Raw genomic sequence first — 144,179 nt, 5'->3', positions numbered from 1 at the left:
GCTATGACCAAGATCCTTGAATAAAACATGAAAGTGGAAAATATTTGATTTTAGGCATTTGAAATCATCTTCTGGTGGTGTGAACATAGGTATATGTTTTTGGCTGCTGCTAGAGGCTAATTTACCCAATAAATAATTAATCAATGCAACAGATAAGATATCAGCATAATAGAAACAACTAAATGCAACGGGTAATGCCTTAGTTTAATAAACAGCAGCCATATGCCGAAGATATTTTGCACCTGCTGTTTTCTATTGAGTTAACAATAGAAACTGCAACATGCTCTTTAAGGACCTCATGTCCTTATTGTGCAAGTGGAAAGACAGTTGGTTGGAGATCCAAAATTGTTTGACTTTTTCTTTTTGCCTTGGAGTTTGAATACTGATGTATTTTGATACTACAGTCCAGGAATATAAATGAATAAATGGAATGAAAAAAATAATCGGTTTCAGAAGGAAATCAGACATATACATTGCCTTGTCTTTCTTTGCCGAAAGATGTTTATTAAAAAATCAAAACCTTCCGTGAAGAAGCTGAGCACAATTTATTTGCATCCAGTGAAATTTGATCAAGCTGCTGTACTGCATCATATCTAGAGTCATTACTTGTGTGAAAAAAAAGTCAAAATTATTCATTGGAAAGCTTTCTGAAATGCAAGGTCACAAGGAATGAATAATTTTTTATGTTCCCATTAACTTTTACCTCGGCAAACATTTCATGTTTATTTTTAACCATGGACTCTATTTCAAGCGACTGGACATGATTTTCTTTTCCCCATTAGACAGTACATCAGAGCCACCTGGATTCAGATGTGGAAAGGAGATTAGTTAAAATGATTAATTTCACCAGAAGTGTGGAAAAGCAGAACCGATTTTTTTGTGCTCTACCTGGCATTTTCCCAGTATTTATGTGGCTATTGATATTGTCAGCAAATGGATTCTATTTTACTAAATATGGAGATGATGCAAAGTGACTAGAACGACTTGTACATCTTATAACACTTTGGTTTTCTATTACGTTGATATCTAATTAGTTGCATTGATTAATTATTTATTGGATAATCGAACAATGTAATTGAATGAAACACCCCTCTTTTGGAGGTGGCATAATGGTTCAATGGTACTTTATTGTTGCATGTAGGGAGAGGCTAAGCAGGTTAGGACTCTATTCCTTGAATCGCAGGAGGATGAGGGGTAATCTTATAGAGGTGTATAAAATCACTAGACTAAGTGGGACCCATTGGGACCCAGTCTCACGGGAGGCCTTGTCCCCCAACGCAACCCATTTCCCAACGCAATATTCCTCCACTAACCCATAGCCATTAACTGCGCAGATGCGAATCATTTCCCCTCATCCCCAGACACTCCCTACCCCTCCTGTTCATGTGTGTGAGGGGACGGGGGAGGGGAGTGGGGGCGGGGGGAGTTGTGGGGGCAGGGGGCTTGTGGGGGCCGGAGGGGTTGTGGGGGTCAGGGGGGCTGTGGGGGGGGATTGTCGTGGGGGGGTTGTTGTGGGGGCTGTTGGGGTTGTGGGGGAGGAGGGGGTTGTGGTCGAGGGGGGGTTTGTGGGGAGGGGTGTTGTGGGGGAAGAGGGGGTTGTGGGGGAGGGGGATTGTGGGGGAGGGGGATTGTGGGGAGGGGGCTTGTTGGGGAGGGGGGCTTGTGGGGGAGGGGTGGGGGGAGTGTGTGGGGAGGGTTGGGTGTGTTTGTGGGCGGGGAGCGTGGGTGTGTGTGGGCGGGGGTTGGGTGTGTGTGGGCGGGGGAGTGTGTGGGCAGGGGTGCTTGTGGGGGGAGGGGTGTGTGGGCGGGGGGGGTGGGTTGTGTGGGGAGAGAGGGGTGTGTGGGCGGGGGGAGTGAGCTCGGAGAAAAGACGGGGGAAGTGCCATGGGGAAGAGGGGGGCATCACGGGGGAGGGGGCTGAGGAGCCAGTGAGGGGAACCAGAGGGGTAGTGGCTGGAATTGGCGGTCCAAAAGGGACTCACAGCGGGCGCTGGTCGTTCTCCTCCGCCAGGATCAGAGTTTCCGCTTTCCCTCTGGCAACATCTCTGACTCCGGGCTGGGCTGGGTCTCCCACTCTGGGCTGGGTCTCCGACTCTTGGCTGCGTCTCCCACACTGGGCTGGGCTGGGTCGGGCCTCCGACGCTGGGCTGCTTGGGGCTGGGCTGCTGCTTGGGGCGGGGTCGCTGCTAGGGGTGGGGCTGTTTCGGGTCCCTCCGAAAGTCCGGTTGGAAACCTCCGCTGGCCACCCTCAGCTCCAGTAAAGACACGATGGCGCAGGAAGGGCGGGCCATCCCGGGGAGTGACACTCTCAGCGACTTGGAGTTCCGAAACAGCCGCTTCCTACCGGAGACCGCTCCCGAAGTCCACAGGCCGAGCTGGGCAGAGCTCCAACACTGGCGACCTCGGTGAAAGATCCCAGGCCTCCGCGATGTTAAAGTCAGCGCCGCCCGCAGCTGAAAGCACCGCAGCCCACAGTTCCACGGCGTCAAACTCGGTAGTCCCAGCACTCCGGAGCCTCTAACACGGCGACCCCAGCAAGGCATTGGCTGCTCCGCGATGGCACCCCAGTGCTGCGCCGCTGCTGAAGCCAAAGCTCTGGCCGGTCTCCGGCAGAAAAAGCTGCGCCAATCCAGATGGTAGGCCGCGAGGGGGGAGGCGAAGATGCGGATCGGAAGGAAAGACGCATCCTCGACCCAGGTAGCAACTGTGAAAAACAGTTTCCCCCTCCCCCCCACATAAAAAGACTAAAAGACCTCCAAAACAAACCTTTTGACGGACTAACATTTTTTTTAAAGAATGAAAGGACGAACAGTTGCAGGCGAGGCTGCCACACTCGATGGCGCCACCACTCTCGGTCACTCATTCAATCGATTGGAACGAAACTTGGGGCACTCGCGTACAGGAGTGAACTGGCGAAAAATCTCGAACCGTTTTTGCGCAAATAGAAAGATGCCAAACCGGAAGATAACTAGATCAGTTTTAGTTATGTATAGATTAAATGAATAGATCGGATAGACGCATTGCCCAGAGTAGGAGAACCGAGAACCAGAGGACAAAGATTTAAGGTGAGTGGGGGAAGATTTAATAGGAATCTGAGGGGTAACTTTTTCATCCAAAAGGTGGTAGGTGTATGGAACGAGCTGCCAGTGGTAGTTGAGGCAGGTACTATTGCAACGTTTAAGAAACATTTAGACAGGATAGGACAGGTTTTGAGGGATATGGGCCAAACGCAGGCAGGTGGGACATGTTGGCTGGTGTGGGCTAGTTGGGCCGAAAGGCCTGTTTCCACGCAGTAAGACTCTATGACTCTATGTACCTAAGTACAGTGAAATTATTTTTGGCGCATATAGTTCAGTGACAATCCTATTATATATTGGGTACAATCATACTAACTATGAGCTACAATAGGAGATGACACTAATTCCATAACAAGAGTCACTACATTTCAGGTGCCATCTATTTAGGTGCCATTGAATGCAGTTTGAAACCACGAGTTTAATCATAGAATCACATAAAATAAGAAATGGGGCATTCATACTAACAAGCTTTTGATCATATTGTTTTCTACCATCCACAACAAGAAGAGCAAGGAGACATACCTCAATGACTACCAAGTAATGACATTCCTGGTAAGGCATGGTATTAGTTTGTCACATCCACCAAGGTACATTGAAAAACTTCTGCTTGCATGCTATCCAGTCTAATCAGATTTACTCTCTATGGGTTTCTTAAGGGGTTGGACAGGCTAGATGCAGGAAGATTGTTCCCGATGTTGGGGAAGTCCAGAACAAGGGGTCACAGTTTAAGGATAAGGGGGAAATCTTTTAGGACCGAGATGAGAAAAACATTTTTCACACAGAGAGTGGTGAATCTCTGCAATTCTCAGCCACAGAAGGTGGTTGAGGCCAGTTCATTGGCTATATTTAAGGGGGAGTTAGATGTAGCCCTTGTGGCTAAAGGGATTTTTGTATTGTATTGTATTTTAATGACCACACAGCCAGGCTGGTGGAATTTGTTATCAGTACAGCTCGGTACAGGTTCCAACATTTCATCAAACATTAAACATATAACATTGATATACATACAGACAGACACATTACATAATACATAAGGGCCATGCTTATTCTTATTCCTCACCGTAGAGTTTAAAATGTTAATTGCAGTGGGAATGAAACTGTTTTTGAAGCGGTTTTTTTTGGAGGCAATTGTCCTGTAACGCCTCCCAGAGGGCAGTAGCTGAAAGGCATAGTGTGCAGGGTGAGTGGGATCAGAGATGATCTTGCGGGCTCTGTGTAGTGTCCGTTTGTGGTAAAGTGATTCAAGGGATGGTAGGGGTAAGCCAATAATTTTGGATGCTCTGTTGATGATGCGCTGTAATTTCTTCCGGCAGAGTGAGTCGAGACTGCCGAACCAGACTGTGATGGATGAAGTGAGGATGCTTTCGATGATGGCTGTATAGAAGCGGAGCATGAGATGAGACCTTACTCTGAACTTCCTGAGCTGTCGGAGATGGAAAAGTCTTTGCTGGGCTTTTCCATAGATGTGGTCTGCGTTTGTCCTCCATTTGAGGTTGTTGCTGATGTGGTTTCCAAGGAGTTTGAATGTGTCAGTGATGGAGATGGATTCACCTTTAATGAGCACAGGAGTTTTGGGGGATGGCTGGCGTCTTGGGTCGATGATGAGTTCTTTTGTTTTTGATGAGTTGAGTAAGAGATCATGGTCTGTGCACCAGGTCACTGCTTGGTTGACCTGTGCACGGTATTGTTTCTTGGTTGTTGGTGATGAATCCTATGATGGTTGAGTCGTCCGCGTACTTGTACAGGTTGACAGAGCTGCGGTGGGATGTGAGCTGGTTTGTGTAAAGGGAGAATAGCCAGGGTGAGAGAACACAGCCTTGGGGTGTGCCTGTACTGAGGAACAGAGGGGAGGATGTGTTATTGTTGATCAGGGGGTATGGAGAGAAGGCAGGTACAGGATACTGAGTTGGATGATCAGCTATGATCATATTGAATGGCGGTGCAGGCTCGGAGGGCCGAATGGCCTACTCCTGCACCTATTTTCTATGTTTCTATGAGTATATCAAGCCAAACACAATTCCATTGTGATGAAGTGCTTCAAGAGTTTGGTCATGGTGTAAATCAAATCCTGTCTGAGTAATGTTCTGGATCCACTTTAATCCATAAAAGACTGACAGCAGATACAATCTTACTGGCTCTCCACTCAATGAAGGACTACTTGGACACTAGGTACACGTATGTCAGGCTGCTGTTCTTCGACTCTAGCTTGACATTCATCCCTTCTAAAGTAATTGACAAACTCAGGGACATGGATCTCCGTTACTCCCAGTCTCCCATGGATCATCAACTTCCTCAACGGCAGACCTCAATCAGTATGAATTGGCAACAACACCGCCTCAATGACCATCAGCACAGGGACACCTCAAGGCTGCATTCTCAGTCCCGTTTTCTACTTTAAACCCATAATTTGTAGCCAGACACAGCTCCAATACTGTATTTAAATTCACCAATGATAACACCCGATGTTTTGGACAAATAATTGGGAATAATGAGTCGTACTTCAGGAGGGGGTTCAACCTGGTTGAGTAGCGACAGAGAGTTAGGTTCTTAGGCCTAACGGAATCAAGGGATATGGGGAGAAAGCAGGAACGGGGTACTGAATTTGGATGATCAGCCATAATCATATTCAATGGTGGTGCTGGCTGGAAGGGCCTACTCCTGCACCTGTTTTCTATGTTTCTATGATTCTAAGAATAACAATCTTGCTCTCAGTGTTAGCATGGCCAAGAAGCTAATAATAAAGTTCAGGAAGGGAATGACAGTTTCAAGTTCCTGGGCATACACATCTCTGACAATCTGTCCTGGGACCAGTACATTGATGCAATTGGAAAGAAAGCTCTATCAATTCTTCAGAAGTTTGAGTAGATTCAGCATATTGCTCTATCAAACTTCTACAGGTGTATGGCAGAGAACATACCAACTGGATGCATCATGATCTGGTTCAATAATTTGAACATTCAAGAAAAAAAGGAGGCTGCAGAAAGTGATGAATTGGTGTTGACCTCCCCACCATCGAAGGGATCTACAGGAAATGCTGCTTCACGAAGGCAGCTGATATCATCCCACATCACCCTGGCTCAGCTCTTATCTTACTATTACCATCACGAAGACAGTATAGGAGCTAACCATTACCTCCACCCCTGCTCCGTGCAGCTGCCACAGGCTCACTCACGCAGCTGCTGTAGGGCCTTCAGCGGCCGCCTCTGCCAACACCACAACCCGTGGCCACTACAAATATGCAGTCTATTGTTTCCAGCAGCCACCCCTCCACTTACATGTGCCAAGGTAGCCGTGTCCCGCTTCCTGAGCCGATCACGGAACTTTAGGGATTTTTTCGAGGGTGCAGGAGGCGTGTTCGCGGCCCGTTCACAGCCACCGACTTTCCCCTTCACCTTCCACCACTGCCATCTTGGTTGAGAGAATGTGTAAACTACGCACAAACTGCACTGAAAGTCTGGATTGAACGTGTATTGCTGGATACATGAGGCAACAGCTCTCTCCACTGCAAACTGTTTAAATTGAAACCGGAAACTTTATTCTATTTTGTACTCTGGTTTGGGGAAGGAAGCAACTACCATGCTGAATTTAACAAATGTGAAAGGCAGTGGTAAATTATACAGAGATCAAGCAACTTGAGAAGCATGTGTGAATGCAAATTTAACAACTAGCTCACGTGCTTTTTTCCAGTATTAATTATCACCATGTTAATGTAATTGACAACTGTAAACCCAATATTCCTGTTGTGCCGCTGCAAGAATTTCATTGTTCCATTGTTGGTACCTATGACAATTAAACACTTGACATGACTTGATCTTTCTTGAAACAAGATTACGTGGCAGAATCTCGTTCGCCATATGGGCGTAGCAACAGTATGTGATGCAAATCCATACATATTTGTGTGAGTTCAACTTTGTGTCTTAATGTAATCATGATCATTGATAGAATTATTGAACATTATAGCACATGGATATAAAAAGAAAAACTTTACAACATCACTACCTGAATTGAACTGCTTTTTTTTTTAAAGCATTAACACATATATTAAGCATTTTTCCAAAATTACTGAAATAATGCAGCTCTACCAGCTGCACCACTGTGTCACCTAGTACAATATTTTAATTTACTTTAGAGCAGGAAAATCAGGAAGTTAAACATACTACATAGCATTTAACAAACTGGCTTTTAAACTGTCGCAGCTCCTTTTATTGATAAATGGTAACATACAAGCAAAGATTTTCTTCTCTGACCGTGTAGCCATTTTCAAAACCATGAATTTCAGTCATTACATTTAACATTACAGAACTTGCTGAGACAGTACTTACATTGTTTCCTTGTGCATGGATTGGAAATATTCTGAAATATTAGTGTGACTGATGCCAATACCTTGGTCCATGCCAAAAACTCGATATTGGCTTGCTTCAATCTCTTTATTTAGCTTTTGGTTGGAGCTATACTAGAGAGTGTGCAGCTTTGAGACAAAGCTTGACTTTGAAATGATGTTCAAGCTCTTTCCTATCACACTCAGACTGATCAGTAGTTGGCCACACTGCTGCTAAAATCATTACCCATACTTTTCAATGCCACAGATCATCAGTCTAAGGAAGGGTCCCAAACCGAAACGCCATCTGTCCATTCCTTCCGTGGATGCTGCCTGACCCGCTGAGTTACTCTAGCACTTTGTTCATTGCTCAGAACCGGTTTGTCAGCTCAAAACTGGGCTCCCATGAGGTGCTGTGAATCATCATCAGCAGCAGAAATGTTCACCAACACAATCTGTAACCTCATGGCCCAGGATATCCCTGACTCGACCATTACCAATAAACCAGAGGATCACCCCTGGTTCAATGAGGAGTGTAGAAGCAAACATGAGAGCAACAATAAATATATTTAAAAGTATTCAGGTGCCAAACTGGTGAAGCTGAAATGCAGGACCCATTGACCCAGCACTTGAATACAACCATAAAGAAAGCTCATCAACATCCCTACTTGCTTGGAAGATTAAGGAGATTCAGTATGTCAATAAATGCTCTCTTGAACTTCTATATGTTGACCAATTACATCATAACCTGGTTCGGCAACTCGAACATTCAAGGACGAAGGAGATTACAAAAAGTGCTGCACAGTGCCCGGTCCATCACATGCATTGACCTCCCCAACATCAAAGGGATCAATCGGAAATGCTGCCTCAAAAATGCCGCCAGCATTATCAAGGAACTAAAACCATTGTGGGTCCTTGATAACCACTCTGGCGACACTCTAATTTCACCCCTGCCATCGGGAAGAAGGTACAGAAGCCTGAAAACTGTAACGCCCAGGTTTAGGAACAGCTTGTTCCCAACAACCATCATGTTATTGAACACTACAAACTCCAATTAAACTTCAAACTACGAACTGCCTGGGTTGCACTAGCGCCTTTGGGCTTTGTTCCCCTCCCCTACTATAGATGAGGCTCACACCAGGGTCTCTTCCATACCCCGTAACACTGCTCTCTCTCCCCATCCCCCCCACTCGCAACAAGGGCAGAGTCCCCCTAGTCCTCACCTTTCACCCCACTAGCCGTCACATACAACAAATAGTCCTCCGTCAGTTTTGCCACCTCCAACGTGACCCCACCACTCGCCACATCTTCCAATAACACCACGACTTGGAGCTCTTCTACCGACGCCTCCGCCTCACAGCGTTCTTCCATGGGAAAGAGTCCTCGCCCCTTATTGATGATCCCTTTTCCCGTCTCCAACGAGCCCCCTCCTCGTGGACATACCCTCATGGCCTTTTGGCTTTAGAACTTTTTATCCAAAACTGCACTCACGACATCAACCACCTCAACTTCTCCACTCCCCTGTCTCACTCCAATCTCTCCCCCCTTGAACGTACAGCCATCAACTCACTCTGCAACAACCCAGACTGGGTTATCAAACCCGCCGACAAGGGAGGTGCCGTGGTAGTCTGGCGCGTCGATCTCTACAAAGCTGAGGCCACGCGCCAACTCTCGGACACCTCCTCCTACTTACCCCTGGACCATGACCCCACTGACGAGCACCAGGCCACTATCTCTAGCACCATCTCCGACTTCATCAACTCCGGCTCCCTGCCCCCCCGAGCCTCCAACCTCATCGTTCCCCAGCCCCGCACGGCCCGATTTTACCTTCTCCCCAAAATCCACAAACCTGACTGTCCCAGTAGACCCATTGTCTCTGCCTGTTCGTGCCCTACCGAACTCATTTCCACATACCTTGACTCCATCCTATCCCTCTTGGTTAAATCCCTCCCTACCTATGTTCAAGATACCTCAGACACTCTCCGTCGTCTCTGTGCATTCCATTCTCTAAATGGTGTCAAGTTGAGAAAAGGGGAAGTACAACGGGATCTGGGGTCCTTGTTCATCAGTCAATGAAAGTAAGCATGCAGGTACAGCAGGCAGAGAAGAAAGCAAATGGCATGTTGGCCTTCATAACAAGATTAGTTGAGTAAAGGAGCAAAGAGGTCCTTCTGCAGTTGTATAGGGTGTTAGCGAGACCACACCTGGAGTATTGTGTGCAGTTTTGGTCTTACAAGGTTAATTCCCGGGATTGCGGGACTGTCATATGCTGAGAGAATGAAGCGGCTGGGCTTGTATACTCTGGAGTTTAGAAGGATGAGAGGGTATCTTATTGAAACATATTAGATTATTAAGGGTTTGGACACGCTAGAGGCAGGAAACATGTTCCCGATGTCGGGGGAGTCCAGAACCAGGGGCCACAGTTTAAGAATAAGGGGTAAGCCATTTAGAACGGGGACTAGGAAACATTTTTTCCCACAGAGAGTTGTTAGTCTGTGGAATTCTCTGCCTCAGAGGGCGGTGGAGGCCGGTTCTCTGGATACTTTCAAGAGAGAGCTAGATAGGGCAGTTAAAGATAGCGGAGTCAGGGAATATGGAGAGAAGGTAGGAACGGGGTACTGATTGGGGATGATCAGCCATGATCACATTGAATGGCGGTGCTGGCTCGAAGGGCCGAATGGCCTACTTCTGCACCTATTGTCTATTGTTGATGATGTACTTAAGCACAGTTGTGCTATCAGTCCAAAAGATGGATTTCTCCAGCTGAAGCTGTAATTCTTTTTGCAGCATTATGTCAACTCTGACAGCTAGGACTGCAGCTGTAAGCTCCATTCTGGGAATTGCCATTTGCTTCAATGGTGCATTATGAATGCAACATGCACTTCTTTGTCATTATCTTCCAGTCTGATATGAAACAGTACCGTAACCACTTTCACTTGCATCTGAAAAGTGGTGCAACTGTGCCAATCTAATTTGACCAAAGTTTGGGGGCTTTAAATTGTTGATTTTAAATTGTCCACTTTAAATTCCGACATCTTGTTGAGATCTGCTAACGATCCTGTCCATCGCTGAAAAAAGGTTTTCATATGCTCTCATCCCATTCGAGGTTTTCCTTGCAGAGCTCCTGCATAATCAGCTTGGCTGGCATAGTAAATGGTGCGAGAAATTCCAAAGGGTCATATATAGAGCCAACCACGGATAAGATGCCCCGTCGGGTGTATGGCCATTCTTGTACCACAATTCTGAACTTGAACACATCTGTTTCAACACACCAGTGCAATCCCAGTGCTCTTTCCATAGGCAGATTGTCTTTGTCCAAATCCAACTCCCTGGTCTCCTTAGCACTGTTTTCTTGTGAAATGGATGCCACAACAGCATGGCTGTTGCTGATCCACGTTGACAGCATGAATCCTCCCTATTGGCAGAGGGATGTCAGGTGTGCTGCCATTTGGACTGCTTCCTGTTCCGAAGACATGGACTTTAAACAATCATCCACATAGAAGTTGTTCTTTACTGTGTTTGTCGCCTCTGCTGGGAAATAAGCTTTGTTGTCCGCAGCAGTCATCCTTAATGCAAAGTTTGAACAACTTGGTGATGACACTGCTCCAAAGAGATGTACCTACAAGAGCTTGCTGTGCATCACCTTCAGGCCACCATGGGAATCGCAAATAGTCAATATACTTTTCTGATACCTTGATTAAACATTGCTTTCATATCAGCCACCAAAGCAACCAGTTCTTGTCTGAATCTGATGAGAACTCCAATGAGTGAGTTGGTAAGGTCTGGACCCTGCAGCAGTTGGCAGTTAAGTGATGTTCCTTTGAAGACTGCCCCACAGCCAAAGACCACACTTAAAGTTCCTTTCCTTAAGTGATACACCCCATGGTGTGGGATATACCAGAGCTCTCCATTACTATGATTCTGCTAGTCCACTGTTACCATTTCAGCATAATCATTATCAATCATTCCTGTGAGGAAAGATGTATATTAATCACAAAATTTCTTATTCTTGCCAAACCTGCGTTTCAGGTTCTTGATGCGTTGCACTGCAATGCAACGGTTATTCGGCAAACTGGCGCTTTCTTGTTTGGAAGGTAAGTCTAGACAATAGTGTTCATCTATCATCTTTCCTGAGTGATTCATAATATCCTAGAACTTTACCTCTTCTCTGAAAATTTCTTCTGATTCCTTGCTGGTACTTTAATTGAAGTCATGATTGAATTGCTTGACCAGTAACTCCTCTAAATTTACAGTAGATATTCGATTGACAGCAGCAGCAGAGTAGCCATTCTCATCCCTGCTTTCCTTGTCTCTACGCAGGGGACCATAGATGACCCATCCGAGTCAGGTCCTCACGGCAAATGGTCCATCCATTTGGCTGTTGACCAGCTCCCAAGGTTCCAATACCTTTGAAGCATTTGTTCCAATGAGTAGGTCGATACCAGAGTCTATTTTAGGAATCTTGATACTCTTCAAGTAAGGCCATTGATTCAGGTCTTCCTGCTTGGGTATGTTTAGATGAGAAACAGGTATGGTCTTATATGTAAACACATTAGATAGTTGTATTAAATCATCTTTGTCCTGACTAGATATTTCCATACCTGAGATATGATGATTGAACACAGACTTCTCTTCATTCTCTTCTCTTCTCGGGCCTCCGTAGAGGCAATAGCGGAGGCCTCAATAGGCCTGACTTTGGGAGAACTGGGGATGGGGACTGGACATTGTGCCTTCCCCCACAGTGGTATCCATTGTGGGGGGATGATTTTTTGTGTGTAATGTGAATATGTTAGTTTGTGTCCAAGATGGCTGTCGGAAGGGAGAGTGGACGTTGGCGCGCCGCTGCCGCTGCTCTCTCTTCACATTGTGTTTTTGATTTTTTGTCTTTGGAGCGAATTCTGTCTTTAATTTGTGTATTGGTGATGTCCTTATTATTTATTTTACTCCGACTATATGTTTTTTTCTCTCGTTAATTTTCTGTAAGGTGTCCTTGAGACTTTGAAAGGCGCCCGCAAATAAAATTTATTATTATTATTATTATTATTATTAATGGCTCTTTTGTCCTGTAATGTTCAGCCTTTTCATCAAGCTTACTGTGCAGAGTAGTTGAACTTCCATGATCCAAAAATTCACATGTTTGCAACACTCTGCCACCCGTGCGGCTCTTTACCTGTACTGGTATGATGGAGAAAATACAGGTTTCTTCACCGGCCCCAATATGCGCACTCATCCCAGATGAGGAAACAGCATCACTCGCAGTTGGCTTCTCCTAGTGTTCAAGCCTTTCGTTCTTGACGGCAGCCCATTCCAAGAGAGCATCCACTTCTGCCTGAGTTTATATGCGAGCAGAGGCCTTTGAAGATGCACATGATGCAGAATCAGATTTGTGGCTTGATCTTCACCTTGAGACATTTGAAATACTATCTAGTACTCGATGGTCAGCAAAGGAGTATGTAGTTTGCTGTGCAACATTGCCACCTTGTGGCTGAGCTTTAGACACACTGGTGGCTATCCCTTTTTACGGAATGACGTGTTTACGTAATGACGTGTTTACGTATGCTTCCAGACTGAAATTCGAAACAATCTGTGGCAGGTATTTCAAAACAATCCTCGGGAATTCAAAACATTATTAAATTTTGAGATTCACACGGTCTTCTTCAAGTTTCTATCGTAACAATCGTTCTACAGTACACCTTATTAAGCTGGAATTCCAAACATCAGCTCGAGTTCAAAAACATCAGCTAGAGTTTGAGATTTCCAAGGTCACTTCGATACGTTTGCAGCTTATCTCAAAGCTTTTCCATAAACAACTTTTCTCTGCTGTTTTCAATACTGCCTGGTTAGCATCTTTTTATTTATTTAGTATCAAAGCGAAGGATGCTGCGTACAAATTAGCCAGAAAAAGCAGCATACCGGAGGACTGGGAGAAATTCAGAGACCAGCAGAGGAGGACAAAGGGCTTAATTAGGAAAGGAAAAATAGATTATGAAAGAAAACTGGCAGGGAACATAAAAACTGACTGCAAAAGTTTTTATAGATATGTGAAAAGAAAGAGATTAGTTAAAACAAATGTAGGTCCCTTGCAGTCAGAAACGGGTGAGTTGATCATGGGGAACAAGGATATGGCGGACCAATTGAATAACTACTTTGGTTCCGTCTTCACTAAGGAAGACATAAATAATCTGCCGGAAATAGCAGGGGACCGCGGGTGAAAGGAGTTGGAGGAATTGAGTGAAATCCAGGTTAGCCGGGAAGTGGTGTTGGGTAAATTAAATGGATTAAAGGCCGATAAATCCCCAGGGCCAGATAGGCTGCATCCCAGAGTACTTAAGGAAGTAGCTCCAGAAATAGTAGATGCATTAGTAATAATCTTTCAAAACTCTTTAGATTCTGGAGTAGTTCCTGAGGATTGGCGGGTAGCAAACGTAACCCCACTTTTTAAGAAGGGAGGGAGAGAGAAAACGGGGAATTACAGACCAGTTAGTCTAACATCGGTAGTGGGGAAACTGCTAGAGTCAGTTATTAAAGATGGGATAGCAGCACATTTGGAAAGTGGTGAAATCATTGGACAAAGTCAGCATGGATTTACAAAAGGTAAATCATGTCTGACGAATCTTATAGAATTTTTCGAGGATGTAACTAGTAGCGTGGATAGGGGAGAACCAGTGGATGTGGTGTATCTGGATTTCCAGAAGGCTTTCGACAAGGTCCCACATAAGAGATTAGTATACAAACTTAAAGCACACGGCATTGGGGGTTCAGTATTGATGTGGATAGAGAACTGGCTGGCAAACAGGAAGCAAAGAGTAGGAGTAAACGGGTCCTTTTCACAATGGCAGGCAGTGACTAGTGGGGTACCGCAAGGCTCAGTGCTGGGACCCCAGCTATTTACAATATATATTAATGATCTGGATGAGGGAATTGAAGGCAATATCTCCAAGTTTGCGGATGACACGAAGCTGGGGGGCAGTGTTAGCTGTGAGGAGGATGCTAGGAGACTGCAAGGTGACTTGGATAGGCTGGGTGAGTGGGCAAATGTTTGGCAGATGCAGTATAATGTGGATAAATGTGAGGTTATCCATTTTGGTGGCAAAAACAGGAAAGCAGACTATTATCTAAATGGTGGCCGACTAGGAAAAGGGGAGATGCAGCGAGACCTGGGTGTCATGGTACACCAGTCATTGAAAGTGGGCATGCAGGTGCAGCAGGCAGTGAAGAAAGCGAATGGTATGTTAGCTTTCATAGCAAAAGGATTTGAGTATAGGAGCAGGGAGGTTCTACTGCAGTTGTACAGGGTCTTGGTGAGACCACACCTGGAGTATTGCGTACAGTTTTGGTCTCCAAATCTGAGGAAGGACATTATTGCCATAGAGGGAGTGCAGAGAAGGTTCACCAGACTGATTCCTGGGATGTCAGGACTGTCTTATGAAGAAAGACTGGATAGACTTGGTTTATACTCTCTAGAATTTAGGAGATTGAGAGGGGATCTTATAGAAACTTACAAAATTCTTAAGGGGTTGGACAGGCTAGATGCAGGAAGATTGCTCCCGATGTTGGGGAAGTCCAGGACAAGGGGTCACAGCTTAAGGATAAGGGGGAAATCCTTTAAAACCGAGATGAGAAGAACTTTTTTCACACAGAGAGTGGTGAATCTCTGGAACTCCCTGCCACAGAGGGTAGTCGAGGCCAGTTCATTGGCTATATTTAAGAGGGAGTGAGATGTGGCCCTTGTGGCTAAGGGGATCAGAGGGTATGGAGAGAAGGCAGGTACGGGATACTGAGTTGGATGATCAGCCATGATCATATTGAATGGCGGTGCAGGCTCGAAGGGCCGAATGGCCTACTCCTGCACCTAATTTCTATGCTTCTCAGCTTTTCCAAATACAGCCTTCTCTCATAGAAGCTGTTCCTTAAAGCCTTTCAGCTTATCAATACAGCATAATGGAGCTTTCCAATAAAACTTAATGCAGTAGCTGTTCATTTACTCACGATCCCCTGCGCTGGCTTTCGAAGTTTCCAAACTTCGTTCTTCAGATAGCACAGGTTTTGACCGCGTCGATTTGACGGTGTCAAGCAAATTATTTGTTCCAGTTTTGGCTTCAGTTCCAATTCCACTCGTAGAGGGCAGTTCTTACTATAATGTAACGGCAATTTCTTACTTTAATGTAACGGCAATTTCTTAACTTTCCAGTGTCCAACTTTTAATTGCCATTACTACTCGGGAATGTCAGAGTGAAAGAACTTACGCAGTCGCCGATAGTAAAAACAAATCTTCCAGTCGTTATTTCCAGTCCCAATTGGTCCTTTATTAAAGTAGTAATACAGATAACAAGTGAATATATCCGATCCTCTTCATTCATATACAAGCTGTAACTTTTTATTCTTACTAATTGTTGTGTGGTAAGAACTGTTGGCTCTTCAATTGCCGAGGCTAATCTGATCTGACCACTCCCTGTGGCTCCGTTAGCCTCCTCAGATGTAGACACGCCCATCTACATATTAAAAATCCCTCCCCCAAGCATACAAAAAAGATATAGCTAGAAATATCTAAACAAAATACTATAATATACTAACAGTAACTAACTTAAGCATGAATGGCTCCGACACAATCACTAGCTCCTTTATCTTCCCGACATTGAGAGAAAGGTTGTTGTCTTGACACCAGGTCACAAGTTTCTCAATCTCTTTCCTGCACTCCATCTTTATGTCTCTCATAATTTTACATACTTCGATCAGGTCTCCCCAAAACCTCTAGTGTTCCAGAGATAACAACCCAAGACTGTGTAACCTCTCCCTGTAGCTAATACCCTCTTGATGCAAGACAATGATTGCATTACCATTCATTGTCAAAGTGACCATGACAATCATCCGTCCATTCCCCCCACAGTTGCTGTCTGACACATTGAGTTCCTCCACCCTTTTGTTTTTTGACCATGACAGTTACCTTTTGTGCACTTCGCTTTTTCCATACTCTGGCTGAAGATATTTGTTACACTTAGTAGTTCTCCCATCTCCTATTACTTAAGGGAAGTCACTTAGATCATCTATTCAAAGTGAGTAAACTGCATTTAGAGTCATAGAATCATACATCACGGAAACAGGCCTTTCAGTCCAACTCGGTAATGCCCTATCTAAGCTACGATTTCTGGAAAATTTCTCTCTCTAGCTAGAGATTAGCGGTGGAGGAAGAATGACACCTTGATGGGATATGTTGATTATTTTTGGTGCAGGGTATTGAATTCTTGAACAATTCTCTGCAGCATCTCATGTCAACATTGGGGTGGGTATTGCAACCTTCACGTGGTCCGCCCTGTTTCAACGAATGCAATCAACCTGGTGTGCACAATCAAATAAGATCAAATAGAACAAGTTGTCCTACAACTTTAGGCTGTGCACACCATACGCAAGAAGAAGATGTCAACATTGACATGTTTAGATCTGAAAGGTATTCCACCCATCAGTGCTCAAATTTAATGTAAACATTGGCAGTGAAACACGCTAGTCATTATTTTATAATTGGGCAGGAATCACACTGATTTAACTGCAGTTGTGTTACCACAGCAAAGCAAAGGATGACTAATGTTATCCATTAAAACACAAAGTGCTGGAGAAACTCATTGGGTCAGGCAGCATCTGTGGAGAGAATGGACAGATGAATTTTGGGTTGAGTCCTTTATCTGTTAACAAAATGGCTGATAACTCAATCAATGAGATGCACAACCAATGGCCAATATGCCGCTAATGAAAGCCATGTGGACCACTGTCTACTGAAACAACACTGCCACTACTGGAACTTCTCTGGAAGAGTTCTGCAGTTGTGTTCCAAAATAAAAAAATTAAATACCAGAAAAACCTAGCAGATCAGCCACAGAACATGGATAGACAAAATGCAGTAAATGTTTCATGTCAATTCAGAGAAATCAGGGAAGAGGAACAGAGAATAAAGGAAATGTCTGAGTTGGGATTGGGATGAAGTGATTAAATGGCAAAAGGAGATATACCACAAAACAACAGAAGTTTAAAGATGGGCAAAATACAGAGCTGGAAGAACCCAGCAGGTCAGGTAGCATCTGTGGAGGGAATGGACAGATGACGTTTCGGGTGGGATCTTTCTTCAGACAGGGAAGTCTAAAGAAGGTGAAAATATGAAATAATTATCTTACAATAATAATAAAAACACAAATTTTAATGAGATCTGAAACCAACCTGTCCTCATCACACCACATCCTGACAACGTTAGTGTGCCTAACAGTTCAAGTGCATGTGTTTGTGTGCCATGTTTCTTGGACAAGAGAACAGTATTTGTAGTGGTGTGCAGAGTATCTTGACTTAACTTGTAACATTGTGAAATTTCTTGTGACATTGCTCCATGGTTCAAGAATCTATGGCTTTCTTGATGATGATGATGTGGTGTACGGAGGTTGGTTATACAACATTTGAAAAATAACCTTTATAACTAGTATGATACAACAGACCTGTTATGCTGCTGCAAATGAGAATTTCATTGTTCTGTTTTGATACGTATGATAATTAAACCCCCTTGACATAAAAACGTTAGTCACAGAGCCGTGTAGCGGAAAAACGGGCCTCTTCAGTCTATTGAAACGGTGCCAACCAACAAGCACTCATTTTCACTATTTTCACAAAACATATTTGATTCATCCCACTTTCCCATTAAGATAGACACAAAATGCTAGAGTAACTCAGCGGGACAGGCAGCATCTCTGGCGAGAAGGGATAGGTCACTGTGTAACTTCAGCATTTTGTGTCTATCTTCGGTGTAAACCAGCATCAGGTCAGCGACCACTTTCCTATTAACTCCCCCTCAGATCCAGCATCGAGGAATGCTAGGGTCAATTTAGTAACCAATGAAATAGCCCAATGAAAATTTTTTTAACAGCTAGTAATCCAATATTTGGAACTACATTTCTGTATTCATTCCCCAGGACTATCAACACCCATTGTGTTCCAAATACGTGTCAGATGTTCTTTAAGCTCGCTAATAACATATGTCATATATTCAAGTTATTCCCTTCATCATATATCTGTACACTGTGAATAGCTTGATTGTAATCATGTATTGTCTTTCTGCTGACAAAAGCTGCAAGAAAAGTTTTTCACTGTACCTCGGTACACGTGACAATAAATAAACTAAACTAAACTAGAGTCATACAGCATGGAATCAGGCCCTTTGGAAAAGTTGGCCCATCTACACACTAGACTCACCTGCTTGCGCTTGGCCAATATCCCTCTAAACCCACAATGTTGACTCCGGCCATCAAATGGCATGATTAGCATTGACTGGGTGCATGAATCATTGAAATGCAACATGTTGCTAATGTGTCGCCAGCAGCCTCTGGATCAATGTGGCTTCATTGTGCTTTATCGTTCCTGTGTCTGAGTTTGGGGCTAACACGTTTAGAACATAGAACAGCACAGAACAACAATAGGGTCTTCAGCCCACAATGTCCGTGCCGAACATGATACTAAGATCAACTCATATCTGCCTGCACATAATCCATATCCCCTCATTCCCTGCATATCCATGTGCCTATCCAAAAGTCTTTCACATGCAACTATGGTATCTGCCTCAACCACCACTCTCGACAGCGCGTTCCAGACTTTCACCACCCTGTGTAAAAAACTTTACCCACACATCTCCTTTAAACTTTGCCCTTCTTACCTTAATATTGTGCCCTCTAGTATTTGATTTTTTACATCCTCGGAAAAAGGTTCTGTCTACCCTATCAAAACCTCTCAATATTGATTATATACTTTTATCAGGAAGAAGGGACTCAACCAAAACGTCACCTATTCATGTTCTCCAGGGATGCTGCATGGCCTGCTGAGTTATTCCAGCACTTTGTGTTCTTTTGTGTATTAACAAGTATCTGCGGTTCTTTGGTTCTACAGTATAACATTTAGCCCCCTTGGTTATCTTGGGGTTTCTTGCAATTTATTGTGTCCATTTTTATAGCACCCTTGGTGTTGGAAGAGGAAAGGTGTGATCTCAAGGACTGAGGTAACAGTGTGACAGAGAGAAAAAACACACTTTTGAAGTTTGTAGTATAAACTAATGGCTATTGTTTAAGTATCCAATACTTGGAAAATGCTGATATCAAATAAACCCAAGTTTTGATAAATTGAACCAATTCCTATAGGGAAATTCAAGGCTTACTTTTGTGCATTAAATGTGTGATTTTCATTGTGTGATATCTCATAAATAATTATCTGTTTTATTATCTTACCACTCTGTGGTGCAATGATTCACAGGTGTGAGAACTATTTCCATACAAGTGCAAATAACATCCTTCTTTCCCATCTGTCACCAGCTCAATTTCACAGCCAACATTTAGTGCAAAACTCGCTTGCCTCGCAGATGGTTTAGAAAACATCCACGTGTCCATTTTTTTAAAGCAGTCATAGCACAGAACCCACAATTTTGGCTGTACATGTTGCTGTCTTTGCACACATTTGATGTAGAAATATTGCTGATAAGGAGATTTGAATTGGGGACCTCCAAGGTGCAATTTACTCAAATAATAGAGTCACTTCTCTGCCACATTTAATAAATAACATTGTCAATAGACACAATACATCTCGTTCACTCATTGGCAAAAATTGGATCAAAAAGCGGAGGTATACAATGCATGCCATTAATAGCGAATTCAGAGAGGAGTTGAGGATGATTAGAATTAGCGGTTTAGGTTTAGATTTCTTATAGTCACGTGTACTAAGGTACAGTGAGGTGCATGTTATCCAAACAGGTCAGATAATACCATACATAAATACAATCAAACCAATCAAACCAAACTCAAGTACAATTGGTAGAATGAAGGGAAAGGTGCACAATACAGAATATAGTTCTCAGCATTATATCGCATCTCTTCCAGAGAAAAAGTGCAATGTCCGCATTGAGGTAGAAATGAATCAAACGATACCCTAGCTTATGGAAGGAGTGTTAGAAAGTCTGATAACAAAGATGAAGAAACTGTACCTGAGTCTGTTGGTGTGCACTTTCAAGCTTTTGTGCCTTCTACTTAGGGTTGTCAACTTTCTCACTCCCAAAAAAGGAACAAAAGGTCAAAATAAGGGACAAATTCCCAACGGCAATTCGTTGACCAACATGTCTGTGGCTGGGTGAATGGGCTGGCCTTGGTGCTGGACTGCACACAAAGGTCAAAGGGTCAAAGGTTATTTATTAGTCACATACACCTAGGTGTAGTGAAATGCTTCTTGCCAGTGCAGCACATAAAGAAAGAATACAGACATAACATTAATAAGAGATTAAACATAAAGAACATCCCCCCACAATGGCTCCCACCATGAGGGAAGGCACAAAGTCCAGTCCCCAACCCCAGTTCACCCATAGTCGGGCCCATTGAGGCCTCCACAGTTGCCTCTACGGAGGCCCGATGTTCCTGGCCGTTCTCGCCGGGTGATGTTGCTCCGGCGTCGGGAGAATCCTCGCAGCGGCTTGGGACACCTGGAACGGCCGCTTCCGTACTGGAGGCCGCGGCTTCCGAAGCCAACAAGGCCGCGCCGGTTGGAGCTCCACAACTGGCGATCTCGTCGCGAGATCCCAGGCTCCCGGTGTAAAGTTCGGCGCCGCCGCCCGCAGCTGGCCGCTCCTCAAACCCGCAGCTCCGTGATGTTGTACTCGGCGGTCTTCAGCTCACCGGAGCTCCAGCGCGGCGACCCAGGCAAGGCATCGCCCGCTCCACGATAGCGCTCCAGCGCTGTGCCGCTGCCGAAGCCGTGGTTCTGGGCAGTGCCCGACAGGAAACGCCGCTCCAGGCCCGCTGGTAGGCCGCGAGGACGGGTCGAAGCTGCAGCCCGGAGAAAAGCTGCCTCTCCGACCAGGTAGGGACCCTGAAAGGTAGTTTCCCCCTTCCCCCCCCCTCACCCCCCACATAAAAAAGTCTAGAACTCCAGAAACAAAAACACTTTAACTAACTAAAAATAAAAAAAAGATGAAAAGACAGACAGCTGCAGGCTGGGCAGCCGCGCACAGGTCAGCGCCCCCTGTTGCACAGGTTAGCGCCCAGCCGACAGGCCAGCTGAGGAGTTTTGGCCCAGGCCACGCGACGTCACGCGCAAAGTCCAGCACCCCATCCAACTCATGAACATATGATCGGCCATGAAAAAGAGGGGTGGTGCTGTCGGCGGGCTGCCGACCGATGTGGCCACGGGCAAGGTGTTGCTGCTGCACTCCATGGGCTGCACTACGTCGGGACAGGTGAGGCGGGGCCGGATGCGGCACTCCTATCCAACAGTCCCCTTGACCCGAGTAGTAGTAGTCAATTACGAGACAAGGGTGGTCCTGTAGGAGACAAACCAATTTAGCCCAATACACGGGATGACTCGGTTAATATGGGACAGTGGGCAACCCTACTTTACCTGACGGGAGTGGGAAGAAGAAGGAATGACAGGGGTGGGAAAGATAATCATAGTCATACAGTATAGAAATATGCTCCATCTAGTAAGTAAGTAATTAAGTAATTTTTATTTATATAGCACATTTAAATCAACTCGCGTTGAAACCAAAGTGCTGTACATAGAAGAAATTGGGTTTCCATACATCCATACAAAATAAAAAAGAAAAGACACAACACACTATAGAATTTAACATGAATGTTCCCCCACAGCAGAATCATGATTTTCCACTGTGAGGGAAGGCAATAAAAAGTTCAGTCCTCTTCCTGTGTTCACCCGTGGTCGGGCCCTATTTGAGGCCTCTGCAGTCTCCGCAGCGGAGGCCCGATGTTTCAGGCCCTCTCGCCGGGATGATGGAACTCCGGCGTCAGAGAGAACACTCTCAGCGGCATTGGAGTTCTGAATCGGCCGCTTCCTACCGGAGACCGCGGTTCCCGAAGTCCACAGGCCACGCTGGGCGGAGATTCACACTGGCGATCTCGGCGAAAGATCCCAGGCCTCCGCGATGTTGAAGTCAGCGCCGCCCGCAGCTGGAAGCTCCGCAACCACAGCTCCGTGATGTTGGAGTCGGCGGTCTCAGTACTCCGGAGCTTACCACACAGCGATCCTCGGTAAGACATCGCCCGCTGCGTGATGGTGCTTCAGCGCTGCGCCGCCGCTGAAGCTGAAGTTCTGGCCGGTCCCGACAGGAAACGCCGCTCCAGTCCAGGTGGTAGGCCGTGAGGAAGAAGCGAAGATGCGGCTCGGCGGAACGACGCATCTCTGATCAGGTAGGGACTGAGAAAAACAGTTTCTCCCTTCCTCCCCCCCACATAAAAGAACTAGAAGACCTCCAACAAAACTTTTTAAACACACGAAATATTTTTTTAAAGGGTGAAAGGACGGACTGTAGGTAGGCAGAGCAGCCATACACAATGGCGCCCCCCTCCTGCAGTCTCTGGAGCGCAGAAGGTTAAGGGGGGACATGATAGAGGTCTTTAAAATGATGAGAGGGATAGACAGAGTTGATGTGGATCAGCTTTTCCCTTTGAGAAAAGGGAAGATTCAAACAAGAGGACATGACTTCAGAATTAAGGGACAGAAGTTTAGGGGTAACATGAGGGGGAACTTCTTTACTCAGAGAGTGGTAGCGGTGTGGAATGAGCTTCCAGTGGAAGTGGTGGAGGTAGGTTCGTTGGTATCATTTAAAAATAAATTGGATAGGCATATGGATGAGAAGGGAATGGAGGGTTATGGTATGAGTGCAGGCAGGTGGGACTAAGGGAAAAAAGTTGTTCGGCACGGACTTGTAGGGCCGAGATGGCCTGTTTCCGTGCTGTAATTGTTATATGGTTATCTATACTAGTCCCACCTGTCTGCGTTGGCCCATATGCTTCAAAACGTATCCTATCCAAATCTTTGATTTAATAGCATAATCTTTATTTTTTAATAAGCCAGTTATTTTACTGTAGTAAAAGTATCTACAACACGATCATGGGAGTGGTCATGGCCCTCAGACCAGCCCAATCACGGCTGATAATAGTCCTTCCGGATCATTCGCAATGTCTATTGTGTCATATGATCTTATGGTCATAAGGGTCTTTCTGCCCAATTGTGGCTGTTCTGTTATTGAGGTGATTCACTGTTGTAACCGTATGCTCACATTCCAGTTCTTCTTCCCCCACCTCTTATTTCCGCCCATTCCCTACCTCAATTTCCCACCCTGTTTTTAAAGTCACCATTCCCCTACACTTCCCATCTGCCGAAAGCCCTTTAACAGAGCTGACACAGTTCCCACTGTATTTAGCTGTGATCCTAGCTGCCAGCACTCCACACAAAATGCAGGTCATGTTTCACATTACTTAAAGCATACAAATTACGTGAATATTTTAACAAGCTTAAAACAGGTTTATTCCAATTTCATGACCTTTTTGATTACTTTAGACGTCATTTACTAAGCCAAAAATATATGCCGTTACATTTATGGGAATTTGCCTGACATCAGGCACGGAAATCGCTGTCACCACATGGGGGGGGACGCAATTTCTTGGCGGCCGCGCGGGCGCAGGCATGCACACACGCACGCTCGCACATTCGCACACAGGCCGTGGGCCCTTTGGCCGGTAACATCAGCAACTGACCTGGTTGGTGACCGACTCCGAACTTCGGCAACAACAGCTTCGTCCACCCCGAATTGTGCGGCTTCAATCTGCCCAATCGCGGGGCCTTTTATCGCCTGGCGGGGGCTTCAACATCGGGAGCCTCGATTGCCTCGATGCAGCAATTTGACCCCGGGGTGGTGGAAGATCCCGAGGTTGATTTTTAGCTGTGCGGGGCCTGGCGATTCAAGCTCTGTCTGCTCTGATCATTGCTCCACCAGGACCTCCAATCACCGGCTCTATCCTCAGTCCCACCCCCCTAATCCCACCTCTGACCGACACCTCCCTCCTTCAATCATCAGTCCCCCCTCCCCCCACCCCTTCTGCCTGCTGACCGATGTCTCTCTCGTTCAATCGTTGTCCTCGATCATCAGTCCCACCCCCACTGTCTCGCGGAAAGCGGAGGTTTTTAACAGCTCTTTTTTACATGGAGTTATAAAATCTGGATTACAAAAAATGGGGGGGATCGTCCACCAGCTCTCAAAACGGGGGGGGGGGGGGGGGGGGGCGTGTCCCCTCTGTCCCCCCCGGGATTTCCGCCATGTTTGACATTAAGAAATTCATAAACTTTTATTGGAATCCATCAAGGCATAAACTTAGAATCCTAAGCATCAGCTCCTTGTTTTTTCTATTTTAGTGAAACAAATTAGAACATAGAAGAGCACAAGAACAGGCCCTTCGTCCCACAATGATTCTGCTGAATATGATGCAAAGACCAACTCTTATTTATCTGCGCATAATCCATATCTCACCATTCCCTGCATATCCTTGATAAATTCTGTACAATATTTATGCCTTATCATCACAAAGACTGCTGCCTTCATTCTACAATATGACCTGCCTTCAGACTTATTTCTCTTTATTACATTACAACTACTATCAATTCAGTGTATATAACATAAATCTCAGTAGTTATTATACTTTATTGATCATGGTCTACTTATTATCACCAGTATAGCTTTTACCTTGAGCTGTTGAAGAGCACGACAACTAAATCAATCACTTCCTATCTCCAATCTTCAATTGGAAAATATCTGCAGGTCTTCTGCTGAAGAAGAGAAATGGTCATTCAATGCGTCAGTATTCGTCTCTTAAATACTTCAGGGTAACCAATTTTCTACATCCTGAATTCTGAACATCATTTCAATGAATAGAAATTGCTCCAAATGTTACAGTATTCCTTACAGTAAGAAGATGATTTCTTACATCTGTTTTAAATTTACATTACACTGACATAAGTTCATAAATTATTCTGGTAAACTTGCAAGTTGAACATTATTCTATCTAAATAATTTGATAGATTATATACACGGTACATTATATACGCTATACATTATATAACTATATGTCTTCCTTTTCGACAGTAAAGTATAAGGTTGAATATATCAAACCGTACTTGTGAAACTGAAATGGAACTGAACTGGAATTCTAGCGAGAGTCAAGCAAAATACCTAAAGGCTACGTCAACACTTCGAAACTGCAAGTCCCAGATTTCCCCCTTCCCCCTGTCCCCTTCCTCCTGTATCCCTTCATCTGGCTAAATCATATCATAAACTTTTGTCCTTTCATCTCTGGCCTTTGTCCAACCATCTGCCAATCACCCCCGCCCCCCCCCCCCCCTCACCTCATGGAGAGTCACAGAGTCATACAGCGTGGAACCAGACCCTTCGGCCCAATTTGCCCATGACAACCATCATGCCCCATCTAGACTAGTCCCACCTGCCTGCTTTTAGTCCATATCCCTCTAAACCTATCCGATTCATGGACCTGGGCAAATGTTTTTTAAATGTTATCATAGTACTTGCCTCAAGTACTCCTCTGGCAACTCGTTCCATATACCTACCACCCTAAAAAATTGTCTCTCAGGTTCCTATTAAATCTTTTTCCCTTCAACATAAAAAGCCTGTATCTATCTATCGCATACTATCTCATTGTACTCAATGAGCCTAATACCAGTTTAGATGGTCGCCAAGAACAAATTTGGAGTATAGACACAGGGAACTGCAGATGCTAGTTTACAAAAATAGACACAAAGTGCTGAAGTGACAGTAGGTAAGGCAACATCACCAGAGAACATGAGCCTTGACCCAAAATGTCACTTATCCATGTCCTCCAGAGATGCTGCCTGACCCACTGAGTTTCTCCAGCACTTTGTGTTTTTTTGTAAACCACACCTGCAGTGGCTTTTGTCTACAGTCCCATACAGTAGTTCTAGCAGCGTTATTTATTGTAAGAGGCCCTATACGGCCCAAACAAGCCACAAATAAGAAGATATAACACCAAGTGTTAGAGGAATTCAGTGGGTCAGGCATTATCTGTGGAGGGATTGGGCCGATGATGTTTTAGGTTAGGACTCTTTGCCTGACCCGTTGAGTTTATCCAGTGCTTAGTGTTTTGATTAGAATGTCACAAGGAGAGAGGGAAAGCCTCTCATCTCCACTTGGGAATTTGTCATTTTTGTTCTCCTGGAGTTAAATATCCAGAGTCAGATGAAATATAGTCGGCAGAAAGATGCAGTCAGCCCTACAGTGAAGAATGGGGACCTATGGGGCTCACGGGTGAAGGAGAGAGTCCATGCTGGGGAAACAGAATGTAAACAAATACCACCTAAAAAACAATTAACAGATTTTAAAAAATGAATTCATACGTGTGCAATTAGTAAGCTAGAATTTAATGCCCATCTCTAACTGCTGTTATCAAATTAATGGTGAGCTTCTTCTTTAGACCACTACATTCTGTGTGGTAAAGTCCAGGATTTTGACCTAGTGCTGATGAAGTTGCTGCAATATATTTCAATGTCAGTATGCTGTATGCCTTGAAGAAAAACATGTTTTTAATTTCTTCCTTGGCTTCAACCCACACTCTTCTTCCCTTAGGTCCTAAACACATCACCTACTTCTAAATGGGTGCAGCAGCATCTATGGAGCGAAGGAAATAGGCAACGTTTCGGGCCGAAACCCTTCTTCAGACCTTCTATGCTTTCCTTCGCTCCATAGATGCTGCTGCACCCGCTGAGTTTCTCCAGCCTTTTTGTGTACCTTCGATTTTCCAGCATCTGCAGTTCCTTCTTGAACACCTACTTCTAAATATTGGCCATGGTAAGTTCAGGCCCAGCTCCAGCCACTATCCACCTCATGCCCTGTTTTCAAAACCTCTACGAGAACATATCAGTAACGGTGAGGTTTCTGCAGAATAATAAATATGCAGTACACAGAAAGGATAGCACAGGAACAGGCCCTTCGGCCCACAATGTCCATGCCAAACATAGTGCCAAGTTAAACTAATCTCCTCTTCCTACACGTGATCCATATAAATCAGTGAATGACATAGTCAATTTAGGCCTGCATTTTATCCTCCAGTAACCTAGACGCCAGGCGACCTATGCAAGGATTTTGTTTGTGGATTTCGGCTCTGCATTCCAAGCTCTCCCAGTTGACTGTGCCTGAACCCCTCATCAGTGCATCACCAACTTCCTGACAGACAGGAAGCAGCAAGTGTGGCTGGGAAAGTACATCTCGGACCCTCTGACCCTCAGCATAGGAGCACCGCAAGGCTGCATACTCTCCCCTCTCCTTTATGCTCTCTACACCAAGAACTGCACCTTCACAGACTCCTCTGTCAAGCTTCTCAAGTTTGCGGATGACACAACCCTGATTGTACTGATCCATAATAGGGAGGAATCTGCCTACAGACAGAAAGTGACACAGCTGCTGTCCTGGTGCCATCGCAACAACCTGGAGCTCAATGCTCTTAAGACAGTGGAATTGATTGTAGACTTTAGGAGGGCTCCCCATCCACTCCCTCTGATAATTCCGGTATGTATAACCCTTAGTCCATTCAATGAAAACACGGACTAGAATGGTTTAAATCATCCTTTATTTCACCATGGTGACCAGGTTTCTCTGTACCTCCCTGGGAAGCTCTCCCAGTGGATCACGGAGAAACACGTGCGCAAACAAAGGAATTAGCATATATATATGGTTGATACAGTGAGAGGTAACTTACAAAGGGTGGTGATTCTAGACTGCAGTATCACATGGTTATATAGGCGGGGACAATCTTTCTACCCAATTACAATCAAACACAGCATAATTCATCTTAGCCAAGTACAATAGCATTAAACATCACATAAACATCACATGTTTTCCAGGAAAAATGTCACAGCAAGGATAATGAAACATAACTAAATGATGTCAAAATAAATAAATTAAAACTTAACTCAGAATACTTAAACCTTAGTCCTAAAGTATCCCCAATCCTACATATTCTCACCTCCACTCACCATCAACAACACCAGTCTGTGGAGTAATTTAAGTTCCTTGGAACCATCATCTTCAGCATGGCTGTCCGAAGGGGGGGTGCTTTGGAAACGGGCAGTTCTCTGTTCTCCCATCGCCGGGCAAGAGTGGCTGAATCTGAACCCAACGGCTGTAACCCCAACACCAGACGCCGCTGCTGCGGAGCCCGCTCCCCTCGCCTCCCCCCGCCGCCGGGGCCCAAGCCATCTTCCCCCCACACGACCCCCGCTGGGCCCACACCACCCCCACTGGGCTCATGCCACACCCGCTGTGCTCATGCCACCCCTGCTGGGCCCACGCCACCCCTGCTGGGCCCACGCCACCCCCTCTGACTTCCGCTGGGTCCATGCAACCCTCGCTGACCCCCGCTGGGCCCATGCCACCCCCGCTGAGTCCATGCCACCCCTGCTGGGCCCATGCCACCCCCGTTGACCCTCTCTAGGTCCACGCCACCCCTGCTGGGCCCACGCCACCCCCGCTGGGCCCCCGCCACCCCCGCTGGGCCCCCGCCACGCCCACACCATCTTCATCCCCCCCGCCAGCTGGGCCCACGCCACCTTCATCTTCGCCCCCCTCCCGCAAGAAAGGGGGGGATGTGAGAGGGGGAGAGAGAGAGGGGAAGGGAGAGGAGAGAGAGATGGGGAGGGGAGAGGGAAAGGGGGATTATCTTTAGTGAGATTGCAAAATTAAGGTAGGTTTTAGAGCTATTATATTTTCTCCTCCATATGAATAACATTAAACAATATCAAATAATATCAAACAATTGGAACTGCTTTCTTTTCCTTGATAACAATACTGAAAAATATGAATTCCATAGTTTGTGACATAAAAACACATTTTAATGGGATCATTATATACAGATGTAACATTTCAATTTCGAGATCGGGGGGGGGGGGCAAATATGCGACAAGCCGATAGCCTAATCGTTAAAGAGTTAAAAGATAGCCTAATCGATAAAGAGTTGAGAAGAGGAATCAGAGCTGCCAAGGAAAGGTATTCTGAGAAGTTGAGGAGCATGTTCTCAGCTAATGACTCTTCTTCAGTTTGGAAGGGCATGCAAGAAATCACCAGCTATAAGAGGAAAGCCCCCCGCTCTTTGGACAATCGTCAGCTGACGAACGACCTGACTGAGTTTTACTGCAGGTTTGAAAATCAGAAACGTAACCCTGGTACCCCTTCCCCAACAAACACAGCCAGACCCCAGTCTGCAAAGAATGGACCCTTCTTCCCATTCACCACTTCACACCTACTTAAAGCAAGACTTCAGTATGAAAAGAGTGGACCCTTTCCCACCCCAACCAACACTTCACACCCACTCACAGCCTGACCTCAGTCTGCAAGGTCTGCCCTTCTACACCCACCCCACTCCAATCACCACTTCACACCCAATTACTCATTTTTAACCAGTCCCTGCCTGCTTCAAAGTCTCCACACTTGTCCATGTACCCAAAAAGGCAAGGATTACTGGTCTTAATGACAACAGGCTTGTCGCACTGACCTCTGTAGTCATGAAGACTGTGGCTTGTGCTGGCCAAGCTGAAAAATATCACAATCCCTCCGCTGGAGGGGTCATTTTGCATATTGGAGGCATTTTGCATATTGGGCCAATAGATCTGTGGATGATGCAGTCAATCTGGGCCTGCACTTCATCCTCCAGCACCTAGACTGCCAGGGAACCTATGCGAGGATTTTGTTTTATTGATTTTAGCTCTGCATTCAACACCATTGTGCCAGAGCTACTACGCTCCAAACTTTCTGAGTTGACTGTGCTTGAACCCCTCTGTCGGTGGATCACCAGCTTTCTGACAGACAGGAAGCAGCATGTGAGGCGGGAAAGCATATCTCGGACCCGCAAACGCTCAGCATAGGAGCACCGCAAGATGCGTACTCTCCCTCTCCTCTACTCTCACCACACCAATGACTGCACCTCCACAGACACCTCTGTCAAGCTTCTCAAGTTTACAGATGACACAACCCTGATTGGACTGATCCAGGACTGATCTCTGTACTCTTTTCAGTTTGACATCTTTCCTATAACATGGTGCCCAGAACTGAACACAATATTCTAAATGTGGTCTCACCAAAGTCTTATACAACTGCAACATGACCTCCCAACTTCTATATTCAATACTCTGACTGATGAAGGCCAAAGTGCCAAAATACTTTTTGACCACCTGATATACCTGCGACACGACCTTCAAGGAACCATGCAACCATCAACCATTCATCTGCCCACCTGGCTAATTGATCCAGATCCTGCTGCAATCTTTCACAAGCATCTTCACTATCTGCAAAACCACTCACTTTTGTATCATCAGCAAACTTGCTAATCTTGCCCCGTTCTGTGACGTTTCACAGAGTGCTGGAGTAACTCAGCGGGCCAGGCTGAGTATAGAATTTGGGAGGTCATGTTGCAGTTGCATAAGAAGTTGGTGAGGCCGCATTCAGAGTATTGTGTTCAGTTCTGGGCACCATGTTATAGGAAATATGTCATCAAACTGGAAAGGGTACAGTGAAGATTTATGAGGATGTTGCCAGGACTAGAGAGCCAGAGCTATAGGGAGAGGTTGAGTAGGCTGGGACTCTATTTCATGGAGCACAGGAGGATGATCTAATAGAGGTGTATAAAATCATGATTTGAATAGATATGGTTGAGTCTTTTGCCCAGAGTAAGTGAATCGAGGAGCAGAGGACATAAGTTTAAGGTGAAGGGCAAAAGATTTAATAGGAATCTGTGGGGTATGTTTTTCACACAAAGGGTGGTAGGTGTATGGAACAAGCTGCCAGAGGAGGTAGTTGAGGCAAGGTCTATCGCAACATTTAAGAAACAGTTAGACAGGTACATGGATAGTAAAGGTTCGGAGGGATACGGATCAAACGTGGGCAGGTGGGACTAGTGCAGATGGGACATGCTGGGCCGAAGGGCCTGTTTCCACACTGTATCACTCTATGACTATCTTTCCCTCTCAAACCCATTCTCCTGCCTTCTCCCCATTACCTCTGACCCGTATCAATCAAGAATCTATTAATTTCCTCCTGAAAAATGTCCATTGACTTGACCAATGAATTCCACAGTTCACCACCCTCAGACTTAAGAAATTCCTGCTCATCTCCTTCCTAAAGGAATGTCTTTTAATTCTGAGGCTGTGGCCACTGGTCCTAGACTCTCCCACTAGTGGAAACATCCTCTCCAAATTCACTCCATCCAGGTTTTTACCAGGCCGGGACAGACGGTAACAGCTTCACACCGTGTCCCAAAGCTTGTGTCCTGTCCTGCATCACCCAAGGCAGCAGAGATGTTATAGGAGAGGGCAAGCACCGTAACAAAGTAGCTCACGATGGTTTGGGTAACATTCAGGAATGTCTATGCATGTCACATCATGAATATTACTGAACGGTCTTGACCCGAAATATAATCTATATCTCTTCTCCAGAGATGCTGCCTGACCCACTGAGTTACTCCAGCACTCTGTGACATGTAACCTATCCATGTTCTCCACAGATGCTGCCTGACTCGCTGAGTTACTCCAGCACTCTGTGAAACATCGCCTATTCATAGTCTCCGCAGATGCTGCCTGACCCACTGAGTTACTGCAGCACTGTGACTATTTTCCCTTCACCCATAATAATAATAATAATAATAATAATAATAATAATAATAATAATATATTTTATTGTCATTGCACATCAGTGCAACGAGATTTAGTATGCAGCTTCCAACCGATGTAAAAGAAAAGTAAAATAAATAAATAAGCTGTGTGACGTGACCATCCGAGGGAGACAGTCCAGGAGGGATGGGGGGGCACTCAGCAGAGCCGGTTCAGAGCCGCTATAGCTCTGGGAATAAAGCTGTTTCTGAGTCGGGAGTTTCGGGCGTAGAAGGCCTTGTAACGTCTGCCGGAGGGAAGTAGTTCGAACAGTCTGTTACAAGGGTGTGAGGAGTCTTTATGGATGCTGACGGCCTTCCTGAGGCACCGTGTGTGGTAGATGCCCTCCAAGGCTGGTAGCTGTGTCTCAATAATCCTCTGCGCTCTGTGGACGACGCGCTGAAGAGCTCTCCTCTCCGCCTCCGTGCAGCTGAGATACCACACAGAGATGCCATACGTTAATATGCTCTCTGTGGTGCAGCGGTAGAACGTTGTCAGCAGCTGTTGGGGCAGACCAGTCTTTTTTAATGTCCTCAGGAAGAACAGTCGTTGTTGTGCCTTCTTGACCAGCGCAGCGGTGTCGTTGGACCATGTGAGGTCCTCTGAAATGTGAGTGCCCAGAAACTTAAAGCTGGACACTCTCTCCACACTTTCCCCGTAAATGGAGATTGGGGCGTATTCTCCATTATGGGACCTCCTGAAGTCAATAATCAGCTCCTTGGTCTTGGAGTTTAGTGACAAGTTGTTACGTGCGCACCAGTCTTCCAGGTTCTGCACCTCCGCTCTGTATTTTGTTTCATCACCGTTGGTGATCAGACCAATCACTGTTGTATTGTCTGCAAACTTCACGATGGTGTTGGTGTCGAATGCAGGAACACAGTCGTGAATGAAGAGGGAGTAGAGCATGGGGCTTAGTACACAGCCCTGTGGTGTGCCGGTGCTCAGGGTGATAGTGGAGGACAGGTGCGGGCCCAGTCTCACTGCCTGCGGACGCTCCGTCAGAAAGTTCAGGATCCAATCGCATATCGGCGAGCTGAGGCCTAGCTGGTGGAGTTTGGTGGTGAGCTTGGTGGGGATGACCGTATTGAATGCAGAGCTATAGTCAATGAAGAGCATCCTCACGTACGTGCCCTGTCTGTCCAGGTGAGTCAGGACAGTGTGAAGAGCCAGAGAGATGGCATCCTCTGTTGATCTATTTGCCCTGAATGCAAATTGATGAGAGTCCAGTGAGGCAGGGATGCTGGATTTGATGTGGGAGAGGACCAGCCTTTCGAAGCACTTCATTGGGATTGGAGTTAGGGCAACCGGGCGGTAGTCGTTCAGGTTGGTGACTTTAGACTTTTTCGGCACCGGCACTATGGTGGCTGTTTTCAGGCACTTGGGGACCGTTGCCAGAGATAGAGACAGATTAAAGATTCTCGTGAATACCTCCGCCAGCTGTACAGCACAGTCCTTTAGTACCCTTCCCTGGACTCCATCCGGGCCTGCAGCCTTGCGTGGATTGATCCTACGCAGAGCGCACTGTACCTCCTGAGTGCTCAGTGTTAAGGCCTGTCCCTCCGCCATGGCCGGGGTTATTCCACTCCTGGTGGTGTTGCCAGTTTCGAAGCGGGCAAAGAAGGTGTTTAGTTCGTTGGCCAGTGTGATATCACCGTGGGGGCAGGCGGGGCTGCTCTTGTAGTCAGTGATGTCCCTGACACCCTGCCACATGCTTCTGGTGTCCGCGGTGTTGAAGTGGTCTTCCACCCTTTGCCTGTGGATGTCTTTGGCCTTTTTTTATGCCTTTGTTCAGGTTCGACCTGGCCGCACTGTAGGCAGAAGTGTCCCTGGATTTAAAGCAGATTCTGAACCTCCTTGTTCATCCAGGGTTTCCGGTTTGGGAACATCTTTATTTGCTTGTCCACTGTGACAGTCTCCACACAGCAGTTGATGTAGGAGAGCACAGTGGATGTGTACTCCTCCAAGTCTACCTCTGTATCACTGGTTGCCTGTTGTGCAAACATGTCCCAGTCGGTGCGATCATAGCAGTCCTGGAGTTGTAGGGTGGCGTCCTCGGGCCATATTTTGACCATCCTTATTGCAGGTTTGGTCTTGCGGATGAGGGGTTTGTATGCAGGCAGTAGAAACTGTGAGAGGTGATCGGATTGGGGATCGGGGAGACTTCTGTAAGTGTCCTTGATGTTGGTGTACACTTTATCCAGCGTGTTTGAGCCCCTGGTAGGGCACTGCACATGCTGGTAGAATTTGCGGAGTGCGGCTCGTAGGTCGACCTGATTAAAGTCTCCTGCAACAATGAAGGTACCGTCGGGGTGAGCATCCTGCTGCTTACTGATGGCCGAGTGCAGCTGTGCTAGCGCTAGGTTAGCATTAGCCTGTGGTGGGATGTATATGGCCATGATGATAACCACAGTAAACTCCCGAGGCAGGTAAAACGGCCTACATTTAAGCAGTAGGTATTCCAGGTCTGGGGAACAGTAGCTCTCTACTGCAGTGTGGTTGGTGCACCAGTCATTGTTGATGTAGATGCAGAGCCCACCACCCTTGCTCTTACCGGAGTCCTTTGTTCTATCAGCACGATGGTTAGGTCCACAGCCCCATCGGGAACCAGCGCGCTGAGCCAGGTCTCTGTGAAGATCAGCACACGGCAGTCTTTCAGGGATCGCTGGGTGTTGATCCAGAGCCTTACCTCATCCAGCTTGTTGGTGAGTGACCGTACATTCGCGAGAAAGACGCTTGGGAGCGATGGTCTTTGTGGAGCCCTCCGTAGCCTGTCCTGCACCCCCGCTCGCTTTCCACGTTTCTGCTTTCGCTCCCGGCGCTTGCTCCGTCTCCTACCCTCCGGAGTGGTGATCCAGGGGGCTGTTCTGCCCAGCTCCATCGGGATTTTGGTGAGGGTGCTGTAGGACTCACAAGCCAGTTTCTCGCAGCCACGTCCGATATTGAGCAGTTCCGTGCGGCTCCATGTGTGACTCGTCGGGATTACGATGTGGGTCCTGGATTTCCTCGTCCTGGAGGTGAGTTTCTTACTATGGTTTCTGGGGTTACTGGGCTTTCTAGGGGTTCTAGGGGCTCACAGGTTTTTAAACACCTTATTTTCACAGCCGCGTTCGGTACCGGGCTGCTCCGAATTGACTCGGACTTGGGGCGCAAAGCCGCTTCGTCTGAACGCGCCGCCATCTTCAGGTATAAATGCTTCTTGTTCTGCCCAAGCCCACTCTCCCCCCCTAGTTTCCTATGTTCCTTTCCACCCATAAACCTCTCTCTGCCTTTACATTTCACTCCTCTTTCAAATCTGCTCTACATATCTACATGCATTTTTCTTCTTCACTTTTTAGTCATGGAAACAGGCCCTTCAGCCCAACTTGCCCACACCGACCAACATGTCCCATCTAAACTAGTCCCACTCACACGCGTTTGGCCCATATCGATCTAAATCTGTCCTATCCATGTACATGTCCAAATGTCTCTTAAACATTAGGATAGCCCCAGCCTTAACTACCTCCTCTGGCAGCTCGTTACATACACCCAGCACCCTTAGTGAAAAAGCTACCTCTCAGGTTCCTGTTAATGTCTGAAATATTGGTCATAAATTTGGTGCAAAAATGCTCCAAAATAAGGCTCAGAATGCATCAGAGAGCATCTAAAACCCCTGAGCTTCCAGGGCCCTTATGCGGGCCCTGGACCCTGGCATCGAGGGACCACGCTTCGCGCTCGTGATGTGCGCAGCGCGCACATTATTTCACATTAAGTTTTTTGTAATCCTGTCATGCCACCCCCCTTTTTGAAAAGCTTCGTACGGGCCTGTTCAGGGACCTTAAATGGGAGGCCATCATTGACTCCACAGTCAAAAAGGCCCAACAGAAGATGTACTTCCTGCGGCAGCTGGGAAAACACAATCTGCCACTGAAGAAGGGTTTCGGCCGGAAACGTTGCCTATCACCTTCGCTCCATAGATGCTGCTGCACCCGCTGAGTTTCTCCAGCATGTTTGTGTACCTGCCACAGGCAATGATGGTCCAGTTTTATACTGTCATCATAGAGTCTGTCCTCATCTTTTCCATCATGGTCTGGTTTGGCTCTGCCACCAAGCATGATATCTGGAGGCTGCGGCGCATCGTTCGGTCAGTCGAGAAGGTTGTTGGCTGCAACCCCCCCCCCCCCCCTTCGACGAACTGTACATTGTAAGGGCCAGGAAGCGAGCGGGTATGATTATCTCTGACCCCTCTCACCCTGGCCACAAACTCTTTGAATCCACTCTGCAAGGCGACACCAGACTGTCAAAGCCGCCACAGTCAGACATAAAAATAGTTTTTTTTTCCACGAGCAGTAGCTCTACTCAACAACCAAAAGTCTGTCACCTCCTTTTGCTCTGGTATTTTATTTAATTCTTCACATGTTTAAATTATAATGTTTTATTCTTAATTGTTTACTGTATATCGTGTTGTTACTTGCGAGCAAAGCACCACAGCAAATTCCTTGTATGTATACATACTTGGCTAATAAAATGTATTCAATTTAATTCAATTCAATTCAATTCCTTCATTCCCTGCATATCCAGGTGCTTGTCTAAAAGGCTCTTAAATATCGTATCTCCCTCCATCATCACCCTTGGCATCACCCAACACTGTGTGTAAAAAACTTGCCCTGGCACATCTCCTTTAAACCTTGTCCCTCTCACCTTAAAGCTATGCCCCCTAGTCTTTGACATTTCAAAAAAGGTTCTGTCTACTAAACCTTTTAAATATGTCAACTATTGTAAAAAAAAAATCTGCACTTTCTTGCTTGCATTGTTTTTCTTGTACTTTATTGAAAGAGGCCTTCATGAAACAACATTTTGGTCATTGTCTTAAAAAAGCATAGTGGCAATGGAAATACACATGAAGCAGTTTCTCAAAGTCAAGGAGAGAAAAAATGCATCATCTTAATACCCTGGTCGTTAAATGCATTGCTTGCAGTCATGCCATTTGTTTCTGACCAATTTCCTCTTATTTTATCATTAACTATCCCGTGTCATTTGACTTATTCTCTTTCAGTTGTTTAAAAGGTAATTATACTCGTTGAGCAAAAGTGGTGACTTTCAATCGATAATTAATCTCTTCTGCCAGTAGTTTATGTTATTGTCTCAGCCCCAATTGTTAACAATCATGGCAAAACACAAAGTGTTGAAGACACTCAACGGGTCAGGCAGCATTCTTCAGGAGAGACAACATTTAGGGTTGGGACCGACCTCCATTCTTCTAAATTCAAACAATTCACCAGTTTGTCATGTAGTGTATTATTCTATTTAAATACTTTTTTTAGCAAGGTTGCTTCCTCATTTCAGGTGGGTTCCTTGAGCCCACAACGCTCACATGCTAGTATCCTGAGCAAATGCCCTTTGGTGTGATTTACCCCTCAAATGTACGTACCTGCTGCTACAGTTATACTGGAGTTCCTTGAACACACTAAACACAAATCCTTGGCCCATTCTCACTAACCAGCTAGTAGAACTGCTGTCTCACAGCATCAGAGACCCAGGTTTGATCCTGACCTCAGGTGTTGTCCGTGTGGAATTTACACATTCTGCATGTAACCGCACGATTTCCTCTTCAGCAACAATCTTACCCATGCATCTGCTGCAGCAGCGGGTTTTCAACTTTTCAATTGCACATGCAGTAAAATATTTTCTTTTTTTCAGAGAAAATCTGCAGTAACAAATATGTTTGCCACTTCTGATGAAGTATCCTTGACCTGAAACATTAACTCAGTTTTTCTTTCCACAAATGCTGCCTGATTTGCTGAATGTTACAAGCATTTTCTGTTTTTAAATAATTTGGCATTATTCTGTTCTGGATGCTTTATTATTGTTTATTGAAATGTAGATTCTTCAATCATTTTGCCTCACATCTTCTGTCTTTCCATCTCTGGCCTTTGTCCATCCATCTGCCCATCAAAACTCCCCTCATCTGTATCAACCTATTACCTGCCAGGCTTTCTCCAGCCCATCCTCTCTTCCGGTTTACTCCCTCCACCACCCCCCTCCCCCCACAATTAGTTTGAACAAGGGTCCTCCACCCAGAACATCACCTATACATGTTCCACGGGATGTTGTCTGACCTGCTGAGTTACTCCAACACATTTTTTGTAAACCAGCATCTGGAGTTCCTTATTTCATTTTATTAAATTGCAGGAGAGCTTAAATCAACTTGTTCCTTACTGCACATTTTGTTTGCTCAGTTCCTTCCAACACATTAAATCAACTTGTAATCCCATACACCATTTTCTTTGGAAATGGTGCATGATGTGCACACTGGTCAGAAAATTCTGCAAAGGAGGAGATACTTGCTGAATTGTAAATCGGTTAGCTTTGTAAAATGACATCCAGCCCATTAACTACCCCATGTTTTTCATGGTTATTACATTTACATATTAATTGCCCAATGAAATTACAACCGAAAATGGTCGTAATTAATGCCACGACATCCTTTTTACCATGCAATAATTGTTAGTTGGCAATTGTCTTACAAAGCCAAGGAACTGTATTACTGATTATCATCCTTTTTACAGCTCAAAGACAAGATCTATCCTAGACAGTCCACATGTCTCCACTCATCCTGGTTCCTATTTAATCTGTAGACAGCAAACACGTGAATGCTGGAATCTTGAGCAAACCACGTCAGGCTGCATCTGTGGAGTGAATGGATCGGCAACATTTCAGGTCAGGACACTTCGTCAGACTGGATCACCGCAGTTTGTGGATGATGCAGATTAGAAGGGTGAGGAAAATAAAAGATCTTTCTTGATTTCGGCACGGACTAGAAGGGTCGAGATGGCCTGTTTCCGTGCTGTAATTGTTATATGGTTATATGGTTATATGGATACTCACTGGTTAATCAAATATATTTAAATTAATCTTTTTGGCTTGACAGTAATATAAAAGTCAAATGCCCTTTCATGAGAGTATCTTGTTGCACTATTGTTCAAGATATCCAATACCATATAACCATATAACAATTACAGCACGGAAACAGGCCATCTCGACCCTTCTAGTCCGTGCCGAACACGTATTCTCCCCTAGTCCCATATACCTGCGCTCAGACCATAACCCTCCATTCCTTTCCCGTCCATATAACTATCCAATTTATTTTTAAATGATAAAAACGACTATATCCTCCATATAGACACTCAAAGAAGATTACAAAAAGTGTCGAGTCTGTTCACGGGAACCGATTCCCTCACCATCGAAGGGATCGAGAGCAAAGAGTAGGAGTAAACGGGTCCTTTTCAGAATGGCAGGGAGTGACTAGTGGGGTACCGCAAGGCTCAGTGCTAGGACCCCAGCTATTTACAATATATATTAATGATTTGGACGAGGGAATTGAATGCAACATCTCCAAGTTTGCGGATGACACAAAGCTGGGGGGCAGTGTTAGCTGTGAGGTGGATGCTAGGAGGCTGCTTGGTGACTTGGATAGGCTGGGTGAGTGGGCAAATGCATGGCAGATGCAGTATAATGTGGATAAATGTGAGGTTATCCACTTTGGTGGTAAAAACAGGATGTAGACTATTATCTAAATGGTGGCCGATTAGGAAAAGGGGAGATGCAACGAGACCTGGGTGTCATGGTACACCAGTCATTGAAAGTAGGCGTGCAGGTGCAGCAGGCAGTGAAAAAAGCGAATGGTATGTTAGCATTCATAGCAAAAGGATTTGAGTATAGGAGCAGGGAGGTTCTACTGCAGTTGTACAGGGTATTGGTGAGACCACACCTGGAGTATTGTGTACAGTTTTGGTCTCCAAATCTGAGGAAAGACATTCTTGCCTTAGAGGGAGTACAGAGAAGGTTCACCAGACTGATTCCTGGGTTGTCAGGACTTTCATATGAAGAAAGACTGGATAGACTCGGCTTGTACTCGCTAGAATTTAGAAGATTGAGGGGGGATCTTATAGAAACTTACAAAATTCTTAGGGGTTTGGACAGGCTAGATGCAGGAAGATTGTTCCCGATGTTGGGGAAGTCCAGGACAAGGGGTCACAGTTTAAGGATAAAGGAGAAATCCATTAGGACCGAGATGAGAAAAACATTTTTCACGCAGAGTGGTGAGTCTCTGGAACTCTCTGCCATGGAAGGTAGTTGAGGCCAGTTCATTGGCTATATTTAAGAGGGAGTTAGATGTGGCCCTTGTGGCAAAAGGGATCAGGGGGTATGGAGAGAAGGCAGGCACAGGATACTGAGTTGGATGATCAGCCATGATCATATTGAATGGCAGTGCAGGCTCGAAGGGCCGAATGGCCTACTCCTGCACCTATTTTCTATGTTTCTATGTCGGAATTATCAATGAACAACACTGGCCACTCACATTTCACTCCAAACACCAACTAAACGACAAACTTCAAACTATCTTGGTTGCACGAGGGACTTCTGGCTTTGTTTTGTATTAACATTGTTTTTTTTAATTTATTAAACTTTTTTATTGTTTTGTTTGTTATCTGAAAACTGTGTTTACAGACTTGTTCTGCTGCTGCAAGTAATGTCATTGTTCTCTTTTTGTTACATATGACAATTAGACACCCTTGACTCTTAACTCGTATCTGAACCCTCTCTGCCTCAATCATCAGTGGTGTAATTAGAACATACCGATAAGAATAATTAATATTTCTGACATCATATTTTCAGAATATTTATGCATTGTGACAATCTAATAGGATACTTTCTTATTATATTCTCATGACTTTTGTACAGTTATTCTTAAATGATTCTATTTGGTTTTAATCTTCACATATTGATGTTACAATGTGATTGGCACAGTGGTGCAGCTGGTAGAGCTGCTGAATCATAGTGCCAGAAACCTAGATTCGATCCTGATCCTGCTGTCTGCGTGGAGTTTGCACATTCTCCCTGTGATGGCTTGGGTTTCCTCCAGGTGCTCTGGTTTCCTCCCACATCCGAAAGAAGTGCCAGTTTGTAGGTTAAATGGCCTCCGTAAATTGCCCTTGGTGTGTAGGGAATGAATGCGATTCTGTGATTACAGAGCTAATGTGAACAGGTGATCGATGGTCAGCATGGACTCAATGGGCAGAAGGGCTGTATCAATGCTGCTTCCATGCTGTATCACTAAACTAAACTAAGGGATGAGAATTTGGGAAACAGGTCATATGATAAATGGTCTGTAATCTTGTACTGAAGTGGTATTCCATTCAGCTCAAGAGTATGGGTGTGTTTCATCTCACTGCAGATGTGATCTGTTTATGAAAACTGTCCTTCGATTGTGAATCCAAGTTCAAAGTTCTGGAAGGGAGCCAGGTTTTAAATGAATTGTCCAGGGAATGTATTTATTGAATAGATTTATGTCTCAACTTGATGAATGTTTGAGCAAAATCTTCTCGCATCATATCCATTTGTCAGAGTGACTGAGATCTGCAGTGATGAAGTCACTCACTGGATTTGGTTTTAAAAACTATCTCCAGGAGTGGGAGACAAATAGATGCATTTTTACATGTTTACTAGATTTATTTTCCCTGTATACCAGGAGCCATCATGACATTAATCCAATTGATTAACCTGCAATATTGTTTGTAGATAAAGTTAAGTATGACTTTGTCCAACTTTACTGCAGCATCCTTTGTTGAATTAGTTTATGATAAAAACAGAAAATGTTTGAGATGCTGTGTACTCTTGGTCTAGACCCTGAGCCACACTTCTGAAAGTGTTCTACTTTCGTGAATCACTGGCTTCAGTGATGGACTGACTTCAGGCTGCTCATTGAAAAGCAAAAGAAATTCTGCAGATGCCAAAAATTTGAAATAATATCGCTTTCACCAAACTGATGACATCTGAGGGAAACTAGAGAGAAAATTGCGGGAGCCCTGATTTAAATTTATGAGTAGTCTTTAAAAATCAGGAGAGGTGTCGGAAGACTGTAGGGTTGCAAATGTTGTGCCACTAGACACGAACAGCTGCAGTGAAAATGCTGGGAACTATAGGCAAGTGAGCTTAACATCTGTAGTTGGAAAGTTATTGGAAAGTATTCTGATGGATAGAATAGACAAGCATTTAGATGCACATTTATTGGGGATAGTCAGCATGGTTTTGTACGTGGGAGGTTGTGTCTCAAAATCTGAGTTTTCTGAAGACATGACTGTAGATCTGCTCACCTAACACACATATGTGGTGTGTAATTCAGTCTGGGTTTTACCAACTAAATCAGTCCGGGTTTTACCATACAGTCACCATATATTACTAACGCTTCCAGACACTAGTCAGTTAGTCGGGATGTAGTCACAGTGGTGACAACATGCAGTGTAACTTTATTAGATGCTAATAAACTTTTTGGATCATTACCTGGAGTATTTGTTAATAGCTCCACATGGTGTCAGAGTTTTCAGACCCATTCTACTCCTAATTTATAGGGTATCTTTTCTTTTATTCCTAGTTTATCGGGTATCTTTTCTTTTTTCTCCTTCCCACTTTATTGTGGCTCAATCATTTAAGAAGCCCGACCCCCTAGTTTTCGATGCCGACCTCAGTGAGTGTTGGCGGATTTTTGAGAGGGATTTCAACAATTTCATTCGGGATGCCCATCGCGGAGCGCCTCCAGACCAGGTAGCTGCTGCACTTCTCAATGTCGCGGGATCTGAAGCTATTCAATGAGCCGAGTGGTTCCACTAAGCCCCGGCTGTGATGGGTGACAACAATGAGGAGATCACCCCTCAAGAGTCTATAAACAACCCAGTCTATTTAATGAACAAGTTCAGACACCTGTGTGAACTTCAGACCAACATGGTTATAGAACGCAACAAATTCTATCAAAGAAACCAGCTGCTGGTGAGCCTGTCGAGGCTTACATAAGTACCACAAAACACATTGCAAGCCAGTGTCGTTTTGGAGACCTGTGCGACGAGCTTGTCCGTGACAGATTGGTGAGTGGCATCTTGAATGATAAAGTGGAAAAGTGAACTATTACGGGATGCTGATCTAACTCTCATCGGGGCAGAGAATATCTGCCGCATTGCCGAAGCTACTGATTCTCATACCCGCCTCACTGGGCCGGGTCCGCACTCATCATACCAAGTGAGTGTTGCCAACCTGTTCTACCGTGCTCAACGCCTGCCACCTGAAGAGAGGCAGCTTAGCAGAGTTCCTGTTCAAGGTAATAATTGTGGTGGCTCACATTCCGCTGTCCGCGAGCAATGCCCAGCCTACAGGAAAGTTTAGGAAGAAACCACTTTATTCAGTGCTGTCATGCCCACAGATATCGTACAGAACCCAAACAGCAGGTAAATCTGCTCCAGCAAAATGGTTTCCACGGCTTGACCGATCCAACTCAAGCTGTGTGGTTTCCTTGTGGGAATTTGTCGGAATCTTACATTTCCAGCCTAAACATATATTCTCTATCCGAGATTTTATGCAAGCTACGTGATCCTGAAGTCACATTTAGAATCAACAACATTACTGCTGTGGCAAAGATAGACACTGCGGCTCGCTGTAATGTTATGTCTCTGGCTGAGTTCTCCAAGGTCAAGAATGCTGAAACTGTTGTAAACACAAAAGCCTCGTTAATTCCCTTTGGAGGGGGAGAGGTTCACCCTGTTGGCAGAGTTGACCTGCAGTGCCACCTATCGATACGTGTGCACAAGCTGATCTTTTTCATTGTTCCAGGAAAGGTAACAACCCTACTCGATATTGATGCTGAAGAAGGGTTTCGGCCCGAAACGTCACCTATTTCCTTCGCTCCATAGATGTTGCTGCACCCGCGGAATTTCTCCAGCATTTTTGTGTACCTTTGATGCTTGTCAGGATCTGGGATTGATAAGCTTTGTAGAAGAGGAGCACCAACTTTCCCCTGCCTAAGATACTACCGAACAGATTCTCGCTCGGTACAAAGAACTCTTTGATAACAAACTGGGCAAACTACCCCTCAAGTACTCTATCCTAACTGACCCTGACATAATGCCCGTTGTTCGAGCCCCTCATAGAATTCCGCATGCCATGCGTGACCGTGTACAAAACAAACTTCAAAGAATGGAATCGCTAGGCGTCATCGACCCGTCAGACTGGGTCTCAACCTCGGTTGTGGCCACCAAGAAAAACAAAGATGAAATACGAATCTGTATCAACCCCAGAGATCTGAATACTGTGATCAAGCCCCCGCATTACCCAATGCACACAGTCAAAGAGGTAGCAACACACTTGGGCAAAGGCACTGTGTTCTCTGTTTTAGATGCCAAAAGTTCATTCTGGCAAATTCCATTAGACCACAAATCATCAGAACTAACCACTTTTGGCTCACCTTTTGGCTGCTACAAGTTTCTGCGAATGCCCTTTCGCATCAACTCCGCCAGTGAAGTTTTCCAGCGCACGATGGAACAGCTGTTCGCAGGACATGCTTGTGTAATTATTGTCGATGTCATCCTCGTTGCTGGCCGCAACATGTCAGAACACGATGCCAACTTAAAGGAAGTACTGGATCGTGCCAAGGACATCAACCTCAAGCTCAACCCCTTAAAATGCAGATTTTGTGTCAGGGAAGTGAAGTATGTGGGACATGTTTTCACTGGACTCAAACCTGATCCTTCCAAGACCATTGTCATCAACGAACTACCGGTTCCCACAGACGTAACCAGCTTACAAAGATTCTTAGGCATGGTGAATTACCTGGGTAAGTTCATTCCAAACTTCAGCAAGCTGTCAGCGCCACTGCGGCAGCTGACACACAAGGACGCAACCTGGTCCTAGTACGCACAACACCAGAGAGCATTCGATACCCTAAAAGAGCAGTTGTCCTGTGCCCCGACTCTGGTTTACTTTGATGTAAAACTGCCGGTAACGCTAACCTGTGACGCCTCCCAGTACGGATCAGGTGCTGCCTGCCTTCAGAGCACCAGTGACGGTGACAACAGACCCGTGGCATATGCCTCTCGTACGATGTCTGAGACCAAGCAACGCTATGCTCAAATGGAAAAGGAACTACTGGCAGTGGTTTTCGCCTGCGCGAAATCCAAAGATTTTATTTTCGGAACGTCTGTGACTGTTGAAACAGACCACCAGCCCCTGATCAGCATTTTGAACAAGCCAATCCATGCTTCTCCTGCCCAGCTGCAGCCGATGATGATGCAGCTCCAAAGGTACGATATCAAACTAGTTTACAAACCAGGCAAAGACATGCACCTAGCCGACACTCTATCCAGAGCCCCACGCAAGACTTACGAGCAACAACCGTCGGACAACGACACCTACATTGTGATGATGGTGACTTACCTTCCCACAGAGTGCCTGGACGACCTGGCTGCCCAGACAGCAGCCGATGACACCCTACAGTCCCAGTCCTCGATCATCTGGCATGGCTGGCCGGATAAACAGCACAAGGTACCTGTTACCATTCGCCCTTACTTCCCGGTCCGTGATGAGCTTGTGCTCCAGGACGGTGTGATTGTCAAGGGACACAAGGTGGTCATTACCTGCTTTACGAGACAAATATTTCGACTCTGTCCACGGGGGACATCCGGGCACCGAAGCAACCATCCTTCGAGCCAAGAGCATGTTTTTCTGGCCCGGAATGAGCGAGCTTATAAGGGAGAAGTTGGAAGCCTGCGCGATCTGCAATAGCCTGGTGCCCCATCAACCCAAGCAGCGGTTTCGCCCTCACCCAGTCCCTGCCCTATCATGGTCCACACTGGCAACAGACATTTTTGAATGGCGTGGTAGTGGGTGGAGTCACAGGTAGGTCAAAATGCTTTTGGCACAGTGGCCTTTGTCAGTAGGTAGATCAAGGACCTAGGGACATAGCTTTAAGGTGAAGGGGAAAAGATTTAATAGAAATCTGAGGGGTAACCTTTTCACAAAAAGGGTGGTGGGTGTATAGAATAAGCTGTCAGAGGAGGTAGTTGAGGCAGGTACTATCCCAACATTTAAGAAATGGTTGGACAGGTACATGGATTGGACAGGTTTGGAGGGATATGTGCAAAACGCAGGCAGGTGGGATTAGTGTAGCTGGGACATGTTGGCTGGTGTGGACAAGTTAGGCCGAAGGACCTGTTTCCACGCTATATGACTATAAAACTGGAAAATTGAGGCAAACAATGTGAAACATCATCTATCCATGTTCTTCAGAGATGCTGCCTGACCCGCTGAGTTACTGCAGCACTTTGTGTCTTTTTTTTTGTTAACCAGCATCTGCCGTTCCGTTTCTAAAACAAAACATGTTTTATGTTCGAGAAGTGAGGATAGGTTACTCTCTCTATTTCTTCCCTAGGCCAACATCATCTCCACTTCCATCAAAAAGTTCCCAAAGTCTCATGGCAACGCATGTAGATAGAAATGGTAAAGAAGACATATGGTATGTCCTTCTTCATAGAAACATAGAAAATAGAAAATAGGTACAGGAGTAGGCCATTCGGCCCTTCGAGCCTGCACCGCCATTCAATATGATCATGGCTGATCATCCAACTCAGTATCCTGTGCCTACCTTCTCTCCATACCCCCTGATCCCTTTAGCCACAAGGGCCACATCTAACTCCCTCTTAAATATAGCCAATGAACTGGCCTCAACTACCTTCTGCGGGAGAGAATTCCACAGATTCACCACTCTCTGTGTGAAAAAAGTTTTCCTCATCTCGGTCCTAAAAGATTTCTCCTTTATCCTTAAACTGTGACCCCTTGTTCTGGACTTCCCCAACATCGGGAACAATCTTCCTGCATCTAGCCTGTCCAACCCCTTAAGAATTTTGTAAGTTTCTATAAGATCCCCTCTCAATCTCCTAAATTCTAGAGAGTATAAACCAAGTCTATCCAGTCTTTCTTCATATGAAAGTCCTGACATCCCAGGAATCAGGTGAACCTTCTCTGTACTCCCTCTATGGCAAGAATGTCTTTCCTCAGATTAGGAGACCAAAACTGTACGCAATACTCCAGGTGTGATCTCACCAAGACCCTGTACAACTGCAGTAGAACCTCCCTGCTCCTATACTCAAATCCTTTTGCTATGAATACTAACATACCATTCGCCTTCTTCACTGCCTGCTGCACCTGCATGCCTACTTTTAATGACTGGTGTACCATGACACCCAGGTCTCGTTGCATCTCCCCCTTTCCTAATCGGCCACCATTCAGATAATAATCTACTTTCCTATTTTTGCCACCAAAGTGGATAACCTCACATTTATCCACATTATACTGCATCTGCCATGCATTTGCCCACTCACCCAGCCTATCCAAGTCACCTTGCAGCCTCCTAGCATCCTCCTCACAGCTAACACTGCCCCCCAGCTGCGTGTCATCCGCAAACTTGGAGATGTTGCATTCAATTCCCTCGTCCAAATCATTAATATATATCGTAAATAGCTGGGGTCCCAGAACTGAGCCTTGTGGTACCCCACTAGTCACTGCCTGCCATTGTGAAAAGGACACGTTTACTCCTACTCTTTGCTTCCTGTCTGCCAGCCAGTTCTCTATCCACATCAATACTGAACCCCCAATACCGTATGCTCATTGGTTAGGGCATTGAGTATAAATGTCAGGGAGTCATGAAACATCTCTATAAGACTCTGGAGTAACTCAGCAAGTCAAGCAGCATTTTGGAAGAACATGCGTTTCAGATCGGGCTCTTTTTCGGACATATCCCGACCTGAAACGTCACCTATCTTTGTCCTCCAGCGATGCTGCCTGACCCATTGAGTTACTGAAGTCCTTTTATTTGTAAACCAGCACCTGCAGTTCCTCGAGTCTGATTAGGCCAAATGTGGAGTATTGTGCGTAGTTCTGGTCTTCTCATTACAGAAAGGATGTGGAAGGTTTGGAGAGGGTACAAAAGAGGTCTAACAGAATGTTGGCTAGATTAAAGGGTATTAGCTACAAGCAGAGATTGGACAAAATTGGATTGCTTTCTTTGGAACACCAAAGGTTGAAGGGAGGCCTGATAGGATTATATAAAGTCATGAGAAGCATAAATAGGTTAGACAGTCGTAACCTTCTTCCCAACATGGCAATGTCAAAGACTAGAGGACAGCTTTCAGATGAAAGGGGCAACATTTAAAGGAGATGTGCAAGCTAAGTTTGTAACACAAAGTGGTGGGTGCCTGGAACGCGCTGCCAGGGTCTGGTAGAGGCAGATATTATAGTAGCATTGAAGAGCCTTTTAGATAGGTACATGGATATGGAGGGATTAGATGGATATGGATCATGTGCAGGCAGGTGTGCGGGCAGTTTATCTTGGCTTTATGCTTGGCACATTGTCAGCCAATGTTGTCTGTGACTATATTCTTCACTAAAGACATTTTAGTAAAATACAAAATACATCTGTGAAGGGAGAGGGAAGGTAATATTTCTGGCCGGGATCCATTTCATACTGATCAGACTGAAGGAATATTAGTAGCTCTGTTTATTTTCATGATAGAGAAGTTGGTAGGTCCATTGAGTACAAGTAATTATTCTTTCTCACATGCCCATCAACTCCACCTCCACTCTGAGTAATTTACAGTAGCTGATTAATTTATCAACCAACCTTGCTAAAAAGCAATACCAAAGAATCTCTGGATGCTCCACTATTGAACTTGAGAATTTCCAGGCAACAGCTTTCAAACATAGATCAGATATAATGGTTATTTAGGATTAGACAAGTGAAAAGTTCCTGCTGCAACAACATTGCATGCCCCTTTGGTATGAAATAAAATTTCTCAAACTTATAAATTAAAAAAAAAAGCATTTTTGAAGAAAACTAGAAGTCTCTGTGAATTAATTAAATTCAAGTTGGTAGAATAAATGCCTCACAGCACCAGAGACCCTTGTTCGATCCTGAGCTTGGGTGCTGTCTGTGTGAAGTTTGCACATTCTCCCTGTGACCGCATGGGTTTCCTCCGGGTGCTCTAGTTTCCAACCCACATCCCAAAGACGTGTGGGTTTGGAGGTTACCAGGGTCCCAACCTGAACCATCACTTATCCAACCGTATGTTACCTGCACCGCTGAATTACTTCAGCACTTTGTCTTTTTTTGTAAACCAGCATCTGCAGTTACTTGTTACTACATCTTGATTCCTGAGATGGCATTTTAGTCGCACAGGGAGAGATTGAGCGGACTGGGTCTATAGTCCGTCGAGTTTCGAAGAATTACAGCTGCTGGAGAAGATAATTAAAGCAGGTACAATAACAACATTCAAAGACTTTTGGACACATAGATGGATAGGAAATGTTTGGAGCGAATTGGGTCAAATCGGACTGCTTAGAAGGTGCATCTTGGATGGTATGGAATCAGTGGGCTGAAGTTGTCCGAAGGAATTGTAGATGTGGGTTTAAACCGAAGATAGACACCAAATGCTGGAGTAACTCAGCGGGACAGGCAGCATCTCTGGATAGAAGGAATGGGTGACGTTTTGGGCGAGACCCTTCATTAGACTAAATCAAGAGATAAGGAAATATAAGGTGTGAAAACGAGACAAATGGGATGAAGCACAAGGAAAATGTAGAATCGATCATTGTCATCTAGGAAAAGGTAACAATAAAGCAAACAGAGATAAAATGTAAATGAGGACTCAGACTAGTTGGAGAACTAGGAAGGGGCAGGGATGGAGAGAGAGGGAAGGCAAAGGTTACTTGAGGTTAGAGAAGTCAATACTCATACCGCTGGGGTGTAAGCTGCCCAAGCGAAATATGAGGTGTTGTTCCTCCAATTTGCGCTGAGCCTCACTCTGACGATGGAGGCGACCCAGGACTCACCCTGACAATGGAGAGAGACCCTCTCCCCTGATTCAGTCTGAAGAAGGGTCTCGACCTGAAGGGTCACCCATTCCTTCTATCCACTGCGTATCCCACTGAGTTACTCCAGCATTTTGTTTCTATCAGTCGGCTGAAGTCTGTTTCCATGCTGTATCTTTCAATTCCATTCAATAAAAAATACACCAACATTTTATTTGCATTGTGTAATATTTTATAAATCTTTAAAACCAGTGCAGATATCTTTTGGTTTTGAGCCAGAAACTCCATGGATAACTAATTTGAAGTTCTTCAGAGATGCTGCCTGACCCACTGAGCTGCTTCAACACTGCGTGTCCCCTTTGTGCAGACATCTGCTGAGCAACATCTGCCGTTCCTTGTTTCTAAATTAAAGTTGGTGTTGATATAACCTCACAGGTATCCATTCATCCACAATTTCTACTTCTGCCTTGAGTGTAGACACCCAGAGATGGTTCAGAGGTGGGTGGCGCAGCAGTAGAGTTGCTGCCTTACTGCGCTTGTAGCGCCGTAGACACAGGTTCGATCCCGACCAAAGATGCTAGATTGATCTCGACTATGTTTGATGTCTTTTTTTTTTTTTTTATATTTTATTTTATTAGAAGTAAGTACAGTCATATGGCACCAAAGTGCCTAATATATATTTTCATAATACATTTTATGTACAACTTCTTTTTTTTTTTTTTGTTACACTGAAAAAAGATTAGAATAAGAAAAAGAAGTTAGATAGTAAAGGATAGAAAGATGTGAAATATATAGTGTGTGAAAAAAGTAAACGAGTAAATGAAGAAAGTTGAGAGAGAGAATAGAGAAAAGAAAATAAAATAAAAAAGAAAAGGAGATCATTATTTATAATCTTGACCAACCCTCGTCCAGTCCTGAAAGTTATTTTTTACAATTGTGTTGCACCATATGATTCCAAAAAAACGACGAATGGAGACCAACTCGTTATGAATTGGTCTGATTTATCCATTAGGAGGAATCGCATTTCCTCAAGATGAGCGGTGTCCAACATACTTGCAATCCACATTTTAAGCGTTGGTATTGATGTATCCTTCCAAAATTTAAGAATTAATTTTTTTGCTATTATTAAACCATAGTTAAGGAATAGATTTTGAGATGTGTTCAATTTATTCCCATCTTCCATTACGCCAAATATAATCATTTCAGTATTAGGTTCCATATGTTTGCTGTCTGTACGGAGGTTTGTACGTTTTCCCCGTGACCGCGTTGGATATCTCCGAGATCTTCGGTTTCCTCCCACACTCCAAAGACGTCCAGGTATGCAGGTAAATTGGCTTGGTAAATGTAAAAAATGAATTCCTTTACCTATTTCAATCAATTTACCTCCCTAAAAGCTTTTTTAAAAAACTTGACTGTGATTACAAACTTTATCTGGGATTATAAAACTCATAGAATTCATAAATGACATTTATGTAAACCTAAAGAAATCGGTGGACTGGCTCTTCCCAATTTTCTTTTTTATTACTGGGCAACTAATATTAAAAATGCAATCTACTGGATGAAAGATACATGTCAAGAAGTAAACTAGTTAAAAATGGAGAGGGAAGATTGTTCGTCTTTCAATATAGACGCGATTCTTATTTCTCCAATACATCTAAATAAATCAATGTATGAGAAAAATCCGATAATTCATAGCACCCTACGAATTTGGAAACAGTTGAAATCAACCCTGAAATTGAGAAATTTCTCTCTCCTCTTACCAATCGCCAACAATCCCTCGTTTAAACCGTCTACTTTAGATAAGGCGTTTGAACAAGGGGAAAATCAAGGAATTAAAACGTTGGGAGATCTTTATGAGAAGGGGATTTTCTTCTCGTTTCAAGAATTACAGGTTAAATATCATTTGAAAGTCAGTAATTTTTTTAGATATCTTCAAATCCGAGACTATGTGAGAACACACACGCAAGGCGGTCATTCTATGGGCCCAGGTATATTAGACGAATGCATGAATAGAAAGGCGGATACAAGTAAGTTAATATCCTATATTTACAATACCCTTTTAACTGCACATATCCCATCTTCGGAAATAATTAGGCGAGCATGGGAAGATGAATTGGGTTTATTAATTTCAAAGGATAGTTGGGAGTAAAGCCTTTTATACATACATTACTGTTCTCTTAATGTTAGGCATTCCCTTATACAATACTGCACAGACTTTATTATTCAAAGTCTAAATTGAACAAGATCTTCCCAAATGTCTCTCCTATTGTGATAAATGTCTCCTCCAAGAAGCGACTATAACCCACACTTTTGCTTCCTGCAGAGTTACAAAACTTGTGGAGGGAAATTTTTAATATCTTTTCCAAATTAGTTAAACCAAATTGGACCCCGATATAAAATTGATCACATTAGGTATGTCAGAGGCCTGTTCTAAGTTAACGATATTTCAAAGATGTTTCCTCAACTATGGCGTAATAACAGCGAAAAAATTAATACTTACATTTTGGAAACAGCCAACAGTCCCTGCAGTGAAGATGTGGATTACAGATATGGCTGTCACTACATTTGGCTTGTCTTGGCGGAAAAACCAGATCAATTTCTTAAGACATGGACACCCTTCACTGAATTTTTACAAGAATAGTATGGTGAAACACAAATTGGGGGGGGGGGGGGGGGAGGGGGCAAGGTATATCTCCATTTTTTCTTATTCCTCTATCTTTCTGCTTCACTGCTTTGGTAGTTTAGGGGACTTTTTCCTCGTTCTTCTCTATCTTTTCACTTTTTCCTTTCTTCTTTACTTCTTTTCTTGCTTTCTCTTTTTCCCCTTTTTTCCAATTTCACAATTTAGGTTATAAGGTTAAAAATGAAGCTGTACAATAATTGTATAATTCTAGATGCCGAACGTTTTATCTTTGTACAATTGCTTCTAATATTTTTTTTTTTAATGTAAAAAAATGTCCCGAGTGTGTGCGGGATAGTGTTACAATGCGGGGATCGCTTGTCGGCGCGGACCTGGTGGGCCGAAGGGCTTGTTCTCGCGCTGTACCTCCAAACTAACCTAAACTGATGGTACACAAAATTGCTGGGGGAACTCAGCGGGTGCAGCAGCATCTATGGAGCGAAGGAAATAGGCGACGTTTCGGGCCGAAACCTTCGCTCCATAGATGCTGCTGCACCCGCTGAGTTTCCCCAGCAATTGTGTGTACCCTAACCTAAACTGATGGTCTGCCACTCATTTAATGGGTAAGATGTTATTTGGGTTGGGGCCGGGCTGGTTGCTAAGGCTGGTTGCTAAGGCAGGAATCTTTGGGCAGGATTCAATCATCGCCCAACTGCCGAGACATAGGGAACGCGGGCAGGGGCGGGGCCTTGGCTGCACCAAAGATTATAGAACTTTGGGCTGCACTAGAGGCTGATTGAGGTGGGGGGCGGGGTTTGTATTTGACTGACATGTCCCACGCGCTGCTGAGGCGGGAGTATGGGTTTTTCTGGCTGTTAATTGGCGGGCCCCGGCACGCACGCGCGGGGGTGGGCTGGGCGAACTGGCGGTTGACAGCTGACTGGCTCGCTGCTGAGGCGGCGGTTGGCTGAGCGCGCGCACGGTGAAACCGGCTGCTGCTTGGCCCGCTGCCGAGGAGGGAGTCGGCTGCTGATTGGCAGGAGCTAGCTCGTCGCTGAGGTGGGGGTTGCGCTGGCCGCTGATTGACGGGTCCCAGCCGGCGTGGGGCGGGGCTTCGCTGGTCGCTGATTGACAAGTCGCAGATCGCCAGGTGCGGCGACATGATGCCTCCAAGTTCAGTAGTCTCTCTCGGTAAAGGTAAGTTTTGACCTCTGCTCAACTCCTCGCCCTGGGTGGAGATCAAGGCGACGGCATTTAAACTTGTCTCCGTTTAAACTTGAGGAGGGAAAGCAAACTAGTGACGCTAGAACTGCAGATTCTGGAAACGGAGGAACTCAGCGGGTCAGGCAGAATCTGTGGAGGGAATGGACAAGTGACGTTTCGGGTCGGCTCTCTTCTTCAAGCTGGGGGAAAGTGGGAAAAGAGATGAGAAGGAGGGGGTGGTCCAAGCCTGCCAAATGATAGGTGGATACAAGTGAGGAGGAGTGACTGACAGATGGATGGAATAAATCAGCCAACTTCATGTCAACCAAGATGCCCCATCAACACTCGTCCCACCTGCCTGTGTTTGATCCATATCCCTCTAAACTTTTCCTACTGTGTACTGTCCAAATGTCTTTTAAATGTTGCAATGGTACCTGCCTCAGCTACCTCCTCTGGCAGTTCATTCCATATATCCACCACCCACCAAGTGAAAATGTTGCCTTCAGGTTCCTGTTACATCTTTCCCTTTTTAGTTTCACTTATTGTGACGTTCACAGAGGTACAGTGAAAACCTGTTTTGTTACTTGCGCTCAAGCAACTGAAAGACTGTACATGATTACAATCAAGCCGTCCACAATGTACAGATACTGGATAAAGGGAATAATACTTAGTGAAGGATAAAGTCTGATTAGATAGTCATAGGGTCTTGATTTCCCTACTAGGGCAAAAGACTGCATTCACCATATTCCCCTCATGACAAAAGGAGACAAAGGGGTGTCAGATAAGGAGAGTAGAGGAGGCATGAAATGTAAAGTCGGAGAGAGGGATATGGGTGGAAGAGGACTGGATGGAGAGGGGAAAGAGGAGGAACTCAGGGTTGGGTGATGAGGGCACGAACGAGGGAAATGAGGAGAGTGACTGGGAGTGGGGGGGGGGGTTGTTGACGGGAAATGGTGGAAGAAATGGGAGCACACTGGCATGGGGGCATTGGCAAGGAGGAAGAATGGATGGTTGGGGGGGGGGAGGTAGAATATATTACATGAGATTGTTCATAACCAAAGCAAAAGTGTTGGAGTAACTCAGTGACTCAGCCGCATCGTGGGGAGAGAATGGATAGGCAACATTTCAGTCCATGATCCTTCTCCAGTCTGAAGAAAGGTCCTGACCTGAAAAGTCATGGAAATATAGAAAATAGGTGCAGGAGTAGGCCATTCAGCCCTTCGAGCCAGCACCACCACTAATCATCCACAATCAGTACCCTGTTCCTATTTTCTCTCCATGTCCCTTGATTCCGTTAGCCCTAAGAGCTTTGTCTAACTCTCTCTTGAATACATCCAGTGAATTTGCCTCCACTGTCTTCTGTGGCAGAGGATTCCACAGATTCACATCTCTCTGGCTGAAAATGTTTTTCCTCATCTCAGTCCTTAATGGCCTTCCCCTTATTCTTAAACTGTGACCCCTGGTTCTGGACTCCTCGAACATCGGGAACATTTTTCCTGCATCTAGCCTGTCCAACCCTTTAAGAATTTTATATGCTTCTATAAGGGTCCCTCTCATCCTTCTAAATTCCAGTGAATATAAGCCCAGTCGATCCATTCTCTCGTCATATGTCAGTCCCGCCATCCGGGGAATTAACCTGGTGAATCTACAATAGCAAGAATGTCCATCATCAAATTAGGAGATCAAAACTGCACACAATACTCCAGGTGTGGGCTCACCAGGGCCCTGTACAACTGCAGTAGGACCTCCTTGCTCCTATACTGAAATCCTCTCGCTATGAAGGCCAACATGCCATTAGTTTTCTTCATTGCCTGTTGTACCTGCATGCTTACTTTCAGTGACTGATGTACATGGACACCTAGGCTTCTTGTACCTCCCCTTTTCCTGATCTGACACCATTCAGATAATAATCTGTCGCTTTTTCTTGCCACCAAAGTGGATAACCTCACATCTATCCACATTATACTGCATCTGCCCACTCACCCAACCTATCCAAGTCACCCTGCAGGCTCATAGCATCCTCCTCGCAGCTCACACTGACACCCAGCTTTGTCATCCGCAAAACTGGAGATGTTACATTTAATTCCTTCCTCTAAATCGTTAATATATATATTGTAAATAACTTGGGTCTCAGCACTGAGCCTTGCAGCACCCCACTAATCATGGGCGGAAATCCCGGGGGGGGCAGGGGGGACACGTCAAGACAAATGTGGGTCCCTTGAAGACAGAAACAGATGAATTTATTGTGGGGAACAAGGAAATGGCAGACAAATTGGACAGGTACTTTGGATTTGTCTTCACTAAGAAAGACACAAACAATCTCCCAGATGTACTGGAGGGCAGAGGACCTCGGGTGATGAAGGAACTGAAGGAAATTCCCATTAGGCAGGAAATGGTGTTGGGTAGATTGATGGGATTGAAGGCTGATAAATCCCCAGGGCCTGATTGTCTGCATCCCATGGTACTTAAGGAGGTGGTGGCATTGATGATCATTTTACAATGCTCTATAGATTTAGGATCAGTTCCTATGGATTGGATGGTAGTTAATGTTATCCCACTTTTTAAGAAAGGCGGGAGAGAGAAAACTGGGAATTATAGACCAGTTAGCTTGACCGGTGCTGGGGAAGATGCTGCATTGAATTATAAAAGATGAAATAGCGGCACATTTGGAGAGCAGCAACAGGATCGGTCCAAGTCAGCATGGATTTACGAAGGGGAAATCATGCTTCCCTAATCTTCTGGAATTTTTTGAGGATGTAACTAGGAAAATGGACAAGGGATGTATTGTACCTGGACTTTCACAAAGTCTTTGATACGGTCCCACATAGGAGATTAGTGGGCAAATTAGAACACATGGTATTGGGGGTAGGGTACTGACATAGATAGAAAATTGTTTGGTAGACAGGAAACAAAGAGCAGGGATTAACAGAATGGCAGGCAGTGACTAGCGGGGTACCGCAAGGCTAGGTGCTGGGAACGCAGCTATTTACCATATACATTAATGATTCAGATTAAGTGATTAAAAGTAACATTATCACATTTGCTAATGACACAAAGCTGGGTGGCAGTGTGAACTGTGAGGAGGATGCTATGAGAATGCAGGGTGATGTGGACAGGTTGGGTGAGTGGGCAGATGCATGGTAGATACAGTTTAGTGTGTATAAATGTGAGATTATCCACTTTGGTAGCAAGAACAGGAAGGCAGATTACTATCTGAATGGTGTCAAATTAGGAAAAGGGGAAGTACAACAAAATCTGGGTGTTCTTGTACATCAGTCACTGAAAGTAAGCATGCAGTTACAGCAGGCATTGAAGAAAGCTAATGGCATGTTGGTCTTTATAACAAGAGGAGTTGAGTATAGGAGCAAAGAGGTCCTTCTGCAGTTGTACAGGACCCAGATGAGACCCCACCTGGGGTATTGTGTGCAGTTTTAGTCTCTAAATTTGAGGGAGGACATTTGTGCTATTGAGGGTGTGTAGCATAGGTTTATAAGGTTAATTTCCGGGATGGCGGGACTGTCATATATTGAAAGAATGGAGCGACTGGGATTGTATACACTGGAATTTAGAAGGATGAGAGGGATCTTATTGAAACGTGTATATATACAATTATTAAGGGATTGGATATGCTAAACATGTTCCTGATGTTGGGAGTCCAGAACCAGGGGCCACAGTTTAAGAATAAGGGGTAAGCCATTTAGAACGGAGATGAGGAAAAACTTTTTCACCTAGAGAGTTGTGAATCTGTGGAATTCTCTGCCTCAGAAGGCAGTCGAGGCCGATTCTCTGGATGCTTTCAAGAGAGTGTTAGATAGAGCTCTTAAAGATAGCGGAGTCAAGGGATATGGGGAGAAGGCAGGAACGGGGTACTGATTGTGGAAGATCAGCCATGATCACAATGAATGGCGGTGCTGGCTCGAAGGGCCGAATGGCCTACTCCTGCATCTATTGTCTATAACCGACTCAAGCATCTTCCCCACTACTGATGTCAGGCTAACTGGTCTATAATTCCCTGTTTTCTCTCTCCCTCCTTTCTTAAAAAGTGCATTTACATTAGCTACCCTCCAGTCCAAAGGATCCACCTCCTTGAGTACTCTGGGATGCAGACCATCAGGGCCCGGAGATTTATCTGCAGTCCCAACAGTGTACCCAACATAATTTCATGACTATTGTGATTTTCCTCCCCTAGTATTTCTGGGAGATTTTGTCTTCCTTGGTGAAGACAGGACCAATATACTGCCATTTCCTTGTTTCCCGTTATAAATTCACCTGTTTCTGACTGGAAGGGACCTACATTTGTCTTCACTAATCTTTTCCTCTTCACATATCTAAATAAGCTTTTATAGTCAGTTTTTGTATTCCCTGCAAGCTTTCTTTCATGGTCTTTCCCCCTCTGAATTAACCCCTTTGTCCTCCTTTGTTGAATATTAAATTTCTCTCAGACCTCCGGTTTGCTGCTTCCGCTGGCAAATTTTTATACTTCTTCTTCGGATTTAACACTATCCCTAATTTCCCTCGATAGCCATGGTTGAGCAGCCTTCTCTGTTTTATTTTTAAGTCAGACAGGGATGAACAATTGTTGTAATTCATCCATGCGATCTTTAAATCTTTGCCATTGCATTTACACCATCGACCCTCTAAGTATAATTTGCCAGTATATCCGCGCCAATTCCCATTTCATACTATCAAAGTTACTTTTCTTTAAGTTCAGGACCCTCGACTCTGAATTAACTGTCACTCTCTATCTTAATGCAAAAATCCACCATATTATGGTCATAGTTGCCCAAGGGGCTTTGCACAACAAGATTGCTAACTAATCCTTCTTCATTACACAATACCTAGTCTAGGATGGCCTGCTCTCCAGTAGGTTCCTCTACATATTGGGTTAGAAAACCATCCCGTATACACTCCAGTAAATCCTCCTCCTCAATGTTGTTACCAATTTGGTTTGCTCAATCTATATGTAGATTAAAGTCACACCAGATAACTGCTATACCTTTGCCACAGGCATCTCTAATTTCTTGTTTGATGCTATTCCCAAACTCACTACTGCTGTTTGGTGGTCTGTCCACAACTCCAACAAGCGTTTTCTGCCCTTGGCTATTTTGCAATTCTACCCATACAGAATCTACAGCATCCAAGCTAATGTTTCTCTATACTATAGCATTAATCTCCTCTTTAACCAGCAATGCTACAAAACATCATATTCCTTTCTGTCTATCCTTCCTAAATTTTGAATACCCCTACATATTGAGCGCCCAGCCCTGGTCACCCTGGAGCCATGTCTCCGTAATCCCAACTATATCATATCCGGTAATAACTAATTGCGCATTGAATTCATCCACCTTATTATGAATGCTCCTTGCTTTAAGGCACAGAGCTTTCAGGTTTATTTTTCTTTTCTTCCTTTTACCTTTTGCTTCTGTTCAGGAACAGCTTCTGTTCAGGAACAGCTTCTTCCCTACAGCCATCAATCAGGCTATTAAACACTACACTAAGCTATGAACTACAATAGACTATTATTATTATTATTATTATTGCACTGTTATTGTGTTTTTTTCTGAGTTTTTGTTATTATTTATTATGATTACATATTATGTTGTGCTGCAGCAAGGAAGAGTTTCATTGTTCTATCTGGGACATATGACAATAACACACTCCTGATTTTACTTCGGAGTCACGTGAGTGACTTCGTGAAGAACCCCGCCTACGGCGCATGCGTGCCATATCGCATACACGCATTGAACGTGTCGGACCTGGGGAGGACGTCCCCTTGAACGGGAGAGGTAAAAAGCCGGTCGACGGCAGGTAAGTGATTCTGCATTTTCACCGTTTTTTAGGAATGGATAGAGGACGCAGAAAGGCTGTGAAGAAGCTGCAGGATGTCGGCGGTAAAGGTGCCGGGGACCCGCAGCAGCAGCCGACGGCACAGGCAGTTTGCGTTGAGCCAGCTGTGCCAGATTCAAACCCCGCGCCGGGAAAAACTAATTCTAGACCGGGCGGGAAGGCGAAACGCAAAACGAACCGCTGGGAAAGTGAGCCCGAAAAATCACCGGTAAATACTTACTTGTATAGCAGTGATGATGACCAGCTGCAGGGCATAGAGCAGCCGGCAGCGATCGCATCTGCAGAGCTCGGAAAACAGTACGAGTGGCTGCAGCATGTGGGGCCGTCATCTATCTGTTTGGAGGAGTACCGGGACGGCGAAAAACGGCGTTTGCAGCGGCCGGGAGCAACCAGAGCCGGTAGGCATGGCGACGAGTTGCGATTTAAACCGCGTGCGACTAGTGCCCGAGGGCACGAAAGTCGGCAGGAGCGGTGGGCTAAAAAGAAACACCCGCGAGCGACTAGTGCGGGAGAGCACGAAAGTCGGCTGGAGCGGTTGTGGGAGGAACATCTCCATAGTGTCAGGCTCCAGAAAATGGATAAAAGCCGCACACATACAGGTGTAAGTCCCTCAGAGCATGGCCAGAAAAGGCTGCTGGACATATCATCCTCATCTGAAGAGGGTGTTCAAGGGCTGCCTGACTCGGACTCTGAACAAGAGTCAGAGCCACGTTCCCATATGGAGGATGGGGGAACTGAACAACATCAGGAAAGGGGCTATTCAGCCAACGTTAGACCCAAAATTTGCAATCCTGTGCAAACAGAAAGCCATAAAACCTCAAAATTTGTTGTTTGGGGGTGACCTATCAAAACAGGTCAAAGATTTGGAGGAAGAGGCCAAAACGTTGGGCCTAATAAAAGCGACCAAAGGATATGTCGGAAAACGGTATCATCCTTATGGGACGACTAAAAAAGCAAGTACTAGTATGTATAGTACGAAAAATTGGAGAGAGGCCAGAGGAAACCAGCAACAGCGTCCTTTTTTAGGGGTTGGCCCGGGACGCCCACAATGGAAAATGCGGAAGCCTCCACTTCAACATTTACCCCACTTTCAACCTCAAGGCCCTCCGCAACCTCGGTTAAGACCAAGAAAGTAACACCACCGATAACCATGGAGGTAGGTGGGTCTGTGCCTCAAAAATTAATAAGGAGCACAGAACTTGGAGGGAGGTTGCAATTTCATTTGGAAGCATGGTGTAAGTTAACTGTGGATAGAGTTTATACACATACAAGAACCTCCAGTACAACATACACCGGACAGAACTTATATGCTTACCAAATTAGACAGAGCTAAAGCAAAAATTGAAATACAAAGGTTGTTCACGAAAGGAGTAATTGAAAAAACCAAACATGAACAACAGGAATTTGTCTCAAATATATTCATTAGACATAAGAAAGATGGGGGTTGCCGGATAATTATTGATTTATCAACACTTAATAAGTTTGTACAATATGCTCATTTTAAAATGGATACTTTTAGTACTGCTACAGAGCTAGTGTCGGCAGGCTACTTTATGGCAAGTATTGATCTGCAAGATGCTTACTATACGGTACCCATCAGAGAAGAACACAGACGGTTTTTGAAATTTAATTGGATGGGTCAGCTTTGGCAATACAAGGCGCTACCAAACGGGCTAACGTCAGCCCCTAGATTATTCACAAAAATTCTTAAACCAGCTTTGGCATTTCTTAGACAACAAAACTATAGAGTGATGGCATATTTGGATGATATCTTGATTGTGGGGAAAACTTATGAATTGGCTAGTAGAGCAGTGGTTGCCACAAGAAAATTGATGGAACAGCTGGGATTCATTATCCATCCAATTAAGTCAAGATTAACACCTGCAACTAATATTGATTACTTGGGGTTCACTATTAACACACTTGATATGTTAGTGACTTTACCTATAGGGAAAGCCACTGAGTTCCAAAAGGATTGCACAGAGCTTATTAATACCGTTAAACCATCCATTAGACGGGTAGCCAGGATTATTGGGAAAATTATAGCCACGTTTCCTGCCATTCAATTTGGACGATTGCATTACCAAAATTTACAGAGAGAAAAAATTAGAGCACTAAAAATTAATAGAGGCCATTTTGATAGGCCTATGGAGCTAACAATTAGAGCTATAAAAGAACTACAATGGTGGGAACAAAATGTTATATATAGCTCCAACCCAATAGTTATTCCAAACCCATCTGTGGTATTACAAACAGATGCCAGTGCACTGGGTTGGGGAGCAACGGATACCATCTCGAGCTCTGGAGGGAGATGGAATATACAGGAAACTAACCTACTTACCACAAAGGGTATAAATTACTTAGAAATGTTGAGTGCTTTTTATGGTTTAAAATCTTATTGCTCGGGAATGATTAACCAGCATGTTAGATTGCAGATAGACAATACCACGGTGGTGGCATATATAAATCATATGGGTGGAAATATATCAATATCCTGTGATGAATTGGCAAACCATATTTGGGAATGGTGTATCCAAAGGAATATTTGGTTATCGGCTACGTATCTACCAGGGATACTTAATTCAGTGGCAGACGCCAGGTCACGAAAATTTAATGAAAATACGGAATGGATGTTAGACAGAAAGATATTTGCTGATATCACAGCAAAGTACGGAAGGCCGGATATTGATCTTTTTGCATCCAGGTTAAATCATCAGTTACCTAGGTATATATCATGGGAACCAGATCCTGAGGCAGAAGCTACAGATGCATTCTCTTTGCACTGGGGGAAATGGTTCATTTATGCATTTCCTCCTTTCTGCCTCATCAATCGGGTACTACGGAAAATTCAGCTAGACTCGGCATCTGGGATTCTCATAGTACCTGATTGGCCTACCCAACCATGGTTCTCTGTGCTGCAGGATTTGGTGCTTACACCATATATTACTTTAAAACATAGTCCTCAGTTGCTGGTGCATCCGGTGACTGGGGACAGCCATCCTTGCCATAATTATCTAAATTTATTGGTTTGTAGACTCTGAAGGAACCATTTCGGCATATGGGTTTATCTGATAGAACTGTGGACATGATCACAGCAGCACAGAGACTTTCCACTCAAAAACAATATTTATGTCATGTCAAGAAATGGACTAAATACTGCCTGGACAACAATCTAGACCACAGAAAGGTGGATATTCCAGCTGTCCTAGAATTCCTCACAAGCCTGCACTTTGAAGGACTCAGTTACAGCACGGTCAATAGTGCTAGGAGTGCCTTGTCCAGTTATTTATGGGAAGGCACAGAAAGACAGGGTGTCGGCTCACATCCTCTAGTAATAAAACTGCTACGAGGCATCTTTAACACTAACCCACCAAGGGCTAGATATAGCCAAATCTGGGATGTGAGCGTAGTCCTAAAAATGTTACGGAATTGGTCACCGGCTACGGCATTACCGCTAAACTATCTAACTATGAAAATGGTTATGCTTATGGCGCTGGTCACAGCGCAAAGGGTCCAGTCATTACAGAAGTTAAGATTGGATAACTTGACGGAGGCGACAGGAAGGCTGATTTTCGTGATCCAGGGCCTTATTAAGCAAAATAGACCAGGATCCGCGGGTCAGGTGATAGAGTTCATAGCCTATCCACAGGATGAACGTCTCTGTGTAGTAAAACACATCATGTTATATATGGACAGAACGAAGGCTATCAGAGGCAATGAAAAGGCTCTTTTAATTAGCCATAAGAAGCCATACCATAAAGTCTCGACTCAGACCATTTCACGGTGGCTGAGATATTGCTTAGTTCAGGCAGGAGTGGACACTAATGTATTCAAATCTCACTCCACCAGGGCTGCATCTACATCAGCAGCTAATCGCCTGGAGGTACCGATGGACAATATCCTCAGAACTGCAGGATGGTCATCAGAGAAAACGTTTCGCACATATTACAACAAACCAGTTAGAAAAGAAGAAACGTTTTCGGGCAAAATTTTGAGTTCTATTTAATTTACACCTGAAGCTTATAAGGTTTATAAATTGATTTAATAAATATTATTTACAATTTTTGCTTAAAAATGTTGGTATCATTGTGTTTTTTTTTAAATACCAGTAACAATTTCTCCCAAACTACCAAGGCAGTTGTGAAGATTGGACTCGTTCCACGGCATGAGGTCACAGAGCTTTGAAGTCTTCACGAAGTCACTCACGTGACTCCGAAGTAAAATAGTAAGATTAAACGAGAACTTACCAGTTTGAAGTTTGATCTTTATTTTATGAGGAGGAACGTTGAGGGAATACGTGCCCTCCGCTCCCACCCTTATATGGTCATATCTTAAACTGGTATCTCTTTAATAATCTTACTATCTTAGGTCATTATTTTCTATCTGTGACCTCACACCGCTGCTTTGAAGAATGACACGCATGCGCCGTAGGCGGGGTTCTTCACGTATTCCCTCAACGTTCCTCCTCATAAAATAAAGATCAAACTTCAAACTGGTAAGTTCTCGTTTAATCTTACTATTCTTGCCCTCATTTTACGGCCCTCTGTCTCCCAGCCTTCATTGGTTCCCATCCCCCTGTCATGGGTGGGTTTTCTTGCACTCTCCGGTTAACTGCACGCATACCCGTTCAAGTTGTTGACCCCACCTCCCCACTATTTAATGGTCAATACCAAATGTTGCAGTATATTTTGGTATGCATGGCATTAATAAACCAATACAATACCAGTACCAATGCTAGGTATGGATGCTCTACCCGTTCTGTCAAAATATAAACCAGTGTCTGAACTAGAAATCACGACGGATTGGGCAGACAAACCAGTATCTCCAGTTCCTTGCAGTCCCTTTCTGTCTTTTTTTAAATGTTCATCCTTCCTGATCTGGATATCTAGTACATCCTGCAAAATGGCACAGCCCATTTGCCATTTCAATTCAAAGGACAAAGGACATTCATAGCATTAACTCAAAACTGAACACAGAGTACTGGATAACTTAGCGGGTCAGGCATTATCCCTGGAGAACATGGAACTACGTGGCATCCAGGAATAAACTTCCTTTAATAACTGTTTTTTTCAACCTACCCCACCCAAATCCCATTGAAACTGTGGCTCAAGTTCCTGCTTTAAGTTTTGGCTTGTAGTGTTTAGCTATACGATACTCTATCCTCGAGTAAAATAAAACCAGTCAAGGAGATTGCAAAGTCAGATGGGAATAGCTACAGGAGAATTTAAATATGTTTAAGAAACAAGCAGATAGATGGCAGGTAAATTTCAATGTGGGCAAAGTCCTTCATAACGTTTCCAACAAAGCCAGTTACTTAAATGGAGAGAGAATCTTGTCTGTAATATTGAATTTATTCTGGGGGAAATGTTGCTTTCCTGACGGAAATTAAACTGATGATATGGCAACAATGCTGGCTGGCACACACAACATTTGGATGCATTTCAAGATTGCTATGAGGTAATTCAATCATTTTATAAATCACACTTAAAATACTGTGTACCATTTAAATTTGTACACATTAAAAGTGTACACACTTAAAATACTGTGTACCAAAGACTTTATTGCACCAGTTGAACAAATACAGAGGGAGGCATTCAGAATAATTGAGGGGATTAAGGGAATGAATTATGAAAGACAAATATGTGAATTGAGATGTTCTCATTAGAAGAGTGATGGATGAGAGGTGATTTGATTGTTATTAAGATTCTAACGGGACTCCATAATGAAGACAGTGCTAAGTTGTTTCACCTCGTCAGTTATAGATGGATTGATGGAGATTAATTTCTCCATTATTATTGTATATTTTAACTAGCAGGATAATGGAAGATAATGGCTTTATCATTATCAATTGTCTTCCATAGCACAGCTGGCAGAGCTGTTCCTCATAGCATCAGAGACCCAGGTTCAATCCTGACCTGTTTGTCTGGAGTTTGCACGTTCTTCCTGTGGCCGTGTGGGTTTCCTCCAGGTGTTCTGATTTCCTCCCACATCCCAAAAATGTGTGGGTTCATAGGTTAATTGGTCTTTGTAAATTGCCCCTAGTGTGTAGGGATTCGGTGATCTGAAGAGTCTGTTTCCATGCTCCAATCTTTCAATCAATCATCTAGCTGGACTTCTTTTTCATCAGTATTCCTCTGAGAAAGCCTGAAATTTTCAGAAAAATACATTTATCCTGTCTATTCCCCTCATGATCTTATACACAGCTGTAAGATTACGTCCCATCCTCCTGCGCTCCAAGAAATTAAGTCCCAGACTGCACAATTCTTTATTAAAGCTACAATTTTCATGAGAAATTTAAAGAAACACGTTGACCATTAAGCAGAAGTGTCCTTTGAAGGTAGTGCAGTCCCTAAGATATTTATGCTACCTGCTACTTGATTTATGCAGGTGGCCCAAGTTAAAACTTTTCCTATGATGATTTGTGATCACTATTGTGCTCAAGTGGAACAATGTTTTCTCACTGATGCTTGATTAATTGCTTGAACCTATTTTGAAATCGGAAATGTTGATGTGCTTTATTTTTGTGTATCACTCTAGTGCTTCCCACCAAAATTGTTATGCAGTCACTCAACTATATTAGAGTTCCCTGCCTAGAATTTAGATTATTTGGAAAATTGTCATCGTAGCACAGCAGCAAGAGTTGAACCTGCAAGGGGTGTACACAGTGCATATTACGGAGCCTCTTCAGGTTATAAGGAGGAGGATGAAGGATTGCAGGAGAGCATGCCAGGAACAGTCCCAGACATAACTCAATGTGGGGTGGGCACATGGTACAGGATTACTTACTTTCTTAGCAGTCATAGAGCATGAAAACAGGCCCTTCGGCCCAACTCTGCTAACTAAGGGTGCAACCCCAGACTGAGTGACCTGACCCGATCATGAGTCTTGGGCCTCTTCCCGCTGCACATTGGGTGACAGAAAATATCCTGTGAAAGAAATTATCCAGGAAACTGTTGAAAGTCTGTTTATTATGCATATTTTGCACAATAAAGGCTTCAATATTCCTATAGGGTATCCCAGAGACATTCAGGATAGTTTGGTACTATTCAATTCACCTCAACCCTATTGGATATTGGATTTGGTCCAGGGTACTGATGCGCTGCAATGCTGAAAACTATATTCTGAACTCTATCTTTGCCCTATCATACTTGAGTATGAACTGATTGTATCAATGATTGGTATGTCAGAATTATTAGGGCAGCATACAAAACAAAGATTTTCACTGTACTTTAGTACACATGACAATTAAAAAACCTAAAATTATCAGATATGCGCTTACAGCTATCAGGAGCGATTTTTGTTTTGTATACGATGTGGCTGTTAAAATCTGTAACCTGATAGCTGTGAGAAGCTTATTGCTGATAACTTGTGCCATGTTATCTCTGGGATACCCTCTAGGAACATATTATTAATGAAGTGTTAACGGAAAAACAAAACTTGATTAGGCACTGTCAACTTCATTTTAATGAAATGGAAACTGTGTTTAACATATTTATTGGCGTTTATTGAATACATATCTATCAAGAACGATAAGGAAAGCCGCTATTTTAATTTCCAAAAAGCATATGATAACAAATTGAAGGCCACAGCATAAGATAAACACTCACTGTGTTAAGAGCAATACATTAGCATGGATGGAGATTTGGTTAACAGAAGGATGAGTGAAGATTACTGCAAATTGTAATTGATGGGGTGCCAAAGTAATCATAGTTTATATTAATGATTTGCAAAAAGGTTTAGGTACATCTTGTTCCCGTTGCCTAGTAACAAGTCACGTGAGGATCGAGAGCTGAGATTCAAACCGAGGTCAGAGGGCATAACGGGCTGATGTGTACAAGAAGAGTTTGAGGAGATTTTTATTAAACGAGGCACAAGGTGTTTGGCAAAGCTTGGTGTCGCTTGTCCTTTACGTTCGGTCGTGAGATTTACTGGATTCTACAACTGGTGACCTCGTGGCTACACGCAACCTTCAATTTACTTACGAAATGTACGACGATAAAAGTGACGCGGTGTCAGTCAACAAAGTAAAACTCGACGTCCCAATGTTTTTTACAACCAACGCAAGAGTGCGCTCTTCGATACTAGAAGCTCGATTTCACTCCCTTAATGTCACGAGCCAACAAAAATTGGGTGCCTAGCAGCTCGTCTTCCAGAGCAGATCGCATGCGATGTCGAGGACGTGCTCCTTAATTCAAAGGATTTGACGCTGTGAGTGCTCACAATCACGATGCCAGTGACAAAGTCGTGGAAACAAGAAACTCCTTTATTTACGAGTCTGCAGCCCCCGGGTGTCTCTCCAACCGAGACACACCGAGACCAGGAAACCATCCTCTACTTATACAGCACCATTTGGCTGAATCAGCCTCCCCTTCTGGCTCCTTCCAATCAGAGCACTGAGGTTCACATTCTCACCAGAACACCCGTGATGCCCTTCAACGTCCAGGTTACCTCCCACATCATACATCGCATGTGCATTTAAATGAGACATTTTGTCATGATGGGTGTTGTAATATTCATGTATCTTATTAAGCATGAGCAGTACAGAGTAGTTCCTGCCCTTTCCCCCAGTTCTCGTAATGTTTCTGCTGGACTGCTTATCTTCTAATTCTCAACCTTGAAATGTCACTACCTGTTCTGCCGTTACTATCCAGCCAAGCGCGGTCGGGTGTTCGTGCTGAAGCTCACTATTATCCTACCTCAGCTATTTCTCAGGATTTCTAGTCTAAATCAACTATCCCTATTAACCCTTGCCTCACAATCCACCCTTTTTCTTTTGCTACGCAATTTTGATTTATACTATTTCCTCCTTCTCGAGTGCTAGCAGCAGACTCTTCGCCTCCCTATCCTCCTCTCGCTGGTCATACTGTGTTCTAAAGGCCATCATGGCGGCGTTGTTCTTTGTCAGGGCTGTCTCTATCAATCGCTGAGCCAACCCCCGTATGCAGGGAATGATACAACATCCGAATAGGCACAGCAACCCCATCATAACTACCACTGATGTTAGGGCTGATGTAAAGATGTGCTTCCATTTCCCAAACCAGGAGTCTAGAAACCCGGTCCAGGAGGTGTCTACTTCAGAGTTCTCGGCCAATTCGATAGACAGGGAGGTGAGACCTGCTAGGGCTCTTGACACTGACCCATCCGGAGCAGTGTTGTTGGGGATGAAGGTGCAACATTGTTCCCCAAACATTACACACACCCCTCCCTTCTCAGCCATTAGCATGTCCAAGGCCATGCGATTTTGCCAGGCCATTAGGCTGGTAGCTGTCAGTTGTTCCGCTAATCCTTCAACTGCATCTCGAGTGTAATTTATAAAGCGTTGTTGATTGTAGTATAGGTAGTTGATCCACTCCACATTTACTTACAGTGATTACCATCATTAGCACAAGTGCCAAGCACTGCATTTTATCTCTTATTTCAATCGCTCTTTCTCAAAGATCAGAGTCAGTGGTTTCTTTCCCTGTCTTACTGTCCACTCCTCCTCAGCCGGAGGTTCCACCGGTCCCTTTATTCGCACTGCATGTGTCCACCCTTTTTCTATTGTCCGCACTGCTGTTTCCGTGGTCAATAGTACCAAATATGGACCAGTCCAACGGGGTTGCAACTTTTCTTCCTTCCACGATTTTACAAGATCCCAGTCCCCCGCTTTCACAGAATGGATTGGAAAGTCGAGATGGGGACTCTTTGCCAGCAGCCCCTTGGTTTTTAAATCTGTAATAGAACGAGATACTGCCAGTAAATAGTTCCTTAAGAAAACATCACTACCCTCTATGGTGGGTATTCCTTCTATCTTTCCCAAATAATAAAGACCTAACTTGTTCAACCTTTCTCTGTATCTTAGTTGCTGAAACCCAGTCAACATTCTAATTGATCTCCTCTGTACTCTCCATATTTTGTTGACCTTTTTCCTATAATTATGCCTACCAAAATTATACACCATACTCCACAATTGACCTCACCAATACCTTGTACAATTTAACATTACAACCCAACTTCTATACACAATGCTCTGATTTATAAAGGCCAACACACCAAAATCTTTCTTTACCATCCTATCTACATGAGATTCCACCTTCAGGGAACTATGCACAGTTATTCCTAGATCCCTCTGTTCAACTTCATTCCTCAATTCACAATCATTTACCATGTACGTCCAATTTTGATTTGTCCTGTCAAGATGTATCACCTCACACTTATCAACATTAAACCCATCTGTCATGTTTCAACCCACTCTTCCAAATGACCTAAATCTCTCTGTACACTTTTAAAATCTACTTCATTATTCACAACACCACCTATCTTAGTATCATCTACATACTTATTAATCTATTTCACCACACCAACATCCAAATTATTGATTCACATGACAAACAACAGTGGACCCAACACACATCCCCGAGGTACCCCTCTAGTCACTGACCTCCAACCTGACAAACATCCATCCACCATTGCTCTCTGACATCTCCCATACAGCCACTTTTTAATCCGTCTTGCTATTCCTTACTAACCCCTTCTTAACCAACCTTATTTCCTTATTGAACCTTGTCAAAGGCCTTACTGAAGTTCATCTAGACAACATCCACCACTTTAACCTCATCAATTTCCCTAATAACCTTTTCAAAAAAAAATCAAGATTAGTTAAACATCACAATCACAAATCCATGCTAATTCTTACTAATCCTACCCAATTTATCCAAATTCCTATACTGTATATATATATTGTCTTTAGTATCCTTTCCATTATTTTTCCCACCACTGATGTCAAACAACGTTCTTGTTAAAACTCTACTCTTTTCTCACATCTTTGTCCTCCTGTTCACTTACCTCAGGGCTATTATCTATTCGTACCTGCGGGACAGCCCTCATGTAATTATTGAAATGGTATCAGGTATATCAACCTTCTAAACGAACATCGGTCGGTGGTTTAGAAAACTCATACATACACCTTGTCTTCGGGTTTAAAGGGTCCTTCCTCCTGGTCCACCTCCAACAGCTTTTACTTTACCTGTTCATAAATAGACTTGTATATCATAATTAACTGTTTCATATACTTTTTTAATTCTATCTTTAACTGTTCCAAACTCGGTCCCTTGTAGGGACCTCTCCATTGTGCCACCTGCTGGTTAGTTTGCATGCAACATCTCTTCAGTGCCAATGGCAGGGCATTGATTCAATTCAACTTTGTAATTACACAAATCTTATTTATATTAACCTTCAATGTTCCATTTATTCTTTCCACCATGCCTGTGACTGCAGGTGTTACACACCCAAATGTGTATTTTACTCTAAGGGCCTGTATTGCCAACTTGACTTCTCCCTAAATGAAAACAACCCGTTGTCAAAGCTGATTTCTGTAGGTCTACCAAACCTCTTAATTACCTTATTCATCATAAACGACACTACAGTGCTCATACCTAAATCGATTCAGACTTACCCTAGACATAACAACAGCTTATCATCTTCCAGATGCTGTTCTGGCTGCTTCGTCTGCACCATAATTTACCTTCTTATGTGCTTGACATGTACTGCTAACTTCTGGTCTCCATTTCACCGTACAATATCAACATATTTTCCAATCTAGTCTGAACTATATCCTGCCTTTCCCAAGGTCATCATCCTCTGTCCTACATTCTGAATTTTTTTTTTAAATCTCTCTCTCTCTTACATTGCTTTTCACTTGTGGAACAAACCAACAATTCATCCACATCATCAAATACTTTCTAAGGGTATACCTTCCAACTCTGCCTTTATCATCTAATTAAAACATGGGGCTAGTATTCAAAACCCTACCTCATCCTAGCCTTTCTTGACATCCTCCTTTAAATCCCTTTCTCTCTTGGGGACCCCAGTCCTGTTAGGGCTTATGTCCAGATTAATTTCACTCCTGATAGGACTTTTTGAGGAAACGTTCCCCAAAGACATTTATTATTGGCATGTAATTCTCTGGCCCTGCTTGGTTCTGTCATAGGACTCACCTGTGTCAGTTCATCACTTATTTCAGTCTTTTCAACCAGGTCCGTTGTTTATTGACAACATTGTCTTTCTTTTTCCAGCTTTCTTTTTAAGCTTTCCTGCTGGTTTGCAAGTCTTTTTCCTATCTTTGCGATATTTCTCGACCGCAGAGACCAACTGTTTGCTGAATCGGGGGTGGGAAATTAATAACAATCCCACCACCTCCTCCAATCTGCTTGACTTTAAGAAGAATGACATCCACCACAGTAGTTCATAATATAATGTTCATCAACTGGTTGCCTTCTATTTCTTGTTCATTTTCAACTCTCCACCTTTTCAGCTGGTTTTCCAGATAGGCTACATTATTTGCCTCTCCTTGTGTATCTCCCCTTTGTTCCTTGGGGTTCACCTTAAGTGGGTAACATTGTCTGAGGGCCTGCCATACCCTCTGCCTGACTGTGTCAAACAGTATGCCATTGCTTATTACATTGTTCGCATGAGTTTATACCATCCATCTTCAGTAGTTCTGTCACTTTAGTGGTTCCCATCACTTTTACCAACAGTGCCTTCAAATCTTCCATGGTCAATAATCGTCCCACGTTCTCCTCCTCCAAAGCCCTAATCCATTTCCTCCCCCATCAGGGATATAGGGTGAGGTATTTTTTTTATCCCTCTCAGTTTATGGGTGCCCCAAGGGATAATCTGTGTCTGTCCTTCTCTTTTCTCTTTAAAGCAGTCTCATCACTTTATCCCTATGCTTCCCACTTTAATCCTTTCTGGTATGCCTTCTTTCTTATTCTAAACTCAATTTCTTGCTTCGCAAATATTCTAGCCTCCTTGCAAATTCATTCACCTTTCTTTTTAAATCTTCCACTGACTCCTCCTGCTTTATTACTTTCACACCTGTCGTTTCCTACTTCTGTTATCTCCTAACTGCCTCTCTCTCCTTTCTTTCTAAACTTGAATATTTACCATAAAACAACAAACCATAAAAGCTGGTCATGTTTCATCAATTAACTTATTTCCAATTATTTCAATCCATATTCACCACTATTTTAAATGTCCAATTCCAAGCACTAGTAACAATTTTCCAAATTAACTTTACTGACAAGAAATCTGAAAGAACATCAGAAAATCCAAAAGCTGATTTTACAACTTCCCCTTTTAGGTTAGAGGATACAAACAGTTAATCGTTATCTTACAGTTGTTTGTAACCTTCCCCCATTGCTTCCAATTTATTTAAAGAAACCTACAGTGGAAATTTTTGATTCTGCTGTGGGTGGTCGTCTGTGTTCAACTCCATAATTTGTTGTGTTCTATTTTTTTTAAATTTATTTACTAACCTTTACAATGTGGTCTACAAATGCAATAATCAAAATAATTATCACATATATAAACCTCCTCTTTCATTCCAAACCGGTTTTTACACACAAATCACATTTGTTCCATTCTTACTTCAAATAAATTATTCAATTTATATAATTCTTATCTCCCTGTCCGACCTCTCCCGTCCGACAGAACATTCGCCCCAACGGACTATCGGGCAGAATGTGAGGACCGTCTTTACTCGGTCCCTTTTTCTTAACACTGTGTTTATCATACCTGCTTTGCCCGTACAGACCCCTGAACTCTTCAGGGCGGTAATACCTGCCTTGCCCGTACAGACCCCTGAATTCTTCAGGGCGGTATTTATCTTAACATCGTGTTTATCATACCTGCCTTGCCCGTACAGACCCCTGAACTCTTCAGGGCGGTAACCACAAGGTCTTAACCCAATCGCCCGAGAAGTACTTAATAGTCAACTTTCCTTACCCGGGTCCCGTGCACAGGAATTGCTCGATTGATCCCTTCCTTTACTCCTGATTCCCTCTTGTTTCCAGAGCCTCTTGTCCGGATATCACTTGCTCAAACGGCTGACGGCAAGCAAGGAGTCTGAGACCGCTGAACTCAGCGGGGTGCACCGTCCCTTCTTCCGTATACTCCCGCCAGCCGTCCGGAGTGGGATCCCGGAACCGAGCCCCCAAGCTTGTGAGATGCAAATGTGAGTGCTCACAATCACGATGCCAGAGACAAAGTCGTGGAAACAAGACACTCCTTTATTTACGAGTCTGCAGCCCCCGGGTGTCTCTCCAACCGAGACACACCGAGACCAGGAAACCATCCTCTACTTATACAGCACCATTTGGCTGAATCAGCCTCCCCTTCTGGCTCCTTCCAATCAGAGCACTGAGGTTCACATTCTCACCAGAACACCCGTAACGCCCTTCAACGTCCAGGTTACCTCCCACATCATACACCGCATGTGCATTTAAATGAGACATTTTGTCATGATGGCTGTTGTCGTATTATTCGTGTATCTTATTAAGCATGAGCAGTACAGAGTAGTTCCTGCCCTTTCCCCCAGTTCTCGTAATGTTTCTGCTGGACTGCTTATCTTCTAATTCTCAACCTTGAAATTTCACTACCTGTGCTTCTGCTGTTACTATCCAGCCATCGAGGTATCGGGTGTTCGTGCTGAAGCTCACTATTATCCTACCTCAGCTATTTCTCAGGATTTCTAGTCTAAATCAACTATCCCTATTAACCCTTTCCTCACAACGCCATACGACGAGTTTAAATCCGTGTCTTGGAGCGAACGCAGCCCTCAAAGCAAGCCCGCATTTCGGAGCTGCTGGGAGATGATAATCTCGGCGATAGGAGGCCATCACAAATGCTGCGGAGATGGCGCAGGCTGGCAATAAATGAAGACATTGATGGTGATGTCTGGAAGCAGAAGTTTCTCAGATGCATGCCTACTCAGGTGCAGGGGCACGTAATAGGTATGTTTCAATCGGCCAGCATAGACGAGCTCGCAAAACAGGCCGACATTGTCATGGAGACAATTACTGTGCTGCAGTTGACGGTGGTTAATGCAGCGACAGTAAAGCCGGAGAATGCACAGTTGGAACAGCAAATTGCAGTGCTCACTGCGCAAGTCCAGGCTTTGGCAGCCCAGCAGAGCCATCCCCATTTCAGGTTTAACGCAAACCTTGGGGGTCGGGGACGGGGCCGAAGCGACACCCAACGCATTTGCTGGAAACACCGCAAATTTGGTGCAGCAGTTCGGTCATGTCAACCTCCTTGCTCTTTCTATAAATATCAACACCAGGGGAAACGACGAGGCCCGGCTGTAAAGGCGACTAGCGCACGTGGGCAAACTAGCCACCGCATTGTTCTCATCGACCGCCTTTTCGGGTATGCAATATCTTATTGACTCTGGCGCCGAGTTATCGGTCGTTCTTTCCAGTTCCCAAGAGAGTTTACACCCTAACCCCGGATGTGTTCCCACTGCCGCAAAAAATTCCAGCATACGGACATTCGGTCAGAAATCAGTCACGCTTGCCTTCGGTCTGCAGAAAACGTTTCGCTGGATTTTCACAGTCGCCGACGTATCAAAACCTATTATCGGAGTGGATTTTCTTCCACACTTTTCTTTGCTGGTGGATTTAAGAAATCGCCGCTTGAGTGATTGCAGTACTCGTTCACAGGTGAACTGCATCTGCCGTCCGGCATTGACTATCTCTCACCTTACCAGCCTCCAACCCAGCACCAGCCCATATCAGGAATTACTGAAACAATTTCCGCGACTAATAACTCCGTCTTACCGGCACAATGATATCAAACACTCTGAAGAGTTTGAGGAGATTTTTATTAAACGAAACACAAGGTGTTTGGCAAAGCTTGGTGTTACTTATAGTCATGAGATTTAGTGGATTCTACAAAGGAACTAAATGTATTGGTTTAGAAAGTGATCACGGGATCTACGCTCGCTCCCAGGAAGGAATCGTGTCAATTCTACTCCCTTGATCCCACTTCATAGCCCTGCAAATCATTCCTTCTCAGCAATCTATACAATGTTCTACCTAAATGGTGTCAACGGTTCAAAGGTTATTTCAAAGGTTATTTTATTGGTCACATACATCTAGGTGTAGTGAAATGCTTCTTGCCATGCAGCACATAAAGAAAGAATACAGACATAACAGTAATAAAGAAATTTAAACATAAAAACATCCCCCCACAATGGTTCCCATTATGAGGGAAGGCACAAAGTCCAGTCCCATCCCCAGTTCACCCATAGTCGAGCCTATTGAGGCCTCCACAGTTGCCTCTACGGAGGCCCGATGTTCCAGGCCGTTCTCGCCGGGTGATGGTGCTTCGGCGTCGGGAGAATCCTCACAGCGGCTTGCGATACCTGGAACGGCCGCTTCCTTAATGGAGGCCGTGGCTTCCAAAGCCAACAAGGCCGCGCCGGATGGAGCTCCACTACTGGTGATCTCGCCGAGAGATCCCAGGCTCCCGATGTTAAAGTTCAGCGCCGCCGCCCGCGGCTGGCCGCTCCACAGTCCTACAGCTCCGCGATGTTTCATCAGCGGTCTCAGCTCACCGGAACTCCAGCGCGGCGACCCGGGCAAGGCAACGCCCGCTCCGCGATAGCGCTCCAGCGCTGTGCCGCCTCCGAAGCCGAGGTTCTGGGCGGTCCCCGACACGTCAAGTGGGAAAAGGAAAATTACAACAGGATCTGGGGGTCCTTGTTCATCAGTCACTGAAAGTAAGCATGCAGGTACAGCAGGCAGTGAAGAAAGCGAATGGCATGTTGGCCTTCATAACAAGAGGAGCGGCTGGGCTTGTATACTCTGGAATTTAGAAGGATGAGAATGGGATCTTATTGAAACATACAAGATTATTAAGGGATTGGACACGCTAGAGGCAGGAAACATGTTCCCAATGTTGGGGGAATCCAGGGGCCAGAATCAGGGGCTATAATTTAATAATAAGTGGTAAGCCATTTAGAATGGAGATGAGGAAAAACTTTTTCACAGAGAGAGAGTTGTGAGTGTGTGGAATTCTCTGCCTCAGAGGGCAGTGGAGGCTGGTTCTCTGGATGCTTTCAAGAGAGAGTTAGATAGAGCTTTTAGGGATAGCAGAGTTAAGGGATATGGAGAGAAGGCAAGAAAAGGGTGCTGATTGTGGTTGATCAGCCATGATCACATTGAATGGCGGTGTTGGCTCGAAGGGCCGAATGGCCTACTCCTGCACACCACATCCATGGTTATGAGTTCAATACAAAAAGTTATTCCTTGCATCCCTAGTACGTTTTACTCAAAGAAACTTACATTTATGACTTCCCCAGTCTTTGAATCAACTGCTAATGGGCAGAGATACCCTCTTGCTTAGCCAGGGCTCGAAATTAGCGGTTGCTCGGATGCCAATGGTGACCTAAAGTGCTACGGGCAACCTAAAAGCCCTGCCATTTTGCCCGGCTTGGCAAGCAACCGGGACACCTATCTTTTAATTCTGATCGGGCCCCCCTCTCAATCTCTCTCTGTGTCACTCTCCGTCTCCGCCCGCCATCCGTATCCATGTCAGGGTCTCGGGTCTCCGCTCGCTCCTCATCCGCCATGGCCTGCACATCCTCCCCCTGCACATGCGCACAACCACAGCCAGCACATCGTCAGCCGTGGTTCTGCGCATGTGCCGCCCTGCACATGCGCACTGCCACGGCAACTGATCGGCGTTGGCCACTTTCTCCCTCGCTTTGAATTGTGGGGGATTTGGTCGCCATTGCTGTCCGGTCACCGCCTCGCCGCGACCGCTGAAAACCAATGCAGAATCACTTCCTGGAGCTGGAGTAACATCCAGGAGTTATGCCCCTGTCCCACTTAGGAAACCTGAACGGAAACCTCTGGAGACTTTGTGCCCCACCCAAGGTTTCTGTGCGGTTCCCGGAGGTTTTTGTCAGTCTCCCTACCAGCTTCCACTACCTGCAACGTCCAGCAACCACCTGCAACCTCCAGGAACCGCACGGAAACCTTGTGTGGGGCGCAAAGTCTCCAAAGGTTTCTGTTCAGGTTTCCTGTGGGACAGGGGCATAACTCTTGCTTCTTGGTTTCCTGGTTTTCCAAAAATATTCCAAATGGAATTTAAACAGGAGTGGACCCACCACCACCAAACTCTGAAAAATAACAGCCTATTGCACTTTATCTGTTTATTTATTGTGTATATATATATATATGGTCTATGGTATATAGACACACTGAACTTTTATCTCCTGTTCTGTATTAAGTTTACATATTCTGTTGTGCTGCAGCAAGCAAGAATTTCATTGTCCTATCTGGGACACATGACAATAAAACTCTCTTGACTTGGACTTAAGCAAAAAAGGGTTCTTGGGAAATAAGAGCTACCTTAAATTTAGTTGCGTCTGGTTACGTAACTGTGGTAGGGTGAAGACTATTTTAATGCTTTAATTGTGCGGGGGAACTCCATGGAGTAGCCAGCATTTCTGGATAGAAGAAATTGGGTGACGTTTCGGGTAGAGACCGTTCTTTAGATTTCCTCTGGTTTTAGTGTTTTTAATTTAATTTAAAGTTACAGCATGGAAACAGGCCCTTCGGCCCCCCGAGTCCACGCCGACCACCGATCACCCGTACACTAGTTCTATGCCACACATTAGCGACGTTAGTCAAGAGTGTTTTATTCTCTCACGTCCCTGTTAGAACAATGAAATCCTTACTTACAGCAGCACAACAGAATATGTAACCATAGTACTCTGCAAACAATGTTATAAACGTATGTGTCTATATATTAAAAACTGTGTGTGTGTGTGTGTGTGTGTGTGTGTGTGTGTGTGTGTGTGTGTGTGTGTGTGTGTGTGTGTGTGTGTGTGTGTGTGTGTGTGTGTGTGTGTGTGTGTGTGTGTGTGTGTGTGTGTGTGTGTGTGTGTGTCAGATTCCGTTTTCAGATATTTTTGCCCTTTGATTCCTTGGTCCGCCAACACCACATGCTGAAACTCCGTGTTTTTTTCCATTTCGCTAGCGATTTCACTTTTACATTCACTAATCCACTCCTCATTAAATTTAGACATTTTTATGTGCACATTTTTAAATAAAATCCTTCCCCCCCACTCACTCATTTTAAAATCTAAACCGGACTCACAATCTCTTGACGTCACAATGCCACTTGCCGACCAATCCAGGCCCACCTGCCTCCAAGCCCCCCCCCCCCGCCGCTGTGGATTAAAGGCGCAGAAAGATCGAGAAAGTTCTGCAGAACAAACATTCTCCAGCTCCGTTCCGCTGTAGCTTCTTTGTTCTACACATCTCGGGACAGCGACTCCTCACGCGCCTTGCACTCTCATTCCAGCTGTGGGTTTACAGAGTCATAAGCCGCTTAGGATACTGAGTTGGATGATCAGCCATGATCATATTCGATGGCGGTGCAGTCTCGAAGGGCCGAATGGCCTACTACTGCACCTATTTTCTATGTTTCTAAGTCCTGAATTGCATTTGTCTGACGATAAAAATCTGCTTCTTTATTTTTATTGTATTGAATTTAATTGTTTCTCATTTAACTGCTCGAGTGTGTGTGTGGGGGGGAGGGGTGGTTAGTGTGTGTGTCTTCGCAGGCCACACCCCCCCCCCCCCGCAACCGTGCTATGGAGGAACAGACCCAACGGGTCTGCACTTGGTCTCGTATACTTATAAAACTGTGTGTGTGTGTGTATGTCATTTTTTTGGCCTTTGATTCGTTACTCCGCCAAACCCAGACGCCAACATGCCGAGATTTTTACCATTTTGCCAGCCATTTCACTTTTACATTCACTCATCCATTCCTCATTAAATGTAGTCATTTTTCTGTACACATTTTTATCCTCCCCCTACTCATTTTTTCACCTCCTGCTTGCCAGCAACCATAACGGCTGCTGCCGCCCGGCTCTCCTCCAAAAACGTCGACATTTTTCCCATTTCGCTAGCGACCGACATTTTTCACATTTCGCTAGCGATTTTACTTCCTCCACTCAAACCCCCCCCCTCTCCCCGGCCCGGCTCTGCCACGCTGGGCGAAGCCAAAGATCGCCTGCTCCCCCCGTTGCTTTTCGCCGTCCTCGCTGGCTTGCAGTGTCCGAAGATCCCGCGCGTCAACGGTCTGTCGGCCCGCAGGCGCATTGAGGGCATACGCAGCGTCTTGACGTCGTACGCAGCGCCTTGACAGCGTACGCCTAGCGCGTGGCGTTGCGTGATTATGTCAGGCCGCCCCCTCGGGAACAGACCCAACGGGTCTGCACTTGGTCTAGTAATTTCTTAAATAGGAAATCTTGAAAACTGAAGGAAGAAAAAAACACACAAAATTCAGTTTGCAAAGAGAAATTATGTAAATGTTTTGAGTTCAACGCTTCATCATAAGTAGAGGTTGTTTAAGTGTTGAGATCTGTGCTCTGTAAAAACAAAAAAGCGAAAGTGAAACAATTTTTATTTTAAACAGCATATGTAGCTCCGGATTCCAGCATTTGCAGTCTCATTTCTCCATGTCTAGTTCTAATTTAGATTACCAGATTTTGTTGAACATGATTCTGTGATGTGGTTTTATCAGAGTAATTTTGAATACAACAATTAATTTCACATTGGATTTTAACGTGAAAATTATGGATAATTTTAAACAACAATGTACTTTTCTATTATAGATGTCATTAACCTTTCTGAAGTAATAGAATGACAAGTCTGCTAAAGCGTCACTGTTCAGAGGTTAGTCCATCTACTGATGCTTTCCTGTAGTGCCTGAGTTCATTAATTTTGTGTTGCATGAGGCAAGCTCTAGATGTGGGATTAGTAATGCGGATAAATTGCTGCAATATATCAGATATAACAACATAATTGCCTCGGAAAAAGAAGAAAATCCAGCATGATACTCGGCTTATGATCCATGAAATTAACTAAAGAGGTTTCTGTAAGCTCTTAAAGGGCACAAAGTGCTGGAGTAATTCAGTGGGTCAGGCAGCTTCTCTGGAGAACATGGATAAGTGACTTTTCAGGTCAGGACTCTTCTGAAGTGTCCCAACCCAAAATGTCTCATTTCTATGTACTCCAGAGATGCTGCCTGACCTGCTGCATTTCTCCAGCACCTTGTGTCTTTTTTGTGTAAGCCAGCAGCTACAGTTCGTTGTTTCTACATGGTATAAACTCTTCGATTAGCTATTTATAATCTATGTCCCACCATTTCACTTTTGGAAAGGAGCAAGCAAAAGAAAGGGAAGGACATGATGTGGGATGTGGCAAGGTTGCAGTGTAGCGTTATGAGGGAGAAAAGAGAGTAGAAGAGCCGTCTGCAAATTTACTTCAATTAGTAAGAGCCAGAGGGGTTAAAGAAAGAATCCCAGAATGTGACCCGAATTGTTTAAGACGTACTTGCCAATTGGAAAGGGTATGGGCAGAATATCAGTTGGTTTAATTGGGCTAATTTAGATGTACAATACAAGCAGATGCTTTGAGTGGTGACGTTTCAGGAGGTTGAAACACCACACATGGACTCATAGATCATAGACTCGTACAAAATGCCAGAGTAACTCAGCGGGTGAGGCAGCATCTCTGGTGAGAAGGAATGAGCGACATTTTGGGTTGAGACCCTTCTTCAGACGCCAGGGGAGGGGGCGAGACAAAGATAGAATGTAGTTGGAGACAGTAAGACCAGTGGAAGAACTGGGAAGGGGATGGAGAGAGAAAGCAAGGGCTATCTGAAGTTAGAGAAGTCAATGTTCATACCGCTGGGGTGTAAACTACCCAAGCGAAACATGAGGTGCTGTTCCTCCAATTTGAGCTGGGCCTCACTCTGACAATGGAGGAGGCCCAGGACAGAAAGGTCAGATTGGGAATGGGAGGGGGAGGTGAAGTGTTGAGATACCGGGAGATCAGGTAGGTTAAGACGGACTGAGCGGAGGTGTTCAGTGTCTACATTCTATCTTTGTCCAGCCCCCTCCCCTGACATCAGTCTGAAGAAGGGTCTCGACACAAAATGTCGCCCATTCCAGAGATGCTGCTTCACCCGCTGAGTTACTCCAGCATTTTGTGTCTACCTTCGATTTAAACCAGCATCTGTAGTTCTTTCTTACACATGGACTCGTACAACATGGAAACAGACCCTTCAGCTCAACGGGGAGTGGCTAGAAAATGTAGGGAGATGTCGGAGATGGTTCAAGTGAATTTAAGTGCAGGATGGAAATTAGTGGTGAAGTTGATGAAGTCAGTGAGTTCTGCAAGGGTGGTGGAGGTAGCACCAATGCAGTCGTCAATGTAGCAGAGGTAGAGTTCGGGGATAGAGCCAGTGTACGACTGAAACAGGGATTGTTTGACGTACCCTACAAAGAGGCAGGCATAGCTAGGGCCCATGCGAGTGCCCATAGCTACTCCTTGGATCTGGAGGAAGTGGGATGAGTCAAAGGAGAAGTTGTTGAGGGTAAGGACCAGCTCTGCTAGGCAGACGAGAGTATTGGAGAACGGAAATTGGCTTGGTCTGCGGTCGAGGAAGAAACGGCTTTAAGTAGGTATGTTGCAAAACATACCTGAAGCGTCGCTGAAAATCTGTCCCAGCCCGTGTGCGCGATTTTGGCGCCGTTTAGAGGGGGGCGGGTTTAAAACGCGATTTTCCCTTGGCTGTTCAAATCGAGGTTTTTCAGCCTAGTTAATTATTAACGAAAAATCGCTGGAAGATTCCCTCGCTTGAGCTATTATTAGTTTTAAGGGGTTTATTTAATTGTTATAGTAGGTTAAAAATTAACCTCTAAACCCCCGACCGCCGACAACGGGCCAGATCTCATACAGGGGACAACGGAAGGTAGGCTGTTTATTTTTACGTTAAAAAGGGCTTCTTAAGATCCCTTTAATCAAAGTTTAATGGTGCGAGTAGCTAATTTTGGGCCCATTATATCCCGCAGTATTTTTCTGGGCATTTGAGGGCACAAATCTACCGCAATGTGAACGTTCTAAACCAGCGCGTTCACAGGATCCCAATAGAAAGCTGATTTAAATGGACTTTAATTTACATCAATTAAACACTAAATTCCTTCCATTTGGCCTATAAATTAATGTAAATGAGATTTTAAAATCATGTTTTATTGTGAATTGTTTGTGAATTTTATTTGGACACTTAGGCTATTTAAAAATGTTAATCATTTATTAAGAAATGGATAGATGTTTAGATCTAGTAATTGAAGTTTGGAATTAGCTACAATTAGGTAACTAACTAATTATATGCTTTAATTTCAGGTCATCCAAGTAAGATTATTTTATATTTGTTTCAGAATGCTTCAATCTATGATAACTGAAAATTTCATTCAGTTCTCTTAATTTTTAAGAAAGTTATGGGCTTTTGACTGTCCACGATCACAGCTTTTTTGTTATGTCCATAGAAAATCAATAGGGAACAAGATGCTAATTTCCGAGTATGAAAATGGCCATAACTTTTTAAATACTTGAGATATGAAAGTGAATTAGGTGTCAAATTAAACTTATTTCTATGCTTTATCTGATGGGATAAATTGCAGACTTGATTTTTAAAATCTCAAAATTTTGTAACATTGCTGCTTTAAGACCCTCCTGGTGGGGGATGGAGGTGTAGAGTGACTGGACATCCATGGTGATGATGAGGGAGTGGGGGCCTGGAAAACGGGTCATTGAGATGAAGAGCGTGTGAGGTGTCTTCAACTAAGTCTTTTCACTGATTGAAGTGAGGATGTGTGTGAGAGTGTGTGTCAGTCAATCAATCAGATTTATTCATCATATACACAATAAAGTGCAGTGAAATGAACTTGCCAGCAGCGGTACAATGAAAAAGAACACACAATATACAATAAAAATTTAAGACAAACATCCACCACAGCAATCTTCACTGTGGTGGAAGGTACAGTCAGTCCTCCTCCATTGATACCCCGTGGTCGTGGCCATAAACCTCCGCAGTTGCCGCTGCGAGATGGCCAGATGTACAGGCCATCTCTTGTCTGAAAAGTAAGTCCCGAATCGGTGCTTCCCTATTGGAGACCGTGGCTTCAGGATGTTGTAGGCCGCAGGCCAGCGGTCGGAGCTCTTCTCCAGGGATCCCCAGCGAGGGATCCCGCTCCGGAAGGTAAGTCCACGCCGCCCGTGGCTAGATGCTCCGTGGCTTCAGGATGTTGTAGGCCGGCAGTCGGAGCTCTTCTCCGGGGATCCCCAACGAGGGATCCCAGGCTCCGGACGCCACGCCCGCGATTCAGGCTGTAACAGTCCAAGGGCCAGCGATTGGAACGCTACCTTCTGTCGACCCCAGCATGGGTTTGCCCCGCTCTGCGATGAAAAGTCCACACTGCGCCTGCTGCTGAAGCTCCGGGCCCGACTCCGGGAAAGGCCGCACCAATCCATGGTGTCAGCCGCGAGGGAGGCAACATGGAAAAAGTCGCCTCTCCGTGGAGGAGGCGACTGAAAGAGGTTCCTCCCTTTCCCCCCTTTCCCCCCTCACCACCCCCCACACAAGACACACCAAGAGACATTAAAACACACATTTGGACATATTAAAAAAAACAAAAAAGTAGAAATGACGAACATGCTGCTGGCAGGGCAGCTGTCTCGCAGCGCCTCCCCACTGAGTGTGTGTGAGAGTGTGTGCCAGTATGTGTGAGAGGGTGTGAGTGTGTATCAGTGTGTGAGGGTGTGTCAGTGTTTGTGAGAGTGTGTGTGAGATTGTGTGTGAGAATGTATGTGTTGAGAGAGTGTGTCAGGGTGTGTGTTAGGTTGTGTGTCAGTGAAGCAGCGACATCACCCGGAGTGAGTGGAAATTTGGAGACTTAGCGTTTCCCCGGCCCCCTCGGCAATGCGGGCCGGTCTAGGTGCTTGTGTCCAGCTGGGGTCAGGGGGAGGTGAGGGTCAGTGACGTGGGGGTCGGGCATCGGAGCGGAGCCTTAGCCCGAGATTCATCCCCGTGGCTCCGGTGGTGGCACCGATGCCCCCACTCACCCGGTCCGCTCCTGGCTCCGGGCCAGGGTTAAAACTCCATAGGGTGTGGACAGAGCGGCCGACGAACACAGAGCGGCCGTTGGTGAGGGTGTGAGGTGTGAGCGGTGCCTCGGGGGTCGGTGCTGGGACCACGGCGTGTCTCACCTATCACACCATTTGCTCGGGAAGTTGTAGATTCTGAATTAAACTACTTCCCCCCCCAAGTCATCCTCCCCCCATCCCCCCTCCCCCAAATGAGTGTTGTGGTTCGTGAATCACATATCCGGGAAAAAGGCTACGCATTCACCTTATGTATTCCCCTCATGGTTTTTACTCACCTCTAAAACAATTTTTGCTTGCTTTTGAATTTCCAGCACCTGCAGATTTTGGTTCCATGAATGTCAAATGGAATCATTAGTACTACGGTTACATTGCCATTTTCAATAGTGTGCGATGGGCTTAAGCCAATCAAATTGCTCATTCTTTACGGGAAACCCATAAAACAGAAAACTATTCTCATTGATTGGATCTGGAAGCCTTGGGCGAATTGAATTGTTCGTGACTTCTTTATTTATTTTTTAAAAACTTTTTTTTTGAGCATGAGAAATTCTGTGATCAGTGTGAGAGCGAGAATTTCATGAAATGCGTGAGTCTCACGCTCAATGCGTGAGAGTTGGCAGCTCTGCTATACCTCAGGGCTTCAAGTCCTGGCAAATCTTCTCTGCACTCTTTCCAATTTAACTTCCTTCTTGTAGCAGGGTGACCAAAACTGAACACAATATTCTAGATACAGCCTCATCAACATCTTGTACGACTGTGACATAATATCCAACATCTTATTCAGCACCCTGGCTGATAAAGGCCAATGTACTAAAAGCCTTCTTGACTACCCTATTTATCTGTGATGCCATTTTCAAGGAACCCTGTACCTGCACTCCTACAACTCGTCCGCTCTACAACACTCCCCAGGGTTCTGCCAATTCACTGTGAAGAATCAGTCTATAGAAATGTCTCAACCAGAACTGCCATCAGTCCAATTTCCTCCACAGTTGCTGAGGTCCTCCAGCACTATGTTTATTGCTACAGTTTCCTCATTCTAAAAGGTTTCTCATTGCAATGGAAATATGTAATTTTCTGGAGTTTGTTAAAAATGTTTGATTACAAGGAAAGTTGCTCCAGTCTGGTGGTGCACACTTTCAAGCTTCTGTACCTTCTGCCCGACAAGAACGGCGAGACGAATGAATCATCATTTGCTAATCAAAAAACTGGAAAAGTATGGAATCAGAGGGGTTGTACTAGAGTGGATGAGAAGCTACATAAGTAAAATACATCAGTTTGTGCAAATAGGGGACTGCAAATCAACATGCTTAGAAATAACTTGTGGAGTCCCACAGGGGTCGGTTTTGGGCCCCAAATTATTTATTTTGTATATTAATGATATATGTAGGGTGTCAAACCTCTTGAAATTTGTGTTATTTGCAGATGACACTCATATTTTCTGTGATGGGGACAATTTGCAGCAGCTTTTGGAGGTGGTCACAGCAGAAATCAGTAAACTAAAAACATGGTTTGATTTGAATAAATTATCATTAAATTTAAACAAAACCAAACTTATGCTGTTTGGAAAACGCAAAATAAATACACAAGTAAAAGTAATGATAAATAATGTTGAAATAGAAAGAGTGTATGAAAATAAATTTCTGGGTGTGATTCTTGATCACAAAATCTGCTGGAAACCCCATATAAAACATGTGAGAGCAAAAGTAGCACGGAGTATTGGAGTGATGGGGAAAGCAAGGCATGTTTTGAATGAGAGAGCACTGTATATTCTGTACAGCTCACTTGTGTTACCGTATTTAGATTACTGTGTGGAAGGATGGGGCAACACCTACAAAACCACCTTACAATCACTAATCACACTACAAAAAAGAGCTATTCGTATAGTAAATAATGTAGGATATAATGAACACACCAATATACTGTATTTAAAATTACACACCTTAAAGATTAAGGATCTGGTAGAATTTAAGACTGCACAAATAATTTATAAAGCAAAAAATAAACTGCTACCTGTAAACATACAAAAACTGTTCAAAGACAGAGAGGGGGATTATAACTTTAGAGGGAAACTAAACTTGAACCAGCATTATGCTCGGACCAATTTAAAAAGTATGTGTATTTCCATTTGTGGGGTGGTTTTGTGGAATGGTCTTGACGAAACGATTAAACAAAGTATGAATATAATGCAATTTAAAAAAATGTACAAAAGATATATCTTTGAAAAGTACAGTAATGAGGAAGGAGAATGTAAATCTCACAGATGTTAATGATGCTTGTTCTTTTTGTTCTTTTCTTTTTTTGTTCTTTTTTTCATAACAGCTTGATTGGAGTAGTTTTATTTGAATTGTCTGTTTAGTTTATTTTATTGAATTTTGTATTTGTTAATGGTGAAGCATGGGGGTAGGACTTGACAAGCATAGGCTTCTTCCTATCCCTTTTCGAACGAGTCTAATGTGTATTATGTTGAAATTGGCTTTTGATTTTTTAATTTATGTATGTACATATATGTTATGTATATGTGTTTGTGTGTATATATGTATGTATGTATATATGTATATGTATGTGTGTATGTATTTATGTATATATATATATATATGTATATATATAATTTTCCTTTTATTTATTCATTTTCATCTTTTCTTTTCTTTTTTTTTTTTTTTAATCGTTCGAAATAAAAGATATAATTCATTCATTCAATGACCGGGGTGGGACGCCTTTGATTTTGTTGGCTGCTTCTCTAAGTCAGTGTGAAGTGTAGATGGAGTCAATGGTGGGAAGTGTGGTCTGTGTGATGGACTGGACAGCATTCACCTCAGCACAATCCTAACCTGGGGAATACTACTGAAAAGAATGGGCTTGCACCCTTCTCCCAGATCATATTTCACCTAAGCTTGTTTTAGACATGCTCACATTAGAGCCCTGTAGTTTGTCATCTGTTTGAATTTCAGGGTAATTAGATAAATTTACAAGGGAATACAGAGAAGAGACAAACAACATAGTTGTTTAACTATGTCATTAAAGAGCCCTTATAAAACAAACTAATGTGCACCAATTGATTACGCCATAAATCAACCAAGGTACAGAAGATTGAAAGTGTGCACCACCAGACTGGAACAACTTTCCATCTGTTATCAGGCTTCTGAACGGCCCTTCCATAAGTTATGGCACCGTCCAATGCATCTCTATTCCATTATAGACATTAGACTTCAGCTTTGGAACTAATTCAATACAATGCTAACCACTATATTCTGCCCTCTACCATCCCTTTTGGTCTACCTGTGGTATGACTTTGACGAGATTGTAGTTATGTATATGAATTCATTGGTCTGATTAGTTCGCAAACAAAACAAAGCTTTTCTTTGTACCTCTGTACACGTGACAATAATAAACGTATAGAGATATTATTACCAAACACTGTATTTGGGTGTGAACACCTTCGCAGGAAACGTGCAGACAAAATACAAAAATACTTTGTTTTGAACATATTTATTTGGTTGATATCAATGACAGCATGAACAAATAACGTGTTCTGAAATTTTCTGCGCATGTAGCAGTGTAAAATTAATAACCCTATTGTTAACTCAATTCTAAGACTTTTTAAATAACTTTCGTGTTTGCATTCTTTTCCTTAAGTTTCTTGAAGACTTGGCGAGGTACATGACCGAATACATAGTTACACGATGGACAAGGAAGCAAGTCGCCTGGAGAAGGACTATGTTCATAGTGTGTATGAGAAGATTGCTCCTCACTTCAATGACACTCGATACAAAGCTTGGCCCAGAGTACGTCAGTTTCTTATGGAACAAGAATCTGGCAGTCTCATCGCCGATATTGGTTAGTGACAAGAGCAAGATAACAAGAGCTCAGAGTGAAACTCCTGTCAAGTTGATACTTGTCTTGTGTTTGGCACCTCTGCTTGCCATGAGAGCAGTGTTAATGAACAAAAGAACTCACAAAGTGCTGGAGTAACTCAGCAGGTCAAGCAGCATTTCTGGAGAACTTAAATAGGTGACATTTCAGGGCGAAACCTTTCAGACTGATTCGGGTGGGGGGAGGGGGGAAAGCTGGAAGAGAGGAGGGGCAGGACAGCCTAGCGATGGGTGGATACAAGTGAAGGGGGTTTTGAAAGGCACATGGTTGGACAAAGGCCAGAGATAAAGACAAAAGGTGTGAAATAAGAACAAAAGAGATTTGTGAAGCCAGAGGAAGGAATATAGGTGCCTATCAAAAATTCCTTCACCTACCATCTGCCTAACATGGTGTTAGGCCGCGAGGGAGGCGTCATGGAAAAAGTCGCCTCTCCGTGGAGGAGGCGACCGAAAGCGGTTCCCCCCCTCACCACCCCCACACAAGACACACTAAGAAACATTAAAACACACATTTGGACACATTAAAAAAAAAAAAAAAAAAAGTAGATATGACGAACACGCTGCTGGCAGGGCAGCCAACTCGCAGCGCCCCCACCGACCACATCCACACTATCTCGGCCTTTCATTATTCAGTAGGTTTCAATGAGATTTGCTTCTCTTCCTCCTAAACTGCAGTGATTACAAGCACAGAACCATTATTCTAATCTAATCTAAATCTAATCTAATATACCGGGGCCATCGCATGAGGGATGTATCTGTTTGCAATACCCTCACCTGCTAAGTCACCTTTTGCTTACCACAATTTAAGAAGGTAAATTATATTTTAAATATAATTTCTTTTTTAATTTAGGATGTGGGAATGGGAAGTACCTTTGTATCAACAATCAAGCCTACAAAGTGGGTTGCGATTATTGCCTGCCCTTGGTAGAATCCGCAAGAGAGCAGAACTATGAGACCATGGTATGTGACAGTCTGCACCTACCATATCGCAGTCAGTGTTTTGATGCCATTCTGTCCATAGCAGGTGAGAAACTAATTTATTCTATTGTTCAGCAATAAGCAAAATACGTTTTATGATTGAGCAGGACACAAAGTGTTGGAATAATTCAACGGGTCAGGCAGCATCAGATACTGTTCAACAAGCTGAGTTACTCCAGCATTTTGTGTTGCTCAAGATGCCAAGATCCGTAGTTCCTGGTGACTGTTTTATAATTACAGTCCGTTCGCATTATTACACCCTCTGGACCTGATCGGCTACAATGCTGAGAACTATATTCTGCACTGTATCTTCCTCTTCACTCTGGCTATTGTACCTGAGTTTGCTTTGATTGTATTTATGCATAGTATTATCTGATCTGACCGGATGGCATGCAAAACAAAACTTTTCACTGTATCTCAGTACACGTGGCAATAACAACCCTGAATCAGCACAGACATTACTCAAATTCTAAACTGATGGGTCAGTTTATTAGCCTATCGTGTGAAGTGAATGTTAGGTGCCTTTAAAAAAAGTTGATGATGTAAAGTCTATTGTCGGACTCTTTCAAGGTTTGCTTGAGATGCTCAGGATTCTCCAGCAAACCGTGGCAACAGCCGGTTAAATGGAATACGTGAGCCATCTGCTGAGCTGTAGGGTGATCTCACTTGACAGATGTCACCATCTCCAAGCACTTCTCCTGACTGTCCCAATGTATTCTGATTAAAATATTAGCTTACAATCACATCAGAAAGGAAGCAGTTCTATTTTTGAAATCTATATTACTAAAAGTATGATCTTGACCACTTCCTGTTCTGTATATTGATTTTAGAAAAAACGCTGCACTTACGGCTGTGATTTTTGGCCATCTTATTCAGAGTCCCCCTCCGTTACGCAGGACACGAGGATTTTTCCCATTGATTAAAAATAAAAGAGTTACTAGTGTTTTAAAAATGTTGAGATTCTCTCTCCTGAAGGCCACTCCCGGAAGTGTTGAGTGCCTCACTCAGTCTCAGCAAGATGGGGGAGCGAGTGGGCCACGTCTCTCAGTCTGAGCTGTGAATAACACTGAACAGATGTCTACTAAACTGTGAGTGTGGTTTTACTGACCTTGAGTGCCCTTAATGTGGTTTGAAAATGAAAATGTGGTTGGTTTGAAAAAGCACAGCAAATGTTTGGTGGTGGTTGGTTTGAAATAAAGCACAGCAAATGGTTGGTGGTGGTTGGTTTGAAATAAAGCACAGCAAATGGTTGGTGGTGGTTGGTTTGAAATATAGCACAGCAAATGGTTGGTGGTGGTTGATTTGAAATAAAGCACAGCAAATGGTTGCTGGTGGTTGGTTTGAAATAAAGCACAAGAAATGGTTGGTGGTGGTTGGTTTGAAATAAAGCACAGCAAATGGTTGGAGGTGGTTGGTTTAAAATGGCAAAAGATTAAAAGTCTAAACTTGACAACTTCCTGTTTGCACTGTATATTGAATTTAGATAAAACGCTACCACTTACGGCTGTGATTTTTGGCCATCTTACTAAGTCCCCTCCGCTCATCAGGTGCAGAGGATTCTTCCCATCAATGAAAAATAAAAGTGTTATTAGTGTTTAAAAAATGTTGAGAATCTCTCTCCTGTCAATCACGACATGAAGGCCCCTTCCGGTGGGAGTGGGGAGGGATTATAAAACCCGGAAATGTGGGTGTGGCTCAGTCTCTGCAAGATGGGGGAGGGAGAGGTCACGACTCTGTCTGAGCTGTGAATCAACTGAACACACTGAATGTCTACTGAACTGTGTGTGGTGTTTATGTGGTGTTTTGTGTGGTTTTATGGTGGTTTCATGGTGGTTTCACCCTGCTTGAAATGGTATGAAACTGCATTTGAATTGGTGGCCTTGCACCCTGCTTGAAATGGTATGAAACTGCACTTGAGATTGGTGGCCTTGCACCCTGCTTGAAATGGTATGAAACTGCACTTGAGATTGGTGGCCTTGCACCCCGCTTGAAGTGGTGGGAAACTGCACTTGAATTTAGTGGCCCTGCACCCTACTTAAAGTGGTAGGAGACTGCACTTGAGTTTGGTGGCCTTGCACCCTGCTTGAAGTGGTAGGAAACTGCACTTGAATTTGGTGGCCTTGCATCCAGCTTGAAGTGGTAGGAAACTGCACTTGAATTTGGTGGCTTTGTACCCTGCTTGAAGTGGTGTGAAACTGCATTTGAGTTTGGTGGACTTGGGCCGTGCTTGAAGTGGTATGAAATTGCACTTGAGTTTGGTGGACTTGCACCGTGCTTGAAGTGGTATGAAACTGCACTTGAATTTGGTGGACATGCACCCTGCATGAAGTGGTATGAAACCGTACTTGAATTTGGTGGCCTTGCACCCTGCTTGAAGTGACATGAAACTGCACTTGAATTTGTTGGCCTTGCACCCTGCTTGAAGTGGTAAGAAACTGCACTTGAATTTGGTGGCCTTGCACCCTGCTTGAAGTGGTAGGAAACTGCACTTGAATTTGGTGGCCTTGCACCCCGCTTGAAGTGGTAGGAAACTGCACTTGAATTTGGTGGCCTTGCACCCTGCCTGAAGTGGTAAGAAACTGCACTTGAATTTGGTGGCCTTGCTCCATGCTTGAAGTGGTCGGAAACATCACTTGAATTCGGTGGCTTTGCACCCTGCTTGAAGTGGTAGGAAACTGCACTTGAATTTGGTGGCCTTGCACCCTACTTGAAGTGGTAGGAAACTGCACTTGAATTCCGTGGCCTTGCACCCTGCTTGAAGTGGTCGGAAACTGCACTTGAATTTGGTGGCCTTGCACCCTGCTTGAAGTGGTAGGAAACTGCACTTGAATTCAGTGGCCTTGCACCCTGCTTGAACTGGTAGGAAACTGCACCTGAATTTGAAGTGGTATGAAAGTGCACTTGAATTTGGTGGCCTTGCACCCTGCTTGAAGTGGTAGGAAACTGCACTTGAATTCAGTGGCCTTGCACCCTGCTTGAAGTGGTAGGAAACTGCACCTGAATTTGAAGTGGTATGAAAGTGCACTTGAATTTGGTGGCCTTGCACTCTGCTTGAAGTGGAATTTCAAGGAATAGCTGTGAGTCACCTGCCAGCCTACCAGCCGTGAGTGAGCTGCCAGCACATCAGGCTTGAGTGACTGAGCTGCCACCCCAAGAATTTATTTGGCCCACAATGTCCATACTAGTCCTCTGGAAACCAGTCCCTTCAGCCCACAACACCCATACTAGCTCTCCAGAAAGCCCCCCCCCCCCCCCCCCCCCCCCCAATATTCCCCCTCGTGGAGAGGTGGAATATTGCGTTGGGGGACCAGCCCTCCCATGTGAACACTCCCACTTAGTCTAGTTAATATATATTTCTGACCATTTAATTCAAAGTTAACGATCATGTTTTTAATGTATTCATATTTTTGGACATCATTCTATTTCTCAATGAATTTAATTTAATTGAATAAATGTTATTAGCCAAATATGTATACATGCAAGGAATGGGGGGAAGGTTGCAGCCAACCTTCTCGGCTGATCGAATGATGCGCTGCAGCCTCCGGATGTCATGCTTGGTGGCTGAACCAAACCAGACCATGATGGAGAAGATGAGGACAGACTCTATAATGGGAGTATAAAACTGAACCATCATTGCCTGTGGCAGATTGTATTTTCTCAGCTGCCGCTGGAAATACATCTCTGTTGGGCCTTTTTGACTGTGGAGTCGACGATTGCCTCCCATTTAAAGTCCCTGGAGATGATGGTTCCAAGGAACTTAAATGACTCCACAGTGTTGTTGATGGATCAATTCCATCATCTTAAGAGCATTGAGCTACAGATTGTTGGAATGGCACCAGGGCTCCAGCTGTGTCACTTCCTGTCTGTAGGCAGAATCCTCCCCATCCTGGATCAGTCCAATCAGGGTTGTGTCATCCGCAAACTTGAGAAGCTTGACAGAGGAGTCTGTGGAGGTGCAGTCGTTGGTGTAGAGAGCTTAAAGGAGAGGGGAGAGTACGCAGCCTTGCAGTTTTCAATGCCCTCGCTTGTCCACTCTTTCATTGTTGTGACCACAGGCTTGGCAAATTTTAGTTTCTGCCTGTAGGTTGGAATAAGGTGTACTCAACAATGATCAGAGAGTCCCAGAGCCGCACTGGAAACAGAGCGATATGCGTTCCTGATTGTAGTATAACAATGATTTAGTGTTCTCTCCCCTCTGGTGGGGCAGGTAACGTGATGTCTGGATTTTGGAAGCTCTCGGCTGAGGTTCTGGCTGGCTTTGAGGGGGCGCCGGGGAGATGGCTGCCCTGCCTGCAGTCTGTGTGTTTTTTCATTCTTTTTGTTATTTTTTAGTTTGTTAAAAGTTTTGTTTTTAATGTTCTTCGGTTTGTTTTATGTGGGGGGAGGGGGGAGGAGGGAGGGGATCAGGGGAAACTTTTTTTCAAGCACTTACCTTCCCGGAGATGTGATCAATTTTCGGATCACATTCTCCGGGCTCTGCGGCCTTCCATCGATGGAGCTGGAAGCCTTGGACTGTGGTGAGCCCCACCGCGGGGCGCAGACTTAACATCGGAGCTGATCCCTTGCCTGGGACTGCGACCACCGTGGACTTTAATATAAAGGGCTCGCAGTCTCAGGTGAGGCTAGTCGGGAAGCTCCAACGTCGTGGAAGGTTCACCAGCCCCGACACGAGGTTCGATCGCCCGGCGTGGGGGAACTGACATCCCCTCGATGCAGGAGTAGATCACCTCGGCGCGAAGAGCCTGAACGCCGCCGGCTACGGCAGTCAAGATCGTCCCGTCAAAGGGGGCTCAAGGCCCACGACCAAGGAAGAACTAAGGGAAAGACTTGAACTTTATTTCGCCTTCCATCGCAGTGAGGAATGTGTAGGAGTCACTGTGGTGGATGTTCATGTTAAAACGTGTTTTTGAAGTGATCTGGTACTTTTAATTGTATGACTGACCTGGCCAATGAAATTCCTCGTATGTTGCAAAACATTCCGGAAGTGGCGGTGCTGTTGACAGCTGCGGCTCGCCTGCAGTCCGTCTATTTTTACTTTTTTTGTTGTTTTCTTTGTCTTGTTTTAGTTAAATTTTAGTTTATTAGGTTGTGTATATGTGTGGGGGGGGGGGGGTGAAACAAATGTTTTTGTCTCTTCCTTCGGGGGAATGCGACTTTTCTTGTTGTATCCCCCTTCTCTGCCTCCGTCTGCGCTGAGGCCTAATGGCGGAGCTGGCGGCCTCCAACTGCGACCGACCTCGAGGCTCCGGAGGCAGAGTCAGCCAGGACTTACCAACGCAAGGCTGGCCGAATTCCGAGCTGAGGCGGCGTTCCGGTGATGGTGACCTGGCTTTGGGGCTGAGGCGGCGTTCCGGTGTTCCGGCGGATTCCTAATTCCGAATTCCTAATTCATTAAAGTCCTAGCTTGCCCAGTCTTTCCCTATAGCACAGGCCCTCGTGTCCTGGCAAAACCCCACCAAATCTTCTCTGCACTCTTTTCAGCTTATTGACAACACTGGTGTCTAAGAAAGTATTTACCTCTTTTTTTTGCTTTAGTGATACACCATTTTTCCACAAAAGAACGTCGTATTCAAGCAATAAAGGAAATGGCAAGGATTTTGAAAGTAAGAGGGAAAATTATGATTTACGTATGGGCAATGGAGCAAAAACGACGAAAGTTTGAAAAACAAGATATTTTAATTCCATGGAACCCAACATCTCCACCTACACAATGTTCTGAGAGCAGAATAATGAATCAAGATGATAAATCATTCCAGTACAATAATAAAGTTATTAATCAAAGTAAATCTTTTATTTGTAAGCATGAACTTAATAGCTGTGAAAAACACTTAAAGTCAAACGAAGCCTCCATGTTGGGAAAGGAGGCTACATTACTGATTGAAAAATGTTTCAACTTATGGTTGTTTTCACAATCACTCAACTCTGTGCTAAAGTTTAGCACCAATAATAGAACAAAAACACCCAAAGAACTGTGGCTGTGTCAGGATTATTCTGCTGCAGTTAAAACAAATGGTGCGATAAAATCTTTCAAACAAAGCAAAAGTGACCAGCTGACCAGGGTTGTTTCAAATGTGTTCTCTTATGGACCAAGTTGTGAAGATGTTCTGAATGTTCTCTCCGAGTCGCAACTACCCAGCCAGCACAACAGTTCAGCATCTGGCATGCAATTCTTTGAATACCCATGTGCTGGATCTTTTGGACTTCGAGATTCTCCCGGCCTGTTTGGTAGCTGTGCGGAAGTTTGTTTACCTGATCTTGCTTCGCAGCCTCTGTTCCAAAATAACATCCATAACTGCCACTGCAAAAATGAATCTGCAATCTGCCCTGACTGTGAGAAAGACAGATATAACAATGATCAAGGTAACGTGATCACCGATACCAAGAGCTGGCATTTGGAGCCACAAGTATTGTCAAAGGACAACAAAGATCAGATGAATTTCAATAGTGCATATCTCAGATACTACCATGTTTTTAAACAAGGCGAGCTGATTGAGCTCATAGAAAAGTACACAGAAGACCTCAAGGTGATTCAGACGTACTATGATCATTCTAACTGGTGTGTAATTGCAGAAAAGGTATGAGCTTGCCAAACTTGAGATTTAACAATAATTACATCCTAAATGTTAATGGACAATACTTTATTAATCATCATTGTGTCTTTTAAGTGTTTGTGCATATTGTTTTCATTTGGTTTTATTTAATTTGTGTGTTACTTTAATAGATTTGATGATAATGCAGTACTTGACCAGGAACATGTGCTGCCAAATATTATTATAATGACTAACGTTTTGCACTCTTGATTAAAATATTTTAATTCAAAAACTTCATGTACTTTGATTATCAACCAGCTGAAAATTAACAAAAAACATTAATGTATTTTGTGCTGAAATAAAGTGTTATATTGATTGGATACAGCATGGAAACAAGCCCTTTCGCTCACTGAGTCCATGCCAGCTATTGACCACCCGTTCGCACATTTACAGCCATTTCCTACACTGGAAGGACAATTTACAGAGGCCAATTAACCTACAAACTCGCATATCTTTGGATTGTGGGAGGAAACTGGAGAACCTGGAGGAAACCTGCACGGTCACAGGGAGAACATGCAAATTCCACACAGATAGCACCCGACGTCGTGATTTAACCCATGTCTTTGGTGCTGTGAGGTAGCAGCTCTACTCGCTGTGCACTGGGCTGCCCCAATTATAAGGATTTTTAAAGTATTTTGTTAATTTCTGAATATGTTAGTGATACTCAGTAGAATTTCACAGCATGGACAGTATTACCAGTCATTGGAGCCTAGGCTGTGCCTTAGATAGCTGTCAAATATTTACTTGAGCAATGTTGTGGGTGTACCATGATCAGGGCCTTGCCATTTAGCAAGGCAGCCAATTGTCGATGACAGATTTGGAAAAGCTGTGTGCATCTCCACTTCCAAAGCAGGGCGCTGGCAATTGAAGGCAGGTCTGGCACCGACAGTGGGTTCTGACTCATTAATTTCTGTATTAAAAGAGCAAAGTACGTCCGAGCAGTCCGTTACAGGCAACTAAACAACTAATTAACTCAACGGCAATAATGAATCCAAGAGAACTTGCAGTGAAAGATACAAAATGCTGGAGTACCTCAACAGAACAGGCAGCCTCTCTGGAGAATACTGATAGGTGATGTTTCTCTATTTTCTTTAGTTCAGATCAGAAACGTCACTTATCCATGTTCTCCAGAGATGCTGCCTGACCTGCTGAGTTACTCCAGTATCCTTTTTTGTAAACAACATCTGCAGTACTTAGATCCATAGAACCTGTTGTGAATTCTGTTATTTGCTTGCAAGATCAGTGATTTCCTGTCACAAAATTGGGAGTTTCATTGAGCAGGTGGTTTGATGCCAGAAAATTAATTCCACGTGCCCAAGGCCTGGTCTTGTTTCAAAAGTTTGAGGGTTCATTATTGTTTTCAATCCAGCATCCTTACCATTCAATAATCACATTTACTCACCTATCAAGCTGATAGTATAACTGCACTATAAGGATTTAATATTCCCTCTCCAGATATTCCAATTAAAGGTGGTATTGTCAACTGAACTTGGAGACACCAGAGACCTCAGATGCTGGAATCTTGAGCAAAACTCAAACAGTTGGAGGAACTTTGAAATCTGAAGAAGTGTACTGACCCAAAATATCACTTGTCCTTTCCCTCCCCAGTTCCTCCAGCATATTGTGTTTTTATCAAATTAACTTTCTCTGATACAGCCTCCAAAGCCTCCTTCAGTGTTTCTGTAAATCCAGACTCTATCATTACCTCTGGACCCAACATCCCTCAAATGTCTCTCTTGGTCTTGTTTTGTATCTCTTTCATGAGTCAACTCAACAACTATTTGCTTTTGGCCTAAAATCACGGCATCTCTCAGCAATAGGCAATGTCAACTATTTTCTCATTCATAGAAGAGTGTGGTAACCTTTGACCTCCCATTTGTGAAATTGATCATTTGCTTTTTTATTAAAAAGAATAACACATGAATTAAATATATCAATATGATTGAACGAGACATGGACAAATGACTTGCAAAAATAAGAGAGAAATGTACTGTTATCTGTGATGAGCAGATACCAGGCAAAAGAACTGAAATGGGAAAGACCCTAACAGGAATAACCATATATATAATATAACCTTATCTATATTATTAAAAGTCTGTTGTTGACCGGTTTTGGCCATCTGTGCTGCGATTTCCGAGAGACGCCGCCACCTACGGCCGTCATTTTGGGCCACCTTGCTCAGAGCCCCCCTCCGCCGCATGTGTGCCGAGGATTTTTCCCGTTGATTAAAAATGACAGAGATATTAATGTTTTTACAAAATTCCCCATTCTCTCTGCTGCCCCCGCTGGCGGCAGGGGGGAGGGACTATAAAACCAGGAAGTGGTGTGCCACAGACTTCAAGATGGAGGAAGGCAGAGGGTCACGTTTCTCTGAGCTGTGAATAACACTGAACACATGTCTACTCAAATGTAAGTTCCCTTAGTGGTTCTAAAATGCTTGCAGAATGTGTCTATTGGTTCTAAAGCTTGCAAAAAAGTGTCTATTGGTTCTAAAGCTTGCAAAAGGTGTCTTGGTTCTAAAGCTTGCGAAAAAATGTATTGGTTCTAAAGCTTGCGAAAAAATGTCTATAGGTTCTAAAGCTTGCAAAACGTGTCTCTATTGGTTCTAAAGCTTGCAAAAATGTCTATTGGTTCTAAAGCTTGCAAAAAATGTCTATTGGTTCTAAAGCTTGCATAAAATGTCTATTGGTTGCAAAGCTTGCAAAAAAATGTCTTGGTTGTAAAGCTTGCAAAAAAATGTCTATTGGTTCTAAAGCTTGCAAAAAAATGTCTATTGGTTCTAAAGTTTGCAAAAAAAATGTCTATTGGTTCTAAAGCTTGCAAAAAAATGTCTCTATTGGTTCTAAAGCTTGCAAAAAAATGTCTCTATTGGTTCTAAAGCTGGCAAAAATATGTCTATTGGTTCTAAAGCTGGCAAAAATATGTCTATTGGTTCTAAAGCTGGCAAAAATATGTCTATTGGTCCTAAAGCTTGCAAAAAAATGTCTATTGGTTCTAAAGCTTGCAAAAAAATGTCTATTGGTTCTAAATCTTGCAAAAAATGTCTATTGGTTCTAAAGCTTGCAAAAAAAATGTCTATTGGTTCTAAAGCTTGCAAAAAATGTCTATTGGTTCTAAAGCTAGCAAAAAGTGTCTCTATTGGTTCTAAAGCTTGCAAAAATGTCTATTGGTTCTAAAGCTTGCAAAAAATGTCTATTGGTTGTAAAGCTTGCAAAAAAATGTCTATTGGTTCTAAAGCTTGCAAAAAAATGTCTATTGGTTCTAAAGCTTGCAAAAAATGTCTATTGGTTCTAAAGCTTGCAAAAAATGTCTATTGGTTCTAAAGCTTGCAAAAAATGTCTATTGGTTCTAAAGCTTGCAAAAAGTGTCTATTGGTTCTAAAGCTTGCAAAAGGTGTCTCTATTGGTTCTAAAGCTTGCAAAAAATATGTCTATTGGTTCTAAAATGGTTCATACTAGCGCTCCAGAAAGCGCCCCCCCCCCCCCCTTGGCTTGGCTTGGGTGTGTCTTGAAATTGAAAGGCACTACTTACTGCAGATGGTGGCATGAATTTGAAAGGCACTACTTACTGCAAATGGTGGCTTGGGAGCTGTGGCTTGAAGTTGAAAGGCACTATTACTGCAAATGGTGGCTTGGTTGCTTTGGCTTGAAGTTGAAAGGCACTACTTACTGCAAATGGTGGCTTGGTTGCTTTGGCTTGAAGTTGAAAGGCACTACTTACTGCAAATGGTGGCTTGGGTGTGGCTTGAAGTTGAAAGACACCACTTACTGCAAATGGTGGCATGAAGTTGAAAGGCACTACTTACTGCAAATGGTGGATTGGTTGCTTTGGCTTGAAGTTGAAAGGCACTACTTACTGCAAATGGTGGCTTGGTTGCTTTGGCTTGAAGTTGAAAGGCACTACTTACTGCAAATGGTGGCTTGGGTGTGGCTTGAAGTTGAAAGACACCACTTACTGCAAATGGTGGCATGAAGTTGAAAGGCACTACTTACTGCAAATGGTGTATTGGTTGCTTTGGCTTGAAGTTGAAAGGCACTACTTACTGCAAATGGTGGCTTGGGAGCTTTGGCTTGAAGTTGAAAGGCACTATTACTGCAAATGGTGGCTTGGTTGATTTGGCTTGAAGTTGAAAGGCATTACTTACTGCAAATTAGATTAGATTAAACTTTATTAATCCCCTTATTCAGGGGAAATTCTGATGTCCTTGCAGCACACTAATAAAAATACAACATAGCATTCAAAAAGAAGTTAAACACAAAAACATCCCCCCACAGTGATTCTCACTGTGGGGGAAGGCACAAAGTCCAGTCCCCATCCTCTTGTCTTGTCCACCCAAAGTCGGGTCTATTGAGGCCTCCACAGTTCCCGCCACGGCGCCCGATGTTCTCGCCGGGTGATGGTGCTCCGGCGTCGGGAGAACCCCCAGCGGCTTGGGGTGCCAGGAACGGCCGCCTTCCCACCGGAGACCGCGGCTTCCAAGCCAACAGACCGCGCCGGACGGAGCTCCGCACACTGGCGATCTCAGCAAGAGATCCCAGGCTCCGGGATGTAACGTTCAGGCACTATTACTGCAAATGGTGGCTTGCGAGCTTTGACTTGAAGTTGAAAGGCACTACTTCCTGCAAATGATGGCTTGGGTGTGGCTTGAAGTTGAAAGGCATTACTGACTGCAAATTGTGGCTTGAAGTTGAAAGGCACTACTTACTGCAAATGGTGGCATGAAGTTGAAAGGCACTACTTACTGCAAATGGTGGCTTGTGTGCTTTGGCTTGCAGTTGAAAGGCAGTACTTACTGCAAATGGTGGCTTGGGTACAATGGCTTGAAGTTGAAAGGCATTACTTACTGCAAATGGTGGCATGACGTTGAAAGTTACTACTTACTGCAAATGGTGGCTTGGGTGTGGCTTGAAGTTGAAAGGCACTACTTACTGCAATTTGTGGCTTGAAGTTGAAAGGCACTACTTACTGCAAATGGTGGCTTGGGTGTTTTGGCTTTAAGTTGAAAGGCACTACTTACTGCAAATTGTAGCTTGGGTGCTTTGGCATTAAGTTGAAAGGCACTGCAAATGGTGGCATGAAGTTGAAAGGCACTACTTACTGCAAATTGTGGCTTGGGTGCTTTAACATTAAGTTGAAAGGCACTGCAAATGGTGGCTGTTAAGTTGAACTCTTCTTCCCGAGTTATGTTCCTAAATGTCTACAGGCCACCTAAATACTGTGCAGCCTTTTTTGACGAATTTTCTGAACTACTGTCTACAATCTGTATTGACTTTGACTGTGTAGTTATTGTTGGTGATTTTAACATTCATGTTGACAAACTCCATGACAAAGGGACTAAAGAACTGTATTGTGTCATTGATACAACTCTGGACTTAGTCATGTCCAAGGGTGTTAGCATTTCTAAGGTTATTGTGATTGATGCTGCCCTTTCTGATCATTCCTGTGTTTTCTTTGAGAGTGCTATCTCTGTGCAGACAACTGTTCAAAGAAAAGTAATCACAAAACGGTACATAACAGAAAACACCTGTGGAACATTTATTCAGGCTTTCTCCTCCACGCCCACTCCCCTTGGGTCTCAGTAAATGAGCTTGTCGATAATTTCAATGTGAAAATTACAAATATTATTGATGCCATTGCACCCACTAAGGTGAAAGTGGTCCCTGGCAAAAAGAAGTATCCATGGAGAAACGCCACGTTGGTAAAAATTGAAAAAAGAGTGTGTCGGAAAGCTGAACGTAGGTGGCGGAAAACAAATCTCCAGGTTCACTATTACATTTATAAAGAAAGACTTCGAATCTACAACTTGGAACTGAGAAATGCAAGGCAATCCTTCTTCTCAGACATCATTGCCAAAAACAATAATAATGCACGGGCCTTGTTTACTACTGTCGACAGGCTAACAAACCCTCCTGTGTCAGTAGCCCCTGAACTGCTTTCCACAAGGGCCTGTAATGAATTTGCCTCCTTCTTCACCAACAAAATTGAGAAAATTAGGCAAGCAGTCAGTGCCTCCACATCAGGTGCAGGACGTGTTGTCCATGTGTCCACTTATAATCAATTCAAATACCATGACACAATTTTATGTTATTAACCATAAAACCTTGGAGGACATTATACAACATTTGAAATCCTCCTCCTGCTGCCTCGATATTCTACCAACAGGCCTCTTCAAAGGTGTATCAAACTGCATGACCTCAGACCTTCTACAGATTGTAAACACGTCCCTTCTCTCAGGTGTCTTCCCACAGGCCCTGAAAACTGCTGTTATCAAGCCTCTCTTAAAAAAGAAAAACTTAGACACTTCACTACTGAACAATTATAGACCAATATCAAACCTCCCATTTCTCAGTAAAATCATTGAAAAAGCTGTTTTTAAGCAGCTGAACAATTTCATGTTAATAAACAGCTGTTTTGATGTCTTCCAGTCAGGATTTAGACCACCCCACAGCACCGAGACGGCTCTTGTTAAGGTCTTCAATGACATTCACTTAAACATAGACAATGGCAAAATTTCAGTCTTAATAATACTAGATCTCAGTGCTGCATTCGACACAGTCGATCACAACATATTACTAGACCGTCTGGAAAATTGGGTGGGACTTTCGGGCACAGCATTAAAATGGTTTGAATCCTACTTGAAGGACAGGGACTACTTTGTGTCTATAGGTAATTACACATCTGAGCGTGCAAAAATTACATGTGGAGTTCCCCGGGGCTCCATTCTGGGGCCTCTTCTGTTTAACATCTACATGCTTCCACTGGCTCAGATCATGAAAAACATCAAAATATGTTACCATAGTTACGCAGACGACACACAAATCTACATAACAATGTCACCAGGAGACTATAGTCCAATACAAGCACTGAGTAGATGCATTGAGCAAATCAACGATTGGATGAACCAGAATTTTCTCCAATTAAACAAAGAAAAAACTGAAATAATTGTTTTTGGAGCCAAGGAAGAACGATTAAAAGTTAGCACCCAGCTTCAAATGGTAATGCTAAAAACAACAAACCAAGCCAGAAACTTAGGAGTAGTCATGGACTCAGACCTGAACTTCAACAGCCACATAAAAACAGTCATAAAGTCAGCCTACTATCACCTAAAGAATATATCAAGGATTAAAGGACTTATGTCTCAGCAGGATTTGGAAAAACTTGTCCATGCATTTATCTTCAGCAGGCTCGACTACTGTAACAGTGTCTTTACAGGTCTCCCTAAAAAGTCGATCAGACAGCTGCAGTTAATTCAGAACGCTGCTGCTCGAGTCCTCACTAAGACCAAAAAAGTAGATCACATTACTCCAGTCTTTACACTGGCTTCCTGTCTTTCAAAGAATTGATTTCAAAATACTACTGTTGGTTTACAAAGTACTGAATAGTTTAGGGCCAAAATACATTTCTGATCTTCTGCTTAGCTACGAACCACCCAGACCTCTCAGATCGTGTGGGACAGGTCTGCTCTGTGTCCCCAGTCAGAACTAAACATGGAGAGGCAGCATTCAGTTTTTATGCACCACATATCTGGAACAAACTCCCAGAAAACTGCAGGTCTGCTGCAATTCTCAGCTCTTTTAAATCTAGACTGAAGACTTTTCTGTTTGCCGCTGCCTTTCAGTAAACAATACAATTTATTAATTACCTATATTGCACTGTAACTTCTATTCCTGGTTTTATTCTATTTTAAATATTTTATTTGATTGCTTTTAATTTTGTAATTATTTTATCTGAATAATCTAATAATCGTTTTATATCTAAATGTCATTTCATATGTGTTTCTTTCCAATGCTTATAATGTTTTATGTAAAGCACTTTGAATTACATTGTTGTTGAAAGGTGCTATACAAATAAACTTGCCTTGACTTGCCTTGCATGAAGTTGAAAGGCACTACTTACTGTAAATGGCGGCTTGGTTGCTTTGGCTTGAAGTTGAAAGGCACTACTTACTGCAAATGGTGGCTTGGGAGCTTTGGATTGAAGTAGAAAAGGCACTACTTACTGCAAATGGTGGCTTGGGTGCTTTGGCTTGAAGTTGAAAGGCACTACTTACTGCAAATAGTGGCATGAGGTTGACAGGCACTACTTACTGCAAATGGTGGCTTGGGTGCATTGGCTTGAAGTTGAAAGGCACTACATACTGCAAATGGTGGCTTGGGTGCATTGGCTTGAAGTTGAAAGGCACTATTTACTGCTAATGGTGGCTTGGTTGCTTTGACTTGAAGTTGAAAGGCACCTCTTACTGCTAATGTTGGCTTGGGTGTGGTTTGAAGTTGAAAGCCACTACTTACTGCAAATGGTGGCGTGGGTGCATTGGCTTGAAGTTGAAAGGCACCACTTACTGCAAATGGTGGCTTGGGTGCATTAGCTTGAAGTTGAAAGGCACTATTTACTGCTAATGGTGGCTTGGTTGCTTTGACTTGATGTTGAAAGGCACCTCTTACTGCTAATGGTGGCTTGGGTGTGGTTTGAAGTTGAAAGCCACTACTTACTGCAAATGGTGGCGTGGGTGCATTGGCTTGAAGTTGAAAGGCACCACTTACTGCAAATGGTGGCATGAAGTTGAAATGCACTACTTACTGCAAATGGTGGCTTGGGTGCTTTGGCTTGAAGTTAAAAGGCACTAATGTAAATGAAATTAATTCCTGTTTGCACTGTATATTATTTTAGATAAAACGCTACCACTTACGGCTGTGATTTTTGGCCATCTTACTCAGTCCCCCTCCGCTGAGCAGATGCAGAGAATTCTTCCCATCAATGAAAAATAAAAGTGTTATTAGTTTTTTTTTAAATGTTGAGAATCTCTCTCCTGTCACTCACTCCATGAAAGCCACAAACACCTTTCCCGTGGGGGGTGGGGGAGGGTTTTATAAAACCCGGAAATGTGGTGTGGTTTCAGTCTCGCAAGAGGAGGAGGGAAGGGTCACGACTCGCTGTCCTTTAGTGGCTTTGCACCCTACTTCAAATGTATGAAACTGCACTTGATTTGGTGGCCTTATACCCTGCTTGAAATAGAAATTTTCAGGATTAGCCGTAGTTAACTACCAGCCCACCAGGCCGTGAGTGAGTGAGTTGCCAGCACAACAGGCTTGATTGACTGAGACGCCAGCCCAAGAATCCATTTGGCGCACAATTTGCATACTAGCCCTCTGGAAACCAGTCCCATCAGCCCACAACACCCATACTAGCGCTCCAGAAAGCACCCCCTCCAACTGGCCACCAATATTAGAATTGGTGGAGAGGTGGAATATTGCGTTGGATGACCAGCCCTCCTGTGTGATGCTGGGACCCAACGGGTTCCACTTAGTCTAGTATATATATATATATAACCTTATAACAACGTTGGGATAGCTTACGACCCAAGGGTATGAACATTAAATTCTCTATTTCAATGTAATATTTCACCTACGCCTTCTCAGCGTGCACATTTCTTCCACTGTCACTTGTTTTCAACATGGGAAAAAAATCTGAATAGAGAATATGTAGTGTGCTGCCATCTACTGTTTTGTAGTTCTGCATTGTCTGACAAGCAAATTTAATTTGAGTTGTATTTTGTTTAAAATTTATTCTTTCATATCCATGCTAAAAAAAAAAATCCACTGTTGAACCATTCCCAGTGAGTCCTATTTTACCACCAAGTCAAAGGAATTCTGTCAAAGCATTCAATTTTATCAGACACAAGAGACTGCAGATGCTGGATTCTTGAGCAAAACACAAAATGCTGGAGGAACTTAGCGGGCCAGGCTGCATCTGTGAAGGGACTGGACAGATTACGTTTTGGGTTAGGATTCTTTTTTGGACGCAAGCCTCAAGAGATGCTGTTTGACCCACTGAATTACTCCAGGACTTTGTATTTTGTTCTATTTTATCACTCTTGGTGTATTCAAATGGGCTCTAATATTTGTTAGCTGTGTTTAAACTGAACTTTTTAAGATTATAATTTTTGAGCTGGTGGCAACGAGAATAACAATGGGACTCCAGCATTTTTGTCTACCTTCAATTTTCCAGCATCTGCAGTTCCTTAAAAAGGTAGACAAAATTGCTGAGAAACTCAGCGGGTGAGGCAGCATCTATAGGCGACGTTTCGGGTCGAGACCCTTCTTCAGACTGATGTCTGGGGGGGGAGGGGAAGAAATTAAGAGGTGGAGACAGTAGGCTTGTGGGAGAGCTGGGGAGTGGAAGGATTTGTTCCTTCCCATCCAAACCATGCCCTCCCCTGGCACTTTCCCTTGCAAGCGCAAGAAATGCTGCACTTGTCGCTTTACCTCCCCCCTCGGCTCCATCCAAGGACCCAAGCAGTCTTTCCAGGTGAGGCAGAGGTTCACTTGCACCTCCTCCAACCTCATCCACTGCATCCGCTGTTCCAGGTGTCAACTGCTCTACATCGGTGAGACCGATCGCTTTGCCCAACACCTCCGCTAGTTTGCAATAACCAACCTGATCTCCCGGTGGCTCAGCACTTCATCTCCCTCTCCCATTCTGAATCCGACCTTTCTGTCCTGGGCCTCCTCCATGGCCAGAGTGAGGCCCACCGCAAATTGGAGGAACAGCACCTCATATTTTGCTTGGGTAGTTTACACCCCAGCGGTATGAACATTGATTTCTCCAATTTCAGGTAGAACTTGCTTTCTCCCTCCTTCCCCTCCCCTTCCCAGCTCTCCCACAAGCCTACTGTCTCCACCTCTTCTTTTTCCCGCTGTCCCTTCCCCCCCCCCTCCCAACATCAGTCTGAAGAAGGGTCTCGACCCGAAACGTCACCTATTCCTTCGCTCCATAGATGCTGCCTCACCCGCTGAGTTTCTCCAGCATCTTTGTCTACCTTCGATTTTTTTCCAGCATCTGCATTTCTTTCTTAAATATGAAATTAAAAAGTGCAATTTAACTTCCAAGGCCTCTTACATCCTTCCTAAAGTATGGTGACCATAACTGAATGCTATAACATTATGATTAGACCAAAACTGAATAGTTTTGGCCTAATCATAGTGATATAAACTTTTCTGCTCTTGTGTTCAATACCTTCAGTTACGAAGCCCAAGATCCCAGACACTTTCTTGATGAACCATGAGGTAAATTCGTAGATTAAGGCCAGGTCTGCTGCACACAAGCCAAATGCCCCAGAGCAGTACATGAAGGTCCGCAATGATGTCAGCAAAGTCATCAAGGATGCAAAGACAATACCGGGACAAACTTGAGTCCCAGTATAATTACTTGGACACACGGAAAATGTGGCAAGATCTGAACAAGATAACTGGCTGCAAAGCAAGGTCAGGCAATGTCATTGGTGATAGTACGACCTTACGAGAAAAAATGGCGGCGGCGGGAAATTCAAATTAACAAACGGTCCCTTACCGCGAATCGGCTTCAACTGCTTCAATTGTCGACTGCGGTTTATTTCCATCCCGGATGAGGTCTTGACCTACCACCTGAGGTGGGACCACTGGAGGGTCGCTCCAGTTGCGGTGGTCTGTGGTGTTTTTCGGCCGTTGAACGATCGTCCCCCTGCGGCCTATATTGCTAGCTGCTAGCTGCTAGCCGCCAGAACCGCTTGAATCCCTGCACGCTGCCCGGAGAGGACGCTGGCGTTGACTGTTCGCCGCTTCTCCGCCCGCTGTTCCCCCCCCCCCCCCCCTGTCTGTTACCTACCTGCCTGTCTGTTCCCTGCCTGTACCTGTGCCTGTGCACCATCGACACTGGACACCTCCGTGCCTGTGCACCATTGACGCTGGACACCTCCCTGCACCAGTGAGGGAGCTGGATCCTCTGCACCCGCACCGCTGGACAACCTCTCTACACCTGCACTGCTGGACAACCTCTCTGCACCTGCACTGCTGGATACTCTCTGCACCCTCATCACTGGACAACCTCTCTACACCTGCTCTGCTGGACAACCTATCTGCTCCCTCAATGCTGGACACCTCGCTGCATCTGCACTGCTGGTCAACCTCTTTGCTCCCTCACTGCTCGACACCTCGCTGCACCCGCTCTGCTGGACAACCTCTCTGCTCCCTCACCGCTGGATACTCTCTCCACCTGCACCTGCACCGCTGGACACCTCTCCGCACGCTCACCATCATGCTCAAATATTCAACTCTACAAATGACTGGTTTCTTCAACAACCACATCCCATCCTGCATCCAAGTCATTAAACAGCTTAGACTTCTACGTCAACCCCGTTTCATCCACAGAGGCTCTCGGCGCAAGCTTGTTTACTTCAACCACGGACATTCCATACCATCCATCTGCTCACTACCACGCTCTACCGCCCCCCTCAACCACGTCACCCCCCATCCCAGCTGACCGCACGCACTGTCAACCGGGACAACCTCAGATCTCTCCAGCCTGCCCCCATCCCTCCACCCTCTCATAATGCCAACTTTGCCCTCCTCAACACCAGGTCGCTCAACAACAAAGCCCTTGCCCTCCATGAACTAATCCTTGACAACACTCTAGACTTCCTTCTGCTCACTGAGACCTGGCAACAACCCAATGTCTTCTTCTCCCTCAATGAAGCATCCCCACCTGGATTTAATTACATTTCCAAACCCCGCCCCTCCCGCCATGGAGGTGGCCTCGCTGTTATTTTCAACCAGAATTTTCGGATCACTGAACTCACCTTCCCCCCAGTAGCATCATTTGAATTCCTCGCCTTCAAAGCCCTTTCCTCCATGACAGTCATCCTCATTTACCGGCCACCTAAACCAAACCCCTCCTTCCTATTTGACTTCACTGAACTCCTCACACTTGCCTCATCCCTCTCCCCACGTCTGCTGCTACTTGGTGACTTAAATATTCACAAGGACTCCCCCACCTGCAAGCTTGCATCTGAATTCGCCTTTTTACTTGACAACTTCTCTTTCACTCAGCACGTCACCTTTCCCACCCATGACAAAGGTCACATCCTTGACCTGGTCTGCTCCACAAATCAACCGGTACTCGACCTCCATCCATGCCTCTTCCCCCTCTCTGATCATAAGCTTATACGGTTCATCATCCCTTCTCCGACACCTCGCCCCCGCTTCCTCCGAGAAATCACCTTCCGTAATCTAAAATCCATTGATCCCCACCATCTCTCTGACCTCCTCTCCACCACTCTCCCCCTGGACAACCCATATCTCACCTGATGATCTCACAAACCATCTCAACTCCACCTTGTCTATCTCCCTTAACACTATGGCCCCCCTCAAAACAAGAACCGTAACTTTCAACACATCTTCACCCTGGTACACACCTGCACTTCGTAAACTGAAACAGACTGGTCGCCGACTTGAACGACTCACAAAGAAATCATCTCTCACAGTCCACCTTGAAGCTTACAAACTCCACCTCACAGACTACAAAGATGCCCTCATTGCTGCAAAATCTGCCTACCTCTCCTCCATATTCACCGATCCTTGCCTAAACCACAGAACCCTCTTCTCCACAGTGGGCAACCTCCTCAAGCCTCGAGCCAACACTCTCCCTACCTCTACTCCGGATCTCTGCAACTCATTCCTCCACTTTTTCGCTGATAAAATCAGCACCATCTATCAATCTTTATCCCCTGTACCCGACTCCCCAGCATCTACTCCACCACCTACCAAGGCCCCTCCTTTCGACATCTCCACTGACCTCCTTACCCATCCTCCACACTACTTCCTCTCCCAGTTTGACCTGGTCACCCCTATTGAAATCTCCAAACTCATCAGCTCTTCCAAACCCACTACCTGCTCCCTCGACCCTCTCCCCACTCCCCTGCTGAAGTCCTGCCTCCCCGTTCTCTGCCCCTACCTCACTAATCTCTTCAACTCCTCATTGTCCCAAGGAATTGTCCCCTCCGATTTCAAAACTGCTGTTGTCACACCAATCTTAAAGAAACCTGGTCTTGATCCCTCCTCTCTCATTAACTACCACCCAATCTCAAACCTCCCCTTTCTTTCAAAAACCCTGGAGCGTATCGTTGCGTCGCAACTTCATTCCCACCTCCTTGCGTATAACCTACTTGAACCCCTCCAATCTGGCTTTCGCCCCCTCCATAGCACAGAAACTGCTCTCCTCAAAGTCCTCAACGACCTCCTCACCTCTGCTGACACTGGTTCCCTCAACATCCTCATCCTCCTTGACCTGAGCGCAGCCTTCGATACAGTGAACCATAACATCCTGCTCACCACACTCAAAGACCTCGGCATTGAAGGCTCTGCACTCAGCTGGCTCCGTTCCTACCTTTCCAACAGATCCCACTTCATCTCTCCACAACCACACCTCTGCTACAGCCACAGTCACTCAAGGCGTTCCCCAAGGCTCCGTACTCGGCCCCCTCCTCTTCATCATCTACATCCTCCCCCTTGGTCAGATACTCCGCCACTTCAACCTGGACTTCCACTGTTACGCCGATGACACCCAGATCTACCTCGGCACCAAATCCCCCCACAACCCCCCCTCTCCCATATCAACTCCTGTTTGTCAGCTATAAAAACCTGGATGCAACATAACTTCCTCAAACTCAACAGCGATGACAGAATTCCTCCTCATAGGCTCCAAAGCCACACTCAGCAAAATCAATAACCCCACTCTCACCATCGACGGCACCACTGTCTCCCCATCTCCCCAGGCCCGCAACCTTGGCGTGATCTTTGATTCCACCCTCTCCCTTGAGCCTCACATCCGCCATGTCATTAAAACCTCCTTTCATCTCCGCAACATCGCCAAACTCAGACCCTCTCTCACACCTCCCGCTGCTGACTCATCCATGCCTTCATCTCCTCCCGACTGGACTATTGCAACTCACTTCTCCTTGGCATCAGCTCCACCTACATCAGCTGACTCCAACTGGTCCAGAACGCAGCCGCCCGACTCATCACCCACACCAAATCCTGGCATCACATCACTCCAGTCCTCAAACAACTTCACTGGCTTCCCATCTCCCACCGGATCACCTACAAAATCCTGATCATCAACTACAAAGCCCTCCACCATCTGGCCCCCCCATATCTCACTGACCTCCTCTCCCCCTACCAACCCTCACGGTCCCTCAGATCCACATCAGCCGGTCACCTCTCCATCCACAAGTCCAAACTCCGCAGTTTTGGGGACAGAGCCTTCTCCTGGGCAGCTCCCAGGCTCTGGAACTCCCTCCCCCAACTGATCCGCAATTCCGTGTCCCTCACCATCTTCCAGTCCCGCCTCAAGACCCATCTCTTCACCTCTGCCTATCCTTAGCCCCACGTCCCCCTCCCTTTTCATCTGTGCATTAATTGCCTCATATTGTGTTTTGAATTGAATTCTGTCTTTACTTTGTGTACTAGTCATGTCTCTATTTATTTCATTCCCCTTACATGTTTTTCCTCTACCTGCTAAATTTTTGTAAGGTGTCCTTGAGACTCTTGAAAGGCGCCCATAAATAAAATTTATTATTATTATTATTATTACCTGATGAACTGAATGCTTTCTATGCTCGCTTCGATCGCGGTGATACCTGGCCCTTCAGACTCTATTGTGCCTCTCCGCAGGGTGACTGTAGGGGAGGTTATATCGGCCTTATTGAGGGTTAAACCGCGAAATGCAACTGGCCCAGACGGAGTTCCTGGCTGTGTCTTTAGTAGCTGCGCGGACCAGCTAGAGGGAGTAATCGTAGGCATCCTTAATCTCTCCCTAGTCTGTTCTGAGGTACCCACCTGCTTCAAGAAGACCGCCATCATTCTAGTGCCGAGGAAAACCAAGGCCACATGCCTAAACGACTACCGTCCAGTGGCCTTGATATCCACCATCATGAAATGTTTTGAAAGGCTAGTTATGGAACACAGTAAATCCGGTCTACCCAGCGGCCTTGTCCCACTGAATTTTGCCTACCGCCACAACAGGTCCACAGCCGATGCCATCTCCCTAGCCCTACACTCATCCCTAGAACTGGATAAGAGACACCTATGTCTGACTGCAATTCATAGACTACAGTGCCTTTAATACCATTATACTATCCATGCTTATCACCAAACTAGCGAGACAGTGTCAGCACTTATCTCTGCAACTGGATCATTGACTTCCTGACCAACAGACCCTAATCAGTGAGGATAGGGGACAAATCATCCTCCACGATAATCCTCAACACGGGGGCTCCGCAAGGATGCATTCTCAGCCCCCTTCTTTACTCCTTCTACACCCACGACTGTGCAGCCATGTACAAATCTAATGCAATTTTCAAATTTGCAGACGACACCACCATTGTGGGCCGGATATTTAATAATGATGAGACAGGGTACAGGAGGGAAATTGAGAACCTCATGTCCTGGTGTCGAGACAACAACCTTTCTCACAATGTCAGCAAGACAAAGGAGATTGAGGGAAGTTAGTGTAGAAATAGCCGGGGCTATGACAGAAATATTTCAAATGTCATTAGAAACGGGAATAGTCCCCGAGGATTGGCGTACTGCGCATGTTGTTCCATTGTTTAAAAAGGGTTCTAAGGGTAAAAAGGGTTCTAAGAGTAAACCTAGCAATTATAGACCTGTTAGTTTGACTTCAGTGGTGGGCAAATTAATGGAAAAGATACTTAGAGATAATATATATAAGCATCTGGATAAACAGGGTCTGATTAGGAACAGTCAGCATGGATTTGTGCCTGGAAGGTCATGTTTGACTAATCTTCTTGAATTTTTTGAAGAGGTTACTAGGGAAATTGACGAGGGTAAAGCAGTGGATGTTGTCTATATGGACTTTAGTAAGGCCTTTGACAAGGTTCCTCATGGAAGGTTGGTTAAGAAGGTTAAACTGTTGGGTATAAATGCAGGAATAGCAAGATGGATTCAGCAGTGGCTGAATGGGAGAAGCCAGAGGGTAATGGTGGATGGCTGTTTGTCGGGTTGGAGGCAGGTGACTAGTGGGGTGCCTCATTGATCTGTGTTGGGTCCTTTGTTGTTTGTCATGTACATCAATGATCTGGATGAAGGGGTGGTAAATTGGATTAGTAAGTATGCAGATGATACCAAGATAATAATAATAATAATAAATTTTATTTAATGGGCGCCTTTCAAACATCTCAAGGACACCTTACATAGTATATCGGAATAACATATAATCGGAATATAACAATAAGGACATCACAGAGACACAAATTAAAAACAGGATTCAATCCAAAAACAGAAAATCAAAAACACAGTGTGAAGAGGGAGCAGCGGCAACCAAATCGTGCCAGCGTCCACTCTCTCTTCACGGCAGCCATCTTGGACACAGACCTACAAGACTACAAATAGACAAAAAAAATCATCCCCCCACAGTGGATAGCACTGTGGAGGAAGGCACAATGTCCAGTCCCCACCCCATGTTCACCCCAAAGTCAGGCCTATTGAGGCCACCGCAATTGCCTCTACGGAGGCCCGATGTCCCTGGCCGTTCTCACCGGGTGGTCTTGCCCCGGCATCGGGAGAGTCCTTTCGGCGGCTGGGCCACTTGGAACGGCCGCTTCTTGGTTGGAGCCCGCGGCTGCCGAAGCCGACAAGACCGCGCCGGTTTGGAGCTCCCAGGCTCCTGTTGTTGAAGTCGGCGCCGCCTCTCCGCTCCGCAAACCCGCAGCCCGGAGTTGTTGCTCTCGGCGGTCCAGCTCGCCAGAGCTCCAGCGCGTCGCTCCAGCGCGGCGACCCAGGCAAGGGATCGCCCGCTCCACTCCGCTCCGCTCCAGCGCTCCAATGCTGTGCCGCCGCCGAGGCCGAGGTGCTGGGCGGTTCCCGCCAGGAAACGGCGCTCCAAGCCCGCAGGTAGGCCACGAGGACGGATCGACGGGCAGCCCGGAGAAGAAGCTGCCTCACCGACCAGGTAGGGACCTAGAAATTAAGTTTACACCTACCCCCCACATTAAAAAGACCATATCCCCTACAAACAAAAAACAGGACTCACTAAAAACTATAAAAAAACCGGATTTAAAACGGACGGCTGCTGGCTAGCAGCCGTTCACCAAGATGGCTCCTCCTCCGTGATAGGGGGTGTTGTGGATAATGAAGAGGATTTCCAAAGTCTACAGAGTGATTTAGGCCATTTGGAAAAATGGGTGAAAGATGGCAGATGGAGTTTAATGCTGATAAATGTGAGGTGTTACACCTTGGCAGGACAAATCAAAATAGGACGTACATGATAAATGGTAGGGAATTGAAGAATACAGTTGAACAGAGGGATCTGGGAATAACCGTGCATAGTTCCTTGAAGGTGGAATCTCATATAGATAGGGTGGTAAAGAAAGCTTTTGGTATGCTAGCCTTTATAAATCAGAGCATTGAGTATAGAAGCTGGGATGTAATGTTAAAATTGTACAAGGCATTGGTGAGACCAAATCTGGAGTATGGTGTACAATTTTGGTCGCCCAATTATAGGAAGGATGTCAACAAAATAGAGAGAGTGCAGAGGAGATTTACTAGAATGTTGCCTGGGTTTCAACAACTAAGTTACAGAGATAGGTTGAATAAGTTAGGTCTTTATTCTCTGGAGCGCAGAAGGTTAAGGGGGGACTTGATAGAGGTCTTTAAAATGATGAGAGGGATAGACAGAGTTGATGTGATCAAGCTTTTCCCTTTGAGAATAGGGAAGATTCAAACAAGAGGACATGACTTCAGAATTAAGGGACAGAAGTTTAGGGGTAACATGAGGGGGAACTTCTTTACTCAGAGAGTGGTAGCGGTGTGGAATGAGCTTCCAGTGGAAGTGGTAGCAGCAGGTTCGTTGGTATCATTTAAAAATAAATTGGATAGGCATATGGATGAGAAGGGAATGGAGGGTTATGGTATGAGTGCAGGCAGGTGGGACTAAGGGAAAAAGTTGTTCGGCACGGACTTGTAGGGCCGAGATGGCCTGTTTCCGTGCTGTAATTGTTATATGGTTATATGGTTATAGTGAACGACTTCAAATTCCTCGGAGTCAATATCACCAACAACTTCTCCTGGACGACCCATATTGAAGCAACGACCAAAAAAGCACACCAACGCCTCTACCTCCTTAGAAAGCTAAGGAAGTTTGGCATGTCCCCTACAACTTATTATTCCCAGAAATACCTGCCATTGTTGTTCCACTGTCATCCCTGCTAGTGTATCTTTCCAGTCAACTTTGGCCAGCTCCTCCCTCATAGCTCCATAGTCCCCTTTATTGAACTGTAACACCGACACCTCTGATTTACCCATCTCCCTCTCACATTTTAGATTAAAACATCATATTATGGTCACTACCTCCTAATGGCTCCTTCACCCCGAGTTCCCTTATCAAATCCAGTTCATTACACTAACACTAAATCCAGAATTGCCTTCTCCCTGGTTGAAGGCTCCAGTACAAGCTGCTCTAAGAATCCATCACGGAGGCACTCCACAAACTCCCTTTCTTGGGGTCCAGTACCAACCTGATTTTCCCAGTCTACCTGCACACATTATGATCCCCTATCTCCCTGGTCTCCCTGCCTAGGGCGGTGGAGGCCGGATCACTGGGTGTATTTAAGATAGAGTTGGATGGAGCTCGAGGGGCTGGTGGAGTCGGGGGATATGGGGAGAAGGCAGGCACGGGTTATTGATTGGGGACGATCAGCCATGATCACAATGAATGGCGGTGCTGGCTCGAAGGGCCGAATGGCCTCCTTCTGCACCTATTTTCTATGTTTCTATGTTTCTATGTTAACTCTCACCAACTTCTACAGATACACCATAGAAAGCATTTTATCAGGATGCATCCAAACTTGGTTTGGGAACAGAGACATCCAAGACCGCAAGAAATTGCAGCACATTGTGGACGCAGCCCAGACCATCACACAAACCAACCTCCCTTCTATTGACTCAATTTACACCTCATGCTGCCTCCGCAAGGCCAGCAGCATTATCAAGCACGGGTTGCACCCTGGGCACTCAATCCTCTCCCATCAGGCAAAAAGTATAGGTGTGAAAATGCACACCACCAGATACAGGGACAGTTTCTTCCAAGCTGTTATCAAGCAACTGAATAATCCTACAACCAGAGAGCAGTACTGAGCTACAATCTACCTCTTTGATAACGTTTAGACTATACTTGATCGGACTTTGCTGGCTTTACCTTGCACTAAACCTTATAATGTATCTATAAACTGAAAACGGATTGATTGTAATTATGTATTGTCTTTCTGCTGACTGGTTAGCAAGCAACAAAAAGCTTTTCACTGTACCTCAGTACATGACAATAAACTAAACTGAACTCAATTTATCCTGCGCTTTCCAAGACCCAAGTCATTTAGGTGACACCAGAACTACAGATGCTGGAATCTTGACCAAAACACAAAGTGCTGAAGGAACTCAGTGGGCCAGGCAGCATCCATGGAAGGAATGGATAGACGGTGCATCAGATCAGGAGCCTTCTTCGGACTCAAGTCATTCACTTTTGTTTCTCAAACAAAAGCACATGTCACTACTGTGAATAGTTCAATATCCTGGTATTAAAGGGAACTTGAAATGCAAATAGCATACTTTTAAATAAATTGAATTAAACTGCTCCCAGTGTCTACTAAAACTATAGCTATAGCAAAAACACCTTACCAATCCATTTCATTTTAATAAGTGCTATGCAATCAGACTTGAGTAGCTGCAACACTTTAATTTATAATGGTGCTACAAAGATTGATGTACAACATTTGTTTTTCTGCATGATTGTAAGTGGACCTGTTCTGTTTTTAATTATTTTCTTCCTCATTCATTTTATAAGCTAATTAGAAGTTGGCTGGCTAATATTAGAAATCTTTCATGTTGGCAGCAAATTAAATTTAGAACCAAGAAGTTTCCACTGTGTTAGAAGATAAGTGATGGAAATTCAGTAGTTAAGCCTCAAGGAAGCCTTGTGAACACTAAATGAATAATAAGTAATGATATTTTGCAAGATTCTGCCAGCAATAAGAGAGCTTGCAATTCGATAATACATCAAGATTGATGAAAGTACTCTAATGAGAACTGGTGTAGTTAAGCTTGTGGGAACATACACAAGATCATCAAAATAAATTATTTTAATAACAGCATCTATAAATCAATATTCACACCAGGAATATCTAATTAAACACTTCAGAAGTGATTGGTGTGAAATGAACTTAATTTCATTTTATTTTTAAATGGGCAGGTATCCTAAACCCTACTATTTAATGGCAATTGTAAAAATGATTAAAACTGAGACAAAGAATGTGGCGGTTTTCCATGACAGTGATCACAGTTCGTTTTTTTAATTTCATACTGTTATTGGCTGCAAAACCAGAGTCAGTGGATTGTTAGGAGAAAAGTCTGTATAGACCAGCTGCTACCACTACATTGTGGTGTTTGGGTCCAAACTGCTCATCCAATTATACATGTTGAGGATTGGTGTTAAATATGCTTTTGGTGAAAAACAACAATTCTGCAAGATTATATTAGTCTCTTAATTGCAAGGAATTATAAGACAAATTAAAGTTGTTCACTTGAACTCTTCAATGAGTCACACAAGGTAAATACAAGCTAATAAAAGCAGATTGAAGAGAAAAAACATTACATTGAAAGATTTGATTGAAGATTGTCAAATGCAACATATTTACAGTGAAATAATAAATGTTCAAAAAATATTCTTCTTTGACAAGGTTATGGTGAAGGGTCAGGCAAATATAGTGTTTGTTGCTGGTGTGGGCTTATCTAATTAAGGTTTATTCAACCTAAAATAAAGTCATTTATTTCTACCCTTTTGTGAAGCATTTTGAGATCCAATAAACCATTGCATTGCAAACAGACCACTCACTATTCATACCAAATACAGAACTGTTTATTTTGGGGTACAAAATGTCTCTGCCTGCTCTTAATACAACATATGTTTAGATTGTTTTTTAAGCACTTAACGTTGGAATAATTTGACTATGAATATCTAATTCTCCACTGGTCTATAGCATTTATATTTACATTAAATGATCAGTAAAAAAAATCTGAGTTACTGAAACAAACAATTTTGAAATATAAACATTTCCAAATTGGGCAGAGAACATAATACTCCAGGATTTTTCTTTCAATGTGCTTGTTCCATTTTCCTCCATTATCCAAAAAACTAATTCCAAAAGCAAAGCAATTATTTTGAACTGAAAATATTGAGATTAATGCAAACACGACAAAAAAAAAATCAATCTTCATTAAAATCCTATTTATTGTGGATTCAGGTAATTATTTTCACCACCCTTATCAGGTTGTATATGGGTATATTGGGACAAAAACATTTGTGCAATTCAGAGTAAATCTAAGGTATACTACATGTTTTGGTTTGGTTTTAAAAGCATACAAAATCCATCCTGTTATATTCACTTTCAAAGTCAAAGAACATCTTCGATAACAAGATGTTTATTAGAACATCATAGCTTCCAAACCATCTTCCATAAATTGTTTATAAATAGCCATAAATTTGGCTACGAAAGCTTCCAGGTGATAGATGGCCTTGTTGCCAAGCTGCAGACGATGTTCGTAATAGGCAGCCATCTGTGCAACCTCCCCTTTTAGTAAACCATCACAGTTGTTTAACAACTCCAACAAGAGACCCTAAAACAGAAAAAAAAATCCAAAATGTTACAGCTTAGTTACACTTGCAAGGAACGGTTCAAATTTCTGAATTATTCCAAATCAGATCACAGCCAGACTGTGAAGAGCAATCACATTTCCAACTGGGTTAAATATGCAATTTAACAAATGACTAAAATGCGATGTGAATCAGATTTTTTTCTGTCTGGGATAGATTCTATCTGGAGATTGAAATCTGATATAAATTGGCTTTATTATACAATCTTTACAACCACTCTCACCATTTACAAAATTGAATTTTGCAACATACTATACAATAGTTCCAACCCGCAAGAGTACTTCTATAAATACTGGGTCTCAATCACGCCATCTGCTTTTGTAAGAAATCTTTGAATTTTTTGCCTTCTATCAACATTGCAATTAGATGTGTTTTTGCAACTAAAATGCTACTCCATCCGGAGTTTCACAGGTCTCAGTATGCAGCCCTTTGCTATCTATTTATGGGCCAGCATAGTGGCGCAGCTGGTAGAGCTGTAGCCTCAGGGCACCAGAAACTCTGGTTCGATCCTGACCTTGGGCGCAGGCTGTATGGAGATTGCCCGCTCTCCCTGTAATGGGGTGAGTTTCCTCCTGGAGTTCCAGTTTCTCACCACATCCAAAGACACGGTTTGTTGGGTAAAAAGCCTTTGCAACTTGACGTTTGTGTGCAGATTAGTAGCAGAATTTGGTGGAAATTGTTAACAATAGAGAGAATAAAGTTGGATTATATTAGTGTGAATGGGTGGTTGATGGTCAGCATAGACCCAGTGGGCCAATGCTGTATCTCTCCATCTCTACAATATATCAATGTTTTACACCCAAATTAGGGGGCATGAAAATATTTGTAGATGATAGAAATATTTTCTAGGGCTGACAGAGGTGGATAGCTTCAGATACAGATGGTCTTGTCAGTTAAGCAGAGAAATTGGAAATGTAATTGACTTCACATAAGTATAATAGGATAGTGGAATAAGCTAGAGATGTTCTATTTGGGGAAATTGAAAGGAAATTTGATTGAGGTACATAAAAATGGAAGAACTCAGTAGATCAAGCAACATCTGTATAAATCATCAAAGATGATTGCATAATTCACACGTTGCAGTGTTTCGATCAAATGATGGGGATAAATGATGTTCTGTAACAAACCTTCATTATTATCTCCGGGGGTATGCAGTGGGTCAGTAGCTCATATAACCGTCCACGGACTTCCAACAGCCTAGGTAAAATAGAGACATTTCAAAGAATTTTGCAAAATTAAATGAAACATCAATGTCCCAAGAGAATTTATCAGCATTGGCCAAAAAATGTGTTTATGACTAGTTATGGATCTTATTACTAACTTGATGCTTCATTATTAACTTGTTCATAACCAGCAGATTACTATGACGTTGATATGACATGGTGATGATACTGCATAATGTTCATGAGTTTGTGCATCAAGTCCTGTTCACCCAAGGGCGATTACTTGGATTCTGCATTCTCTGTCCCAATCAATGCCACAAGTGTAAAATTCCAAACCTGGTATCTGTAACCGCATTTCCCGCTTTGAAACAAGCTTCAAACTTTACACCCAGAATCTTGTATTGCTCACTAGCTTCTGTCTCAAATGTGGGATGAAGCAAGTCACGGACATGTTACATGCAAAAACAGTAGCCTCCTGGATTACCTTTGTGGGGTTTGTTGGCTGACAATGGCATTCGCGGTTTCTCTGAGGTAAATTTCCCAATCTGTCTCAGGAATATCTTGATCTGCTGAAAATGGATATCTAAAGAACACACAAATGTTTACACCCTTTTCACATTTCCTGCTTAAGGTATGGTGAGAGCAATAGACAGTAGTTTTCAAAATACTGCAAAGATTGAGAAAATATGAAAATAGTCAAATTCTTTACACAGGATTGAGGGTATGGCATTTAGTTACAGATTCAATAACCAAGACTCAGGGTAATTGAGAAAATAGGTCATCAAGCCTCACTGGCTTCTAAACGTAACCACCAAAAACAATTAGGAATATATCGCACACAAACAAATAAACACACACACACATTCAAGATCAGTTTTATAGTAATAATAAGGATATATATAGGGATGAAGAAACAACGCGCTAAAAGGAAATTTTTAACATATTCCAGTGGACATTTACCCCCTGCAGTCAAAAATCAGCTTACCTGAAAATTTAGAGCTTTATTTCTTGAGTTATTTATGAAAATGTTCAAAATTTTCAAATAACAGAAAATAAATGAGCTGATGACATCACAATGGGTCTGCCCGCGTGGCTTGTGCAGTTTTCCACACGCAGCCTGCTCCGCAGTTTACCACGCGCAGCGAGTGACGTCACCCCCCCTCGACTCGCAGTCCTTTTATTGCCTCCCACTCGCCGTGGCCCCGCCTGCCCGCTCGCCATTGCCCCGCTCGCTCGCAGTCGGCCGCGCTCGGCCGGCCGGCCGCCCTATGCTCAGGTTAATAGAAACATAGAAAACAGGTGCAGGAGTAGGCCATTCGGCCCTTTGAGCCTGCACCGCCATTCAATATGATTACGGCTAATCATCCAACTCAGTATCCTGTACCTGCCTTCACCCCATACCCCCTGATCCCTTTAGCCACAAGGGCCACATCTAACTCCCTCTTAAATATAGCCAATGAACTGGCCTCAACTACCTTCTGTGGCAGAGAATTCCACAGGTTCACCATTTTCTGCGTGTCCTCGGGTCCATGACCGCTCGCCGGACCGAGGCCTCCCTCGATTCCACGTCCGCCCGCAGCCCTCTCTCTGTCTCTGCCCTTGAGCGAACCAGCCCTCCCCCCCCCCCCCGGGCTCTGGATTGAAGCAGCTGAACACGCAGTCATTTGGTTGCCGCCCGCCCCACTCCCCACTACCCTCCACCTCTCTCCCTCTCTGTGCCCCCCTCTGTGTCCCTCTCTGTGCCTCCGTGTCCCTCTCTGTGCCTCCGTGTCCCTCTCTGTGCCTCCGTGTCCCTCTCTGGGCCTCCGTGTCCCTCTCTGGGCCTCCGTGTCCCTCTCTGGGCCTCCGTGTCCCTCTCTGGGCCTCCGTGTCCCTCTCTAGCCGCGCCTGCGAGTTGGGGGCTATATGAGAGACGTAGTGGGGGAGATTTAAAAGTTTTAACGTGACATTTAAAAGTTGGATTTCTTCAAACTTTCTGTGTTTGTGCTTTTTTTTAAATTCTATTTTATTTTTAATATGTTTTATTATTTATTATTTATTTATTTTTATGATACTGACTGTAAAGGGAAATTCATTTCGTTGTCTCTAATTGAGACAATGACAATAAATTTGAATACAATACAATACAATGTGAGTGGATAGGGCGGGGGATGGGGTAAAAGGAGTGTATGAATAATATTAATATATCAATGGGGGTGGTTAGTGTGTGTGTGGAGGTGGTTAGTGTGTGTGTGCGCGCGTGTGTGTATACGTGTTATTGTATTTTCGCCAAACGGTACGCGGTAGCGCTGAGATTTTGCTGAACCTTACTCAGATTTTTCCTGATCAAGTTTCTTTCAGATTTGATATTATATTTCAAAAGTTATTGATATTTAGTTTAAAAAAGGCCAAAAGGCAGCTTCCAGTGATGTCACAATGCTATCTCAGTCGTCCAATCACAATGGGATCGCATTTACACAAACTACCGTGAAGATTCCGAATACCGAAAACGACATCACAATGTGATCTCTGCTGCCAATACACAAACTATGAGTGTTTTTACGTTGTTTTAAGAGAGACGTAGTGGGGGAGATTTAAAAGTTTTAAAGTGACATTTAAAAGTTGGATTTCTTCAAATCTGCACTGGCAGTTTGAATTTGAATTTGAATCCTTTATTTGTCATTCAGACCTTTCGGTCTGAACGAAATGTTGTTGCCTGCAGCCATACATGTAATAATAACAACACACAATAAACACAAATTAACATCCACCACAGTGAGTTCACCAAGCACCTCCTCACTGTGATGGAGGCAAAAGTCTTAGAGTTGCTGTCTCTTCCCTCCTCTCTCCCTCTGCGCTGAGGCGATACCCCACCGGGCGATGGTAAGTCAGTCCCGCGGTTCAAGCTCCGCGGCCCGGGGGTGGTCGAAGCTGCCGCCCTCCAGTCCAGCGGACGCGGCTGTTGCCACGGGAGCTCCGGAAAACAGGCACCAGCCTGTGACCTGCGAGCTCCATACGATGTCGTCCACTGGCCCACGGCCAAGCCCTGGATTCAGGTCGCTGCCGCCAGAACGCCGCCTCAGCCACCGGAACACCGTCTCCGCCCCGCACCGGGTCGCCCACACGGCAGCGTCTCAGCCCCGCACCGGGCTACCCCCACGGGAGCACCTTCCAGCCGGGAGCCGGTCCGCCCACGTGGGAGCACCTTCCAGCCGGGAGCCGGTCCACCCACACCGGAGCACCTTCCAGCCGGGACCCAGGCCGCCCTCACGGGAGCGCCTTCCAGCCGGTAGCCGCGCCGCCCGCACGGGAGTGTCTCAGCCCCGCGCCGTCCGCCCTCGCCGGAGCGCCGAGTCGTGCCGCTGCCCGAACGTCGCCGCAGCTCGAAGACGGCCAGCCACGCTGGCTCTACCTCCGGATCTTCGAGGTTGTTCGCAGGTTGGAGGCCGCCAGCTCTGCCATTAGGCCTCAGCTCAGGCGGGGGAAGAGAAGGGGGATACGACAAAAAAGTCGCATTCCCCCGAAGGGAGAGACAGAAAGCCCTGTTTCACCCCCCCCCCCCCCACACACATAACACCACCTAATAACCAAAAATTTAACTGAACTGGAATTATGACATCACAATGCGCCTTGTGCCTTCCTCCACAGTGCTATCCACTGTGGGGGGATGATTTTTTTTTGTCAAATTGTAGTCCTGTAGGTCTGTGTCCAAGATGGCTGCCGTGAAGAGAGAGTGGACGCTGGCGCACTTTGGCTGCCGCTGCTCTCTTTTCACACTGTGTTTTTGATTTTCTGTTTTTGGATTGAATTCTGTTTTTAATTTGTGTCACTGTGATGTCTTTAATTACTTGTTTTATTCCGATTATATGTTTTTATTCCGATTACTATGTAAGGTGTCCTTGAGATGTATGAAAGGCGCCCATTAAATAAAATTTATTATTATTATTATTAATGCCCTTCCGACTTCAATGTTTCTATCCCAGAACACCAAGTCCTTCACAGCAAATGTCCTTCAGGGAAAGAATCTGCCAGCCTAATCCAGCACGGCAAAGTTTAATGATTAGATGGGGGAACAGGTGAGTGGTGGAAACGGGTTGCGTTGACTTGAAGTTGAAAGGCATGACCAGCCCTCCTGTGAGATGCTGGGACCCAATGGGTCCCACTTAGTCTAGTATATATTTATAACGGGTGAGTGGAATATATATATATATATATATATATTCCACTCACCCGTTATAAATATATACTAGACTAAGTGGGACCCATTGGGTCCCAGCATCTCACAGGAGGGCTGGTCATCCAACGCAATATTCCACCTCTCCACCAATTCTAATATTGGTGGCCAGTTGGTTGGGGGGCTTTCTGGAGTGCTAGTATTGGTGTTATGGGCTGAAGGGACTGGTTTCCAGAGGGCTAGTATGCAAATTTTGCGCCAAATAGATTCTTGGGCTGGCGTCTCAGTCAATCAAGCCTGTTGTGCTGGCAACTCACTCACTCACGGCTGGTGGGCTGGTAGTTGACTCACGGCTAATCCTTGAAATTCTATTTCAAGCAGGGTATAAGGCCACCAAATTCAAGTGCAGCTTCATACCATTTGAAGTAGGGTGCAAAGCCACTAAAGACAGCGAGTCGTGACCTCTCCCTCCTCCATCTTGCAGAGACTGAGCCACACCCACATTTCCGGGTTTTATAGCCCCTCCCCCCCGACCGGAAAAGGTGTGCCTTTCATGGACTGATTGACAGGAGAGACTCTCAATATTAAAAAAAAAAAACTAATAACACTTTTATTTTTCATTGATGGGAACAATTCTCTGCATCTGCTCAGCGGAGGGGGACTGAGTAAGATGGCCAAAAATCACAGCCGTAAGTGGTAGCGTTTTATCTAAAATCAATATACAGTGCAAACAGGAAGTAAGTGCATTTACAGTAGTGCCTTTTAACTTCAAGCCAAAGCACCCAAGCCACCATTTGCAGTAAGTAGTGCCTTACAACTTCATGCCACCATTTGCAGTAAGTAGTACCTTTCAACTTCATGCCACCATTTGCAGTAAGTGGTGCCTTTCAACATCAAGCCAATGCACCCAAGCCACCATTTGCAGTAAGTAATGCCTTTTAACTTCAAGCCATTGCATCCAAGCCACCATTTACAGTAAGTAGTGGCTTTCAACTTCAAACCACACCCAAGCTACACCCAAGCCACCATTAGCAGTAAGAGGTGCCTTTCAACTTCAAGTCAAAGCTCCCAAGCCACCATTTGCAGTAAGTAGTGCCTTTCAACTTCAAGCCAAAGCAACCAAGCCACCATTTGTAGTAATAGTACCTTTCAACTTCATGCTACCATTAGCAGTAAATAGTGCCTTTCAACTTCAAGCCAATGCACCCAAGCCACCATTTGCAGTAAGTAGTGCCTTTCAACTTCAAGCCACCATTTGCAGTAAGTGGTGTCTTTCAACTTCAAGCTACACCCAAGCCACACACAAGCTACCATTTGCAGTAAGTAGTGCCTTTCTACATCATGCCACCATTTGCAGTGCCTTTCAACTTAATGCCAAAGCACCCAAGCCACCATTTGCAGTAAGTAGTGCCTTTCAACTTCAAACCACAATTTGCAGTAAGTAGTGCGTTTCAACTTCAAGCCAATGCACCCACGCCCCCATTTGCAGTAAGTAATGCATTTTAACTTCAAGCCATTGCACCCAATCCACCATTTGCAGTAAGTAGTGCCTTTCAACTTCAAGCCAAAGCAACCAAGCCACCATTTGCAGTAAGTAGTGCCTTTCAACTTCATGCCACCATTTGAAGTAAGTGGTGTCTTTCAACTTCAAGCCACACCCAAGCCATCATTTGCAGTAAGTGGTGTCTTTCAACTTCAAGCCACACCCAAGCCACCATTTGCACTAAGTAGTGCCTTTCAACTTCAAGCCAAAGCAACCAAGCCACCATTTGCAGTAAGTAGTGCCTTTCAACTTCAAGTCAAAGCTCCTAAGCCACCATTTGCAGTAAGTAGTGCCTTTCAACTTCAAGCCAAAGCAACCAAGCCACCATTTGCTGTAATAGTGCCTTTCAACTTCAAACCAAAGCTCCCAAGCCACCATTTGCAGTAAGTAGTGCCTTTCAACTTCATGCCACCATTTGCAGTAAGTAATTCCTTTCAACTTCAAGCCACACCCACGCCCCCCATTTGCAGGAAGTAGTGCCTTTCAACTTCAAGCCAAAGCAACCAATCCACCATTTGCAGTAAGTAGTGCATTTCAACTTCATGCCACCATTTGCAGTAAGTGATGTCTTTCAACTTCAAGCCACACCCAAGCCACCATTTGCAGTAAGTAGTGCCTTTCAACTTCAAGCCAAAGCAACCAAGCCACCATTTGCAGTAAGTAGTGCCTTTCAACTTCAAGTCAAAGCTCCCAAGCCACCATTTGCAGGAAGTAGTGCCTTTCAACTTCATGCCACCATTTGCAGTAAGTAGTGCCTTTCAATTTCAAGACACACCCAAGCCAAGCCAACCAGGGGGGAGAGAAGGGGGGGGGGGGGCTTTCTCGAGCGCTAGTATGAACCATTTTAGAACCAATAGACATTTTTTCGCAAGCTTTAGAACCAATAGACATTTTTTCGCAAGCTTTATAACCAATAGACATTTTTTCGCAAGCTTTAGAACCAATAGACATTTTTTGCAAGCGTTAGAACCAGTAGTCATTTATTTTGCAAGCTTTAGAACCAATAGACATTTTTTGCAAGCTTTAGAACCAATGGTCATTTTTTGCAAGCTTTAGAACCAATAGACATATATTTGCAAGCTTTAGAACCAATAGACATTTTTTGCAAGCTTTAGAACCAATAGAGACATTATTTCAAGCTTTAGAACCAATGGACATTTTTTTTGCAAGCTTTAGGACCAATAGACATTTTTTTGCAAGCTTTAGAACCAATAGACATTTTTTTGCAAGCTTTAGAACCAATAGACATTTTTTGCAAGCTTTAGAACCAATAGAGACACTTTTTGCAAGCTTTAGAACCAATATACATTTTTTTTTGCAAGCTTTAGAACCAATAGACACATTCTGCAAGCATTTTAGAACCACTGAGGGCACTTACATTTGAGTAGACATGTGTTCAGTGTTATTCCCAGCTCAGAGAAACGTGAACCTCTGCCTTCCTCCAGCTTGCAGAGACTGATTGAGGCACACCACTTCCTGGTTTTATAGTCCCTCCCCCCCTGCCACCAGCGGGGGCAGCAGAGAGAATGGGGAATTTTGTAAAAACATTAATATCTCTGTCATTTTTAATCGACGGGAAAAATCCTCGGCACACGTGGCGGAGGGGGGCTCTGAGCAAGGTGGCCAAAAATGACGGCTGTAGGTGGCGGCGTTCTCTCGGAAATCGCAGCACAGATCGCCAAAACCGGTCAAGAACAGAGTTTTAATAATATAGATATACACATACGCAAAATACGGTACACCATAGCGCTACAATTATTGCACCACCCTACTCACCATTATCTTGTGATGTATGAGAAATGTTTTCTTCAGATTTATGCCATATTTTACAAGTTATTCACGTTGAAAATACAATTAAAAAACAACAAAATTCACTTACCCTGCCGGTCACCAGCATTCCACCTGACAATGCCATCCCGAATTTCAGCCCCCCCTCCAGCGCAGCTTAGCACAATTTCAGACCGCCATCTTTTTTTCCCCTCGCCTCACAACGGGGGACACAACACCTCCACAGGTACGTTTCCTTGCATTTCACTGCTGCTCAAGGCCCGCGGGGAGAGAGAGAGGAGCGCCACCCAGGGCAAGGTAGGCCGCAGCCTCGGGCTCTCCCCCCTCCCCTGGATCCGGGCCGCTCGGCCAGTCACCCAGACAGCCCCCACCTCAAGTACAACTTAATCGGCCCGTCCATCCCCACAAGTACAACTTCATCGCCCACGGTGGTTTACATCGAGATCCTGGGACGGTGAGGAGGGAGAGGAGGGGGTAGGGAAGAAGGAGGGGAAATTGGGGTTGTTGAGGAGGGCGAGGAGAGGGGTGAGTGGGGGAGAAGGATGGGGAGTGGAGGAGGTAGGGAGTGAGGGATAGAGGGAGAGGAAGGCAGTGGGGAGGTGAGGAGTGGGGATAGAGGTAGAGGAGGTGGGTAGGGAGAGAGGGTTTATAAAGGGAGTGATAGGGTAGGGGAAAGCAGAGGGAGGGAGAGGCGAGGGAGGGAGTGGGAGAGGAGAGGGGAAAAGAGGGAAGGTGATGGGAAGGGAGTGCTGGGGGAATGGAGGAGGATGGGGGGTAGGAAGAGGAATGGCGAGGCGCATTTGGGGAGGTTTGCTGTGACTCACATCACAACAGAGATACCTGGCGTCACAACGGGAACCCGTCAGCCACGCCCCCGCAGTTGGGGGCTATGGGTGAGTGGTGAAATATTGCGTTGGGGGAATGGGGCCCAACGGATCCCACTTGGTCTAGTGAGAAATAAAATGCTTGTTTTGCCGGTGAAGACAACAGCCACAGAATGAATGCAATCAATCTCTTCTAGAACTTACTGCTGAACTCTGCAAGCTTCACACATAAGCAGTGCTTTCCTCAGATTCCTATCAGATTTTTCAGCAATATTCCGAGCCAGCTCTTGAGGAAGTATGAGGCCTTCTTTCTTGCAGACTCCACTTAGCACATGACAAATCTAGGAAAGCACAAAAATATATATCCTCTATTAACTGATCGTTCGCCAAGCAGATGCATTCATAACTCAATCTTGTCAAAAATCTCTAAAAACAAATTAAGATTCTCTAGTTTATCCAACGAGATATTAACTGTTATGTTAAACCATTACAATTATTTTATATGAGTAGGAAGGATTTATATGTGAAAACAAGGCAAGGGGATAGGGATCAGGGAAAGTGTGGAATAGATCATTGGTAGCTAGGAGGTGACAACGAAACATACAGAGTTAAAATTTAATCAGGGAACCGTTAGACTGGTCGGAGAACTAGGAAAGGGGAGGGATGGAGAGAGAAGGAAAGCAAGGGTTGCTTGAAGTTAGTGAAGTCAATATTCATACCACTGGGTTGTAAGCTGACCAAGCTAAATATGAGGTGCTGTGCCTCCAATTTACACTAGGCCTCACATTGACAGTGGAGGCTCAGGACAGAAAGGTCAGTATGGGAATGGGAGAGGGAGTGAAAGTGTTTAGTAACCGGGAGATCAGGTAGGCTTAGGCGGACTGAGCGGAGGTGTTCAGTGAAATGATCGCCGAGCCTGAACTTGGTCTCGCTGATATACAAGAGTCCGCACCTAGAACAGCAGATATAGTAGATGAGGTTGGAGGAGGTCCAAGTGAACCTCTGCCTCACCTGAAAAGATTGTCGGGGTCCTTTGACGGAGTCGAGGGATGATATTGGAGCAGGTGTTGCATCTCCTGCAGTTGCAGGAGGGGGTGTTTTGGGTGGGACGGGTTAACTAGGGAGCTGCAGAGTGAACTGCACATGCGAGTTGAAATTTGCCAAATCAAGGATGATACGACATCCACCATCTTTCTTCTCCCTGGAGAATATATTAGAGATGTATTGATCCTTTTCATGAATTGCTCTCTCAATTACTCCTTTTTTGTGCAATGCGTGTATTTCCGCTTGCATATCCAAAGTCTCGTGTTTGGAGCAAGTATACATCCGACTTAGCGTATCTTGTGTAGGTGCAAATGAGTTAGGCAAAAAACTCAATTTTGAAACACTTTATACTGTGCAATATAAACGGGTCTGAAGTTATCTGACGCCATTCATGCAAGAACAAACTTAACCTTACGCCGACTTGAAATTCCTCCGCACACCCCGTGTGACTGATGGAACCAGAGCCACCTACATCAAAAGGTTACAGGTGGTTTGACACCAGGGCCAGCAGACCTTAATTTTCATTCTGTCTTTTCCCCCTCGCTCTGAAAGGTTGAGCTGTTGGGACATGAAGCTGCCGCATCTTCCAGGATGGGCGAGATGGGCCTTGGCCTAAAAAAGACCTGTGGTAGGAACTGCTTGATCATGCCAGCAGCTTTTGACTCCTCATGCAAGTCCTTGACCTGCTTGCTCAAGTCTTCTCCGAAGAGGAATTTAGGAGGCTAAATATTGCTGACCCTGCATAAATGTGCAAACTTTGGATTCAATTCTGGCTTGATGGCGTCTTTCCGGAAGCAGTTGATTTCAAAATGAGCATTGCACAGCAGTGCCATAGCATCCTGCTGAACATCCGATAACTGAACCTCATCTAGCAAAGGCCGTGATACCCGAGGACAATATAGTGTGCCAGCATCTTCTCCAAAAGATGCTCCAGCTGAGACAAACGGCCTAATACATCAGACATGGATGTGGGAGCAGAATCCTCCTGGCCTGAATCGTCCGACAGGACTTGTCTCATCGTTTAGCTTTGGCTTTCTCCCCCCACTTCGGGGCTGCCAAGCTACTCCCTTTAGGAGCCAATTCAGAGATAGCTGAGCAGACCGTAGAATATGGTCCGAAGATGTAGAAATGGACGGCTACCGGCTTCCCGCACTGCCACGGTCTTCTGCTGCCAGTTTTACCGCGGCCAGTCTTGGTTTAGTCCTAGGCTTTTCCATAGTCACAACCTAGAGGTTTGTTGAAAATAAAGTACACCAAACACACCCAGTGCAAGTTTGCACTTACCAAAGAGGTGTTTAAACTTCCCTCTTCTTTCCCCTCTCCTCCGCCACTCCCTCCCTCCCTCTGCTTTCCCCTACCCTGTGACTCCCTCTATAAACCCTCTCCCCTCCCTACCCACCTCCTCTACCGACGCCGTGCGACGTCCAAATTCAGCCAGCCCGCCTCCTGCCCAGCTGATAGGTAAGTTTGACGTAAATTACGTCACGCGCAAACTTCGCGTGTATTTACGGCGAACTTAGAGCGAACTCCGCTTCCGTTTGGTCACGCTAGACGCATGCAATCGCATGTTGGTGGGACAGGCCCGTTACCACTGGGGGAACCGACGTTCCCCCCAGCCAGTCCATGCGTCATGCGTTTGACGTATTGACGCGCATGCGGACTGGCGGGCTCTTCACATAGTCACTCACGTGACTTCGATATAAAATTCTTAATTAATGACAAGAATTTATCAAGCAAGTTATTTTTTATTGTCACATGCACCAATTGGTATAGTGAGATTTGAGTTACCATACAGCCATACGAATAAAAACACAATACTCGATAGAATTTAACATGAACATCCCCACACAGCAGAATCAACGTTTCCCACTGTGAGAGAAGGCAATAAAGTTCAGTCATCATCCTCATTGTTCAAATGCATTGCAGGAATCTGGAATAATTATGATTTGTACGTTGTAGCTAAAGGTATAGTTGTTTATGGCTACCAGCTCACCATTCTATCCAAAGGTGCCATGCTTGTTCCAAACAGTTACAGTTGTATGAAGGAGACACGAGGAACTGGAATCCACAGGTGCTGGAATCTTGAGAAAAACAAAGTGCTGGAAGAACTCAGAGTCAGACAACATCTGTGGGGAAATGGACATGCAATGTTTCGAGTTGGAAGCATTTTTCTAACTGAGTTTAAGGGCAGCTCTCTATTGTGCTAAACATTCATGGAGGACATTTGAGTTTGGTTCTGCTCCAAGACACAGATGTGAAGAATTATACCCTTTATGATACTAAACATCCAAGATATGCCATCACAGTCATATACATGCGGCTACAAATTATCTGTTGGTAAGAGTCGAAGTCTAAAATGTATGTTGGTAAGAGTCTGTCTGATATGTGGAACAACAGCCTTAACATGTGTGTTCATTTGAGAAAATGCAAGGAAATTATACATGACAAATATATTTTGAATTTGTTTTTGCAAAATAAAAACATTCCCGTTCCCTGCACCATATATTAATAAATTTATGTACAATTGGAAAACACAGTATAGATTTAGCCTGGGTACATTTTATTACCCAGAAATAAAATGTTAAAATTATGTCAGCTTCCACTTTTACAAAATACCAAATTTCTCTTCTGTGGACATTGTTAGTTTCACTAATGCTTCGGATATAGAACAGGACACACCCTTCAGCCCATAATGTCTGTGCCAAACATGATGCCAAGTTAAACTAATCCCTTCTGCCTGTCATGAACCATATCTATCCATTCTCTGCATATCTGTGTGCCTATATAAAAGCCTTTAAAACATTATTGTAATAGCTATGAAAACCTAACTATTTTACATAACAAGTCGAGTTGGGGGTATTGACAATCGCCCACTTCTCGTGCGAGTCGTATTTCCGACTCGTTCTGTGTTGTATTTCTGTTGTGTGTGAGAGTGGCTTGGCACACTGCGAGCAGATTCCCCCACCGCATTACCTTGTGATGCGGGCTATGATTGCTCTCTTGAGTCTGGGAGACTTGCTCCATCAGGGTGAGGGGCTCCTCCATCTGGTTGACTCTCCGTATCGTCTGGGAGACTTGGTCTGTCTGGGAGACTCTCCATCTCGTCTGGAACAGTTTTCGCGCTCTTTTGCTGCGCGTTGCCAGGGCATGGCTCAGCTGCTTCGTGCGCCGGTCGTATGTCCTTCCTGTTTCTGCGGTACTCAGTACCGTTCGGTGTCAAAATGGAGTAGCTCCAAAGGGCCAAGTTTCCTTGCATGGAGAGTGGTCCCGGTGGCTTGAGTCCTGCCACTTTTTTTTAACTCTGACACCATGTCTGCTGTATGATCCTGTTGTGGCTAGCACAATGAATACATGTCCGACACCGACAATATCTTGTAAGAAGGGTTTTATTTCAAAACCAACAGAAACTACTAGGTCATTTTTCATCAGTCACGAGGCCCAGGCAAAAACTGGCAGCTTCTACTCCTGGCCTCAAGAGGGCACTGGCATTTACACATTGATGACGAGTACAAATGTTGCAAGATGGCATTAGCATTTACATCACACAATATATTCAGAACATAAATTCTAAATCTCTGAAATTGACTCATAGAACTGAGATAAGCATGACATTTTCAAAATACAAAATGAAAAAGATCAAATATTTTAAAAAGACACTTACTTCCTCGATGCTGGGGGCAGGGATACGCACTGCAAGACATCGGCTACGAATAGGAGAAATGACTTTTGAAGTAGAGTTACAGCAAAGAATTAATCTGCACGTGGACATATACTTTTCCATTGTCCGTCTCAGTGCATGCTGGGCATCCTTTGTTAGTCTGTCAACTTCTGTCAGTAATACCACTAACAGAAACAATAAAAATTAAAGCATTTAAACAGCATTAGTTATTCGGTTTCACATTGTGCAGTAAAAGCATACACAAACCAAAATGTTCTAAATATTAATTTAGATAGAAATGGTGGAGACTAAAACAGAGTTCACATTCCGAGCTTATGAACTTGCAACAGAAATACATTCGACTGACAATGCTTAGCCAACCTAGCTTTTGAGCTGCAAAGTTTGAGTTGACATTGTAGCTCTATGCAGCTCAAACATACCATATCAATGAAGGGATGGTAAATGATATTTAAATATCTCTTTTCATTTAGACTATTGAAAGTTATTTCATTGTGATAAATCAACCAGATATTGGATAAACTGGTTACCTGGAAAAATAAAAGCTAGATATTATTTTCTTAATCAGAAATAACTGCTTTGAAGTAAGAGTATCTAAGTTTTAAAAACCGTGTCAGTTCTTACCTTTGAAGTCTCTCTGTGTACTAGTCTCAAGTTGTTGAGACTGTGCCACTGTCTTAATTAATTCTTGAATAACCACTCGGTCACTGTTCCCAGCATCACTGACAAAATAAAAGCTCAAATTTTAGTCTGGAAGCCAAATAGGATATCCAGGTGGTCTTGCAAAATTTAGCTACCAGGACCTTTCATTTGGGCTCCTGTCATAGGCAGGCTGATTGGAAGATCTTTTATGCAAGAAATTGCTATCACAAAATGCACTTGTCAAGACAACTTAATTGTGTTAATTTCTGTCTGCTTTCATTAAGTGGGTTGGTTGGGGCCTCTCTGAATCTGGTTGACTGAGGTTAAAAAATGTTTTGTTGCCTAAAATGAAGGCTGCCAACTTGATATTTAACAAGCCAACCCGTTTCCTGAAAACATAATGTACATGGGTAAAATCATTAGTAGATAGATTTTATTTTAGCTCTTCAACATTCATCTCACCCATTTATGAGTTTGGATACTACTCATAATTCAAGAAGTGATAGGCGAATACAGGCATCACCTTCACATAGAGAATAAGTTACAGAAAAATAGTTGGAGAATAGAACTAATGGGAACGCTAAAAGAGCTGGTATAGACTCAGGGCTGAATAACCTATGTTGTGAGAAAATACAAAGCTTCAAAGGATGGTGCAATCATTCTTCAAATGTTTTCAACTAGATAACAGTGCAATAGCTGGAAATGCTGTCAAGATTAAAGTTACACCAGTCCTATCATTTTACCTCCTGCTCCAAATTTGTATGTTGCCATGAAATTGGCATAGTCTGGTACAGAGGAAAACTAGTCTTGTACAATTACAAGATTATACAATGTGGATGCACTAGCATTCAATTGCTATTTCAAGGAGAACAAAACATTCACTCATGCTGCTTCAAATTAAAGGGCCTGTCCCACTTGACGATTTTTTCGGCGACTGCCGGCTTCATATCAGGGTCGCCAAAAGATGTAACATTTTAAAATCCAGCAGCAACAAAACAAATGTCGCGACACTTGAAAAAACACCGTGCGTCATACGCATCACACCGCGTGACTGCCGCAAATTTTTCAGTGACCTGATACGTCAGTCAATGATGCCGGCAGTCGCCAAAAAAAAATCACCGTGGGACAGGCCCTTAAGGTTGGCAAAATTGAAGATTCTTGCACTTTGAGGGAACTTACCTCGCATTAACTTCAAGGTGATAATTGCTTGCTATTGTGCTTATTTCCAGTTTCTTTTTCGATGGTGTCTGCAAGGATGCACAAGAAACTAATGAAATTCAACAAGTTTAACAGTACGTGTACTGATTTGATTAATCAGACCTGAATTCTAATGCTGATCTAACCAGTCATAACTGTTCCACGATTACTTCATTAGAAGCTGAAGGTCAATTAATAAGTAGCTCCGTAGCATAGACATTACTGTCTCTGATATCTTTCAGGAGAAAAAAATCTGCCATTCTTACTCAGTGTCCCTAGACTAACCAATGTGATTGACCATTAAATACGCTCTGAAATAACGTACCAAGCCACGCAGTTGTAACATTACCACTTCGTTAGAACCTCCTGATTACCATATAACCATATAACAATTACAGCACGGAAACAGGCCATCTCGGCCCTACAAGTCCGTGCCGATTACCATTCATCTCTGATGAGTTAATGCTCCTCCATGCTGAACAGCGTACATAGGTAGACCACAGAATATACTCTGAGAGGCCATGTCAATCACCAAGCATGCTGGGAGTGTCACCACTGACTTGAATATGCAAGGAATGGTAGGATGTAGCCCTGACAAAGGTAGCATCTCTGGAGAGAAGGAATGGGTGGCGTTTTGGGTTGAGATCCTTCTTCAGACTGATGTCAGGGGAGTGGGTGGTACAGAGATAAAATGTAGTCTGAGACAGTAAGACTGGTGGGAGAACTGGGAAGGGAGGGAAAGCACAGTCTACTTGAAGTTAGAGAAGTCAATGTTCATACCGCTGGCGTGTACGCAACCCAAACAAAATATGAGGTGCTGTTCCTCCAATTTGCGCTGGACCTCACTCTGACAATGGAGGAGGTGCAAGACAGAAAGGTCAGATTGGGAATGGGAGGGAGAGTTAAAATGCTGATCAACCGGGAGATCAGGTAGGTTTAGGCAGACTGAGCGGAAGTGTTCAGCGAAACGATTGCCGAGTCTGCGCTTGGTTTTGCCGATATGCAGGACTTGACACCTGGAACAGTGGATACAGTAGATGAGGTTGGAGGAGGTGCAAGTGAACGTCTGCCTCACCTGAAAAGACTGTCAGGGTCCTTGGACGGAGTCGAGGGAGAGGTAAAGGGACAGGTGTTGCATCTCCTGCGGTTGCAGGGGGAAAGTACCTGGGAAGGGGGTGGTTTGGGTGGAAAGGGACGAGTTGACCAATGGGTTGCAGAGGGAACAGTCTCTGCGGAAAGCAGAAAGGGGTGGAGGTGAGAAGATGTGGCCAGTAATGGGATCCCGTTGGAGGTGGCAAAAATGTTGGAGGGTTATATGCTGTATGCGACAGCTGATCAGGTGCAAGGTGAGCACAAAGAGGATTCTGTCCTTGTTACGAAAGGGGTGAAGGGGAACAAGAGCGGAGCTGCAGGATATAGAGGAGACCCTAGTGAGAGATATATATTCTGCTATTTCCATACACTAATAAAAGGCATACAAGGGAGTTTAAAATCAACCATTTCTCAGTCATTTGTAATTCCAGATAATGATTCAGGTGCTAAACAGCTTTATTTAGTACAATGCAAGCCAATTTTTTACCGTAATTGTTTGATGTTCAATCCTTAGCTTCTCTATTCCTGCGCCATAAAGCTCACGAAGTAAACACATTACCCTAGTCTTCTTTCCTGAGCCCGAAGGCCCATAAACGAGCATATGAGGGAAATCTCCATGTTGGACCTGGTGTAAAATAAAAACAAAGGTCAGCAAGACCTGGAGTAACTCAGCGGGTCAGGCAGCCCATCCTTTTTCTCCAGAGATGCAGCCTGACCCGCAGTTACCTCAGCACTTTGTGTCTACGGTATAAACCAGCATCTGCATTTCCTTTATACAAAAAGGTCAGTAAGTTCCACTTGATAAGAATTAGTTCAATTATATTTATCAAGTGATATCTAATTTGTGCACCTTAATCTCTAAAATAGAATTACCATGAATAATTTGCATAGGAATAGGTCAGAGTGAGAATGGCATAGAGAATTTGGGTAGGCATCTGGATCACCTTGCAAACTGAACAGAGGTGTTCTGCAAAACAGTTACCCAGTCAGAAGTTCACTGGTAAAATGGTCCACTCAGGGATGGGATTGTCATGAAAACGGTGTATTTAAATAGTATTTTCAAAGGGCTTGAGGGCAAAAAACAAAAGAGATAAATACTGGAAGAGGGACATGAATGAGGTGCACCCAAGACAAAATGGCAACAAAATCTGTCTTTTTCCAATGGCTATTTGTTACACAGAGGTTCAACAAACACCACAAACCACAGTTCCAAGTGTTTGAAATCTGAATTAAAAACAGAAAACTGACACAAATTGCTGGAGAATGCTGGACTAAAACTGGAGGGGGGGGTGGGGGGGGAGTGACACCATGCGATAAAGAAATACACAAAGTGCCGAAGTAACTCAGCAGGTGAGGCAGCAACTCTGGAGAACATGAACAGGTGATGTTTTGGGCTGGGACACTTCTTCACAGTGAAGGAGGGCCCCGACCTGAATTTTATTCCATTGACTTCAAATATTCTAATTCTGAAGCCAAACCTGTAATTCACTGAGATCAGAGAATTCATAGAATTCGATAAATGTAATTAAGACAAATTACTGCATATGCTAGAATCTTGAGCAAAACAGTATTGGAGGAACTCAACTGGCCAGGCAGCATCTGTGGAGGAAAAATGGTCAATGGCTCTCCTCTCTTTAGTCACCTTTTGTCTCCTTTTCATCTCTAGCTTTTGCCACTTGTTCTACCCATTTGTATCCAACTATCACTGACACTGTCCCACCCTCACCGTTCTTTTCCAGCTTACTCTTTCCCCACCACCACCTCCCACCTCTTTCCCACTTTCTCTTTCCCCCACTTCCAGCTTTCTCTCCCCCCTCCCACCTCCAGCTTTCTCTCTCCCCTCCCTTCTGAGGAAGGGCCCTGACTGGAAAAGGTCTGTACATTCCCTCCACAGGTGGTGCCAGACTCACTGAGTTCCTCCAACACTTTGTTTTTGCGTAGACCTGCTGAGTCCTGATGTTGGCAATGGAAATCCGAGGGGTAATCACATTATTTCTTGTCTAGCCAAATTCTCTACATCTCCACAGCAATCACCAGGACTTCAGGAAGCAATACACACACCCCAGTATACATTTAGGGCACCAAAGTATAAATGGTTGAAAGCTTCAAGTTTTTATGAATAAATATCACCAATAATTTGTCATACACCAGCTACATCAAAACAATGGCCAAGAAAACATACCAACACCTCTATTTCCTTAGAAGGCTTAAGAAGTTCGGCATGTCCCCAACTTCTACAGATGCGCCATAGAAAGCATTCCAATGGGATGCATCGCAGTATGGTTTGGGACCAGCTCCATCAAAGCGAACAAGAAATTGCAGAGTTATGGATGCAGCCCAGACCATCATACAAGCCAGCCTCTCTTCCATTGACACTTCATGCTACCCTGGCAAGGCCACCAGTATAATCAAGGACCAGTCTCATCCGGTCACTCCCTCTTCTCCCATCAGGCAAGAGGTACAGATGGGTGAAAACTCATATCTCCAGATTCAATTAGTTTCACCCACCTGTTATCAGGCAACTAAGCCGTCCGATCACCAACTGTCCTGAGCTGTTACCTACATCATTGGAGACTTTCAAACTATCTTTAGTGGGACTTTATCCTACACTAAGCCTTTATCCTGTATCTGTATACTGTGGACGCCTTGATTGTACAGTCTTTTCTCCGATTGTGCAGCATGCAACAAAAAGCTTTTCACTGTACCCCGGTACACGTGACAATAATAAACTAAACTAAAAGGAGAACATCTTCAATTAATGAGTAAAACTGTAAAAGGGAAATAAGAGAAGACCAAAGTGTGCGTTAAAGCGGGTTGCATTTATCCATGAGGAATCCGAAACTGGACGTGCTACTTAATACAAATGTTAGAGATGTTCATAAGCAATCACTGAGCAAAAAAAAAAGAAGCAAAACATGATTTTATTTTGCGCGTGGCAATAAATAGATGCTTTTAACAGAGCACAGGGGCGGGAAATGGGAGCGAGTTTATGGGCAACAGCGCAGCCAGTGCGCGAGGGCCACTTACCAGGTTGCGGAGCTGTCCGGCCTGCTCCCTGTGGAAGTCCAGCTTGCTGAGGGCCGTCGGCCGGTACTTGTCCACCCACAGGCTCATGTCGACGTTTCCAACCCTCGATTCCGACAGGACCGGCCCGGCCGCGATCCCGCCAAACGCAGCCTGCGTAAACCGGTGCACGTCGGGTCGGGGGCCGGCGCGTCAATCACGTGACAACGTGCAGTTACTAGGACAACATCAACGTTACTAGAAGCTCTAGTATCTTAGAACAACATGTCCCATGGCAGGTTAGGCGTCCTAAAGTCTTTATAAGCAATGCCGTATTTTTTTGAAGTATAGTCAAGTACCATTGTTGAACCATGCGCTGAGACATTGTTTTATTCTAGTCCCAATCTAAACTGAGTTTGCCAAATTACTGCAGAAACAAAGAACTGCAGATGCTGGTTTATACCAAAGACAGACACAAAGTGCTAGAGTAACTCAGCGTGTCAGACAGCATCTCTGGAGAAAAAGGATGGGACGTTCTTGTCAAATTACTGGTTATTTGGGTAACCACTACCTGTTCTAGAGACATACAGGCTCTTTGGCCCAACTCATCCATGCTGGCCAAGATGCCCCATCTAAGCTAGATCCATTTGCCTGTCTGGCCCATATCTCTCTAAACCTGTATTGTACAGAGAGTCCCCTTTCTATCTCACACAGCTATCAACATCATGATTTCCTTGCCGCTTACCTGCACCAAGGGTTAATTCACACAAATAATGCAAGCAGATTTAGTAAACTTACTCAATAGAGGATTGCATAACAATTTAAAGTAAAATAAATTGCAGCTCTGGACAAAGTGGGGTAATGGATTCATTACCCCCATTCCACCTATCTCTTACCTGGCCTTGTCCTGCCTTAACTTCTCTTCCAGCATTCTTCCACCTAACCGCCCCACAATTAGTCTGAAGAAGGGCTATGACCAGAAATCTCACCTATTCATATTCACCAGAAATGTTCCCTGACCCGTTGAGTTACTCCAGCCTGTTCACACTCGCTCTATGTTTTCCCACTTTCTCCTTTGGGGCAATTTTACAGAGGACAATTAACCTACAAACCTGCACGTCTGGGTTTCAGGAGGAAACCCACGCGATCACAGGGAGAACGTGTAAACTCCACACAGCCAGCACCCAAGGACAGAATCAAACTGGGTCTCTGCAACTGTGAGGCAGCCACTCTACCGGTTGCACTAATGTGCTGCCCTTAATCTGATAGTATATCCTCCTTTTCCAGATGTTGCAGAGCTGCCAACTCTCACGCATTGAGCGTGAGACTCACGCATTTCGCCCAATTCTCACGCTCTCATGCTGAACACAGAATTTCTCATGCTCTGTCGTGAGAAATTTTGTGATCAACGAGAATTTCAAAACTAATATCAACTGCTTGTGTGCGCATTTGATGACAAGTCAGCAGCACTATTATTCTCTGTTATTCTCACTTGACCGAACCTTCACACACCTCCAAACCATGTCCCCATGCAAATTTACATTGAAAGACACGGACCGGGTAGTGAATGAGTGTCACCCAGCGCAGCAAGTAAGGCCATGTCCTGCTCCCTGCGGCAGTCAGAATTTAAGGATTTGCGGGAAGCGGCTGACATGAGCGAGGCCGGTGAGCGGCAGGAGAGAGATACATGGGCCCCGGAACCGGGGGAGCTGCAGCTAGACATGTTTCAATATCTCCGCCATTGGACGAGGCGCTGCTGTGCTCTGAGCAACCTGGTCGTGGGTGTTGGAGAACCGGGGCGGAGGGAGGGATGGAAGCAGAAGCAGCGGTGGGGGCAGATGTGGATGGGGAGCCGGGGCTGGCGAGTGTTTGCCGGGCTGGCGAGTCACTCGCTGCAGCTCCGGCCATGGAGCAGCCTCAGTGCAAGAGTCCCGGGCCGTCGGAGGCATCGGAAGCGTTGCACCGCAGCCGTGAGAGTCTCTGTGCTGAATTCGCCCTGGTGACTGGCATAGACCAGGCTGCGGCTCGGTGCATCCTGGAAGACAACCAGTGGTTGCTGGAAATAGGTACCAAGCACTGGGTAGAAGCGGTGGAAGATAGTTGCCTTCAAATGGCGGTGGCTGGAGAAAGCATCCTGCTTGCCTGCTAGATTTTTACTGACTGTAACTACAGGAAAAATGTTCCTGATGTTGGGGGAGATCAGAACCAGGGATCACAGTTTAAGAATACGGGGTAGGCCATTTAGGACTGAGATGAGGACAAACTTTCTTCACCCAGAGAGTTGTGGAATTCTCTGCCACAGAAGGCAGTGGAGGCCAATTCACTGTATGTTTTCAAGAGAGAGTTACATTTTGCTCTTGTGGCTAGCAAAATCAAGGAAAAAACAGGAAAGAGGTACTGATTTTAGATGAACAGCCATGATCATATTGAATGGCAGTGCTGGCTCGAAGAGCCGAATGGCCTATTCCTGCACCTATTTTCTGTGTTTCTATGCTTGAGTATATGGCAATAAAACTCAACCACTTGATTTTGAAGCATTCATGCATGGTGGAAGTATAATGTAGTCATAGAGTGATACAGTGTGGAAACAGGCCCTTCGGCCCAACTTGCCCACACCCGCCAACATGTCCCTGCTTTTGGTCCATATCCCACCAAACCTGTCCTATACATGTATTGGTCTAAATGTTTTTTAAATGTTGGGATAGTCCCTGCCTCAACTATTTCCTCTGGCAGTTTGTTCCATACACCCATCACCCTTTGGGTGGAAAAAGTTACCCCTTAAAAAGTTACCTCTTAAAAATACTTTAAACAAAAAACATTAAAATCACACTTCTACAATGCACTAAAACATGATTTTAATACATCAAATTTCAAAAAGCAACCCCCTCCCACACCCTCCCTCCACTCGGTCGCTCCACTCCCTCACCGGGTACCCCCCAGGCCAGTGATCAGTGACCGCTCTCAAAAACGCTCCGCGGCCCCTGGTTCAGACGGAGAGCACTGCCAGATGTGAGCTGGGAACTGAGGCCAGTTGTCCGTGATGTCTGGATCCCAATGTTCAGCGCATCGTGTTTCGGAGTTGGCTAATGTTATTGATTTGTAATTAGCCTGATTTGTTATTAGTTGACAAAACCTTAATTTATTAATCCGGAATATCCAGGGGGATGGGATAAGTGTAATATTAAAATGACATGCAAGGTGTCAGGCTGTCTGTCACAACACACAGCCCCGATAACCCATTATTTCCTTCAATTAAATATTGGAAAGGTAGCACTATTGTCATTTTCCACTCAACTATTATGTTTGTTTACCTCACTGACTATTTCTAAACCCCCCCCCAAATTCCTTTGACAGGTTGAATAGAAATGTCCCCAATCTCGTTGTTTTATTAATTGAACACGTAGATGAACATCCTCATTGAGTGTAATCAGATGGAAACTGATTCAGATGTGATGTTTCAGAGCTTGTTCAAAGAAGGGGCATATTTTAAACGAGTGACAGAGATACTTGCAGGGGAATGTGTGAGGAGGTTATTATTTGTCTTTAGTTTTAGCTTGAACCAGGACATCTGAAGATTCAAAGTTTAATATAGTAATTGTGCTGATACTGACTCCAACCAACCATGTAATGAATATCATCCATTCCGGAGGTTTTATTTTTCTGATGCCATTTAAACTTCACTTGGATTTCAATCACTTCAATGTAAAAGTAATTGGGAATGGGGAGCATTGGAACAAAAATCTTCCCTCGGTACATAGTAACTGTAATATAATAATGTATGCATGTTGGTAGGTGCAATCAAAACAAAGATCTTGTTATCATTGTTGTGTTATGAATACCACAGAAAATATTATGTACTCTCAAGATCACATTAAATGGAATAATATTGCTTAAATATATATTGTTATTGGACTTTGCATTTTGGAAAAGTCCCAGCTGAAAGGAAGACAGCAAAATACTGAAAATATTGGGGGTGAAAATGACTTCAGGACAGTTTGTTAGGAAAATGAAGGAAGTGGTAACAGAATACTTATACAGCTGAGTGAGTATAATGTTATGGATGAGAAGTTGTGCTCAACCAATTGATGATTTATTTGACAAAGTAACTAGCATGTTAGATAACAAGGAAGCCAATGGATGGAGCAACTTTTGTTATACATAATTTGGTCCATGAAGTGCCCCATAAAAGATTACCGCGTTAGATAAGCACCTGTGGACTTGAACGTAATAGGTTAAGTCCAGGGGGTCAGATATGGGGCTTTATGTGTGGGCCAGATATATTGTCAGTGCAGAGTGGCTAGGAGCAAGGCCAAGTGTGCATCCAAAGTTAAGGTCTGGAATAGTACTAGGTGTGCAGTCAAAGCTGGGACAATGGGAGTGTTCAGCACTGGGAACCTAAGCAGGTAAGCAGCTATGATCAAGGTATAATAGGGGGCCAAGTGTAATGCTGGACTCAGGGTCAGGAATGAGAGATGGTATGCACCTGGAGTCAGGATCAAGAGTAGTACCAGGTGCGCTGTGAGACCCAGGTTGGTCAACATGGGCCAAGTACTTGATTATAATCTGATTTCCATACATGAATACACTAAGATTGGCAGGCACGTGTTATTGATTGGGGATGATCAGCCATGGTCACAATGAATGGCGGTGCTGGCTCGATGTCTTCTATGTTTCTAAGATCATTCATGTGCTGCACTTGTTGATCAGAGCCTGGCAGTACTGTAGAATGTAATTAGGAATGTAATTTAGCCTAACCTTATTCATACCTAATACAATTTAAAGCATAAATATTGCATTCAAGTTTAAATTAAAAGACTCGCTACAGTATGCACCAGATTGCACAATTTCAAGCTGAAAAATGCAAAAGCTTCATACCGTGGGAGAGGGAGGCCCCCCCCCCACACACCCTCCCTCGGGCTTGGTCTCTCGCAATTTCTCACTCCCAACTCTCACCCAATGTTGGCAGCCCTGGATGTTGACAATGGAGTTGAGGATTCATTGTTGAAATTCTTCATCACAGATTTGGAGACTTTCATGGGGATGCCATCTGCTTTTGAAGCTTTATTACTTGGAATATTGGCACATCTACTTAATCTAGCTCCAGCAAGGCTGCACCAAATGCGTTTGTTTTAGCACATTTCTCCATTGTTGCCAGCCTAATTTTATGGCCTTGTAGAAATATGCCTATTCTGTACCCAAACACTTTTCTCCAGTTTAGCCTTCCAATATTTTTATTTCACTTCTATTGCTATTATTATGTCCGCACATTGAATAGCACTCAGGAATGCATTTTCAGGAACTAGGAATTGAGCAATGACCTTTCCCTTGGCTCTGTGGAGAGGTTGCCTACGATGGTTGGTATTGTGGTCAACACTGAACACTGTGATATGGAGCTCAGGGCAAATGGTCAACAATGAACACTGAGATATGGAGCTCAAAGCTGCAGCCTAGGCCATGTAGGCCATTGTTGGAGACTGGACCAGTCTTGCCAGACCACCCAGAGCTATACAGTAGATTATGCGAAACTTATGAGTGCAGAAAGAACAGTACAGCACAAGAACGGGCCCTTCACCCACAATGTTTGTGTCAAACATGATGCCAAGTTTAACTGATCTCATCTGCCTGTATATGTTCCATATTCCTCTGTTCCCTGCACTTCCATGCGCCTTTCCAAAAGCCACTTAAATTTCACTTTTGTACCTACCTCCACCACTGATGAAGCTGAATTTTAGTTAAAATATAAAAAGATATTAAATAGGTTTCTGGGCTAGCTTATAGCTTATATTTAGTGTCAAATTAAGCTTGCCTCAGGTTGCAGTGTGTGGGATAATAAACACCATAGCATTGTCTCCCAAGGGACAAGCAGAGAGAAAGAGCTAGTCACATCTTTGAAGTAAGATGCCATAAACCAAATGGCCTATGTTTATGAAGGACCAAATGACAGCAAGGAAGCAGCGAAAGATCTAGGGTGGTCTCTGGGAAGATAAAATGGCATTATCCAAATAGCCAATGTTTATGAAGGACGAGAGAGGAACAGGGAAGTGGAAAGATAAA

The 144,179-nt window shown here is 44.4% G+C and overlaps 2 protein-coding genes across 5 annotated transcripts; one reads left to right on the top strand and one right to left on the bottom strand.

The window, feature by feature from the left end:
* Positions 1-53,213: 53,213 nt before the first annotated feature.
* Positions 53,214-95,702, top strand: LOC116974449 (probable tRNA methyltransferase 9B). Of its 3 annotated transcripts, none has more exons than XM_033022895.1 (5): positions 53,214-53,395; positions 79,701-79,761; positions 87,677-87,867; positions 88,753-88,926; positions 94,416-95,702. In XM_033022895.1, exons 3-5 carry the CDS (start codon positions 87,714-87,716, stop codon positions 95,459-95,461), a joined length of 1,374 nt encoding a protein of 457 aa, XP_032878786.1. In that variant the 5' UTR covers positions 53,214-53,395; positions 79,701-79,761; positions 87,677-87,713; the 3' UTR covers positions 95,462-95,702. The 3 variants fall into 3 exon arrangements, with proteins under 3 accessions (XP_032878786.1, XP_032878785.1, XP_032878787.1); XM_033022894.1 differs by having other exon boundaries at positions 87,667-87,867; XM_033022896.1 differs by lacking the exon at positions 79,701-79,761 and having other exon boundaries at positions 87,667-87,867.
* Positions 95,703-117,189: 21,487 nt separating this feature from the next.
* On the bottom strand, positions 117,190-138,335 carry rfc3 (replication factor C subunit 3). 2 transcript variants are annotated; one of them, XM_033022892.1, is made up of 9 exons: positions 138,150-138,334; positions 135,610-135,747; positions 134,013-134,080; positions 132,816-132,913; positions 132,177-132,358; positions 127,676-127,812; positions 119,648-119,746; positions 119,128-119,197; positions 117,190-117,963 (listed from the first exon to the last, which is right to left on the bottom strand). In XM_033022892.1, exons 1-9 carry the CDS (start codon positions 138,234-138,236, stop codon positions 117,772-117,774), a joined length of 1,071 nt encoding a protein of 356 aa, XP_032878783.1. In that variant the 5' UTR covers positions 138,237-138,334; the 3' UTR covers positions 117,190-117,771. The 2 variants fall into 2 exon arrangements, with proteins under 2 accessions (XP_032878783.1, XP_032878784.1); XM_033022893.1 differs by lacking the exon at positions 119,648-119,746 and having other exon boundaries at positions 138,150-138,335.
* Positions 138,336-144,179: the final 5,844 nt, after the last annotated feature.

This window comes from Amblyraja radiata, chromosome 6, assembly GCF_010909765.2.
Source record: "Amblyraja radiata isolate CabotCenter1 chromosome 6, sAmbRad1.1.pri, whole genome shotgun sequence".
NCBI lineage: Eukaryota > Metazoa > Chordata > Chondrichthyes > Rajiformes > Rajidae > Amblyraja > Amblyraja radiata.
This window is presented reverse-complemented; position numbering and strand designations above follow the sequence as displayed.

What these genes read in the sequence shown, in the direction of transcription:
- LOC116974449 (XM_033022896.1), top strand. Translation starts at nt 87,714, where the DNA reads ATGGACAAGGAAGCAAGTCGCCTGGAGAAGGACTATGTTCATAGTGTG. An exon ending in CAGTCTCATCGCCGATATTG is followed by an intron (nt 87,868 to 88,752) that starts GTTAGTGACAAG and finishes TTTTTAATTTAG; the next exon opens with GATGTGGGAATGGGAAGTAC. An exon ending in TGCCATTCTGTCCATAGCAG is followed by an intron (nt 88,927 to 94,415) that starts GTGAGAAACTAA and finishes TTTTTGCTTTAG; the next exon opens with TGATACACCATTTTTCCACA.
- rfc3 (XM_033022892.1), bottom strand. Translation starts at nt 138,236, where the DNA reads ATGAGCCTGTGGGTGGACAAGTACCGGCCGACGGCCCTCAGCAAGCTG. An exon ending in TTGAACATCAAACAATTACG is followed by an intron (nt 134,081 to 135,609) that starts GTAAAAAATTGG and finishes GCATCCTTGCAG; the next exon opens with ACACCATCGAAAAAGAAACT. An exon ending in GAAGCTTGCAGAGTTCAGCA is followed by an intron (nt 119,747 to 127,675) that starts GTAAGTTCTAGA and finishes TGTGTTCTTTAG; the next exon opens with ATATCCATTTTCAGCAGATC.